Here is a 108,601-nt window from a genome sequence, read left to right on the forward strand (position 1 = left end):
ATTTGATTCTACATAATGTGTTAACATATAAAAATAACAATATAAATCACCAACGATATTACGACTATAATTAACCCGAATAGTAAAGTAACCGATTCTCTGTACAATTTAATTTTAAAAAGTATTTGTATTGATTAAATATTTAATCAATGGTATTTGTGAATAAATTGTGATTTGTTAGTGGTACATAACTATTGCAGTTAAACTGTTTAATATTATTGTGTTAATTAAAAAAAAAAACCAATGTTCAGATAAGCTGCTTTTTTCCAAAACAACTAAATTGTTAGCGACATGTCATGCTGTTGAAAAATTAACAAAATTGTAAAATTAGTTGTCTACTGTCATTGCCGCATACTAACTGTAAATCAATAAATCATACATAAAAATACATAATGACTAATGAGTAATATTTTTATGTATAATATAATAATAACTATAACCTCCCACGAATTGTAAATATATTATATAAAAAGCAGCAATTTAAAATATAATGTATGTATTATTATTTATTGAACAGCAATCATATCATATTATGTTTTATAAACAAATATACAGGTAGTAGATATTTTATATAATTCAGTCTGTATAAAAGACACAAATTTTATAGAAATATAATAAAGTTAATTACAACAACAAAAAAATAATAATTAAAAAGCTACATGATTATTTCTATACAATTGTATGTGTTTATATAAGCGCTACACTTAACACATAATATACCTATATGACTAAATTTAACACAATAAAAAGGAATAATGTATTTATTTATATACACGTTTTATGACGTATGTATGTATAAATGTAATAATATATAAATACCTTATGTTATAATTTTGATCTTATCACATAGTTGTTATACTTAATATTTTAGTTTAATTTCGAATGATCGAAATATCTTAAAAATAAACGGTCAAGTTGTCTTCTCTTCTCGTTTCTTCGACTGGAGTCACACTGACGCTCGGGTCGATCTCACGCTAATAATAAAGGACAAAACAATAAATAATTAGGCGTCATAATTACAAAACCACAAAACAATTATTAATAATAATACGAGTATACTTATATATTATTGATAGGTTTACACGTCTCGCACAGTACCTATATAATGTTGTTTTTTTTTAAAACTATTGTTGTATGATGTATATGTACATAGGTATAACAAGAATATTTAACCGATCAGTAGTTATATCTATACCTATTACTATGATGGCAGATCTGCGCCGATAATACGCCTAATAATGTCATACACAGAATAAATTAAATTTAACCATAATAATATCATACAATAATACAATATGTACAATTTAAATTTTGTCTATTTAAATAGAAAATATTTCAAGTATCATAATATAAACATTAAAAAAAAAATGTATGTGAGTTCTACGAATAATAATTCTCGTTTGCTATATTTATTAATAATTGAGCCACACAGTTAACATACATTAGATGTTAATTATGTTAATTATATTAATTATGTATACATTGTTTATTTAGTAAATAATAATATATAATAATAGTATTTATTTATTATTTATAATATCGATCAATTTAAAATAAAAGTTAAAATATACATAATATATTATACTCATACACAATAAAAAAAACCATTACCTACACGTTTTCTAAAAAAAATACGTAACATTTAAGTTTTTTTTTAGTGATATCAAATTAGGTTCCTATCTAAAAACCTTATGAACATAATAATTGTATACTGCGTGTCGTAAATCACAAAACATTTAAGTATAGTTTCACCTTTACTATTATAATAAAAATAACTATGTAAGTAATAGGTAGATTGAATTCACAACACTAAACTTGTTATTATCTGGTATCTATACTATAGTAATATAGTGTCCATTTTATACTACGTATAGGTATATAATCAATGGTTTAATAAACTTAATTGTTAAATTTATTTTACTTTATAATTTCACTAAAACATCTCGTTTCCTTTATTGACCATAATAGTATAGCCAGTATAGATAACTACCTAGGTACCAATTGCATAACTTGGTGGTCTCGAACTTAACTTTCTATATTGCTATATTAGATTAGCTGTTTTAGTGTTTTGAGTGTGTTGACTGTTCACGATTCGAATTTAACAATAATTAAGAACTAAGAACTACAGTGGTAGGAGTGGTTCAACAAAATAAATGTACCTATATAGTTAACGAATGCTATGCTTTGATAATTTCGTTAATTTATTTTACGTTACATACTATTAACCTAAATACATATTCTAATATATTTTTGCAATAAAATTATCGTGAGATATAATTTGATTAAGAAAAAAAATCGATGAAATTTTAATATATACGTCAAGGGCTGTTTCATGTTTGAACTCCATTTTTAAACTAATACCAAAATTAATAAATATAATTTTCAGAAGAATTAGCAGTAATTTTTAATTTTATTATATCCACGTTATTTTGAATTTAATGCCACTCTTGATGCTAGGGAACCATATATTATAATATATATATTGCATATTTTCATGTACTTATAATTTTAAGTTTCTATACATTTAAAATTAACAAATTGATTTTAAATGTATTAATTGTATTAATAGAAAACTATAAATTGATAATTAAAGAAATAACTTTAATTACTTATACCTAATTATTGTTGTAATAGGTACTACAATTTATAGATAATGTACAAATATATTATTTAGTTGAGTTTAAGAATGTTATTGTTTAAATATCAGTGTAAAATGTTTATAGTAAGCCAATAAGGGCCAATTGGTGATTTTGGTCAATCATTTTCCGTAAGTAGTATTACTTCCACGAGATTTTAGACATAAATTATCTATGAAGACTATAACCTTATTATTTATACTCAAAGTTGATTTCTAATTTTAATATATATATCTTAATGTCATACCATTGATTAAATATACTTAATCAATGGCCATAGGTATCTAATTTTGATTTATTTTACATACCGTCATGTGAGCACACGAATTACGATCATCCCAGCTGAGCTTCTTAACACGTTTAGGGATAGCCTCGGCAGGCCAATGGGGCATCCTAGAAAATCTGCTCACTGGACTTGGAGTAGCTGTAGTCGTAGTGGTCGAAGAACCAGCAGGCGATCTGCCACCACCTCCACCACCCCTGGGAACTTGTGGTGGAGCCGGTGCAGGGAATTTGTGCCTAGATCGAGGAAGTGTTTGCTGTACTGCGCCCATTTTAGCTCGACCATTTCCATTTGTTGTTCCAGGAAACATTCTAGTTGCTATAACCATCAACAATTATGGAAACAGTAAGTCAATATTATTATTATATTAATCGAGTACTTATATAAATAAATTATATTTCACATGTAAAATATGTTTGATCCAACAATATAATATGATATTTTACATAATATGGCATTATTAAAATAATGAAAATAATGAAAATAATACATTTTCATTTAAATAATTATTTAAATAAAAAATGATTTATTAATAAAAATAATCGTGCTCAGAATTTAAATAATTTTTCGAATAATGTTTTATTCAAATAATTGAGTATAAAAGTTATTCGAATAACTATTTTTGAAAATTATTCGAATATTCTTTTTTTTAAATAATTGTGAAAAAATCAATTGAACAATAACTATTAAGATAGTAATTTTCTCAATTCATTTGGTATTATTTAATTTCAATTTTTAAATCATAATATTTTGTAGAAAAAAAAATACAAACTTTTAACCGTTGCAGTGTATAAAGGATCGGCAGAGTCCTCTTTCGGATTGAATAATGGATTTTGCATTTTAGTGCCCACTCCAACTAAACGCTTTTCGTCATATATCGGATTGGTGCGTTTAAATCCTTCAAACTTAGTGCGTACGTCAAAATTAGTTGCAGTGCCAAGTTTCGGTTGTTTACTAAAAAAAAAATTGAGTAATAAATGAGTTATAAAATATTTTGTTTTTGTAAAGTAAATCAAATACTTTTTTTGAATATGGACGATCAATGCAATTATAACTAAGCTGAGGACGCCCAAAATAACTCCAAATATCACGAATAATGTATAGCTGTTGGCAGATGTTCGACCAGCAGACCTGATAATCGTGTCTGGCAAATGTACAATAACGGGCACTGAAGCCTATGAAAAATACAAAATATTATAAAATAAAAATTAGAGAAAATAAAAATCGGATACCTACTTGTCTCGGAGGAATTCCAGTGTCTGTAGCCACAGCTACTAGATGTGCCGTGGAAGTGTTAAGATCTGATAAATCGCCTAGTACAATATCTCCTGAATCTTCAATGGTGAACATTCTAATATATGATAAAATAAAATAAATTAAACTATACATTAATCTTAAATGCAATTTTAGAGAAATAATCGTATTTATTAATTTTAATGTGGAGTAGTAGAATGTGTATTAAGTTTGATAGTATGATAAAATAATGTTAAGTATTGTCTATACCTAGATTCCGGGCCTCGAAGTGCTAAAGTAACACGATCGCCACGATCGCCATCTGCAGCTTCCACTTTACCAATCACCGTGCCTGGTAGTAATTGAGATAAAGATATATCTGGCACATAAAACTCATATTGTGGGTACCGGAATCTCGGATCCCAATCGTTGACGTTCAGTACGGTGATGTTGACAAATGCAGAAGTATTCTGAAAATTAAACATATATATTTGAAAATTATAATTAAACACGTGGTTTTCAGTTATATACATATAGGTGGTCTTGAGTCTTTAAATATTTCTTATTATAATATAAGTACAGGATAAAAATACTATTAAATAATAAATCATATAAATTGAAAAATGTACAATAAATGGTTGTAAAACAGAAAGTACCCCGGATGATAATAATAATAATAAATTACCTAAAGTAAAAGAGAATAGATGTTGCACCTGATTGAGAAAATGCAGTTACAAATATAGTAATAAGTCAACCGGAAAACTCGGTATGTTCCGAAACAAATCGACCGATCATACAATTGACGTATCTCACACTAAAACGACGTAATTAACTAGTTTCGGGTTCAAAATCATATAAAATGTATATTGTAATATTGAATGTATTTTATTTCGTTAATTAAGATTATAACTATAATATGAGGTTATAGATTTATACGGATTTTAGTAGCGAAAAGAGATTTTTTCACCGAATCCAGTTGTATAGTATGAACAAAACAGCGGAAGACGAGAAAATAATTGAACGCATGATATTCAGAACACAGCGTATTTTAATCGTATTTTAATCGTATTATAAATAATATTATTTATTTTATATAAATGGACAGGAGTTTGTGTCGTAAAAATATATAATATTTAAATTATTTAATAATACCAGTTACCAGGTACCTACCATAAAACTATCGGTAGCAAAAGCATAAAACACATAATTATCAACCGTTTCGTAATCCAGTGGTTTTTTCAAGATGATATCACCGCTGATCGAAATCGAAAATATGTCTGTATAATTACTGAGCCAATACTTCAACCGCTTGTCCTTTGGCTTGTTGGTGATCACAGTCAGCAGGACGCTTTCCAACGGCACATTTTCCAGCACTCCCGCCTGATAGTGGTCTTGTAAAAACTGTAGTTCACGAAGTGAAGTACCTGGTCGGCTTATGGTTAACGTGGCCAGCGCGTAACGATCGGCGTTATCGAATTGTGTTGCCTAAAATACATATTATTTTTTCAGTTATGCGTGCAATATAGAGTTGAATGTATACATACTCGAATGACCATAGTGACCGGTTGCAACAAATCGTCTTCTGGAATGGCACGTTTGACGGTAACACTACCCGAAACTTTATCCAGTTCAAAATATCGAGAGTCTTGAGTATCTAAATTATAACATGACCAAAATAAATTTAATGTATAACAATGCATATTTAATCCGATTTCAATACAAACCAGAGTTCAGGGTGTAAAAAATATTAGCATTTATTCCGAGGTCTTGATCGTATGCAGCAATTTCTCTTGGAAACACCCTAAGTTTTGTGCCCTGCGGAACAAAAAAAAAAAAAAATGTTAAGAAAAAATATAGTTAATAATTTTAATCATGGTCGTGGTGAGTTTAATACATTCACGCATGTTTATATTGCATTACATTAATACAGTGAAAATTGACAAAGATTTGTTTAAAATATTTTTTTTCGTTTAAAAAATGTAATAATTTATTATATTTTTGCATATTAAGAACTTTTTGCTAATTTTAAATACACTAGTTTTTAATGTTTCTGTAATACATTAGATTCGCGGATTACGATCAATCTACTGAAAAGTTTTAGTGTAAAATATTCATTACTTTGACAGCATTATCAGGTAAAGTGGCAGTATATCTTTCGTCGTAAAACTTCGGATTTTGATCATCTGCGTCAATGATGTTAACATATATGATTGTGTCTGTGTATTGTGGTGGATTTCCTTGATCCTAAAACAAATAAGTCCAGTCAAAAAAAGTCTATGAAGTTATTGTAAACCATAGGTATTATGTATAATATTATTTGATTGGTATAAATTTAGATACCTGTGCTCGAATACCGATTGTAAAATTTGAAAGGGTTTCGTAGTCCAACGCTTTTCTCAACACCAGAGTTCCTTCTAGGCCATTGACGAAAACGAAAAAATCCTGTAATAATCGTCATGATATTAATTTCTAAATATGAATGTATTACATTGTACATTGTATAATGTATACAATGTATACATTATCGTCATTATCGATCTACCGTGCGCATCTAAATAATATGAACTTTCTCATACAAGATCTAAAGTGAACATCTGACATAAATCCAATTATTTATAACGTATATATCACGATTCACGAGAGACATAAATATTTCATTCATACATTTTTGTATTTTTTTATTTTAAAAGTGTCACATTATTTATTTTTTATAAATAATTTATTTATTAACGATTGGAAAATAAAAAAGAACTACCGATATACTACTATAATATAATATACTTCAATTATTTAATTAAGTTAAATTAAGTTTCTCCGATGGTAAAATTGGGACATAATATGTTTATGAGTTTGGGAGTGGGACTATGATGATTCCTTACCCTACCTCATTGGATCCGTCAGTATATGACTATATACTTAAGTTATGAATATAACTAAAATCATTATTTGACTATACTATATTATATTATATAGGTGTCCGGTTCGTTTTCATGCATATGTATAACATACCTCTAAGATCGTTTTACTTCCGCCTATGAAAACTGGCTGCACAAAATACACAATCATCGTATAATATTGCGATCAAAACGTATACGAAGTAGAAAAAAAAATATTAAAAAATATAATATTGTAATCGGAATTTATATATTATGTTAAACAATCTAGTTTAATAGGTATAAGAGGTACAATATAATAAGGTTGTACCGAGTTGTACACAAACATGTATAATATAATATTTAGGGACTCGTTACTCAGTAGCAATTGGAATAAGATATGTATTATTATTATGTTGCTTGTCGGTTCGATAAATAATAAATATGTGTTCGACTTACCGAATGCGGTCCCGGAAGCACAGTATAGTGTACAGTGGAAAACGGACCAAGTTGATCAGCGTCGACGGCTTTGATGCCCTGAAGCACTCTGGTCCCGACCACGGTCACCTGTAATGGTAAACGCGTAGAAAATTGGTTGAAAATACGAACATGGTAATATGTTATGTATATATATATATGAAAATAATGGATAAATAACCATAATAGGCGTATAATAGTATAAACAACAATAAAAACTTATCGTTTTGAATAAAATTACTCGTACCTCGGATATGTTGAGTACGTAAGGGGCATTGACAAATATAGGAGCATTGTCGTTTGCGTCGGTGACTCGAATGCTCACGGGAATCGCAAAGTTCTGAAACACGCACGAGGTTAGGTATATAATATAATACTATACTATTTTATTAAAGCGCTTATTATTTTCTCTTAAAAAATGACATTATATTTTATCGCCTTCTTACTATAATAATTATGATTATAATTAGAGATATAGCAGGATATTTGTATTTGTTTTATAATCTTCGTAGTCTAGTTTTTTAAGTAGGTATAGTACATAAATGATTATGATTCAAATATCAACTAAATCATAAACTTACGCGATTTTTATTTTATTCCTATTTTATTTTTATTGGTATTTTCACGTTTTTATTAAATATGAATAATTTTTAATTATTTTATTTACACACGATAAACATTTATTAATTTGAATATAAATTATATACATTCATATAATCACTATAATGCTGCTATTGTATAATAATAATTTATTAATCACGGGATTTATTAAGTAGTTTAATATAATATTATAAAAATACGATTGATTATTAATACACGCCTTAAGCTATGTACTACTGATCAATATGGTAAATATTCGATATCATGTTTGCTATACGTTGTAAAATATAATAATAACACGGTTGGGTGAGTAATGCACAAAATTGCTTATGTTTAATATTTAAATTTTATTAACATCTGAATATGTTTAAATTTTACATCTTATTATTGTATATTACGTATATAAATAAATACATTTAACAGCATAGGTAAAATAAACGTAATACAAATATAGTTATCGGATATTTTTTAACATTTTTATTGCATTATCATTTATATTTAATCATTATTGTAATATTGTATATATAATCGTTAAATACCCTTTGACACAAAGATGTACCTACACCTATTATAGTAATTTCGTTTTATATTGATAAAAATTATGCAAATATTTTAAAACTATAACATAAAACAAAAACATGTATATCTATTTTATGACTAAATATTATTAAGGAAAACTTTTTTTATTAAAATAATGTATGATATTATAGCAACGAGTAACGACCAACGAGAACTTACTGGATCGGCTGTATGTTTTCGCTCGCAGATCACATTTACATAAACAGAAGATGGTCCTGAAATACCCTGCAATGACGATACATACGTGATATATTAATATTATATTATTGGTTTGATGTAGCTAAACATTTGAAATGATAATAAATTTATAATCGTATAATATACTTCTTTATCCAATAGTTTCGTCAGAGTGAGTTCTTTTGTACCGGGCAGAATGGCGATAGGACTGTCTACTTCTTTCAGTGATAAATTTATGTTTCCAGTTTCGGACGTGTCTCCGTTTATCTTCAAAACGCCTATAAAAATCAAAATGAATTTACAAAATATAAATAAATTACAAAATAAATTTAAATTGTTTATACCAATAATAGTTCCGACTGGTACATCTTCGGACACGAAGAAGCTTTCGGCCGAACCGCCGTTTTCTAAATAACATCGATTGTCCACCACAGCTATAAAAGTTAAACTGAATTAAATATTTGCGTAAAAAAAAGTGTATGATTTGAATTATTTTTGAACGCGCAAATGCTTATAATGATTATAATTTATAACTTAGTGCGTATATTAATATTGGAAATTATTTATGACTATATAACCATAGCTATAACAACTTAATACAACTTAACGTTATATGCACAATTTGATGAGAGAATTGATGAATGGTTTAAAAGTAAAAATGGATACGTAGTTAGGTACCTAGTAAAAAAATCCAATGAATTCAAATTCTTTTATTATTATTCCTTTTTTTTTTTTTGAAACCCGAGTAAAACAATGAGATGGTAAATGCTGCTTTCGCCAACCGTAACGAAAGCATGTTCCTATGTACAGATGGTAAATAAGTATATAGCCAACAGGTGCCAGGTGGCTGTTGAGGAGCTCAAGTGTATCAGCGCACTATATATTATAGGTATGTTTGGAGTAACAGGAAATCCGTTTCGGATTTAACCGAACAAATCGCTACCGATGCACGCAAGATTCTCCTCACGGTGTATAACTCATAAAAGTACAGCGTTTCACGTCAGTTATACCATATATATAGGTACATAGTATACATATATTATTATGTTTGTGTATGTTATTTGGGGGAACGATATTTTTATATATTATCACAAATAACTCATAATATACCGTAACGTGTCGCTCAGGAGCTATTGGAAATTGGAAGTTTTCGTTAGCTTGTGATGTTAACAAATAGGTTTTGCGCTATTTCAGGTAGCTGATAGATTCACCACCAATTAAATAATAAATATTAAATAGGTAATTTTGTTTAATCGTTAATTAGGAAAGATATTATATATTAGGAAATACAAGGCAATCAAAATTAATTAATAATTTTTTAAAATGTAAATATATAAGAAATAATTAATCAATTTATTTATTTATCTATTTCAGTTGTTGAGTGGTTTTATCGTCGATAGCTATACAATCTATGGGGATACCGCGATAGAATGCAATATATTGTCTACATTAAAATATTTAATGACACAATTGTAAAATGTGCATACTATAGGTTGAGATTGTTTTTGATACCTATCTACCTATAAACGTTATTGAAACTGACCATATAGTTTTCATTATATTATTTATATTATTTCAATATGTAATACTAGCATAACGTGGTTAACGGAAAATTTCAAATTTCCCAATAAAATGCTTCAGTAATATTAAAATCCAAATTATTTCAAATACATGCATATTTGATTTAATGGTTAACGAATTTTATCAAATTAGGTACTTGCTACTGACGTAGAAATACTGCAATGTGTCGTTGTACTCTGATTCACATTTAACTAACGTATGTACTTTGTACATTGTACCCATAATATAATAATATTATATTGTGCTAGCAAATAATAATTTCTACGAACACACAAAAATGATATGCAATGAATAATGACCATAATAGAGTCTTAGTTTAACTCGTAGGTAACTATAAATATTTTCATGATAATATTCATAAATATATCTAATTACTGTATATACACAATACACAGAGTAAATATAATAAATAGAATTTATTCTGGGGCATATATATTTAATATTTATATTTGTTGTACTTGTTATAGATTTAACCATATATCCAATCACGAATATTCACATTTTCTACTAATACCTATATAAGTGTTCACTGTTCAGTAGTAGGTACTATACCGCGATAGATGTTGGTACTATTAATATATTGTTATTTTTCAATTATATCATTGATAATTAAAGTCGTTATTCTTAAAAATGCATTACTCGTCCGTGATTTTCTCGTTTATTATGTTATAATATCTTATAATCAATGTGAATACATCGAATTTAAATTTGTTGAGGCTGAATATTATTTACTCTGTAAATTAAAAAATATTCGATGTCTGTAAAGCATTGAGGGTAAGTAAAATCACTTGTACGTGAATAACATTAATAAACATTTTAAACGGATTTCGATTTCATCTTTATATAAGTATATAAATTATTAATCATTCATTGTTAAGTGCTAAGTGCAGCACTTATAAAATGTCGATCAACTCATGTTAAACGGTTTAAACGTGTTTTTATAGCCTAACATATGTAATATGTATTATATATTTTACCTATAGTAATTATTATTTCGTTTCAGCTATGAAATACCCGATTGTTATATTGGTATTTATTTATTAAGTGGATTTTTTCTATTTTCTTGACAGATTTATAGACATTGCCAAAAGAAAACGTTGCCACGAGAGACGACAATTTCAAATTTTTCGAATTTCACCAATGCCGAAACGAAATATTTATGATTATTAATTATATATAGGTATGCTAATTTGCTAATTCGGCGACACGAATCTATACAACAGCTATACACATCAAAATAAAATAATAACACTACATTAATATACACTTATGTAGGAGAACAACTATATTCAGCGATTTCGAGCCACTTGTTAAACGGTCGTGACGACTACCGTACCATCAAATTTACCGCATACAATATACATAAATGATAATATACGTACGTAGGTATGTACACAATATTATTATAATACGACTGAGCACTATAACTTACTTTTCTAAAATAATTTTCACATGGACGTCGCGTCATATCGGACAATGTGAACGTTTCACGTTTTGTCGAAATCAAAGGATTATTTCGTGATCATCTTTGAACGTGTAATTGTTTAATGAATTATTCATTTCGTATAAATGAGTAGTAGGTACGTGTACCCGAATTATAATCATATACTATATTATTTTATTGTGTAGTAGGTACTGAAGATCTGATTTTCCGGATACGGTAAACATACACATTGATGTATACAAACAGCACACGTATTATTATTGTTTGTTTATATTTCAAAATGCCTGAGGTAGAGTAAAAATATTATGATTATATGATATTTTTTACAGTTTTTAGTGAAACGCGCACAATGTTCTGTTCACCTACCCAACCCCCAATAATAGTAACTCAAATGTCTTATGTAGGTTGGTATTACTATATTCATTAAAAGGTTATAATTTCAACGTTGCAAGTTATAGTTATCTTTTTATTAATTATTAATTTATTTTGTTGTTATTGCGAAATATTAAATATTATATATTTTTTTATTCACGCTGAAATAATTCTATTCTAATAACTCTACGTACCATCTATGAGTTTTAGGTGCTAGCGTGGTCCTTAGCGAAGAATACAAGTTAAATCATTTTGATTTAATACTCTCACCTAATTTTTTTTATTACTCTATAAAAGTAATTTTAGTATAAGTACTATATTAAATCTATATCAAATATGTGTCATACGATCTTCAAAGTGAAGCTTAAACGTATTTTTTCCATTAAAACCTATACGTATTTTTAGAACTGTAATAGTATTAAATTATAATCCAATTTCCAGCTATCTATCTATATATTTTTCAAAGAAATCGTTTACTCGACGTATCTTCAAACAACATGTACCGCTAAACTGAGCTACTGCTATAATATTTGGTAAAGTAAAGTGCGATTTCACGGTAAAATTGATAGAGGAAAAAATTATGAGATTAACGGTTTTTATTAGTACCTATAGGCATATAATAGTGATCTAAATCGCCATTCCAACACGTATAGTATATAACTTAAGAATTATACGGTTGTACGAAAAATCTATATTTATTTCGTAAAATATAATAGTTATAATGAAGTGTTTCGATATATTTTATTAACTAACTAGTATTATTACAGTTTCGATGAGTAATCAAATTTGACATTAGTTACCAACATTATAAGATTATGATAATAAAAAATTACATATTTTATACACTATACAGATATTATATAAAAATCGTATAGTGTGTGTATACAAACCAAAAAATCGACAATTAAGTACGTGAAGTAAGAAAATTCCACCAATAAATAAAAATAAAAATATCAATAAATTTATTGAACTTAGTGTTGTATGCTGGTGAATTATAAAAATTAAATTTCACTTTGACACTGAGAAATGACAATAGCATTAAAACTATCATACTCAGTAACAGATTTACAAAATTATATGCAAATTGTAAAACAAAACAAATCTATAGTCTATACTATATTGTATAGTTCAATAGCTGCTATCATCTGGTTAACCGCTGATACCATGATATTAGAATAATATCAAGTTAACTACATCAATTGAATATTATTATTTATAGTAATATAATCTGTAACCAGCTGCTGGTAAATTTTGAATAAAAATAATAACAATAATAATATTTGAAGACGATCAATGATTAGTAAGAAAGTCTTCACTTTTTAACTTATTGTTTTCACTCTATGCGATCAAATAAATAAAAAGAAAAAACGAACACTTAGCCAGTCGCTAGGAACGATATCCGATGACCACAATTATTGACGTAATCAAAACTTCTAATAAATATATTATTATTGAGTATTTCCATAGACGATTATAGTGATTTCTTTTTATATCTTTGTGTCGAATAATAATTTTAAATATTATAAAACTATACAAAAATAGTACCATACTATACGTAATATATTACTAATGTTCGTCATTAAAGAGTTTACAACATTTGGATCTTCGATAAGACTTTTTAGTGAATTTTTTCTTTCTTTTTGTGTTTAAGGCGTGATCTGCACGATTTGTAGCTATCCATTTATGGGTTCAATTATTTTTTATAAGTAAGTTGCTAATATTTTAATAGGTATGATCTAATTATTATAGTAATTTATTATTAGTTTTAGTTTGATTGAGGTTAGATTAATATGATATTTGGTAATTTGGTTAGGATATAATGGTTAAATATTTTTAAGAAATATATTAATATAGTTCAAATAAATTTATATAGAACAAAATGGCTATAACAATACACACTATGCAGTTTACCCCATTAATATTTAAATCTTAACTTAAATATATTAAACAAATTATTATTGACATTTAAAAAATATAAAAACCCAATATTCATCATGTGTTCAAATTGTATATATATAATGTATATATAATTGATCTATTTTCACGTTTAAACCAATATTAATTGTGTTATACTAATACGTATATTGTATCTATACTATACATTCGAAAGAAATACATATAGGAATCTCAATTACAACATACCTATTAGAGAACAAGACCTCTCGGAGACTACTAGTACAACTGAATAAAAAAAACTATCCAAAAACTCGCCGAGAAATGATTTTAACTTAATATTGTAATAGGCAAACACCTAAAACGCCAAGTCCTTAAGTCTTTTGTCAAAGCAATACAGTGGACTGCATACTATATTATATTCCGGGATCTTAATTGCAAGTATACTCAGCTGACAGTGCATATTGTATTACGATTTACGGCGATATAAAAACGTTGTCACGATCCGACGACCATATAATATGTATACATGTATATATCTATATAAATGACATCGATCGACCAAATCGCGATGTGTCAATTCGTTCGACTCCAGTGCAGAAATGAATCGAGCGAAAATGATAGTAGATGTATATAGGTAGGTACTATATAATACTATAAAGTACTCTGTAAGTTATTGCACGCGGTCTGCGAATGGAGGAGATACGTTATAATATTGTAGTTGTAGGGGGATAGTGGGCGATTGAATTTTAGACTTTGTTTGTGGCTATATTATGCGTACAATACAATATAGTGATGTAGAAATGTAGGCTGTTAATCGGGAAAGATGAAAACCGCGTGTTTAAAATGGTATGATATTGCGTAACGATGAGGTTTTGTGTTAATACGCAGGGCAATTGTTTTGTCAGAAAACGCTCGTCATTTTATATATCGGTGACTATATTTTATCGTGGGGTACTTTTAATCGCGACATGTGGTGCTATTAGTTTTATGTACTATAGTAAAATGGACAGGTAGAATATTTTTCTAAAAATATTGTGTTTTTATATGATTATCGAATAGTCCGAGTAAATAGTATTTTCATCCATTAGCAATAATTTATGTAGGCATATAGATGAAAACGTACGATTGTACGAGTAATGCACAAAACATTTCGTAAACCATGTAATCCAAACATTTTTGTCACTTGTTAGTTGTTTTGCTTATTAAATACATTTTAAGTGCTTAAAAAAAAAAAAAAATTAAAAATACTAATCTCAAATTTGACACGTCTTGTGTAGTTATACTCATAAAAATATTAGTTTCAAATATTATATGGTACCTATTACAATAAATATACCTACCCTAATTTTTAAAAACATTGAATTAAGACTTAGAAATACTTTACACTAAATTGTCTATTGGGTATATAAGAAAATGTATTTTTATTGCAAGTACCTAAAGGTGAGCATTTGCCGAAAAAAATTGTTACTCTGTATAATATTATTCAATAGTATACTTATATTACGCGTGACACTTGTTTTAAATCCTGTCGGTGGCTATTATTTTGTCACGAGCATAATTTAATAATTGAGTGTTTGAACCTACACTTTGTAGAACACGGTCAAATTCGAACAACAACGGATCGTGATTTTCATTGGCGACTATATAATATTACATAACGCACCGTGCATGCATAATAATTAATAATATTTACAAACTCAAGACGTGATATTTCGAATAACATGACTTCATTTTAATTGTTTCGACGGAAGTTGGGCAGGTTTTGAGGTAACTTTTTCGGCAAACGTCTGTGATGTAGATTTTCAGACAAATTGTTTAATTCGAAATATGAATAATAATATATTATTTATTTTAGAATAATAATTCTATATATTACATATTATGTATGTATGACGCCTTTATCTCAAATATTTCTTATTTGATTATTTGATGTTCTAAGTACATTACGGAAATATCTTTATTAACAAAATATGTATGTCTATTGGTAAAATTATGGCAGAAAATAACGATCTTTTGTTGTTTAAACTTGAACGTGTTGTACAAAGTGTAGATATTATATTCAATTAATATATTAGGTTTTAAACATAATATAGTACATTACAGTGAACAAATTGTATAATAAATGATTCAATAATGATTTTGGTACACATAATACACGTGTTGACTGTAGGGACGATAAAAATGTTATTAATCTCCAATTTATTGTATACAAGGGGGGAGGGGAGGGGCATTTATGAACGAAGCTTTTAATATATTTAATAGTGTAATATCTACAGATAATATTGTTTTTTAATATATAGGTAATATTTGTTACGGACATTTTAATCCTCTCAGTATTTAATCCTACATTTGGGCGTATTAAAATGACCGGTTTATAAAAAAAAAACATCTAAACAACCTTTATCTTTTGAATAATATTAACACAAATTAATAACTAGATTTTTAAAAATCTTAAAGTATAAAAATTACAAGAGGTCACTTATTAAATTACACAACGTTTTGTTTACATTTAAAACTATAAGTTATATTTGTTTTTAGGTAGGTACATTGTAAAATTAAAATTACCAAATTAGTATGATTCATAATTATCATAGCCTGGTCAGTCTAGTGTAGATAATTTCAATAGGCCAGGCTTTCCCAGCCTGTTGTATAATAAAAATAGGTTAGATACTATAGTTTTATTTTCAATAATTTATTGAAATTTGAAAAATGTTCTATTTCTAAATAAAACATTACTGTTTAGTGATTATATAATCGACACAATTTGTTTAGTGTTTTCAAAATAGAAAAAAAAGATAAATAAAAAGTCATTTTTTGTTGTATAATATACGATTGTTTGAATAAGAAAGTCAATAACGCCGAGAACGAGTGTTGTAAGGCATTGACTTGCATAGCTCAATTCGTGGTGAATGATAGTGTAATTAGTATTACAGTATTGTGATAAAAAATTAAGAGCAACATTAAAATAATAAAAAAATTAAGTTGCTGAAAACAGTCAATGGTCATAGGTAGTATTTATTTTCTTAAACTTATTAAGTGATGAAACTATTGTAAAATAAACTTTTTTTAAAAGTACAGTTTAGAGTAGACTTGATTTTTATCTAGTATAAAGATGCTACATGAGAAACGTTGAAAGAACCGAAAAAAGTGTTCACGGGTTTATATAGTTCTTTGTATTTTATAATCAATATACCAATATTGCTTTTCTTATGTGATAAGATCAATATATATATATATATATATATCAATGATTTTGCTTGCTTTTTAGTTTTACCCTCCGGTTTAAAAATAATTTTGTCCAATAGAAATATATAATTCATAAATACTGAATTATAATTTATTGATACATATTAAAATAATTGAAAATAAAAACGTATAAATTATAAATTTATAATTTTGATCAATAATTGAGTGATTAAATATTTTTTCGTTTGAGAATAATAATCATAATATTCTTGTATTTAAAATCTTAATAGCTGATTCAAGTCAATATTCTATAATAGATAGGAAATTTTATAAAACGCCAATTTTATCTACGTTCTACACGAATTAATTTGAGTGATGAACAAAAACAAAATTTCTTTAATATTATATTTAAAATAAGTGTTTCTTTTTAGTATGTTTTTATTTTATTTGAATGAAATAACTTAAGTTGTTCCTATTAAGTATAATAAAATATTATTTTTACATGATATTTTAAATTTAGATGACCAATAGGCAACGGCTGTTATTTAGTGAAGTTGCAGGTCTATCAACTCCGGATATAACAAAGTCGGCAGTTGGTCTATCGAAATTAAAATGTTTTGGAAACAATTCGTTTATGAAAACGTAATTTTAAGCACAATTTATTAGTTCATTGGTAAATTTCTGTTTATAATAATAGATGTAGTTATTTATTTTGAAAATCTTTTCTTTGTTTTTTTATTACACAAGCCGGATGAGAAAACAATATTTGTGGTTTAAAGAAATTTTGTGAAATCTACAGTTATATTATTAATAATATTTTTTCAATTATTAAAAATTATTTAATTTCGTTAAGTAGGTACGATGCACGTATAAGAAAAGGGTTGAAAATAAAACGAAATAACAAAACAGAAATAAGACCGGAAGTGACGTTACGCTTGCCCTTGCAGAACATCCGGCTGCTCCTCGACCAACCGTGCACTAGAATATTTAACTTCCACCGGGATTAGTCAGTAAGTTTTATCAAGGACTCCACATTGATAATTTTTTCCTCAGAAACAATAGAAAAGGCCGGACCCTCGTATCATGTATAATATGAATATACTTTTACATAAACTGGTCAATGGTTAGGTTTTTGTGCAGTATTATACCGCCCACACATATATTAAAATAACAATCATCAACCGACTAACGACTAATTAAGAACGATCCATACAATTATCGAATAACCTTCGAAATTTACTGCATCGGTGATAATCACAGGTTAATCTGCTTATACGTCAACGTAATCGATAACAATAAAAATAACGATATATTATTAAAAGGATTAAGCGGATTACTCAAGTATCTTATTCAATCCACGATGGTATTAATACCACAAAAATTCAGATTCTAGTCAGCAGACGCAGAACCCGTCGTAAAGATCCGTATTAAGAGTGTCAAAAATCCATACTAGTCTGTACACACTGCATACATTAAATAAATTATGGAAATTATATCTATCATAATTCATAAGCAACCGATTACAATATTACCCATGATTTACACTTTAAAAAAATGGTAATCTATAATGGTATCGACATATTATATAGACGCCGATCCATTTGTAAAAAACTTGAAAAAATTTCAAAATCATAATTTTTCTTTAAAATCAATTTGTTTTAGTAGGATGTATCAAAAGTTTAAACAGCTCAAAAACGTGTGTAGCTATTAATTTAATATACTGCAGTGTCTTAGACTTGGAGTAAACAACATCTTTCTAAGCTATTGAACTCATAATTATAGGTAAACCTATATAAACTAATATTTATTTTATTTATTTAGTATACCTACGAGTATAAACCTATTGAATGAATAATTTATCATCAAATGTAGTGATGATGTAGACAAGGATTCTGTTTGAAATGTAGCGATAACGATTGTCTGCCACGCATTTGGGATTTGTAATAAACATTTTTAGCGTGTTGTTTGTACTTGGGGTAGGTTTGTCCAATCTTAACGTTTCAAGATATAACATTTTTAAAAACGTAAATAATAATCGTAACGCATTAAGTGAAATTTTTACAGGTAATCAATTCACCCACTATAAAAATAATACGATATTCATCAAATAGAAACATGTTATGTTTTGCATATAATTATGTACTAATAAATATATGCGTTTGCTGTGTAATAATAACCAACAATTCTATAATTGTATATACTCATTATACTCGCATTGTTTTTTCACGTACAAATGTACATACTTTTTCTTTCCCTATCCTCGAATCGATTCTGTAGGTATACCGTTAATTATAATTCAGTTGGTTCGATCGCATTCGTTTCTTCTTCTTTTTCATATTTTTATTAGGTACTACAATAAATTCTTTATTCTCGTACAAAACACGCGTTTATAATACATAAACAGACACAATATCGTAATGTACAGTAAAACCTATATAATATATTTTATATATATTATGTTTACTTACCCCGCCCAATTATACAGTTCGCAATTAGATTTGTGTTTGTTCTAAATAGGTATATAATATACTTTCTTCAGATCACGATCGAAGGAATACCGAACCTGCTGAAGTAGACGCGTATAATATACAACAACAACAGCAACAGAACAACGGACAGATAATATTGGAATTTTCCGGTCAGCGCTCGTATAATGCGTATTTTTGTAGTGTGTGTGATGAGTAAAGAAATACGTCAACGGAACGACCCAATTTTGTGTATGATGTGTGCAGTCTATATATGTAAGCGTGTGTGTGTGTGTGTGTGTGTGTGTGTTACAAGAAAACTCGGAGAAAAATTGTTTTCGTATGTGTCGTTTCGCTCTACACCGTTTTATATATTATTATTATTATATATTAGCGTTAGAACTATAGTACTATCATAATAATAATAATAATAATAAGACAGAGAAAAACGTGCCCATCTATAATGGACCGTAATACGTCACGTAATATCCTCCGGACACGTAAATCAAATAATTGGTACTACGCTGTGGGGTGTGCATAGCCTAGTTCTAGATGATAAAATAACAATAGATAGCTGATAACACTCGAGTCTAAGATGATAGGATATACCGTGTATCTATATAGGTGTACACGAAAACATAGACAGATACATTGATCCGTGATCTTAATAGTGTAATCGGAATGTCGGGTGCGTGTTTCCTTCGAATCGGCCGGGAAAAAAATTACACACAACTATATTTATTTGATTTCAGTGTCGTTGGTGTAAAATACAGGGAGACAAAGACGAGTATTCGTTAGTTTTAATTTTTTTTATCATTTTTGTCCGAGATTTGGAAAACAAAGCCAATAATATTTATATTAAAGTACAAAAAAATAATTTAAAATTTTGTTTTCGTGAAAATTTACTTCCGATAAGTGATTTAATTTTGTGCACTCGATGTATATGAAGGGGGGGGGGGTTATAGAACCCTTATATGTCCTCCCTTTTTTTTTGTTAATACGATGAGGAAATTTGGTTGTCCTAAAAATTTCGCCTATTTGCGCCTATATCACAGAATAGATTAAATTTAATCTTCGCTTATTTAATGTGCTTATATATTCGCATTGTATTCGTACCTGATAATTTAATTCTCATTATGCACGAACGCATATTATTATTACTGCAGTAATATATTATACATACTAATGATAAATATCTATACATATTTAGAGAAAAATATTTTAAGTGGTTAATAATTTCAAAGGTACAAAGCTGTTATCGGTATTTTATATCTATTAAGAGTTAAACTGAACTACAGTGATAAAATAATTTGTTAATTAATCTATTGTGCAATGATGTAATAATTATTACACTACACAATAACCGCATGGTCATCAACTACATTACGTATTATTATACTATTATGTTAATAAGGAAGTATAGGATTACAGACCATTACTTATTAGGTGTAGGTAAATAAATATTATACATAGGTAATTCACCAAATCTACTCACTTCATTTTTTTATTTAATAATGCAGTTATTCAAAATTTGATTTTTGGCATTTTTTAATATACTTAAAAACTATATTTTAAAAAACTTGGAATTTTATCGGTGTATATGACAGTATAATATTTAAGGAGTTTTCTCAATAAAAAATTTGATTCTCATTGAAAAATCAGAAGTTTTTATTGCCACAGGACATTTCTTAAATAGTATAAAAAATCTCAAGTATTCGAAAATATTGTAGACATATTTACATGAAACAATATACATATACATATACACAATATTTATGAAATCTACTAAAATAATTTTGAAAATTCAAAAATATCAGATTTAAAAAAAATGCATTGTTAAAAGTGTGTTAGGCGATCGCCCGTATATATATACATTATTACAGTGCAGATTAAAAATCTAATTTAATACTATTTTAACACTATTACCTATATAAATAATAAACAATAAATATGTACTGTAAAATATAAGTAAATACATTTTTTATACTATGTATTTTATTGTTCTATATACTATGAATAACATTTAAATACCACGTGGTAAATGATTAGTTTTTGAAATTAATTAAAACAAATCCATATTTTTTCTGTTTCTATGTATGTATAATAAACTAGTTGAATTTTGTGAGTATTAGTTATGACTTACGGTTGAAAATGTATTTTTTATGAAACGTAATAATATATAGTACATATTGTTTTTGTTGTAACTTGTAATATATGCTCACATATAAATATAATAACAAAAATCTGCGTCGAATATTATACTCCGAAAACGATATTATTATGATGATTGTTTCATCGTCTAAAACCGTAATCAGAACACCGCAATAATATAATCCAACAACACTCATTCCAGTGTCCCGTCCTCTAATAACGTAAAGTACGTCCGACTTTTATTTAATTTGTGTTAGGTAGTTACACGCTGAATGCGCAAGTTATTAGTTATGGCTAACTGTATAAAATGGTAATTAAAAAATATAGAAGATGGCATTTATATTATTATAAAATACATATATACCACGTCATATGCCCACTATTAGTCTATATATAGGTAGGTATAATAGCTATAATAGTATGAAGTAGGTCATTACGCGTATTATAGTACCGTACAAATAAGTAAAATCTTGTGTAGATCTTTAAAGTTTAAATTACTGGGCATACAAAATATATACAATTAACTATATATACCCGGACGATTGTTTCAAGATATCATGAAATTAAACGTCAAACGAGCCCCTATAGGTACATAGGTCAACATTTAAAAGTCATTCGGTGCAGTTTGGTATAGGTATTATAATAATAATTCTAATAATTATCACGACACTAACCGTTAGTCGTTACTCCCAGTTACTAACCGTTACTCCGATCCGATTGACCGTTGATTTGTTTTTAAACATCTTTGTATACAACCAGTGTTTGGTCGGCGGTGCTCTTTTATTTAAATTTTCTATAATGTAATATTATGCACCTGCCTATGTCATGTTCGTGTACTATTTTAAAGTTTGTCTCACTTACGACTTTCCGCAATAGGTATTAGATACGAAAATAATCAATCCAATCGGTTTTTCCCGAAATCAAATTTGAGTTTGATTAAAACGAATAGAAAAATAATAAATTTAAATAATTTAATAATTACACGCTTAAAATACAGTGTTGTACTACTATGTTGTAGAACCGTACAGTTAGATACTTAGACGACATATTATATTTATATATTAAACCGAGTAAATCTTGCAAAAATTAATAAATTTCATATTAAATTCCATTACAAAATATAACGTGCTTATTATTATTGTAGATCCGGATGAACATATAAATTCAAACAGATATAATAAAAATATTATTATACATCATTATTTGTCGTGTTACATCGTGTGTAAAAGATGTAAAATAAATTATAATTTATAGTCGTATAGACTATAATAATTATATTGAGTAAAATTATTATATAGTCGAGGTTATGATGGTGATCTAAAACCGAATAATATATTATGATTGTACTATAGGTATAGTAAATATCGTCACTGATTAGTGATTACTGCAGTATTATACAATTACATAACTATGATATCATTGGAGTTTATGGTAATGTTCTGAATTTCTACCGCAGAATTACGGTTGTCTCGTCCGTGGTCCACCATCACGTCTCACCACAATAAACACTATTGCAGATGATGAATATAAACATTGCTTATTGCTGTACAATGCATCGCGGTATTTCCAAATCGTATGTATATAAATTATCGTATAATATTGTTTACGTAATTTTTAAAAATAATTCAAGCATTAAGTGTCCAACTTTTAAACAAAACTATGAATTATAAATAATATGAGCGCTTAGACCTATGTATAAATCATAAACGTTTATATTATTATATCGATATAATACAATAATAATATAACATTGGTAGTCGTGACAAAAAAACCGCAATTTCTAAATAATTTATTAATATAAAATTGAATACTTATCCATAATGTGATAATATTAATAGTATTATAATCTGTTTATTGATTTATGTGACCACATAATAAAATATACACGTAAACGTACTTTTATTCTACATTTTATATTTTATGAAAATTAAATACATTTTATCATAAATTGTTTCCCATGGTGTATTTGTACTATATAATAAAGTAAACCTGTGACGCACAGAGTAATTTTGAAAGCACATACAGGTAACAAACATATACCCACCAACCCATTTATGTTTTTGTAAAAAAATTTTCTTCTGTTCGACAATTATACTTACAAAAAATGTATTTTAAATTAAATATTTCAGGGTAGCGTAGTGTTTAATGGTTAAATATTTAAAAAATCATTAAACCAATATAGGTTATATAAATTAATTATTATAGTTTATAATATTTATATACACGCTTCCCTGTGACACCAGCAATTTACACTTCTCCCCCAACCATTCGAGAGCTCATTCACAACAGTACTTGATGTTCCATCTGGGCGTCATTAAAGTAAACCTATACATATATATTGTTAGGTGGTGTGCGTGCAATATGATTTTTATAGTTTTTATTTGTAACCATCTAGTACCTAGTACCTATTAAGAATTTAAGACACATATTTTCTACCGATAATAACGTGAAATTATTACTCAGTAGCTATTCAACATAAATTGACTGAATATTATAAAATAAAATAGCCCTGTATATTAAATAGTGTGAAATAATTTCACACCATCATACGTCATTTCTAGAACTCGAATTACATATTGTGAATAGAACCCCTGGAGTCTAAAACCAAAATATGAACCCATATTTTTAAATAAAAAAAAATCGGGACTTACAGTGATTAATTTTATTCTTACAATTTTAATAATTTTTTTTATTTTTAAAAAGAACCGATGAAATTCATTAGTTTAACAAATTAATATTGTTTTTGTTTAAATAATTTATTTCTTGTGAAATCTTTAAATGAATATTTTATTTTGCTATACATATAGGTGTAATATATATTATATAAAAATAAAACAAATAGGTTCTAGAGAATAAATTTTAAAAAAAGATTTAAGACAGTTAAATAAAAATAAAAACCTTAACTCTCAATTTATATTATTTTCTAAAACAGAACCAGAAGTATACTTTTTTTAAGAAATGCATTAGTACTGGAACTAGGTACAGAACCGAAAAAAAAAAATTTATTGGTCTCTGCTTATTAGTTTTTAAAAGACATCCTCCCTCAGACCCACGTATGATTATACGTGTGACTGTCAATTATTGGTATAACACTGGCGTGGGCCTAAGTAATTCCAAACTAGAAGTTAATATCAATATATTTATCTGTCCAAGTTTAACATTACTTTATATTAAATTATTGGGTTTTCGATTTACAAAATATCGGGGCATAAAGTTCTCAAGATGTTGTAAGTTGTACGATTACACCTATTATATATTTAAATATATACATATATGTATACCTATCAATGACGTAAATAATGGAGTAGTCCCCCGAAAATCTTAACTAAACTCACTCATATAATATAATACTGTATATTCATATGCCTACACTTAAAATATATTAATATTCTCCTGACTTTCTCTAATAGGCTACAGGGTTATATTTAATCAACTTATAAAAAAAAAATGTTTTTGGGCTGCACCTCCTTCTAGCTACTATTGCCTATCCATAGTCCATTGATAATCATCTTCTCGATAAACCAACCGGACATATAGTCTTGCACTACAATACAGACATAATAATAATAATAATAATAATAATAATAATAATAATAATAATAATAATATATTATAAATCCAATTTTATTTTAACGTTTATATTCAATTACACCATGCAGGTGTAACCTGTGTACACGATGATCATCTCTTACATACGAGTAGTTGCATGTACACCGCTTCGGGGTCATTCCTAAATTATGTATGTGTTTCAATTAGAAAATAAACGCATATAAAACGTGATACATATTGCACACTTTCAAAAATAAGAAAGTATACGTGTTATTGTCAAAATTTTTAAAAATATATATCTACAAGCACGAGAGGACGTTTTTTCGCGAGTAAAACGGCCAACGGTCTTATAGAAAGTACAATATGCATATAATAGTAATAATAACAACAACAACAACAATAATAATAAATAATAATATAACTCCGTTGCTCGAATGATTTTTGGTGGTATATAATACAACATTGCTCTCCTACGCCGCCACAGTTGCGTCACACCAATCGCGGCTTAACACTAACACTATTATTATGTTATATATGTACATGACTGTGGCCCGTGCCCGGCGCAAATGACCAAGTAGCGCACAAAACACACACGACTGTCGGTGACTTGCGGATGAACCCAGAGGGCACGTGATTGTGTGATTATTAGGGCTTGAACGCCGCCAACCGATGCACGAAATGATATATATATCGTTGTAGTTCGTGTTGCGTCGAAACAAAAAACTATATATTTATATAAATCGATTTCTCTTTCTAGGAAAATCGAACTACTGCGGAGGAAACGCGTTGTAGGTAGGTACCTAGTTATCGACGGGAGCCACCTGTTTTTTTAAGACATAAATATATATATATATATTGTATTAAATGTATATATCCAAAATTGTCATCAGAAATTCGCAATGAATACATACCATGAAGTAAGCTTTCGAATATAAAATATGCAATAAGTAGATTTTAACCAGCTGAGTAGACAAAATTGCAAATTGCAATTGATAATCTTTATACGGAGTGATTTTTTGAACTGTGAATTTTCATTATCTTGAAAAGTATTGAAATTGTTGAAAATATTTTTTATATACAAATATAGTATAATTTTATATTTTTGTAATTTAAAAAACAATTTATATATTTAGGTTTTACCATTGCTATTTTGGTATTTTTCACAATTATTATACTGTATTGTTTAATTTTACTTTTTTAAGTACAAATATAGCACACATTTTTAGTTTGTAAATATATATTTTTTTTTTCAAAAACGTTTTGCTTAATAATGATTTCAAATTCTGTTAAACAAAATATTTTTTTATTTTTTAAGATAAAGAATACTTACTACTGCCACAGTATAAAAACAATTTTCAAAGTATACATTTTAGTTATCGGCATCGGTCGCGACATGTAACGCGTTTATAGCCCACTCTGAGATTTTTAATTTTACCTATCTGTTTATCCGCTGACATTGTAACAAACATAATTTTTAATATTTTTCAAAACTTTAATTTGATAAAGGTACCTATTTAATTACATTTAGTATTGGTACTTACATAAATAATATTGTCAATTTTACATCGATTGGTACACGATGAACGTCAAACGTTTTATATAAATTTTACTTTTATAGAAAGTGCCGTTCGAGAAAAACCTACTATTGTGGAATGAAAAATTCTTCCTAGGTATCCACAAAATATAAACAACTATTGTTGCGACTAACCCATCAATTTTTTTTTAACATAAAAATAGTATAGGTACTCATATAAAAATTCAAACATAATAAATATGGGACATACATACTTATACCTATATATCAGCAACTATAATTATTGTTTTATAAAAGATACAATGATATAAATAAAATCAAATTGACAAGTAATTGTTCAACTTGACAGTCATTGTGTGCTCCGTTAACACAGACTTGACATTGTTTTGACAAGTATTTTAAATTAAAATCTTCACGAGTGTCTGGCTTTCACAGAATTTAATTTCAGATGTAATTTATAAAGAATATCTTTAAGTACACAAATATACAAGGTGATTCAAGGTTTTTAACAGTAATCACTGCTAAAACGTTTTTTTGAAAAACACAAAAATTGAACAATTGTTTATACATGCTTATAAAAATAATCATTATATATGAATCATTATTGTTTGTTTATTGTCTATTGGCAATTAACTTCAATTTTTTATTTTTTTTTTAGACACAGACACTCATTTTTTCTTCAAAATATAATTTTAACGATATATTCTTATTGTAAACTGATCAAAGGTATTAAAAATTTTGAATTCTCAACAAAATTATTTTCTAATTAAATACTTATATAACCAAAAACTTACTTTTTTAAACATTTAATGTTAACTGTTTTAGTCATTTTACAAAGTTGTTATAAAATAACACAATGTTTTTAATATTTTCACAGGAAGTTTTTGATTTTTGTCACTTCTACAATTATCGTTTACATCTAAAATGTTAAATGGAATAAACAACTATTTTTAAGGCTGCACTTTAACTGCGTCAATGGATGTTTCAAAACAAAAACAAAATCACAATGAAACCTATATAGTTGTATTGATTCTTTTCAGAGTACAAAACAAAATAATTCATCAATTTTGATAAAATATGTGCTAAAAAAAATGCACAGTTAATTTATTGTAACAGTTTATTTGACTGTTTCATATTTGATCAGCTTGTAATTTAAAATATATTATAATCACTAATTATGATTATTTAACATTGCAATAACCGATCTCAATTAACGATAATAGTGTATTCTTTAATATGTACAAAAAAAATTCTCTAAATCAAATAGAATAATAATTATCGATCGATTTCAAGTTTTTAAAAATAAATAAATACAATTAATGGTAAGTATAATTATATTATATAAAAAAAAATTAAATATAAATTCACAAGCGCCAGAACTATCATAAATTTAATCAAACTTCCTACTGTAGTTTTAGCGTTGAGACTTCTTCTAGTAATATGAAATAAATGATTGAAAACAAATACGTTCATAGTGTGTAGATAATTACAAAAAATAAAATATGTGTCTACAACTTTTTTTATATTTAACGAACATTAAACAGCCACATATATATTATTCTCTAATATAATATACCATTATATTAACTTACTTACTATCTCACTTTATATTATATATTATTTGATTAAAAAAGTTGTACGATATCATAGTTCAATCGATTTAAATGATAATTTGTTTGAAATTTTAATGCAATAATGCATAATTACAGCGAGAAAAATATTTTATATCGTATACCTATTACCTATGTATATTATTTTATAAATGTTATTGTCTTTATAGCTTATAATCCATTAATAACAATGCGAATTCCGATTAGAATCGTCTCGTGGGCTTAATCCATCAAACTTTGCAGTCCATTGTTTTTTTTTTATCCACCCGCGGACCTACAATTCGCGATTACAATATGATACATTACATTATTACAATATATCGATACAATTTATAGTCCATATACCTAATATTATTATAGGTTTGAAACCACAGGACTCGTGTCGCGTTGCAACACTGGCGAGAACTGCTTTCGTATTTCAATATTATTTTATATATTATATTTATATGTGCCTATCTACCTATAAATACACACATATATATATATATATATATTGTATTATAAGTACACTGTTTCGCGCTGCCGCGTGCCGTTCGTCCACTAACGGTTTTACACGGTTGCTCGTGACCGGTCGAGACCACGCGCGAGCAAAGCCCTCTAAGCAATATGACGTGCATTTCTATATTTTTTTACAATTTAATGTGTATCGTCCCCGCTGGCTGTCTGTGTTGTAATAACCCACATACCCTGCTGCATACCTAATACCTGTGTGTGGTGTATTATGCTGCTATAATTTTCCCGACGTCCTTACACCTAATAGGTTCATAGTTGCATACCTAGGTGCACGTAGATACCTATTATAGACTATGGTAAACTCTTTTTTTTAGGTCAGAAACTTACTCTATTGTCCATAATAATTAATTATTTTCAATAAACGATTTATCGTGATATAATATAATGTTTCAAAGATTTTACGATTATTACTGATCAATAAAAGAAACAAAGCTTATACGTAGCTTAATATACTAGCTACTTAACATACGAATAGTTTGATAAGTCGTATTTTCGTGAGTCGTAGGACGTATTGGATGGGCACCTGCTACTTACTACGGATATAAAGTCTATCATGATACAATGAGATTGTGTAGTATTGGCTATTACATTTATTATAATTTTCAATTATAAGTGAAGTCGTTTTTTCTAATTTAGAGAAAATATCAAGCTATATAAACAAATGAATATGAACCATTAGACTATTTAAAAACATAAAGTACTAATCAAGGACTAAAATAATTCCAATTTATTGAATACAACACTTAAAATAAAAAAATAAAAAAGTTGAAGATACTTATGGAAATAAGTAGAGTTTATAGAATAACAATTATTCTACATTTTAACCAAGAATTAGACAATATTTAAGTTATTTATTTATATTTAATGAATATACATATATTATTGTATTACTATTTATAAAAAGTGTTAAATTTGTTTCACATTTTTCAGCTCAGGAAAAAATTATATAAATTGTTCATTTAAAAAAATGTAGGTATTCTTTTTTTAACAATTTGTTTTATCGATTGAACAATATTTTGAAGTTTTAGTTAAAATTTATATAATATGCTTTTAATGCATAATAGTATGATATGGTATGGGTATTTTTCTTTGAGTAAAAACGTAATTTATTTAAAAAATAATTTTAAGAACAAAACATAATCAATATAGAACTATATACGGTATAATATATTATACATTTTATGCAATTAAATAATTAGCATATAACTACAGTAGGAATGTAATCATTTTTACAGTTTTTGAAAAATCATTTTTATAACAATTGAGAATAATCAGTTATATACTTATACGGGAATGCCTTTTAAAATACTATCGATTCATTCGGTCTTTATTGTAGTGTTCAACACTATCCTTATGTGTTATGGTTATACCTATAATGACTTTTTTCCGAAAAATGAACTCACTCTCATTAAACAGTAATTACTTCACACTATGAAAACGACAAATTTGTTGTGAAAATAATTATTGTTAACATCAGTCAATATCAGAGAAATACTTATAACCCATTTAAAACTATATAGTATATTAGTATACATTAATATTAATTGATATAATAAAACAATTTCTTTATAATACAACATACAAGTAATACAACGCACACACATTTTTTACGAAATTAAAGTCGATTTTCGTCGTCACGATTTTACAAACCTAATTGATGACGGTTATGGTTATACTTTAATTATTAGTAAATAATTGAAATATAATTGCGTTTCATTTCAAGACTTTTTAATTACATTTACTACATCGTCGTAGAATTTTCACATTAATATAACATACCTAAAGAAGTATACTATCGTTGTTTTTCATTGTGTTACATATTTTTCTTTTGTGTATCCGTAATGTACTACGTATTGTATTAATATCAATATGAACTTCAATCAGGTGTACGGAGAACCTACAGTATAGTACTACTTCGACTATTTTGTTTGTGTGGTTGAATTAGCGATGATAATTAATATTTAATAAAACATATTAAACGTTGGTCCAAGATTAGACATCGGTCGTAAATATTCACAATTGTCGACATAGAAGCTATTGCTGTTTTAATTGTCTTATATTATGTTAGGTCCAAAATACTTCAAAGTCACCAGTAATCGACGTGAAATATCTAATAAATATTATTATTTATTTATTTTTTATCACTGATTTTTCAGAAAAAATACAAAAATATTATGCATGGTACTCAAAAATCAGATGACTACGGTTTTGTCTAAATTATTAACATACCCAATTACATTTTATTCTAATTATGATCTATCTATTTTTAGTCTTATTTTTAACGAGTATTATTACTAAACAGCGATTCCCCAACCATAATTATTAAGATTTTTTCCTTTAATTATCCATTTATCCAAGTTCTGATTTTTTGGTAAGTTTAGGTATACTCTTAAAAACATATTATAATAAATCAATTCGATCTGTTATTCCATTTAGAAGTACCCTTTATCTAAACAAACATATTTTTTTCAAATGAAAGTTTTTTTTTGCTATAAATTATGTATAAGAATAATATATAGCTCGTGTTATAGGTTTGGAAGATACGGGAACTATGGTGATTTTAAAAATATAATAATCGATTAGCATTAAATAATTTGTAAAAATTGTCTATAAATATAACAAGACTATATTATCTTTTGTACATAAATTTTAATAACTCAGAAAGTCATTTGAATGCCGATTAAGATTAGGTTCGTTAGTATTTTCAAAAAAGTGTTTAAAATAAATAGTAAAAAATATGGTTTTCTTTGAAGAAAGAAGTTAGGATTGTTACAAGACTTAATTTTTATTCATTTTTTTTAAAATATAGTATAATAAGTATAATTAAAAATTTCAAAAATCAGAAATAGAATAAATAAATTGTATAGGTATAAAAGTTAAAATTGAAGTGTAGTTATATACTATATGTAAATATTAAAAATTATTGAAAGTTCAAAAGAATATTATTTTCAGGTTAATGGAGAATCCTACCTAATAAATGTATGAAATTGCCATCTTTTTACGATGTTATTACAATGTCCATTTGTGCGGAACTTAACACCACGCGCCACGGTCTAGTGGAATTATTCTATACTCAATAATGTTTAATAGACAAAACAATGGTCTTCTAAATACAATCTGGTTCAAGCAGCAATGACTCTCGATTAGATATAATCTCGCGATTGAGTAATCCTTGTGGACTTGTGGTTTGTTAAGCATCCGACGAATGTCTAAAGAATAGAAAACATGAACCTGAACAAAGTATTTATGCAGAATCACAATGATTCAAGTATATTTTATTACCTGTGTATTGATATGGATCTATATACCTAAACTAGCTACGTAACTATAACTCGGTGCAATCTAATTTGTGATTAATTACCCGTTCAGAGTCATATCTATGTATATATGAGAATAAATACGTATATAATTATACATTAATATGTATAATGCCGTTAGGTAATAATAACACGCGTTTCTAATTAAAATTATTTTACAGTAATAGTATAAAAAATAAAATCATTTAATGAAATTTAACTGAGATTAATATAAAATAGGTAAACTGAATATAATTATTTAATGAACATTTTGTAAATATATCGAAATATTACCAAAACAATATGTACCGACGAAATTTCAATTCAATTATAATATGAACTTATTTAATAAAATAATTCATTCTTAAAACATAAGAACACACTCGGTAGTTTATTTTTTTACATAATAATAAATTGTATTTTTATAATTACATATTATAATAAAACATGTTTAGTAATTTTTATTGTATGTATTTACACTTTTTTTGTATGTAATTATCAAACTAATTTGCTTTTTCGTCATTATTTTATCATCAAACTGTATCTTTTATACTATAATTTTAGGATATAATAAAATATTTTATGTTTTACAGTGAAACATCTAAGCCATGCACACGATTTAAGATATTAAATATATATATCTTAAATCGTGGCCATGCATTACCCAAATTTATTTTACTAACTGAAATCAATTAAAACTTCGATAAGTGATTAAGATATAAATCTAATGGTGCTTAAATAGAAACCAAGAAATCATACCAATTGTAAAATTTTTAACTAACAAAATATTATTTGTATGTCATGTATCAAAAAACATATTATAAGTACATTGATCGTAGGTTTCGATTTTAAATAATATTTTTGTACTTATTTTATCTATTCCTTAATATATAAATTTGTAGTTTCGAATAAATCGTGTATAAATGCAAAGTAGGTATATAGTGACAACAATTATATTCTGTAAACATGGTATGCATAAAAAATCTATACTAATTTAATATTATTATAAAATCTAGGTATAGAAACCGTTTGAATTTACATTTATTTGAAATTGAATTATTGACAGAGTACAGTTTTAATTAGGTTATATAATATAAAATAATCGAGAGCATCTAAACATCTTTCGCTGAACACCGTCTGCGGGTACTTGCTGCAATAGTCAATATAGGTACACACTACATATTATATTATATTATAAATTATAATACAAGATTTATTATTCAAAGGAATTTCATCATTAGATTACAGAACTATTCGGACGCCGAGTCGTATTAAATATTGAAAATAAATCGTCGTATACCCAATCGCGAAATGAAATATTATATTATATTACGATGTGTATAATACATTTTATAATAGGTATATCATAATAACAATAATATAGAATATGCCTGTACACTGGTAACCCGGTTGGTCAATATTTTTTATATAGGTACTCGAATTTCAATAATATATAATATTATACTTTCTTCATGATCTCCCACATGCAATTTACTGATCCATAAATAATGTATACTCGCTGGACACGAATTTTATACATGACCCGTTTTTTTCGTGTGTATACAATACGATCACATCAGGTATGTGTATATATAAAAAAAACATATATAATTATAAAAAAATTAGTAATGCGTGCTGCCGCAGAGCCGCCTCGGACTACTGACAAAAGAACAGATCGTGACTATATAGATGCTTCATTACCATCTAGATTGTGTACAGTTATATTCATAAGGCACACAGGTGCAAGCGGCACACTGCTGGGAATTGGTTATTTATCTCGGGAACCTCCTACCGACCGCATTGACTTGTTATAATGTCTATTACGTATCACAATATTATATTATTATTATTATTATTATCATTACGAGAGGGTGTCAGTCTTCAGAAAACACTGGTGGTTTTCTCCAAAAAAAAAAAAAAACACCGTGTCTGCGCTTAATTAAATAGGTGCGCACCTTATAATTTGGGCCTTATAACCTACGCTGTCAAAACCGAAGCAAATTTTTCGTGAATGGTCAAGCAGACAGGAAAACGGATATGGTCTGTCAAATATTTGGAACTCCTCGTCATGAGAACAAAACAATTACAATACGCAATATTATATACTATTTTGTTCTAATTCAATCGAACAATTAAAACGACACGTTAATAAATGTTAACAGTTCGTTTTAACGTTAAATGTATTGAAGTATTATTTATTGATATCAAAAAGCACACTAGCTAATATCATTCAACAGCGTATCGGTGTCAACATTTTACGTACTAATTTTTAAGGTGCTAACTATCTACATAATATGTTTAATTCTCTAATATAGGTAAAAAGGTTCTTCTGTTCTTTGCAGATTAAAGCTGATGAGTTTTTTTTATTGGTACCGGAAGATTTCTAAAATAAATGAACGTGTCGAATAAATATTTAAAGTCAAATTAGAATTTTGAATTTAAAATAATAATTTCTTCATAATTTATCGAATTTATCTTCAAATAGTTTTTAAATTTTCAAAAACAATATATGTTCATATGTATATAAGTACATCTTCCGCTGAAATCACTTGATCTAAATTAATTATTTACCACCTATGTTACACCTTAAATTATTTTATATTTAATTTTATATAAATTATGGAGAAATGTTCAACTTTGCAAAGCAAATACGAACCTATTATGAAATAATTCCATAATGCACAATTGATTTTATTATCAATATAACATTTGAGTATTAAACTATATAGATATTAGACCCATCTCTAACCACAGCAAAATTACTACCAGAGTCCGAGAATTTTACTTCAAAGTATTAAATGCAACATTTCAAAACTATTGTGCACAATGTATTTTAAATGAACTTAGTATAACTTTAGATCGTTAAAAATAATGCAATGTACTATTATTTATATAATAATTATTATAATCTACCTATTGCAAAATAATTTGTTGGTCTAAGGAAAATCAAACAACGAAGTTATAAGTATATTGACAATGTTTATTCCGGATAGAAAGTTATTAAACAAATCGAAAAAAAATAACTATTACATTTAAGAAAATAATTTTTGGTTTTAATATAGTTTATTCAAAAAAAAAATTAAATCTATATTAAATGAGTGAAATGACCGTTGGGTCCTATAGTAGTATAGTGTCCTATACGGTACTTAATTGTAACGTTTTTTTCCTATACATTCTTTCTTCCGTGACTGATTCGATTCGGTGATTTATTGTAGAAGTGTTCAGTCATAGGGAAAGCCAATAATAAATTAATAACTATTGCGTTTATTCTATATGGGTATGGTATCGTTAACACTAATGAGCCAACACATCTATTATTTAAGCAGTATTATTAACGATTATTATTATCATAATTTGGTTCCACTTAATTTTCCATAGCTTCAATATCGTTTTTATTTTTGCATTTACGCACAAACATACCCTTTAGACACTTTAATAAATCTTTTTTTTTATTAGGTATAATTTTATATTTTTTTTTTCAGGTTAGGTACCAAAACTTCATCCGTATAACATTATGAACATTTAATTAAGTAATTTGTAATTACACCCGCACTACATACCTATATATAATATTTATAACAATACAAAATAATTGGACACAGTCTTTTGTAGCATTTTTTACCATATAATTTTGTTACGAATCGGAATAGGTATACCGATAATTTCATATAATACAGCATTAACTTTACTTTGGTCATCCACTTATAAATATACTAAAATTACACTACAGTTTTCGTTCATTGCAAAAATTCGAATGTATGTAATATTATAATACATTATTATATGCGTATATAATTCAAAAACGTTTATAATTATTAGATACTTATAATAATAAAAGCTTAAATTTTAGTGTACGCGCTTACCTTGGCTTCCAACATGCCCCAGCCATATCGAAATTAATACTCCAACTAGTTGTAGGCATCTTTTGGTCTTTGTAAGCATTCTATACGGTGTTGAAGTAGTAACATTCCTGTATCTACCTGAAAAAAAAGGTATTTTGTAAAAAATGAAATTCTAAAACAATATAACAATAGGTAAAAGAAAATCATCACACACAACTTGAGTCAATAAAAATAGTTTTCAACCTTTAATTATGTTTTTTAATAAAGTCTTAAAAATGCATTATGATCTTCTGCAGTCTTTTTAGTTAATTAATATTATTGAGGAAATTATATATAAATATTAAAATGTTATTTACTATATTATACACTTTATGGTTCATTATAAGTATAGCAAATACTCAAGTACCTATACTTCAATGATAATTTACTTTAATGTAAGAAATTAACCTACCTCTAAATAGTTAAGACGGTATATTGTATTCAGGAGATCATTTTATTTTAATTGAATTAATTTATAATAACTTAAAAATGAAATATTATGCATTGTTATTAATTTTTTTTTTACTATATTATAGGTATGAACTAATGACCCATAAGTCAAATCAATTCCACTTTGAAATCGCCTCGTGTACTCGTCAACGTCATATTGTTAACGGTTAAGTGTTCACGCAATATTTTGCACATGTTTATATTTTGTAACATTTAACTAACCTTATAAATTAGGTCGACATTTATTTAAATGCATAAAATTATATAATTATCACCCAAAACTTAAATTAAATAATATTATTAAAGGTAACACGATTTAAGTTAAAGTACGAAAAAAAAATTGTAACACGTTTTTGTCGTTAACCACAATAACGGACCTTATAATTATTTAAGACTACCTATAACTGTACTTATGCACATTTATTATAACGTGGTATCTTATAATAATAATTATTTCTGTCACACTTCCACAGTACCACACATCGTGATTTTTATTTTGCGGTACCTACAGCTGAATTCATAAAATAAAAACCAACATAATGATAGAGGATGAGTATGACACTATTTTACAAGTAACCAATTTAACAGGTGTTTTCAGAGAAATTTGTGTGAATTGAATGGTGACAGTATAACAACTTTTACATATTTCAAAGTAATATTAATTAAATTAAATATTTTCTTTAATTGTATACATTTAGTATTAATCTTCACGTAATGTAATATATGTCTTGCTTTTATCTGTATTTTTTATGATTATAAAATAAGACATAAAAGTAAAAATTGAATTGTTATTTGTTATGTTAACAATGATTGTATAAATATTGAGCTTAAAATTATCTGTTTAAAATTAATAGTTGGTTGGTTTAAAAAATAAGCCTGTCACGGTTAATTTAAAAATATATTTTACTCGAATTAATCGGAAAGTGAAAATAAGTTCATTTGGTTACTTTTAAACACTGTAAAAGCTGAAAACCATATGACCATTCATCATAAGTATATTATTATAATAGGCATGACTTCAATCCTAAATGCTTTAGTTTGGACTAGATTGAAAACTAAACATTTCAAGTTAGGTATATTTATTTATCGTTAGCAAGTACAACAAATATTATTTTTAAATATACATACTAATATACATACTTTACTATATTAGTTAACTATATTGTTTAAACCATTAATTTAGTACTAAAAATATTTGTTCTATAATTTGATCATATTTATACCTACAACGTTATTATGTAATCTAATAATTATCTTTCATACAATTAATACATTTTAATTTGACAAAAAAATATATGATCAGACAGTGTACTATTTAACATAACATATATTTGTATTTTTTTAGCAGCTTTGTATTTTATTACTTAATTGTTTTTACTGTTTTTGTTGTTCTTTATTCATAGATAAATAATATAAAATAGTAAGTTAATTTAAATGATGTAATTAACAATTCGCATTTGTATATCAATAAAAATAGTTTGGGGTGTGAAGTTGTGAGGGGTTACGCCCCCATGTGGTTTTTAATCAATATTATTGGGAACTTGATTCCTCCCTAGAATTTTGCTTATTTGCGCCTATATACTTGTATATTACTAAAAGACATCAAAAACGTATATTTTTTTAATGTTTAATAATATTTAAAATTAGGCCAATTTATTTTACTGTTCGCACAGAATCGAGAACAATTAAATGCATCGATTGTCATGAATGACTCATGGAACAAATCATTTCCTGTACCGACATTAAGAATTAGACCACGTTTGCTATAGTTTATACATAATATATTTTATACAAATAGCATTAATAAACAATAAGAGCTAAAATACCTTGAAAATTAATTGAGAGGATATTGGGGTTTTTTGGATTCACTTATATAATGGATAATTACGAAAACATATTAGGTATAGATAATATTATATTTTTTTCTTTACGTTTTTCTATGCACTTGATTGAATGTACTAAACTTTTAATAAAAAACTAAACTAATTTATTTATATTTGAATATAAGACGATCCCAGTATTACATTACATTCAGCTTATTCGCAATACCTCAAAATAAATATTTAAATTAATAATACACTAAATCTATGTCGACATTGAAACGCTAGGAAAATAAGTTATTGTAAGTAAGTTAGTATGAAACTGTCACTGAAAATTTAAATGCATATTTGTCTCATAGGAAAGGCTCCGGGGGGGGGGGGGGGCTAACCAAAGACCTTCCCAAGCCCGTATTTCTAAGAAATAGTATATTGTTAAAAAAAAATATAAACAAAAAACATAGTATACTATCGACTACCATAGACAACCGTACAAGTATGTAGATTGATAGACATATTTCTGCACGGATTACGGAAATACTAAGAATAATAAGAAAAATTAAAACTAAGGCCCCCCTCGACTAAGTCTCAGAGCCGCCCCTGGTAAGCCTTTATAGGCTATAAATGATAAATAATTATGAATAAGTTATTAATTAAAAATTTAATTTTTATTATTGCAGTTAAATCAAAATTAAATGAAATAACCAAGATTAGTTTTATATTCCTTTAAATTAATAATATGATTTAGTTATAACGTATAGCAATAAAATAATGGCAGTATATGTACAATAACTGAATAATCAAAGGTAATATAACTTACTACTATTTTTTCTACAGAACTTAATTTACCACTTTCAAAATGTATACAAATTATCGTGAACCCAATTTACTTAGCCGCAGTGATATGGAACAAAATAAAGACAAAAAATTTAAAATTCACAAACAAACCACCTGCTAACAAGGAGAGTGCCATACCCGAAACTTCTGCAAATAGGAAAATGTTCACTTGTCTTGTCAATTGTCATAATCCATTGATATTCAAACAAAAGATTTTATAGAACGCAAATAATAACTGTTATATATTTTAATACATTGCAATTATTCACTTTAGATTATTTTATCTTGTCATTTAAAATAAAAATAAAAGAGTTTTGTGAAATAGCAAGACGCATAAGCATTACGGCGGAATTTCGATTAATAATTTTTCTAATTCGAATTATGGGGTAGCGACATTATTGATTTGCTATCTCAAATGAAAAATTTATTTTTATATTTAAAAAAACAGTAAAAAGTTTAATAAACACGATTGAAAACGACGGGCGCACAGATCACCTACAGATTAACACGAGGTCAATGTTCATAAAGGTAAACAAAACTATGTCACGTAAATTATTACTAAAGATGTTTCTACGCAAAAAAAGCTAACTTAATTCAAATACAAGCCTCGGAGGTTTGTTTATAACTTCCCGACCTTTGATTAAACAAAAATTAATTTGATTAACGTTTTACAACATTTTTCTGTTATAAAATAAAAAAAAACATAACAAAAATTAAAAATTCTAGTTAGTCAGTAGGTATAAAATAAATTTGCCTTAGGTTTACTCTTAAAACATTTTACCACCCAAAAATAATAATTTTAGTGACACCCGTAGCAAATAATCATTCTAGTACTATAGATACGTATATATTAGAAATTGAACACAAACTGTATATTATATTTTGTACTCATGAAACGGTAATTTTTGAATTACGCACGCGTAAGACAACAGCAACATTACTTTATAATAAGTCACGGACATTTGTTAGTTAAACCAAACAAAATCTGTAAAATAATAGTATTACTTTCAAATTTAAAACGTTTACTTCAAAGCGCGAGCCCACCCAACTCGAGTTACCTATTATTTTGTTTTAAAAGTAAATTTATACATTACATTATAATGATGGTCTACAACCATTATCATACAAATCTTCTATTCAAAAAAACACTTAAAATTCAAAAAACTCCCGATGGGTATAAAAACTATAATTATAGTTATGTAATTATGTTTGTTTTGTTGTTTCATATTTATAATTAATAATTATGTATACACTTGAAATTATTTGTAATCACTTAACGCATTATTTATTTAATCTAACATGGATGTAGTTTAATCGTAAATTTAGTACATTTCTAAAGCCTGTGTGAATCGAACTAAAATGTATATAATATATATAGAATAATTCACCAAATACACTGCTTTTGTAATGCATTTATTCAAACTCTAGTTTTTGAAGCTTGAGTTATTTTCAAATACTAAATTTTTAACACCATTTGTGGAGAATTCTATGGCAATGTAAACTTATATTTTTAATTAAAGACCATCCGTTCTTTTTTAATTTTTAGTCCTTATATAATATATTATTTTATTTTATTTTATTCATTAAAGCATTAAACTATTAAAGTTACTAAAAAATTACGCTCGTTTAAGTGTCGAGTTAAATACATAATAAATAATAATGTATTAATACTAAAAAAAAAATCTATTTAACAAATTACATTAAAAAAGGGTGGTTCTCGTATGAAAAAATATAGTGTTTGTGTGATCATATAAGACCACTCCGCTATATTAAAAAATTGGATTTTGAAAAAGTGCATTATTTAAGTAAAAAATAGGGGTGAGCATACTTGGTGAATCACTCTGTATAGTGATACCTATATGGCTATAAATATATATATATATATATATAAATATATACAACTTTAAAACTTAGGTATACGGTATACCGTATACTCCACACTAAAAAGTAATACGTGTATATTAACCCACATTTTATTATTATCATTATGCGTGGTATACTAAGTATAAGACATTAAGATCCAGGATCAAGAGTAGAAATCAAGTTATCACTGTGTGACGTGTGTATGTGTATGTGCCTACGCCATACGGCAAAAATGATACACTTACAATGGGTCCGCCCATCGACAATATAGTAATCAAGAGTCTGTAATTTAATAATAATACCTGCACTATATTATATAGGTGAAACATATTCCCTTTCACCAGTTTCGTCTTTTGTATTGTGTATATTATACTATATATAGACACTATATTAGATATTATACAATTGAAAAAAAAGTTAAATGAGCATTACTAATATTTAATAATCAACAGGTTAAGTGTAAACATTTGTAAATCGTGTCCCGGATATTTTAGAGAATGCGAAGTATATGAATGCAAATAATAATAATTATTATAATAATAATTCAAAAGTCAAGACCTAACATTGACGACCATGGATTATTAAGTTTTTTTTCATCTATATCTATGACGATTGTTATTTATCAAAATTCCAACTTCAGCAACTCTAAACACGATTTACAAAAAAACCTTAAATTATAAGTTCAGACTTACAGAGTTTTTAATTTAAAAAAAAAGCACCCTGCAGGACATACATTATTCACTCGTTGGGTAAGAGGACGGCCATTTGTTAACGGACACAGGATACTCCTGCAGTGAGACTGCGGTGATGATAATAACCCGTTTCGCTTCACTTACTAAACCATTTAATAGTAGGTATTTTAAATGTTGTATATTTAGCGTTATTTATAATATAAAAGAAATAATGATATTCAAAAAATAAATTTTGATCGGAGTTAATTTTTACAGTTATTAATATGTTTTTAAATCGTTACACAGCAAAATATAAATTATTAATTATTTAGGTCTGTTTAAATTTTAAATAAGTGATACTACCAATATTAGCTATATTATAATATTATATGGTAGTTGTACGTTGGAAGTTATATAATAAAAATATTTTTGACTTAAATTATAGATACATTGGTTTTAAAAAAAAATGTTAATCGCTAAAAACTTGAGAAATTTAATTCAATAATTTTATTTTGCATATTATTACAAAATAAATACATTTAAATTTTTTATTGAAAACGAAATAAAAACTATAATATTTTGAAAACTCATTCATTTTCAGAATTTAACACATATATATTTATATAACTATTATAATTTTGGATAGTTATCAGTGGTTTGTTAAATTTTAATTAACTGAATAACTATATAGGTATGAGTTATAAAACAGTATTTATAGTAACAAAAACTTTTTCAAATATTTTCATGAATATTTTAGAGTTTTATACACTATATATTTTCAGAGAGGTTACGCCCGAAAAAGCACGACATATTAATATATTTTGCGTTTTAATGAAAATTCTACACTAATGTATCACAAATAACCATAGAGTAATTTCATACAAAATTGTTCAATTTAAATACATTTATACATTTAACTCGTTTAAGTATAATAGTTTAAATTGTGACTACGTATTTTGATAAAATGGGCGCATTGTGGCATAATTGATATAACGACATAATGTGATAGTATTATTTATTTTTTCAATAGTCAATTTACCTACCTGCTTCAACAATAATGTGACTATATTGTGATTAATGTTTTTCAGTGATCTTTGAACAACTCTTTGATTCAGTTACTTCTTAGCAATACGAATTAACTAACATTGTTTTCAGGCTATATTTATGTAGGTAGTGAGTATTAGGTTCAAAAACGATTCACAGATTTGGTTTTTGGTCATGAAGAAATTAAAAAATTATACTAATTGTTTTTTAAGGGATTTATTTTGGTTTTGGGAGAGAGGAGGAAGCATAAAGCAGAAATATATGTTTGCATTCGTTTATGTATTCATTTATTAAGAGTAAATATAGTTGTATTTTAGAATAATATGTATAATACTTAAATGTATTACCATTTTTTTAGTTTACTATAAAATATGAGACATAGAGACTTAAATATTATACCTGCAACAAAAGTATCTAAAAAAAATGTGTATAGTATTTGTGCTATCGTTTTTCTTCAAAATATTTAACTATTTTACAACTGAGTGATAGCTATCTGTAGGTAATTTTAATAATATAATTTACAACTTAAGTAAAATAAATGGCCTACAGACCGTGAACTTAAATATATTATTGAATTAAAAGTTTACTCACAAAGTTAAAACCGTTTGGTTTGTTGTACACGTATCCCACACATCAAACACAAATCACATAGTATACGTAAATCGAAAGAAACCTTTAAAAAAAAATCGTATTTATCTTTTATCGCGTAATAATATAACAATAATAAATTGAAAAATAAATCATTAACACACGAATATCCACCTCGTTGGAAACGGTATCGTAATAACACGGATAGAAAACCAATGAGTGCACTATACCGCTGAACTACACAACTGCACGTTGGTTACTAGGCCCGTATGGAGAGCGAAATGCATTGTGCGTGACTGTCTATTCCTCCTCTTGTGCTGGTTTTATACACCTGTCGGAGGGGCACTGAGCCGAAGAACTGCCGTGTTCAAATGGTGAATTTCCACAACGAAATCATTAGTCACTCGGCACTATCCGCACTTAGTTTTCGAATTATTATATTGTAATTATTATTTTTTTGAAATTATTGTTATTTGCTTTAACACAAAAATTGATAGGTTTTTTTTTATTGATTAAGTAATATAAAAGGTAATAACGGTTTCCCCATTGTACATATTATTAATACATAATAATGTATAAACCCTAGTATATTAGGGATTAGCCCATAATGGTATTAGTAAATTGTTTATTAATCACGAAAAGCAATTTTATCCCCTGTAATAATTTAGTAAAAATCACTTTGTGAAGTATATATTATATAGGATACCTATAACCTATAGGATCAATATTGGATAAATAGAGGGTAAAAAACGGACAATTCACCAAACATACGCTTTAAGATCCAAGAATCTCAAAACATGGTCTTTACTTTTTAAATAGTACTTAAAATTCCAAAAAAACATAATTTGAATAAACTCGTGAAGTACCTATCAAAGGATAAAAGGTTGGCGTATACCTACTTGATGCATCTCCCTGTGTGGTACGGTATAATATAATGATGGTATAATATTATATTTTATCATAAATCCAATATATTTATATGTTATACACTGCAGATCATTGATTCTGGACGAATTAATACATTAAATGATAGACGTACAAGATGTATACGTATTTATTACCAAAATATTATGCGGATTGGAGATTTAATGATAATTTTTATTATAATTCGTTAAAAATGAAAAGTTGAATCCACGAAAACAAAAAATTGTTATCATATTGACGCATTTACGTAAACCGAAACCTCTGATCACCATTGCTTATATATAAAAATAAATATAAACAATAAAAGGGAAAGAACACCTAAGTTACCTAGTACGTAACCATCGACGCGCGACGGCTATTATAATATTAGTCACTCGGTTGGGTTGTGTATAGTATAGCTGTGTAACACCCTCCCGAAATCCGGCCCCATCGTGCACCTGTCCTATTACAATAATAAATCCTACGTCCTGTTATTTATTTTTATTATTATTATTATTATTATTATAATTACTATTATAGAGTTTTAAACGAACAGTTATCGTTGTTAATTAGGTTCATACTCGGCGACAAAAATTAAAAATCACCTTATGAGCCTATTACGAAAAAACGGGATGAAGATTATTTTAATTATTATAAATAATTGATTATTTTTCACATCTAATCCCTCATAATAATATATGAATGCATAATAGGTAACAAATTGTAATTTAATCACCTTCAATTTTTCAATAATGCTTCACCTCACACTCATAGACTATTTTAGATAAGCTATATTATAATATCTAAGAAAGAAACAACTTTAAAATAATAATAAATCCTAATTTTATTATATTATTATATATGCTACGTATAGATTTTACTTAATATTTTATAGTCCTTTAAGGGTTCTGTTAAGATCCGTAATGAATTAATCCGATACCATAAAAGTACCTGAATTAATGACATTACTGATAGATACCCTCTAAAAGACCGGAAATTATAAAATATTATTGGTATAAACTATAAAGTTTTTTTTTTTATTATTATTATAAGTTTACACCCTTGTAAGAGAATGTAGTACAAAAAGTTATAATATAAAATAATAATATATCAACTTAAAAATTACAATATTTCAAGAATATAAACAAATACATTATAAATATTATATTTAACATAAGGTATAAATAACTAATAATAATTAATAAGTTACATATAGATTACCGAATTACAGATGTATGATAAAATTATAAATTATTATACATTATTATGAATTATAATATGTAATTTATAGGTACATACCTAATTTTAATTTGGTACGATTAAAATCCATTATTGTAGAAAAAAACAAAATTAGAGAGATGTTATAACAAGATATTAACATATACCTACGGTTTAGTTAGTCAAACTTAACGAAGTTATTTTTACCTAAATTATAGTAATATAATCCGGTTCTTTGAAATAAATGTGTTCTAATAATGTTGGACAGTGGACAATCAATATTATTTTTTAATAATTTATGAATAAATAATAAATCTGTATATAACCATCTCGAATCTTAAGTTCTTGACTCTAAAGTTGGCTTATGGCATTTTAAAGCAATATCCTCAAATGGTTTACCTACAAATTACAATACCAATTGTATTTGAAATCATATAAAAGATAAACATCTTTGATTTTCGGTGCGTACGAATTGCGTCCCGTCTAAAAAGATATAAAAAGGTATAATACTAATTGCGTCCCGGGTTTTTCTCGAGCACGGCTGAATTGCGTCCCCAGTAGGTTATTGATTATTATAAATTATTTTAGTATTTCCGATTTAATAAAAACGATTACGTTAAAGCTTTGATAACTTTTTTGTGAGTTACGTTTAGTAGATGACCAACACAATTATTGTCGCAGTACTGGGTTAAACTGTTAACAGTCTATTACCCTATACGTGTTACATTTTCAAACCCAATTATGGCGAGTGAAATGAATAGTATGTATAGCAAAGAACAATGTGATTTATTTGTTATTGACCAGTATAAATTTCGATTCCACAAGTACTTAAAGAACAATATTGAACGGTGGTGCTGTTGTAAAAAAACGTGTAAGTCTTATATTCATTTAAACTCCGATAACGATGTAGTCAAAAAAGTTATTAATTATAATCATCATGAAGAAAACGAAATATTAAACCGTCAAATCTTGAGTAATAAATTAAAACGAAAAGCTGTCGACGATATTAGTGAGAAACCAAGTAAAATAATTAATAGTGAATTACTTAAACATGATGTAGATACTTTAACTACATATGATTTGCAATTGATTAGGAAATATATATATATATTTAATATTTTTTATACATGTACAATTACAAATGCAATAATTAATATAAAAAGCAAAAACAATATTTTTAACCTACCTGTAGTAGTAATTATGTAATTATTATTACAGACAGTCCTAAGTCTGTATAAAAATGTGAAGGGAAATATTGTTTAGTTTTTAAAATATATGAGAAGCATTTGGTATGACCCCCAAAAAAACTTGGGACGCAATTCGGAAGGAATTGTTGCCGCGGGACGCAATTCGTCTGCAGCCTTGATTTTATATTCTAAGCGAAGAATCAAGAAATGGATGTATTAATTGTACAATGATGTGTATGTATGTGTGTTTGTGACTTTTTGTGAATTTTTACACTACACCAGTTTTTAATCAAATTGATTTCTTTATTTTATTATAATATTCAAAAATGAATAACCACAGATACTTGAAATTTTCACCAAATTTTTATATTATCATTTTCTATACATAATATAATTTTCACATAGTTAGTTTACAAAATATATCAATCAGTAATATTCAAAGGGTTAAAGTTCCTGAAAATTTAATGCAAAATCCTTCATTAATTGTTCTTACATCTATCTAAAATATTAAAAATCACGTCATGTGAAAAATTTTTGTTTATATGTGTTTGGAATTTAAATTTTTACAAAATTCGTTAAAAATCATGGAAATTTACTAACTATAAAGTATAAGTAATACTTTGTACAAAAAAAAAAAAATTATTAAATCATCCATTTTTAAACCTAAGTTTTGAAAAATTAGTAAGTACTGAAACTAAAAAAATTAAAAATATCCATAATTTTTTTATAATTATTTGAAGGTTATGATTTGAATGAATTATATTATCTTATAATAATTATTAAGATACGAGTATATATTTAGTTATGTTTATTATTATGCTATAACACTTTAATAATATATTATCATAATACTATGAAAAATATAAAACAGTTGATGAACATATTATTTTGAAACTACCAATGAGTAATACTAAATGGGTTGTATAAAATATTGAAAAATATTAAATTCAAACATGACTGAATAAAATATAAGTTGGTAAACCGAAGGAACCACTTATATACCTGAATATACTTATACGTATAGGTGTTCAATCTATTTCCATCAATGGTTTATGTTGGTTGTTGGTAAACTATTGAGTAAGTATATAATAAATAAAATTATATTATTTTTTTAAACAGATATTGTTTATTAATAATATAGCAGATGCGATTATACGGCATTGAGGATAGGCAATCTAAGTAGATTCTATTAATTCTATTAATTTCATTATTTTCATTAATACAGTATTATCAAACGGCGTTATGGATAGGCTTTTTAGGTACATCTCTGTCATCGATCTATATAATATTATACTCCATATTTCTTATGATACCCCGTATGTCATAAAAAATATCATAAGTGTTCATGGTTACTAAGAATACATTATTACTTACGTTATAAGTGAATATTAAGTATGTATGAGGAAGATGAATTATTATACACTCAAACATTATAAAATATAATTATATCATAGTAAATTATTCATAATACAATTTTTATTTTTTATTTCAACATTTTTTGTAACTTATTTTATAATTTCTGTATAGATGAAAACAACATTCTTTCCCAGTTATCTCCTTTAATTCATTGATAATGCATACATTTAAATATCAAATTTTTGATTTCGACCTTTTTTTATAACATTTAATATTATTTATAAACAGTCTTTTAATAAAAAGTTCATTCTAAGAAAAATACAAGAAATATTTAATACCTACATTTTATCGCTATTTTAAATTAAATATTAAACAAAAAATAACTACGTTTTTAGTTATTTTATTGTTGAATTCAAAAATATTATTTATAGGGCTGTGAAACTTTTCATTCATCACTATATTATATTATTATTCTTTATTACATATGGAATTTTCCAAAATTCTATTTTTAGTTTTTGTTTATTATATTACCTATTGAAGCAATAAAAATGATTTAATTTTCAACTTTGAGTGTAGTTTATTGTAGTGAATAGAATCTAGTTGGTACTTTGGTATTTATTATAATTCAATACCAATAATACCATTATTCGTGAAATGTGGAGACTTAAACACTTTACGCATATTATATTATTATGCAATTTACTATACGTAATTAAATTTTTTAAATTGTTTTGAAATTTAATGGCTCTGCGTATATAATTATTTTCCTTAATTTGATTTCGAACATCTTAATTTTTACTATAAGATAAGGTTGAAAATGCGTATTTTTTAAAGTACTATTATGTGAGTTTAATTTTTCGGTCCAAGGAGTTACGTATAAATTTGAAAACTAGGTTTGTATTTTCAATTAAATTTTGAATTGTCTTTAGCTGTTAGTTTTAGAAAATAACATATTAATTTTGACGGAAAAAAATTATCGTGTAACATCAAAATTTAGGTAGGTAGGTATTTAGTATATTTATTTAAATCGTTTTTATGATTACTAATTTAATCATAATGCGATTGAGTTATTAATTTAATAGCGATTAAATGTACATGCACCTACATATATTAGAATACTTATAGATATGTCACATCGGGCGTATCATACAATTTATCTTTTAGTTTTAAATTACTTTTAATAATGATCTAATTGGTATTAATAATATATACCTTATAGGTACATACATACATATACATTGTACATACATTATAAAGCATGAATTAAAACCAGTAATAACTAACAAAAATATATAATACTTTTTGAAAATCAATTTCATTCTTAATTTTAACCAAAAATGTTTATTTTCTATTATTTTTTTTTTTTACGAAATTTGCGTTAAACCCGAATTTTTTATTAAATATTTGGATATTTTCGAACCATTCCAGACGATTTTTTGTCTAATCAGCGACTGAACCTTATATCCGTGAATCTTATAAGCGACGTCCAGTGTACTATGTTTTAATAGATTATTAGGAAAAAAAAAATATTTGAACATGTATAAAATTTTAAAAAATATCTGGCTTCATAACATAACAAAGTTTCAAAACAAAGTACTAAAAACACTAATCAAAAGTTAATACGTCTTATGGCCATAATCCATAGTCTAAGGCTAAATATACTTTAAAATAGTTTATTATTTTTAATAGTCAATAATGTATTATTAAAATCGCGTTTATGCAATCCGTATGGATAAACATAAAAAATTGTCTATATCGAACTCCTTAAAAACAATCCGATTGCGATTTTTTGTACGAATTCATTGAAAATGTTCTACCTTCGTCTTGCTACCATATTGCGACGCCGTGGCCATGTCAGGTCGTCACCGAGTAGTGTGAACAACCATGTGTCTGCAGGCCAGCTCAGCGCTACTCTTAAAATTAGTCATCAAAAATGTTTGTCTCACTATTAATATGGAATATTATGTTCTATGCCAGCGGTTCTCAAACTGTGGTACGCGTACCACTAGTGGTACGCGAAAGACTTCATGGTGGTACGCGGAGGACCGTTTTTGGATAATAAACCCATTCAATTATTTCTTCCAATTCATATCTTATTTTAAAAAACTAATAAATAAAAAATAATTATACTGCAGTTGTAGTATTTTACTGATTTATTATTTAAAATAAATGTATTTAACTATACAATTTGGAATTTGGATCGTTCTATTTTTAATCATTAGTGGTACGCGACTGATTGATAATATAGTTAAGTGGTACGTAAAAAAAAAAGTTTGAGAACCGCTGTTCCATGCTATGAAGAAACTGGAATTGAACTTCAATTAGTGTAGACTCTAGGATTCTAGAGGACGTAATTCTCGCTTATGTTGTCTCAGTCTTATAATAATGATACACTATATAAGTATTTAACATTTGAAGGGCGATAATCCAAAACGTACTATTTCCAAAATTGAGAAAATTGAGTTATATATTGATTCATACATAGAAAAACGCTTTTGACTAAACGTACTATTTCCTTTGTTAAAATCAATCTGAAGTTTGTGAATGACGTCAAAACGCACTATTTCCAATGACAATAATGAAACAAAAGTAACTATTTCCAAATAATGTCAAAACGTAGTATTTCCCATGTTAAATTATTTTTTCATTTGCCAAAATGAGTGTGAGTCGCGAACAGTATCATATTATATGTATAAAATTATTAAAAATAATTTTATTTCTATTAAAAACGTTTGATTAATCTCATGATAATATTTATAACATTAGTGGCTTGAATAAAACTGAGATAAGCACAATACTGGCTTAAAAAATTGTGTTGACAACTAATATTATTTTTAATACATTCAATTGTAAATACATTATTTATAACATTAATTGACAGTACACTCGCGTATGTGCACGGATAAAAAAAATCATACTCATGCGACGTATGTGACAAGGAGTTTATCAGTAATAACGTACTAATAATACACCTTTTTTTTCGCCAAAAAAAAACAAGGAACGGGTGGGAACTGTACTGATAATACACCTGCGGACGCACATAAGTGAAAAACCGTACGAATGTGACGTGTGCGTAAGTCGTTCTCTCAAAGTAGCAATTTGACCAGTCGCCTAAGGACCCATACGGGTGAAAAGCCGTACCATTGTAACGTACCTATGCTACAGGTCGTTCTCTCAAAGGCTCACGTTGACCAATCACCTGTGAATGCACATAGGTGAAAATCCATACCACTGCGATTTGTGTATCAGTGGCAAGTCGTTCACTCGTTGTGGCAGTCTGACGAGTCACAATAAAAAGGCGAACCAGAAGTCGATTTTTTTTGTATGTGGACGTGTCGGTAAATTTCACGATGCTGTCTGATAGGTGGTTTGAAAAAAATAATCCTTTCATTATGATTTCAATTATTAATGATGCTGTTTATAATTATATTTGTGACAATTAATAAAACTTTATTAATATGTTCGTTATTAACTGCACACCCGTGTTAATTTCAATGTTTTGTGTGTATCAAAAATAAATAGTTATATGTTTATTAACGGTTGTAGCAAAAACCATTTAGTCGTTGTCATTCATTTTTAATAAATAAACAGAGCTATGAGTAATTCATATAGTAGTAAAAAGATGAAAATACAATATAAAATAATAATTACGAAGTTAAAACAAGAGAGGTGTAATTTTACATTAGGTACTTCCTCTTGGAAAAAAAATTACCTACTTTTTAGACGTTCTTGACGTGAGCTGCACAGATGCTGTGTTTAAACTCAAGTCTTCGGCGAGCGATGACGGTCGGATTGTCATCATTGGAATGTAGCTTGGCGTTGAACGAAGCTTAGTAGACGTGGCTTGATGAATTTTGAAATTCAAGACTAATATTCCATATTTTATTGAAAATATCATTGTTATTAATATTAATTATATTATAGGTAAATTGATTTAAATTAATATCAGGAACATTAATAGGTATTACCTAAGTTATAAACTCTAAAATTGATTTTTTAAATATTTAGAAATTTAGAATTAATTTTTACTGAGCATGTATGTTATTAATATACACAATCTTGAAGTCATAAATATTTACGTTTTTACGTACTGAGACAAATTTAAAGTATTAGTCTATAAATCATTTAAAGATTTGTATACGTGCCGTATAAGTGGCGTCATTTGAGGGGAGCAGGCGGGGGCAATTGCCCCACCCTTTATTTTTTATGGGCAGGTCAAATTTTTGGTACGATAGCCGATAGGGACTAGGGTCACTGGAATAGTGGCTCTACTCATAGTGGGCCATCACTTGCCTAATACTCATAATTGTAGAATGCTACAGTTTTAAGCAATTTAGAAACATACTAAAGTCTTATTTAAATAAATAGAATATTTAGCTACTAAATTCAGGGGCGTTATTTAGGGGGAGGGGCAGGAGTATGCATTTACCTGACCCTAGATTTTAAAGTAGCCAAATGGGCTGGCCGGTGGCCGGGTTTTCTATAATATTAACTCTACTGACTATTCTAGAATATCTATACTGTATAATATAGAAGTCTATAGTATATCATAATATAATATTAATACTTACCACCTACGTACTAAAGACATGCAACTATGCGAGACCGGGACGGGCCTTAAAAAAAATAAAAAGGGCTAAATCGGGTTTTTTTGATAAAACTTTTCGGGCTGAGCTGAGCCGAACTTAAACGAAGATTGAATCTGGTTTTTTAAGGTTTTTTTACATCTCGCCTGGGAATTTTTTGGTTTTTTTTTGTATGACAAATAATCATTATTTAAAATTAAAATGATAAGTTTTAACGTTGTTCAACGTTGGAGTAATCACAAATAACAAATATTATGACATTTTTATAGACGAGCAACTATTACTCTCGAACATTTTTATTATACCTATACAGTTGAATATTATGAATTATGATGTTCCAGAGTTAAAAATAAATCCCAGACCGAACTGAATTTTTTTAAAAGCTTAGAATTATTTTCGGGCCAGGTTTGGATTTTTTTACAACATTTCTTGGACCGGGCTGGGTCGTAAATGTATGGCCCTTGCACTTTGCAGGTCTATAATTGATGTGAGTTAAGACTATTTTATTTTAATAAGTAATATATTAACAAAAGTGAATACAGTTTGTGTTACATAAATTATAAAGTATAAAAAAAATATGTTAAATGAGATTCGGGTTATCTAGCGAGCGGAGCGAGTGCTTTTTTTTTGTACTTAAAAGTTTTATAGTTATAGGGCCAGTCATTATTATGTCCTACCTTAGCAAATATTGAAATGACACCTCTGCTTTATTTGTTTTATATTAAAGCGTAATTTGTTACTGAACTAGTAACTGATTTAGGAATAAAATGTTAAAAGTGTTTATTAGTTTATTACAATGTTATATAATACCTATTATGAATTTATGATTAATATGAAAATTTAATATGTAATTTAGATTATCTCATTTGTATTACTTTTGTAAAAATATATAAATTAATCTGAAGCTTTAATACCTATAAAAAAACCCTAATATTATTCATCGCTTTTTATTAATCGTATTCAAGAAACTGGAGATAAATCCGTCAATCGGTCAATCCATACAATTATAATATTCATGTCATTGTTTTGTGTTATTAGTATATTGTATATACGAGATAAAAAAGAGTTTGGTAATTTAAAATGATTTTCAGTTACCTACTATTAATAATCTACTTCTACCACTATCAACATCATCTTGCTTCGAATCGTATGCGATTTTGAAGAAATATTTAAGGACCATCCAACTCAAAAAAATGGATAATTATTTTATTATCGTAACAAAAATAGAATAGAGTCTAACTAAGATAAGGATACAACTAAAATATTTTGTTTATGATTAATGATTATTCGCTAGTTGTTATAATTTATATTTTATATAGTATGTAGTATATATTATACCTAACAATTAATAAAACTCTTTTATTACATTTTTCATTCATTAGCAATTTTATTATAATTGAATTTTTGTAATTGAATTTCTATATTTTCTATACTATCCTATTATCCTACGTAGAAATGACATACATTTACGTAATTTGTAGGTTATAATAGGTATTATAATATTTAGGGATTATATTATAATTTTAAATAGGCAAACAAATTACGTTTTAAAGAAGTTAAGGTGATATCATTCCCTTTATTAGAAAAACAAATAGGTACGCATTTGAGTTCAGTATTATTTTAGTTAAATGGATTCTACCAAGAACCCCACAGTATTCGAATCCCAATATTATAATATGTTACTTTTGTAATATATAAAAAATCTAATAACTCATTCTCAAATTTAAGTTAATATTTTAATTTTAATTATGTACCTGTATTATAGGTAATAAGTATATTATTTTAAAACTTGTTTAGCTTCAGCTATGACAGATATAACTCTTTTTCTAAAAATTAAATGCTCTCTTCTTTCTACAGTCTTATGTATAGGAATCACTTCTTCTGGCATTTTAATTTTATAATATGTAATGATGTATTCTACTTTGAAATGAGAGCACAAAAATATTGGCACATTGGTAAAATAATTTTTTCTATCTTTTTTAAGAATTTTTTTTCCCCCAAATTTTCAGCAATTCAATATCTTTGAGTATTAGAATAAATTATTCAACAAAATTTTAAACTATCATAATTGTACCTGTTACTTCATTGTATTAATTTTGAATTAAAAAGCTAATACCTACTTTAAAACCACATAAATAAGTATTAAATTGATAGAAGTTTTGCGCCTAGTTTTAACATGTATGCTAAATTACATCGTGAAGTATTATTTTACATCTAATCATATAATATTGTATTGTAAACATCAGTTTTTATTTAAATTAAAAATAAAATTACAGTTCTAAAACGTTTTAAGTCGATTGATTATTGACTATTGTAAAGATTAAATTAGATTACTTACCTTATTTAGATATTTACATTTTTAAATTAACTGAAAGTATAGATTATAAACTTGCAATGACAAATTATTAAACAAATATTGGCTAATAGCAGATTGATCCTCTATAAATCAATGGTGTTGTAATGGAAAACAACCAGATTGGTTAATGTGTATTATGTGCACTCATTATAACTGTATAAGTATATTGGATATATCTATTAAAAATTGTTATTCTTTTACTTTGTAACATGTTAGTGGTTTAAGGTACAAAAAAATCAATATTCTACATAGAGATACATTCTTTCTCTTAATTTTTACCACATCATGATTTAAACAATAAACATAGAATGAATATGTGCTGCCATCTGTAAATTTACGTCTCTACTTCCTACCGTGATAATAATATTATTATTATTATCACGAAGACTAGAGATCTCTAGCCTTCGTGTTAGGTATAATGTTAGAAATGTATGTTCAAAATGACGAGAATATTATCTAATATCTTCTCTACATTGCGTGTACGCCTTTACTTTAGATAAATTTATAAATTAGTTATTTTTATTACTTTAAAATGTATCTATGTGGTAAAAAATATTCGCTCATCGAAAGATTAAAAAATCGGTATCAAAACCAGGGGCGGACTGAGCACCTGAAGGCCCAGGTGGCAAAATATTTTATAAGATATTAAAACATCAATAGATAAATGTACTTAAATTTTTATTATTCCTTATTATTAGTCAAATTATTATAAATGTTGTATTATTTAAAAAAAAAAAAAAAATTACAAAATTAATAAGTATTTTTTAATACATAAATATGTTAAATTATTTAAGAAATGAGTAAATTACTTAATACAGTGGAACTTCTTCCTATTGTATCTATAATTTTATTTGTAGTTGGAATAACATCAGATTCTACACTAATTAACATTAAAGACTCTAATAATTCTTCCTTCATTGTACTTCTAAGTCTGGTTTTTATTATTTTTAATTTTGAAAATGCACGTTCGCAATTCACTTGTGTGCAGGATAGAGTGAGAATATATTTATATGCCAAATATAAGTTTGTAAATGATGATGTATGTAAATTATATTTATATAAAAATTCTAATAAATGTGAGGGGCAACTATAACAGTCAACTTTATTTTCAGTATATTGACAAGAATTTTCAATTATATCATCACTTGATTCTGCAGAATTTTCAGAAGTATTTTCAGTATTTATAGTATTATTTGTTATACTTTTAATACAATTTTGATTATAAAATGATATAAATTGTAGTAACTCTTCTTTCAATGTGTTTCCAGATTCAATATTTGATTTTTGAGCAATAAATGTCAAATTTTCATCATTAATTAATAAAGGATTTTTTGCAAAGTCTTTAAATCGTTTTGGGTTTAATATACTTAATACATCATAGAGTTTTTCATTTTTCTCAAATCTATTTTCAAACGTGGTAATAAGTACATCATAAATTCTTCGATGTGTATTTACTTTAAAATATTCTACATTCGAAATATTTCTGATATCGTCTGATGCCAGCTCACCAGGCATTTTTTTAATTTTTGATCTTCGTTTATCTGGAAACGTTTCTTCAATGACTATATTAAGCTTTTTAATATGTTCAGAATTATTTTTACTAGATATAAAATTCATGGTTTTTTCAACAATTAAATTATATTTAGAAGAACCTTTTTTGAGGTCGCTTAATAAAGACTTAATTAAATTAATGACAGTAATAAAATCTAATTCTTTTGATTGGAGATATTTTGATGCTGGAGTGGTATAATGGAAAATTTCGAGAAATATAAATGAAGTTAGTATATATTCAAAAGATGTCCATTTTTCTAACAAGAATCTGGCATCTGAAGATGTATTAGAATCTATAGATGAATCAGTGTCAAGAAAATGCAGAGATTCAACTAAAACATTATATCGATCACTCGTTTCACCAGACACAAACCAAGAACCAAATATGCATTTTAATGCGGCATCTTTACTATTCCATCTTGTAGTTCCTAACTTTTGAAGTTTTCTTAATTTATCATTTCCAGTTTGATCTTTTGAAAGATAATTTTTCCAAATTCCAGTTCTTTTGTATGAATCAGAAAAAAAAACTGCAGTTTTCTGTAGTAAGTTGAAAAGATCTTGAGCAGATTTACAACATGAAGTAGAGTCTGTTACTATTAGATTTAATACATGTGCATGGCAATGTGTATAAATTGATTCGGGTGCAACTGTTTTTAAATGAGCTTGAAGACCATTATAAGAACCACTCATATTGGCAGCACCATCAAATGATTCCCCAATTAGTTTTGTTAGAGGGATATTCAATGTATCTAATTCTTTTTTCACAATATTATATAATGCTTCACCAGTTCCAGAGGTTGACTCTACTAAAGCAATCATTCTCTCAATTATTTTACCATTCAAAACATATCTTAGACAAATACACAATTGATCCATTACCGACGTATCCTGAGAAGAATCAACTTCTAATGAATACTGCCCCGCCAATAAAACTTCTTCTGAGATATGTTTCTTTATTAAATTACCAGTTATAGAAAAAATTTTATTTAAAAATGTTTTTGATAGAAATGTTACACATGAACCACGTCCAAATTGTTTTTTTTCTTTTTTTAATAAACTTTTTTTAATTGAATTATTTAAATGTGTTTGCAATACCGGGTCATATTTTGCTACAAGTTTCACAATTTCTAAAAAGTTCCCTTGTTTTAAATTTAAACTTAAATTATAAGCGGCTTCATTTCTCTTACTTCTAAATGCCAAACCTTGTTTACCGATTAATAAAGAAATATCTATAATTCTAGTTACAATTTCTCTATTTAATTCTACACTTTTTTGGCGATGACTTAATAGCGCATTAGTAATTGTATGTCCAGATGTAATATTAAGGTATGCCTTACAGGCGTCGTCATGAGGTACAGAACTTTCGTGTTTTTCTAATTGACTATAAAGATGTTTCAAATTTATTTCGATTCCATCTATAAATGGAGTACTACCCGGACGAGTAAACCCCATACATAAAGAACAATGAATTTTTCTAGTTATTGAATTATAAGAAACCCATTTTCGATTCACGAAATTATCATTTGGCATTTTTCTATAATATACTTTATTAATATTAAAGGGTATATTTATCTGAGGTTGACATGGATGTGCGTCAACAAAAGCAACTTTAGCTTGATGGTGACTACTAAATATAGGAGGAATAAAAAGACTAATTTTCGAATCGGTTTCAATTAGATTTTTTGTACTTTGTTTTTCAGACTCGGATTCAGATGATGAAAAAATGTCATTGTCATTAATTATTACGTTTGATTGATCTTGTTCACTTGATCTACTTAAAATAGGAAATATATATGATGATTTAATAGTATTTTCTGAGGTTACATTGGATCGAAGTTCATTATTATCATTGGCCGATTTTTCAATTGGATTTGGTTGATCAGTAATATCGGTGACATTTTCATTTTGATTTTTATTAGAAGAATATTTTGAAAAAAAGTCTAACTTACGTTGTTTACTATCTGACCCAGCTGCAGATAATAATGCTGCCCGCTTTTCAATTTTTTTTTGAAAACCACTTTTTTGTTTTATTTTATTATCCATTTTAAATTGTATCCCTGTAAATGTAAATACTATATTTTAGGGGAAAAAATAAATATTGTTTTAAATTATACTAATTAAATTTATATTATAATTTGTTAAAAAAATAATTAGTCATTATTGTAATAACTATTATTGTATAAATGTATACGAGTACGAAAATTGTCTTCATAGTTCATAGTCTTGTTTATACCTAACATTTAAGATATTATTTGATTTTAAAAACAAAAATTGATAAAAATTTATTGACACGGACAAATTTAGAGAGATATTCTATATAATTGGTTATAAAGTTATTAGTTCTGTCTTTTCTTGTTGACAATTTATAAGAATTTTAGAATAATTATTAAATTATTATTATTTATTATGAATATAAATAATAATGTATAAGAACCGAAACATACACAAAAATTTAATAAATTAAATGTGCGATAAAATTAAAGTAAATAATTTTATTGAAATATTATATATTTAAATGTTTATGAAGTATTTTACAATTTTAAATGATTAGGATTGAACTAATATTATAAAATAGATTAAACTGAATATTTACCTGTATGGCTGTATATAATATTATGTGTGTAATATTATATTATTAATTCGCAGGTCTTACGTAGGACACAGCGTTAAAGTATGATTGTATTTGTATGACAACGGATTATAATTTAATATTTATAAATATTTAATGTTTATTCTGTTTCGTAAATTCAATATCTTCCCTAATAATAGTCTTCTATTCATAGTTATTAGGTCTATGCTTCTATTAAATGTTATTTATAAAAATTTCTTATCGTTATCGACATCCGTTCCACAATTAGTTGTTATTCCTAATTTCCCAAACAACCTATAGGCTATAATTTACTATAATTATTATTATATTATTTATAGTTACATAGAATATAGAATTATATTTTTCATTATTTACACTTTACAGTTGAAATAATAAATAGCGAAAGGTATAATCCATATAATAATATTGCTATAAAAAAAAAATATAATTAAATAGGTACATTAAATTGTTGAAAATGAAAGGCCCAAGTACAAAAATTTCTAGGGGGCCTGGGCGGGTAATGCCACCTTCCCCCCCAGCCAGTCCGCCCCTGATCAAAACATCTTAGGTTATTGTCAAGTCAGGTGGAATGCCGAATGATTAACTCATTAAATTAGCTGCAATTGCTGTTGCCATTAATCGTTTTTAACAAATTTACTGTACCTACAATTTTTGTAGTGAACTATCAGCTAGTAACTGCAGACTAACAACCACTTTAATAACCCACAGCAATTATTTTTTATAATTCAAACATATTATTCGTGTAGAAATAAAATATTATAGTTTAAAAACACAATCATATTTTCAAATGCAATATCTTCGGCCAAAATTAATGCAACCTATTATAATACTATTAGTAAAATAAATTATTTCAGTTAACAGAAATATCAAAAAACATTACATGACATATTAAATTTAGTTATAAAGATCGATGGAACATCTTCACGCAGACTTGTTTTTCGTGTAGTGTGTACAATTATATTATATTATTGAATTCAAATTATCCACTAGATAGTCAACACACGCAGTAGATACATCAAAGCAATAATACCTACTTGCTCATCTTTTTAATTTTACTCAATGATATTGTCGCACTCGATTGTTGAAACATTCTCTGTACCACTATAAACAGTACGTAAATACAAAATAATAAAAATAAATATGTAAACAAAGCCTTACTTGTTTATTAAAAATATTTATGATTTATGAATATTATGATATTTTGATACAAGAAAATCAAATTTTGGTATAGTAGTTTATTAGTTAAAACTTAATAACGTATTTGTATCTATTTAAAATATAGACAAGCGGGGTAATCGATCAACATTTTACAGGTTATTCTTGTACTTCTCCACTCCGCTCAGCAAAATATAATAATAATATACTATTCTATATTTCATACAAAATTTAATTTAAAAAAATAAATTAAAATGATAACGATAAAAAATAGTAATTAACATAATTTTAATATTTGTAACTCTCACGTCACACTATTATCGTATATAATATACACAGTCATTTCCAAGTAAGTACTAACTGTCAATCAACTAAACCCATATTATACTACATATACAATTAAATAATAATTATTTTTATAATGACAACAAGCTTAAAAATTATTTTTGTTATTGTAGTATAACAATATTATATTATATTTGCAATTCACTATCAGAAAACATCAGTCAATTTATATGTTTAAAACATTACCTAATTTATCAAGTTAATTAAATAAATTATTACCGATTATCATAATTTACTAAAATATTTAATTAAGGATATCTTGTGGTAATTGTTGATAATACCTGAATTTACAACAATGCTGCTAATATTAAATTTATACATAATATAGAATGATTAGATTTCCAATAATTTGCTCAGTGCTTATTCTTAGATATCTTAGTTTTGAGATAATTTTGTAACAATCACCCTCTAATGTTAATACGAAATGTGCTTAATTACCTGTTTTCTATAATATAATTTAATTTAAAATAAAAATGTTATAGGTACTTATTCTAAACACCGTGACTACCTAAAAAAAATAACAACTGCTAGCTGTACTACAATATGATATTATGAGAAATAAACTACAAAACATCCTGATTTTGGAACGGCCTAGTTCGGCTCAGTTTAGACTTAGCTCTATACAGTTTTCACCAGATTATCAGAAAACACTTAATTATTTATGGAAATTAAAAATGATATGTTTATGAAATCGATTTCAACTTAAAATCATCGGTGACTCGAGTGGTACACAAACTACGTGGATATGCAGAAACAATCGTCTATATTTTGTAAAAAAACGCGTTATCGACCCAAACGGAATAAATAGTTACGTTCAGAATAGTATGGAGATTCCAAAAAGTTAAGTTTTGACCAAAAAGAGTCATTTAATAATTAAAAAACGACAAAATAACGAAGAGAGTCATAACCACTCAAACGAATTCGATCGGAACGTGTTTACTAGTCGGTACGGCACTGTGCTTATAGTGTGGCGGTACGACTGCTCACAGCGTCAACGAGTTCACATTGCCAACGCTCTACACTCTACACAGTCTCGAAAGTATTTATTCAACAATAAACATGGCTACAGCAGCAGTTCAAGTACCGTCGGTGGTAGCACCGGTCGCCGTATCGTCTCCGAAAAAGAAGACTACCAAACCAGCCTCTGCAGGCAAGTCTGCTGCGCCCGCTCACCCGTCTACCGCGGTAATGGTGGTTGCTGCCATAGCCGAGCTTAAGGAGAAAAAAGGTTCGTCGCTGTCGGCTATCAAGAAATACATGTCCAACAACTACAACGTGGATTCCACCAAACTCGCGCCGTTCATACGCAAGTTCCTGAAGGCAGCCGTTGTCAAGGGATCATTGGTGCAAACCAACGGTAACGGAGCCATGGGCCATTTCAAACTTCCCGTCGAAGTAAAGAAGAAGCCCGTCGCCGCTAAGAAACCCAGCGCCGCCAAAAAGGTCGTTAAGAAACCGACGAACGCCGCAGTTACACCGAAAAAAAGGAAGCTGACCGCCAAGAAAGCAGCTGAGCCTGCTGCAAAGAAGCTTAAAACGGTTGCGGCCAAGCCCAAGAAATCGCTAGTCAAAGCTAAAAAAGTGGTCGTAGCACCAAAACCACCAAAGGCTAAGAAGACGCCAGCCGTCAAACCAACGAAGGCCGCCCCCAAGAAGAAATAAACATGGAAATTATGCTATCCAGGATGAGTAATTGACTAAATGTAATGATATGTATGTGTGTGAGAAGATGTTCAACCTTAAAATGGTCCTTTTCAGGACCTCTAAATGATTGTGCGCATATATTATCTTTTTTCTTCATACATTTTTAATATCATTTTATGAATCTTTTACTTCTCTTGATGATTAATAAATAATAATCACTGCTATTAAAATTTAGGTAGGTATTAGTTTATCATGAAAAAAGGGGAAGGCAGTCTCGTATAAAATCATTATTCACAAATGCTAAGTATTAAAAAACTTTAACATATAACTGTACTGATTTATTATTATATTTTACTATAATAGACTACACAATACATTTTTTTCGTTTAGCCCTAAAATCAGATTTAACTATAATTTATAGTACAAGACAGTCAAAATATTCAAACAAACAACGTTTAAATTAACTTATATAGATATACCTATTTAATTAACATTCACTTCATTGTCTAATAATAATTGTGCATAGTTTTTAACTACCAGTGAAAATCGATAAAGCGTGATCTACTGGTATATTAAATAATGACCTATTAGGTTTTTAATAAAACAAAATGCTTTATAGTACACAAAAACATAAACCATTTATTAAGTTTATTAACTTAGTATTTTAGTATGATTTATTACTTATACTGCTAGTGTAGACAAAGTAATAAACTGGTTCTTTTGATCAGTAGTATACCAGGTCGTTTTTTGTTGTTTTCGTAAGGGTTCGGACTATTTCCCTGACGGACTCAATTATAAAAATATATATTTGGCATCTCGGATTTTAGTTTGCTGGATAGTTGATGTTATGGCGGTGTTCCGAACAAACTAGAGGGAGCTGATTATCGTTCGGAGGTCTATGTTTGTTGGGTTAAATGACCCAAATCCTTATGTGTTGAAATCTTGAGGATGTTTTTAGGATAGAACGGAAGCTACTGATCGGATTAATGATTTAAGTGGATCAGAGCGTAATATTTTCTCTACATAAGTAGGATTGCAGTCTTATCTTGCAATCTTACGCTGATCGTTTGGACTACATCGAGTTTAAGCCATTGAGCATTGGAGACGAAGTGAGCCCAGGCAGTTCCAGCGTACGTAATGATTGGGATGACGTACAACTTCAGTACGCTTAAGCGAGTGTCTTGATCTAAGTTTGTTAAGGATTCAGAAAAATCGGAATGTACCATTTTAAATTTTGCTTTTATTTTTTTGTGTTAGTATCACAGTATGAATAATTAATATGTATCTTACAAAATATATACACACAGCACCTTACCGACTAGTAAACTATGTCTTACAAAATATAACACAAAGCGCCGTACCGACTAGTAAACAAAATATTTATTTAATTTTAAATAAAAATGGCAATATGTTTTTTTTTTTTTATTAAACAGTGATTGTGGAAAATTCTTCACAATTCTCATAACAGGGCGACTCCGTTCCATCAAGACTAATGTTAATCACATAAAGTAGACACATATTATTTGGCTGTATGTATAAAAAAAATCCCTGTTTCTGACGTAAAAAATGATTCATAATTGAATGAAATATAATAAATAAACATCATCTTTACTTATAAAACCTATGTCGTAGCCGCATATGCGTATAGCATGTTTATAAATGTTTATAAATATACGAGTGAGATGTGTAAAATTAATATGAAACATAAAGGGAGGAAATTCTTGACGGTCTTTTACTGAGTATCTTTTAAGAATACCATCTAAAATAAAAATATTTATAAGTAAAACATAAAATTTAACGGTATTATTTATGAAAAGAAAAATGTAACGAAGAACGAAGAGAACCCTTCAATTTAAATACAGCAAATAAAGCATGTTCAGCAGTTAATGAATATTAATAACAAGTATAAAATGGAATGTTTTTATTTTTCAATGTGGTGGCCCTGAAAAGGGCCTTTTTATTAAAAAGATGGTTGTTAATCATTAAAGAACTAACCACCAAAACCGTACAGAGTACGACCTTGGCGTTTAAGGGCGTATACGACATCCATGGCGGTGACTGTCTTCCTCTTGGCGTGCTCAGTGTATGTTACGGCATCACGGATTACGTTTTCCAGGAACACTTTTAAAACACCGCGGGTCTCTTCGTAGATCAAACCGGAGATACGCTTCACTCCACCACGACGAGCTAACCGACGAATGGCGGGCTTGGTGATTCCCTGGATGTTGTCACGGAGTACTTTACGATGACGTTTGGCTCCTCCTTTTCCAAGACCTTTTCCTCCTTTACCGCGTCCGGTCATGTTGATTTTATGTAGTTTCTAGCTTACTCTTGAACGACTGGCTGCTTGAAACGCTGAACGTTAACTGATACCTGGTTAACAAATGTCAATGTATTTATACGTTTCACGGAGCGCGCACGGCCAATCGAAATGCACGTTCGCATTTCTCCCACTCTCCGATTATCGACAACGCTTCGACCAATGAGAACGACAACAATGCATCCGTTTTTTGTATAAATATAAGTGTGTTTCGTTGCGGAGAACCATCAGTATTTTACAGTTTGTCTAATCAAACACAACTTAATCCAAAATGGCTCGTACCAAGCAAACAGCACGCAAGTCTACCGGAGGAAAGGCTCCCAGGAAGCAGTTAGCAACCAAAGCAGCCCGAAAGAGCGCACCAGCTACCGGAGGAGTGAAGAAACCCCATCGTTACCGTCCGGGAACCGTCGCTCTCCGTGAAATCCGTCGTTACCAAAAGAGCACCGAGCTGTTGATCCGCAAATTGCCGTTCCAACGTCTGGTGCGTGAAATCGCACAGGACTTCAAGACCGACTTGCGATTCCAGAGCTCCGCCGTCATGGCGTTGCAGGAAGCCAGCGAAGCGTATTTGGTCGGTCTGTTCGAAGACACCAACTTGTGCGCCATTCACGCCAAACGTGTCACGATCATGCCAAAAGACATCCAATTGGCGCGTCGTATCCGTGGAGAACGTGCTTAATTTCATAATAATAAATCCCATTTAAAAGGGCCCTTTTCAGGGCCACAAACTTAAAATTCTGATACTAAATGAATAATGTATTATTAAATGTATTTATTAAAATTAATTGCAAATAAAAAACTATTTTAATATTATTAAAGTATGGTTTTAGACTATAATTTTAATATTTCAGAAAAGATATGTATTTAGCAACTAAGTTAAGCAGTGACATATTTATAAACTTATTTAAGTTATGTGGAAGGAATGATAACATACTGAAATAGTTTTCAAAATAAACAAGTACATTATTGAAAATAGAGGTTTATAATTAGAGAAATTAAAATATTTTCGAGTGATGAGAAAGTCCCCCCTCCCTATAAATACGCCACTCGTTATCGACATTATATTATTAATTCTTAGATAGTACTTATAAAATATTGAAAAATTCATTTAATTTTGTATTGCATATTTAGTATTTATTTATAATGTTTATTATCTATATATCTATGATAATTGTCATTTGTATAAAATATATATTTTAAAAAATGTTAAATAAATTATTTAAATTATTATACAAATAGCAATATTAATTAATGTTTTTTTTTAATTTTTACCCTTTAATATTTTTTAAATTATGTAGGTACAAATGACAATTTTAAATTCAGATTGCATTTATTATTTTTATTTTTTATTTAGTACAAATAAGACATTCCTAGCCATAAGCTATTGCATATAGATATGTCAAAGAAATGTTACATAGATAAATGTAATGATTATAGTTAATTATGTAAATCATAATAAAATAACGAATAATGTATTTAGTTGTTAGGGGGGGGCGGGGTTTTTTTGGGCTTTGTTTCTCGATTACCCTTATCGTTTACTGAACAGCGAAACTGGAATACTAGATAACTATTTTTAAGTATTTTAATCATCGTGTTGAACATGAACTGTAAACGAAATGGAAATAAAAACTTTCATTAGTTATTTATAAGTATTGTCAGGATGAAATACATATTTTATAATCCAAATGTAAAATGAACAGTGATAATCCAAAACGTGGTATTGACACGTAATGTTCACAATTTAATAAAATCTATATCGCATCTTATGACATGTATTTACACTTTGAATTGGGTTATTCAATTATATAAAAAAATGAAAAAACAAGATTGGCAATGTCAAAATTAATCTATTAAGATTTTAAAACATAGTTGTAATCCTTTTAATAAGTGTTAGTTCAAAATGTGGTATTACCGGCAATATGAATTTACTATTTTAATAAAAAATTTATAATAATATAAAATTTATAATTCAAATAGTCAATTTTATTTAATAAATAAAAGTTGACTTATAACGTTTTGTTATGAAATGAAAAGATTATCTCGATTTTCAAATTTTAGGCAAAACCACGTTTTGGATAAAGCCCTTCAAATAACTAATTTCTTTTGAATTATTATGATTTACATACAAAATACTGATAAACAAGAATTTTAATTCTTATATCTTAACTGTAAGTTTCACAAGTAATTATAAATTTACCGATTGTCATAAAAATCGTCATTCAAATCGGGACAGAATCACGCTCTGGAGTAGGACTTATAACATAACTATTATTCTTAGAAATTCAAAAACATATAACTTAATTGTCTTATACATTTTGACTAACAACAAAATGGTTAACCAGAACTATTTAAATAACTTATTGCAATAATGATTTGAACTTATGAATAAAAATTATATTATTATATATTACATAATATAAACAAACATTACGCCATAATAATTAATGCCGTTATACCATTTAAATACTGTATAACACTAAACGTATTAACAGACTTTATCTAATAGAGTCTTCTTAATGATTTGGTGGCCCTGAAAAGGGCCATTTTATCAAATTTTCAATTCAAAATAAATGGTTTATTTGGAGCTGGTGTATTTAGTGACGGCTTTGGTTCCTTCACTGACAGCGTGCTTGGCCAATTCACCGGGCAACAGGAGTCTGACAGCCGTTTGGATTTCCCGACTGGTGATCGTCGAACGCTTGTTGTAATGAGCAAGACGACTTGATTCAGCGGCGATACGTTCGAACAAATCGTTGACGAAACTGTTCATGATACTCATTGCCTTCGAGGAAACGCCAGTGTCGGGATGTACTTGCTTCAATACTTTGTAGATATAGATGGCGTACGATTCTTTCCTCTTTGGCTTGCGTTTCTTGTCGGACTTGGCGATATTCTTTTGGGCCTTGCCGGATGATTTCTTCATCGCCTTTCCTGCTGATTTACCTCCTGGAGCCATTGTTGTTTTTGTTAAGATGTGATCGTTAATAATAAGACAGTTAAAACACAATTGATATCGAACTCAGAAAACGACCGTATATATTACTAATCCGAGAAGACACGTCATATGTTCATTGGGCAAAATTTAATAAGTCTAACGGAACAAACAGGATTTGACAACACAGACGAGTTTGATAAAAATAACAGGTTCTCTATAAAAAAATATCGTTACTATGTTTATTTAAAATAACATCGTTTAGTAGTAGTTGCATAGCAAACGGTGTTATGTTATATCGTCATAACAATTTACTTTGGCTAATCACAGCTTTGTTTTCCAATTCTCGACTATATGTGTGTATTTATTATTATAATACCATTCAGTGATCATTTATTTTTTATAACGTCAACCGTAATACACAATTATGAGCGGAAAAGACAAAGCAGGAAAATCGAAGGGAGGTAAATCCAATACCAGGTCGTCCCGTGCTGGACTTCTGTTCCCGGTCGGTCGTATTTATCGTCTGTTGAGGAAAGAAAACTACGCCGACATCCAGTCAACTACCGCCCTATTCAGTACTATCATCCCTCTCAAAAATCTTTGAACGGGTTGTTTTGGCGAAACTTAATGCTGCGATTGGTCCCAAAATCAGAAACGAACAATTCGCTTTCCGTCCACAACCCACCAGCTTGTCGGCCTAATTGACAGATTGGCAGCAAATTCAAACAGTAAACTGCGCACAGCCGCCGTCTTTCTTGACGTCGAAAAAGCTTTCGATCGAGTTTGGCACGCAGGCCTATTATACAAGCTCCATACCTTGGGAACCCCTACCCCACTGCTAAATATAATAGACTCATTCCTCACAGACCGTACTTTCTCGGTAAGACTAAACACCGCCATATCCAGCAGTAGGCCGGTTCTTTCAGGTGTACCTCAATGCTCCAGTCTCTCGCCGACACTTTACTTGGCCTACACTAACGACGACCCCCTCAACCAAAACGCCCGGCTTTACCTATTCGCCGACGACACCATGTTCACCGCCTCGAACAAAAACCCAAAAAGAGCAGCCATTCAACTGCAAAAACAATTAAACGTAACACTAACCTGGTGCAAAAAATGGCGTCTCAACATCAATGCTCTAAAAACGGTTGCGGTCATGCTCAACGGTCCTAACAATTTCGCTTCACATCACCTGAACCTAAACGATCATCAAATCCCCTGTTCTCCTACATCAAAATACCTCGGTGTAACCATTGACCGAAATCTCACGTTCTCAGCGCATATCAAGTCAACTGTCAAGAAAGCCACCTCCGCCCGCGGCATGCTGTACCCGATCCTAAACCGCTCCAGCCCCATTCCCATCGAAACAAAACTTAATATACTGCAACTGTAAATTAAACCTATCTTATCATACATCGGTCCGGCGTGGGGACCACTAATATCTAAAGCGAATTGCCGCAAACTCGAAGCCGTCCAAAATATCGGCCTCCGTTCTATCACCTCCTCCCCATGGTTTGTGACAAATAAAATAATTCTTTCTTCAACACGTACCTCCACCATCAAAGAATCAATAATAACTAACAGCAAGAACCTATTTCACCGCAACTCAAATTCAACTTTCGCCCACATCCGCAGTCTTGGACAACTAACAAAATAATTCACCACAACTTACTCAACTCGTCATAGGCTAACGCCTGGAACGAGTATATAGGCATGTCGCCGTTATATAAGCAATGCAAAAATGGAAACTACGCCGAACGTGTCGGAGCCGGAGCACCCGTATACTTGGCCGCCAAAGTTTTGGAATTTGCCGGTAGCGCAGCCCGTGACAACAAGCAGACATTTGCTATTGGCCATCATCAGAAACGACGAGGAGTTGAACAAATTGTTGATTGGAGTAACTATCGCTAGAGGTGGTGTATTACCTAACATCCAAGCTGTTCTTTTTCCAAAAAAGACCGAGAAGAAAGTTTAAATCACGGACGTAAAACTCTCCGATCCGAACTTAAAACTTGGTAACATAACTTAAATATATAATATATGTAACCGATTATTGCTAATCCTATATATATGTATATATTAAACAGAATAATTACATACAATATTTTATAAAAAGAATTGTGGATCATAAAAGTAGAATAAATTATGGAAATATTAATAACATGTTTATTATTACATGTATATTGTACAGATGGTATTATTTGTTAAAAATAACTAAAACTATAGGTGCGGTAACTTCTTTAGAGTAAATACTAAGTGCCACTAAGTGATAAATGAATAACAGACAGCAGTATAACATTTTGTTATTATGTGTCATGATGTATACAAATAAATAAAATGTAAAATGCATGAATAATTTGGATTCTTTTTATGAAATATTTTATATTTTATACAGGAAATGGTAAAATAGAATACAGTACCTAAGTGCATTCAGCTATCACTTATCAGTAATATAATTATGTAATATAATAATATACCTAATTACCACGATTAAAGATATACCTTTAATATATAGTATATCTTTAATCGTGCTAATTACCTTATAAATATAAATAACAAATAACACATTTGAAAACAACATTTAATATATCAGTCACCTAAGCACGGATTAAAAAATATATTTTAATTCGTACACTTCCTAAGTAGGTATTGAATCTATTATTTATTTTATAGTGCAACTTGTCAACTAGTGGTTTAAACCGCGATCCCGGTATTTTACATGTTTTATTTACAACCGTGATCGCGATCTATAACCGTGATGATAACTTACTAATGATAACAGTATCGAGTGATTATAATAATAATATTGTCAGTAAGTACTTCAAGTTATCGGTTGTCGGCAATAATTCGGCATTCAGCTATTCAGCACTTTCGCAAAACAATATAAATTATTATTGAAACTTAAAACACACAAGCAGAAAGTTGGTTCCAAAGTACCTGAAATTGTATTAACGAACAATGTTGATATAATATAATATAATATAATTAGTTTCAATTTTGACTAGACCTGTATTATTTATAATCATTTGACGAATAGTTTTTCAATTTTAGATCATATTATTATTGAATGGTAATCTAATTACGTAGATTTATTTCGAAGACGATCTATTTTGCACCCTCTTTGTTTAATGTCAGTCATATATTTAATTTCATGAAATTAAATATATCAAAGAAACAACTATGATATCAGAAATTAATGCAGCTATTAAACAAAACGATTTCCAGCGAGTAAAAGTATTAGTTGAAGCTGTCATTGAAGAAGTGAGTTATCAATTTAGTGCTCTTTGGCTGTACTTACGTGTTTGGCACACAATAATGTTTGTATTTTTGATTACAGCACACAAATACGTTTAACTTTGATGCTTTTCATGCTGATAATACTTTCAAACAATTATGGGAATCTATGTTCCTATGTTTGACGGTGGACAGTTATAGATGTATTCACAAACAATGTTTAACGTGTATTCGGCTTCTGAGGTAAACCTATCTTATAATAACAAAATAATACATTACTGTCAACTGATATGTCTAATGAGTACTATTCCTTTACCATTTTACAACTTTTTGAGTTTTTCTCTATCATTGCTATTGCCAATGTGGAACAGTTATTATTTAATAATTTAATTTTTATTAATTTGTTATTATGATAATTTCTATTGAATTTTATATTTCGCTGTAATTTTAACTTTGAAACATTTTTACTTAACTGACTTTTTGCTGACTTTTACCTGAAGTTCTTACCCACTAATATATGTGTTAAATTGACTACTCTTATAGCTATACCCTATGCACTGGGAATGTTGAAAAATGTAAATCATGTAAAAATTTATTTGTACGATTTAATATTAAATAATAATTATTTATTAGACTTAGTAATACATAACTAGAAAATGTAATAAAAATGGTAACATTACTTAGCTATATTATAAATTATGCATATTATTGTTTATTATTGTTCATAGTCGAGACAAAACACATTTGAAAGATATTGTAATTGAAAAACATGTGAACATTCTACTTCAGTGTGCTAATCTTGTTGACAACACATTATGCATAGTGATCACAACTGAAAATACAGATAGTAAGTCACCAAAAATATATATCAATTTAACTATGATCTATGAGTTATAATTAATACTCAGTACCTAATATATTTAACAGATTTTATAAATTTAAACAAGTATATACATTTATTTTAAAATAAATAATAAGTAATAACTAAATTAAAAATTATTTTTTTTTAATAATGTATACTAAAGATGTTTTAATTTTACAGTACCTAATATAAATAGTAAATAATTATATTATGATTCTGTCCTACAGTTATCGTAGAAGGCCTGAAATGCTTGTGTAATATAGTTTATAATTGTGACACTGCACAAGAAGTATGCTGTTCTAATAAAACTGTTGACTGCATTATTCTCAGACTAAGAACATATTTTGAACAGAATATTCCATATGTCATAAAATATTTTGACATCAAACTTTTATTTCTTTTAACAGCATTTAACAAAGACATAAGGTAGACTCTAATACATATATAATTTTTAATTTTCAGTGTATTTACTAACAATTTTATTTTAGATTAAAAATCACAGAAGAGTTACATGGTCTCACGTATCTAACAGAAGTCTTAGACAATATACTACGTGGTACTATTGAAGATGCATCCAAAAGCAATTCATCTAGCTTACAGGTGATTTATCAATCGAAAAATATAAAAATGATTTTTAATAATAACATGAATAATGTTTTCAGGAAGAAAATGTGTTACTCAGCTGTGAAATACTAAAAACTTTATTTAACTTGACAGTTATTCCAAGAAATGAGTCATCTGAAGAAGATGATTATTCAATTTGGATTAGATTGATTTCCATATTACGTGATTTACTAGTCACCTCAAATTTTGTCCCATTATTTCAAGATAACATTATTTGGTATTTTATTGAATAATGTATTTTTTTTAAAGCATTTTTTACAAAAATGTATAATTTTTTTTAGCAATGTTGTAAATTTGTTGACAAATGCACCACCAGCTTGTTTAGATCAATTGCTAGTTAAAAGTCATTGGTGTGATTTTGATGCTTTAAAAGTGATAGTGAATTTTCTTGATAATCAACTGTCTAATACAGAGGTATTTGCTATTTTAATATTTTATTGTACATTTTGATAATAATTTACTTTAATTTTCATGTTGTATATTTTAGAATCCATTATATGAACATATATCACCAGCATTGATGGTTTTATTAAAAGGATCTAGATCAATTGCAAAATTTCGTTGTGAAGTACGACAGCAAATTTTACCTCCATTAAAAGATGTTATCAATCGACCTGAACAAGGAAAGACATTGCGTAATAAATTGTGCCGCTTACTCACTACTCCCAATGTGAGTCTACGTGACTTGGTTGCTGAATTGTTATTTGTCTTATGCAAAGAAAATGGTACAAAACTTATCATGTTATTCTTATTCAATTTTTATTGATATAATTTAAATAAGTTTTACTTTTTAGTGGGTCGTATGATAAAATATACAGGATTTGGCAATGCAGCTGGTTTATTTGCAAATCGAGGATTACTTTGTAAAACATCAAATCCAGATTACTCATCAGACAGTGAAGATAGTGATACAGAAGAATACCTAACATACAAAGACCAGTTAAATTTCTATTTTAATTTATACATGTACCAATAATATGAAAATTATTTTGTATAGGATAAATCCAGTTCTTGGTTGTTATGAACCACCAAAACCTAATCCATTTGAATGTATGTCTGTTGAACAACAAGAACATGAAGTTATGCAGTTGGTTTCTAAAATGGATAAACTCACCAGGTATTTATAAATTATAATATGTCTTAAAAGTTTTCTATTATTGTAAACTATTTATTTTAGGGAAGGAGTGATACAGCCTTGTAAAATCGGAGATGATGGTCGACCAAAGCCTATTGAACATGTTCTTCAACTTCAAGAAGAATTAATGAATCATTTTACTAACATAAAAAATAAAGATGGGCCAGATGATGAGAGTGATTAAGTCATTCATTTATTTATTTAGTTAGTTGTTAATCTACTTTTAATTTATTATTATCAGATTTTTAGTCAAACTTTTTACTCGTAGAATTCATTAGCTATTATTAGAAACCTGTATTAAATACTAGTTCTAAGATATAATTTATGTGTTCAAGTCTGATGTCTTCAGATTTAAAATTTGAGTCATTTTAGTCTGCCATCTAGTAATTTGTATTATGCACATATTAACATACTATTCATTCATTTTATTTAATATCACAATTTTTATTACACATTATTTTTATATACATAATATGTGTAATAGATGATTTTTAATGTAAGACACTCATTGTTTCATTTAATTAAAGAAAAATTAAATGTTTTTTTTTTTATAACTGAACACTTAAAATTACTTTACTTAATTTAGTTTATTATTTCTTATTCTGAAGAAAAGATATATTAATGTACAAATATTATAATATTGAAACATTGTCCAGTTTTATAAACAGTTTAAGTTTAAAAGGGCTATACTCCAGCCTAGGGGTCGACAATTAAATTCTATGGTGGTCCAGATAATTTTAAATAAAATATTTGAGGGCTAGAAGAAACTTAAATATCAGTATATATTTTGTGTTGTCATGACTATTATTGTCAACGGTGATAAACGATGAACACTATTGTAATATAACCTGCAGAAAACTAGCATTAAAAAAAAAGTATTTTTGGTGGTTTAGTTATTTCCACTATATGGTCTGGATTTGGCTCGTGAGCCGCCTGTTGCCGACCTGCTAGGGCTCATAAGAAAAGTTAACTTTTTTGTATATGTTTATTGGTCATTATCGTGATATAATTCAATAATAATTTATTATTTTATTCAGATTAGGCATTCAGCACAGTATACATACTGAATTTCTGTATATAACCAGACAGGTTTTCAATAAACAGCACATCATTAATCAGTATGAGACATAAAAAAAAACTGCAAAAACTCAATAATATTTTTTACTGTGGCGGGTTTTACTTTTCTTGTGGGCCAAAATATAGTCTTGAGCAAATATTTATACTTTATAGAGTGTGTCAAACAAAGTTACAAATGAAGTAATGCATAATGATAGCATATTGATTCAATGTTGAATATTTATACATAAATATTTTCTATTGCATAATGAGAAAGAATAAAATAATGTTATCGATTTAAAAAAAAAGAAAGTAAAAACCTAAAAAATTACCATAAGTAAAATTTAAAAAATTGACTGCTAACATGTGTCTTTAGTTTAAAAAAAATTGTTTTCATATACCTATGTAATGTAGTTTTTTTCCACTCTGTTACATAATTCACAGTACTCACTTCACATTTCAAATTTAAAAAATAAAATTATATATATTATTATTATTATTATAGTAATATTAGCTTATACTATACATCTTAAAATATCTAAAATGTTTGCATCCGTGCATAAGAATTTAAGATGCACAGCTGTAAGCTAATGAAAGTATTTTCATTGCATTCTATATTTATATTTACAGATTGTGCACTCAATGCAAACTTTTATACAACTCTTTTCATTAAATACATTTTATGTAAATTATAAATAACAAATAATTCTTGTTTCTAGTCAAATGAAGGTATATAAATGCATTATTTAATTCCTGTTGTTTTGTATAATTGATTAAAATGCCTACAGTTACTTAACATTTTACAGGGTTCAATAAATTGCATTAAAAGTTATTTGATAATAACATTATAGTATATCATCATATACTTTAAATTGTATTATGTTTTTTTTTTAATCTAATGTATGTATAGAAATTAATCTTACAATGACCATTGAACAATGCACACTTGGAAATGATTGAAACCCAATTTTACCTTAGAAAAGGGTAGTTTTAATTCAATAGTATAACTAAAAAAAAACTTTAAAATTGTATTCTAATAAAGTATCAACTATTGTTTATCTTCTTATCTAAATAATAAAATAAACGTATATGTATTAAGTCTTTTTTGTAAAAATAATTTTAGTTTCTTCCATTTTTTATACTTATCAAGGTATTTTAATTTTAAATGTTTAATAAATTACTACCTCATTCTATTTTCAAAGAAAAACATATACTCCGTAAATTTAATTTAATTTTATGAAACACAAATATTTAAACAATATTACTAATTACATAAACTACTGTATGCCTTGAAATGCCCACATTGTACTTAATACTCATTTATTGATATTATATTTTCTTTGTAATCTGAATTATTAATTTCAACATGTGGCCAATTATCATCGGATTTCTGTCCACGGTAATTATATTTCATGTAATCTGGTTTCTCCTTGCATATAGACATGTATGCATCACAGATACGACCGAATTCACTAACAGTTAATTGGAATGGTCTTGTGCTTGGTTCAATTGCTGCTGCAGTTAATAATTCAGTGGCTAGTTGTTCTCTGACTGGTTTTGGAAACAAGGTCCTTTATAAAATAATCAAAACAAATAATTATATCCATTATAAAAATTTGAATTTAAGTTACTTACTCAACACCTCGAATACAATATTTTTGTCTGTAACTAAATACAGATCTGATAACCTTTTCAATTATGTCGAACGGCAAATTAATAATTGGTTTTTTCAGGGGTGTAAGACGTACAACACCCACATCAACATTTGGTTTTGGAATAAATGCTCGACCTTAAAATAAGATTTAATTGCATTATATAATTCTCTTATCATAAAGTTTCTTGGTGAACCCAAAGTTAAGTTTGAATTGTTAAAAAGACATTTATATTTCTAAATTTAAAATCCCAAGTTTCATACTTTATAAAAAGTGTTATTCAATAATTTTAAACAATTATTTTAGTTTTTAATACTGACAATCATATTAATTTTCAATCTTAAATTAACTGAATACTTGGTGTACCTAAAAATTAAATGGATAATACAATAATTTCTTATTTTAAATCCCTAATAATACTATAGATTGTAATTCATTAAATGAAGAATCTAAACAAGGATTAATTATAAATAATAAAGATATGTGATTACAGTGGCAGATCTAGGATTTTTTTTTTTGAGAGGACAAAATTTTTTATATTATTATACATCATATTATATTATAATTTTGTAAACACAATATTTAGGATTTAAGAGGATGTTGTATCACATGTCTTTGTCTTACATATGTATGAAATGGCAAATTTTTGTTCACCAGTTTCAATATTGAACTGTTAGTTTTGATATTAGAGTAAATTGTCCTATTATTAAACTTTTAGGTACATTATTTGTTCTTTCGTTGGTTTTAATGATATTTTAATTTTTAAGTGAGTTATAAGTAGGGTCCAGAAATTCATGAACTAAAGACTATCAAAATATGCATGTAAATATGCACTTAAAATCATTAAAATATGCAATTCATTTTTTTTTTGTTTTTGGTAAAAATTTGCACAATTTTAATGATATAATTTATTGTAATTACTTCAAGAATTAAAATTTACAACTAGGGATTTTGACAGGTTTTCATATACAAACGAACGGCGATTATCAACCCAACCAAGCAATGACCTTTAATTTTAATCAAGTTTTTATTTTATATCAGCAAAGTTTCTATAAAGAAATATTTTTCAACAAATAAATTTTAAAACATACTCAAACATTTTCAAGAAATATTACAAAATAATAATAATACCATAAGTAAAATGCAGTTTTATTTTAAAATATGCTCATTTTTTTTAAAAAACCTTAAAATATGTGAAAATATGCACACTAAAATTTTATTTTTGAATTTATTAGATTGTGATTCAAATTTTTAGCTCATCCAGCAACTTTTGACGCACTCAGTAAAAACATGAAAATGCATGAACTATAATAAGGTCCTAGTTATGAGTATGTAAAATATTAAAATTTGAAATCTTATAATTCAGTTAAAAATTAAAATATTGTAGACCTAACGAGAGAACACAGATAATGTTCTTACCTAAAAGTTTATAATTTACTCCAATATCAAAACTAACAGCAAACTATTGAAACTGATGAACAAAAATTTGCAATGATGTACGTGTGTAAGACAATGACAACATATACTGATACGCTTAATAGTAGGCCAAAATATAAAACTATTAATATAGTTAATATAGTAGTTTCTAATCATCAATATTGTTGAAGAACTATCAAGAATATTAATGAAAAAAACCATGATAATTTTACCTGGAATATTAAATTTATGTTCAACCCTACACCAATTTTGACACATAACTGAGAGCCTACATCTTTCTCGAGTCATTATTGGAGCTACCATTCTTTCAGCCACTTCTTTTTGAAATGTCAATGTCATGCGTACTCGACCATACCTCCATGCACTTTTCCTGAAAATATAATAAGTTAATGAAAATAAAAAATAGAAATCAAATAGTATAATATACTACCTTTCTGATATAGCTTTTAACCATCGTATAATAAGTGGTGTAGACACATTAAATGGCAAATTTCCAATAAGATGAATTTGTGGACATTTATCTTCCCATTCCATTTTATTATTTTCATTGAACATTTGTTCCAAATTAAAATTCATTACATCTCCAAATATTAACTCTAATGGTACTGGTGATGATTCAGCCAAGAGCTAAAACAAATTATGATGTAAGTTGTCTATATTTTATTCTAACAAATACTGAGTAAAATATAATATAAATTATAATAGATACTGAAATTTAAACGAAACAACACCAACCTCCAGGGATGGTGTAAATCGTTTATCTTTTTCAATTATTAAAACTCTAGAAGGCATGTTTTGAATTATTGATCTTGTTATGTTTCCAGGACCAGGACCAACTTCACATACTTCACAATCCTTAACAGATCCTGCTGATCTGACAATGCGACTAATTAATCTTGGTTCCATTAAAAAATTTTGAGAAAGCTCTTTCATAGCACGTAGTTTATATAGTTTAATTAAATCCCTGATGCTAGGTAGGGGTGGCAGACGGATAATCTGATTTACTGACATAATGAGAGTGTATAATTTATTATTGTTTAACAGTTACTGCAGGTTCTTCAAAATCATCCAAGAACGTTTCCTGTTTTATTGAATAAATAGAATATCCGTAAATGCTCAATGTAATACCACCCAGTAATAAACCTGTATAACGAGCGTTTCTACGCATACGGTTCAACCTAGTAGCACGGATCAGATTTTGGCGTTCAACAAATTTTATTTGTTGCAGTAATCTTTTATCGATTTCACCGTCTTTCATGAAATCAACTTTGGGCATCTGATCACTGTTAGCCATAGCAAGTTGAATATACCAGCTTACTTGCTTTCTGTAAAAATAGGGAGAAAAAAATAAGTCTTCATAAAATCAAAACAGGTAACAAATATGGATTAAGATCTTACTGGTTTGTAAATCAATTCAAGATACCAAATTCAATGACCATTAATAATTAAATAAACACATGATAATACCACAGAATGAATTAGATAATATATTATAATAATAGGTTATGTACTCCAATACTGTTATTGGACTTATTTACATAACATTTTTAAAATTTAGAACCTATAGATAGTATTTATGATTAATTTTGAAATTTTAAGTGTGCAGTACAATGAGAATGTAGGTATACAGTGTACTTCCCAATCACCCATTTCAGAAACACGTTTATGTGATCTATAGAATAAATCTCAAATAAATATAATCTTTACCTGTTCAGCACTTTTGTAATCGGCAGATACCAATCGCTATTAATTAACGAATATTGTTATCAAAGCTTGTGTTTAATAAAAATGTAAATTTGTATAATTTATTCTATGAAAAAAACTTGAGAGTGATATTTAAAGTAATAATTACAACAATTCATACCTATCCACGATTTGGTGAGAATAAAATTGGACTCGAAAATAAACTTTTAACTTACACAGTAAAGTTGCACAACAGAGGCAATGTAGCACATAACATAATATAGAGTAATATTACTCTATGACCAGAATGCCATATGGTATGGCATCTGATAAGAACATTTCTTCCGAAATCCAAATTTGATAAGAATTAAATAAGAAAAAATATTAATTTTAAAATTCATTATTACCAATGTCGAAAACTAAAAATCCCAACTTTCTCATTAAGTTATAACCAACCTAATAACAAAAAATGTCTCGAAAAATTCCCAAATCACATTTTTTTTTAAATTTTGAATTGAAATATTATTGTATAGTATCAAACAATAATAAATTTATAAAACAAATTATTTATTATTTAACTACCTGAATCGACTGAATCTGCGGGTTCAGATTGGAAAATTCGAATGAATTTTTATTGAGAAATCAGTTGAATTACTAAACATTTGAACATTTTTCACTAATGAGTAATGACAACTATTACTGCTAATCATATAGGTTTAAACTCAACACAAATAAAGATGTAATTGTAGCCATTCAACAGATTTTATATTAATATAAAGTCTGTGCTCCATAATAAATAAACAAGAAAAGTCCTAAATTAAGAAAATATGGAACATTTTATAACAAAAGTACCAGAAGTCCATAAATATTTATTAATAATAATTACAATCATAATTTATTATACAATATTTATATTTACAATGTATGCAAAACCATTAAATATAATATTTGTGTCCACTTTTATAACCACAATACTTAAATTTTATTATTTTTTTATGAATTTGTAAATTGGGTTGACTGAGATATAATATAAGAAATATTCATAATTTTGTTATTTACCTATTCATTGCAATATCGATAAGATATTGAATAATTAGCAAAATAAAGTAATACATGTATTGTAATACTTTACATCCAATGTTTATTATAAAAGTTATTCAGTGTGTGTGGTGATTTTTATTGATAAGCATATTCTTTTAGAAAGTAAAGTTTGACAGTTAAAATAATTCTTATTTTAGTTTTACTATATTATTCTTTCAGGAATATTTGTCTAATTATTTGATGTACATATCTAAATGTAGTTCATCATTAAAAATTTAAATGTATAATTATAGATTATAAATAATAACATGTAAAATTGCAGAATAAGGAATTTAAAAAAATGTTTAAATAATTACTAAAAAAAAAAACAATATATTACTTATTCATAATAATATTTACAAAATTAGAAGTGTCTACAAAACCAATAATTTAGTATTTTTCAACTACTAGTTCTAGGACACGATTCATGTTGGACACCAATTTTCTGGAATCGTTTATGAGGCCTGCTGTCACCATTGAATTACTATACAACTAAATAAACAATACACAAAACAATGAGAATAAGATTAAAATATATACAATATTTTAACATTAAGATATACTTAAATATTTAACACACATGAGTCTTGAGAAAACCTAGAATATTTATAAACCTTGCTATAGAACATTATGAATGTTCTTAGAGATTAAAGAATACTCTTGACATTTTTAGATGCATATTGGTTATTTAATAATTGCAACATTGAAAACATCATATTTTAAAGTTATGACAATAATTTGAGTCTACAACCATCACAATAATAATAATAATAGTAAAAATGACCAAGTTATTAAGTTAATATCAAACAAAAAAAATATTCATTAGTACGAGAATATGTATTCAGAGAAAACAAATTATTTTATATAAATAAATGTGTATTCATTGTTTTATGACTTGTAGGTACAAAGAAAATAACATTTAAGTCGTCCAAGTTTAATAATTATAATAAATTACTAAATTAGATAAATTTAAATTGTTTAGTTTTGTATTCAACTATTTTAAATTGTATAATGACCACATATTACTTTAAAATGTATAATATGTAGATATTAAATTATAAATAACATATTATGCTGAGTTGCAAAAAATTATTTAATATTGGTGCTTAACATTTATTTCTGTTAAACGTGATTTAGAAACCATAATATTTAAGTGAACCATTAAATGAATCAATTTTTAATGTGACTTGGCAATAATATACTGAACTATAAATTGCAAAGGTCTAAAATATTTAAATGTAGTTCAAATTAAATATATCAAGCTCTTTATTATATTTATGTTATAACTTATAATATATACCTAATTATAGATTCCAAAATTAAAAAATGAAATATATTAAATTTCAGTTAACCATATATAGATAATTTAGTTTAAATTATCATACTTCAAAATAAATTTTAATTTTGTATACTTTATAAAAAAAAATGTAAATTACTAATTTTAAATTTAAGACATTATGAAATATATTTTACCTGTTCTACAATTAATTTAGCTAATTCTGGATTTGAATCTTTAAGTGTATGCAATTTCTTTATGACTGCATGTCTGAAAGTAAATAGTTATTAGATACAATTATATACAATTTTTGCAATAAATTACTTGGGGTTTAGCTCAAGTTGAGGCTGAAGGACTGAAAATAACATCTCTTCGTCCATTTGTTTTAGTTGAGTTTTAATGAAATGTCTAGCAGCTGTCATATCATCAACAGTGATTACACAAGGATGGCTTTCTAATTGTCCGGTAGTTTTTACCTTTTTTACTTTATTACCCAATACGGATTCAATCCAAGGTAATAAAGAATCTAATTGTAACTGACTCAAACTATCAATTCCTATTATACAAATATTTAATAAACAATCAGTGAAATAAATTATTTATTTATTTTTTCTATAATTTTACTTGAATAACTAATGAGAATATAACCAACCTAAATCAACGGCTTGAGAACTTTGATTATTAGCGGCATTAATTTCTTTTTCTACTAAAGTAAGTTTGACATTCTTGAATGTTTTTACTTGATACAAAATGATTTCATCATGTTGTTCATAACAATAAATAACTTCAATGTTTTTCTTCTTTAATGCTTCTATGTATGGGGAACTTTCAGCTAAAGCACGACTATAACAAATTATTTTAAAAATAAAGTTTAAAAATAATAATTAAATCATATTAATAATTAAATTATATTACTTAGGAGCAGATAAATAGTAAATATCGTTTTGACCTTCTTGTCTTCTTTTCATATAATCTTCAAATGATGTTGTTTCACCAGGTTTAGTGTATGAAGATTCATATCTTAAAAGACTTGCAAGATCTTCCTATAAAATAAAATTTTAAATTTAAAAGCTTACGACTATTTTTTTTTTTTATTAAATTAAAAATGTATCTATTTTAGTTTACATTACTATTAATTTTTTAATCAGTAATAATTAATTTTTATTGATAATTATTGTTATTATCATTAATTTAAATAAATAATGGTACAATTATTTAAAGCACAATTTTGGATAAGAATATAAAATTTGACACAATAAATGTATGAAACATTTTCACTTGGAACAGCTATAAAAAATTACTCAAATAATAGAATACAAACTCGTTCTTTGGGGTCGTCATTTGTCACAACTCCTTCTTTGATAAACACACCATAGTCCTGATAAAACTTCATGTATTCATCAAGATCTTTTACAGATTTATCATGTAAAAATTTAACAATTTTATTTGTCAATAATTGGTTTAATTTTCTGAAAATATAATAAAATATCAATACTGAGATTGAACATAGATTTAAAACTTTATTGAAAATTAGTAATTTGTACCTAAGTAATGAAGAGTTCTGTAACATTTCTCTACTTAAATTTAATGGTATATCTTCTGAATCAATAACACCTATAAATATTAATATTCACAATTAAATTTTGTTTGAATTATATTTTATTTATTGTAGTATTAAAAAAAAAAAAAAAAAATAATTATTTCGATAAAAGAATATAATATAATAGTCAATAGCTAATCATCCAAAGTTACCTTTTACAAAACGAAGCCATTTTGGTAATACGTGTTCAGCTTCTTTTTTAACCAATATACGTCTAGTATAAAGTGATACACCTTTAGTTGAGCTATCATAAAAATCAGTCTGACCTATAATAAATAAAATCTTTAATATACAATTTATAAAATAATTTTTTTTTTTATTTTATTTATAATTTATACCTGGTGCTAGTTCTGGGAAGTATAGCAATGCACGCACTTGAATTGGAGCTTCGGCAGAGTAATGCAACACAAATCTTGGTCTATCATAAGTGTTAGCTACAAATTTGTAAAATTCATCGTGTTGTTCTTTGGAAACAGATTTGGGATTAAGTAACCATAATGGCTAAAAAGAATTGAAAGTTATATAAAAAAATTAATTAACATTGTCAAATGTTATACTTACTTGTATAGTATTAATTTCAGAACCATTTAACTTAATTGGAGAATTTACAAAATTGCTGTACTTATTAATAACATTACGAACAGTGTCTTCTGAAGCATATTCGCGACAATCTTGTTTAAGATACATGACTATTTTTGTACCCCTTTCTATATTATCAGACTCTATTATTTCATATTCATTAGTTCTAAAACAAATCATTAAGTATAGGTAAGTTTCATAAACTAATACTATGATTTAAAAAAGTACCCATCTGATTTCCATAAGTATCCAGTGGCATGGGGGTTCATAGATTTAGTGAAAACTTCCACTCTATCGGCCACCATAAAACAACTATAAAAACCAACACCAAATTGACCAATAATTGATGATAAATTTGCTGATTCATTTTGTTGAATATTTTGTAAGAATGCCTAAATAAATACAATGTGTCAAATTATCTCAAAGCCATTCTCATATTTGATAACATTAATTATATAAAAGTGTATACTTTGGAACCAGACTTAGCAATAGTACCCAAATTTGAAATCAACTCTTCTCTAGTCATTCCAATTCCTGTGTCTTGAATTGTCAATTTTCGATTTGTTTTATCAGTGGTTATGTTTATATCTAAACTTCCAAAATCATGAGATTCGCCTGCTTTTAAACTAACATAACGTAATTTTTCCAAAGCATCGCTAGCATTTGAAATTAATTCTCTGATAAAAACCTAATTTTACAAATTATATTATTAGGAAAGTTCTAGTATAAATTATTTTCTATATTGGAATGAAATATCTCTTACTTCTTTTTCAGAATATAATGATTTAGCAACAATATCTAACAGCATACGAGTCTCTGCTTGAAATTCCAATTTTTCTGAAAACCAATAAAATTATTGATCATTTGCATGACTTGTCTTAAATTATCTATTTTATATTTTGTCTTAAAAAACATTATATCTTACCTGCAGTTGGATTTTCTTCATTCACACTTTTGTCCAAATTGGGATTAGATGAAAAGTTTCTAATGGGTAAACCTATAAAAAATAATTTAATAATAAAGGGTGATACAAAAATATCCAATCTAAATAATATACAGAAGTTACAAAATATTACACTGAAAAAAATTACCAATTCTCCACCTCACATAATAAGTAATAACAAATCATACCGTACATAGAAACCTACACATTAGTACATAACAATACATGAAAAAGTAAAGAGTTACTACAAATGGTTCTATCTAACTTTTAACACTCACCCAAATTCACTTAATAAATACTTAGCTATAATAGCCATTCCTGGCAACCCTCATTTGTCACCTTAAGCGCAAATGGTTTACTAAATATCAATCCTTAATCCATATAACAAAAAATAGTAATAAAAATATAAAATTAATAAATAAAAGACAAAAGTGCTATCAATGAGTGGCTTTTTCAATCAAGTTGTTCATATTTTTTTTAGTTTTATAAGCTCATACTCTTATTGTGCCTACAGGTACAGATTGTGTATTAATAAAAAAGAAAAAACTATAATGACATTATTTTTACATAAAATTTAATGAATTGTTAATTCATAATTGGCTTACTCGATGACAATATCACATTACTCTGTCGGTATAATGTTTGTCCAGTGCTTCTAAAACGCCAAACATTTCTGATGAGTTGACTTCTGAACAATTTAAGCGCAGCCATTGAAGACATTTTATGTTCAGTTAAACTACTTAATTACTAAAAGATAACTTAATTTGATAGGTATTTAGTAATTGAATATTGGTTAATATGAACTTAATATTTTGAACGCAACGTGACTATAGATTTAACACTAATTAATAATTAATGTCTTTTAGACTATAGTCCAATAAACGTGATAACTATAGTTCACGGTTGTTATCAGATAAAAATTCACCGGCGCCTCGGAGATTCATGAATTGGTTATACTGGTTATAGATAGTGATAATTTGGTAATATATTCTACTCTATGATTTGGTAACAGATTAATGAGGATTAAGATCACGATTAATATATTAATCGTGGTTAAGATTGATTATTTTTTATCACTATTGGACTAAATGTCTAAAATAATATACTTAGTCCATAAATTTTGTCAAAAACTGATTTTGCATTAAAATTCTTGTTTTTCCTTAATTTATTGTTTGTTTTAACCAATTATTTTTAAAAATACTAATCAAAAGTGATCACATTAATATCAAAAAAACATATCACTTGTGATAGAGCCATTATAGGCTGATAGACCATTTTGAATTTTTGTTCAGAATCATTTTTGGTATACAATAAAATGATATATCATTGAATTCAAATTTAACACACATCTATGACCTATAATAGTGACCCACTCCACATCTATAGTACCCACTTACGACTTACTTACATTTTTTATATTGTTTTTTTCCGTATTAAAAATAATAGTAATATTATGTAAAACCCCAGGCCTAATGTTTTCTATTATTTTTTAATTCAAATATTTTAAGATGTTTAACACAGCCGGACAGCCGTCATATCTTATTACATTCCATGTACACGTTTCAACGGTTTATTTTTTATGTTGTATAGCCGTATTATAGGTACCTACATAGACCAGTGCGTTTAATAAATTACTATATATTTTTTTCGATTGGATCGTGACTTCTAGAACAGTTAATGTAGACATCTTCAATTTCATATTACAATTGATACATATTTTCAAATACATATATATTTTTTCAACAGATTATTTTAAGGGTCCAAGGAAAATAACAAAAGATATTTGGTACTATTACGGTACTAGTGTCTTAGGAGAACTTATTAAGAAATATTCTATTTTCGTGTTTTGTGCACTCGTAAAATAGTTATGTTACTACTATCTAGATTGGGCGTTGAACGCAGTCCAAAAACACCGACCAAGGCCTGAGACGGCGGCAGCAGTTCTAAATGTGTTCCAGCGACTTTGGTGATAATTTTAGAATATATTTGGTGTGCTTCCTGTCACAAAAGCATTTTAGCATTTTAATTTGGTTTAGCAAGAGAAAAAAATCAAACACGTCATGAAAAAAGGCAAATAATTTATATTAGTATAGATAATATTATAACAATAAAAATGTAGTAATAATTATTAAAATATAATTTTTCTTTGTTTTCTCAATCGAACAGAATATATATATTATATAATATTATGTTAATGAATACATTAGCCAATTAACTGCACCTATTTTTCTTATTTTCATTATCATGGAAATTGGAAATATAATATAATATATTATTTAAGATATAACATAAAGTTGTGTACCTAGCTAAATATATATTATGTGTATAAAAATATATTCAATCTTCAATGCAGTGATTACAGAAACAATTGTAGGAACTAGCGTAAATTTTGTTTGGCATACATTATTATGGTGTGCAACGTGATCGCGTTATATAAAGCATTAAAGCTCTATAATATTACATTCGTATCATAATAATTATATGTTGTAATTTTTACGCTGTTTACATAGATAACATATTATATATATTATATTATATTGTATGGTTTTTTTTAACATTGAAAACAAAAAATTATAATGACTTATTGAAGGGAATTAAAAACAACATTTTTTTTTTCAAAAATGAATTAATTAAAAATTAAGATATTAAAATTAAAATTAAAATGTTTATGCATTCTAAAAGTGGTTCACTAGATAGAAAAATATTTAATGATGCGAGATTGGAATCAATTTATCAGGCCCTCCTAAGGCAGGCAACGGTGCTTCAACAGTTAACACGCCGTCTTTGCTAAGAGATGACTTGATCGCTTCCGGATTGGTACCTTTTGGAAGTAAGAATTCCCGGTTGTATTCCCTGTACACAGATTTTGAATCTGATTTTTCTTCATGCTTAGCGTGTACCTTAACAGATAAAAAATAAATCATTAGACGAATATTAAAAAATAATATATAATATCATTATGCATATATCAATATCATGTCATATTTATGTAAGTTATAATGACCATCATGAGTAAAACAGTAGAATTTTTATTATCCTAGTATAGTACTAATACATTAATTATTAATAATATTATTAGTGGAAAAAATGTAATTTGTTTTATGAATGAGGAAAGGAAATTACTTTATAGTTTTTTTTTCTTTGCTATTTAGTCAAATTTGGTTAAGTTCAGTTATGCCTATTGTTATCTTTGATATAATCCAAATTCCAAATTGCACTACAAATTATTATGCATTTGTAAAAGAACAGGTACCTATTTTTTAAGTACCAAATTTTTTACCACTATTGAACATTTTTAAGATTTTTTTTTTATAGATTTGTTTCAAATATTTCCCCGAGTGTCACGTAGCTTATTTTTTAAAATTTTGTTTGAAGTATGGAGGTGAAGGAAAATATTGTAATTAAATGTTATAATTTTTCGATAAGGCATTTAAATAATTTTATGATTTTTTTCACTGTTGTTAAATTAAAAAAAACATAGTACAAATAGTATAAATATAATTGCATTTTAGTTCAAAACTGTGCACGAATGAAGCTAGTATTATACTATTATGTAAAATAAAATATCCTATTCACATTCTTTATATATATATATATATATATATAAAACAAATTCAATTTAAATAGTTTAAAATTCGGCGTATTGAAATATCATAATAGTATAATACTTCTAATCGTAATAATATATCAAAAATATATATTTTTTGAAATTAAACCATTAAACATACTCTGAAGATCGAATTAAATAAAATTGGTTCAGTGACTTCATTCAAATCACTAGAGCGTAATATTATCATACCCTACTCACAGTATAATAAAAACTTAACATAAGTAATAAGTATATTGTCTCCAATTTATGTACTCGTATATTTTACAATTATTATCATATTGAAATAATAATTTATCTCTAGATTTCTAAACTGATTTACGATAAGAAACACATTTTAATTAATAGAAATAGATATATTTAATAGTACAATAAATTTTGTCGTTCAACTATTTATTATTATCTACTATAATATATATATTTAGTAATATTATATATATTTATTGACGCCTGAATATCCAATTTTTCAAACTATACAAAAAATACAATATAAAAATATAGTAAGTAGGTAGCTAATATATATTTATATAAAGTCAATAGTATAATTAATAAGAAGTTTAAATTATAATTTATAGATATCTTATTAAATTAATAAATTTAATCTGATAATTTTAACGTGATTTGTTTTTATATAAGACATATTATAATTGTATAACTGTAAAAGTATATAACAAAGTATCTATTTAGAAATAAAAAGAATTTAATAATCGAATCGCATATTAATATAAAATAGTCCGTGTAATGTCATTCTTTATAATAAACGGGGAATATTATGTTTTACAGTTTTTTTTTGTAATGTACTTATATATTATATTTTTGTAATAATATATTCGTGTAAGAATGTAACGGAGTGTAATTATATAGTTTAATATATAATATATGAATGCAATATGTAGGTAATATACTTGCATCTTGCACACGAGATCATTATTGGTTCGAAGGCTTCTAACCATGTATGGAGTTTATCGGGTGTAGACAAGGTCGATTAAGGCGTGGGTCGTTTTCAAGTATGTCTGTGCCATGTGTACGTGAGTGTGTGTTATTTTTTTCATCTAAATAAATGGGCACTCCCTTCTCAGAGAAAACTTTATAATATTATGTAAAAATAGTAAAATACATAAAACATGTATATACTTAAATATACCTTAAAGATACATTATGCTATGCTAGCTATTGGAAAACTTGGAAAATGATAAATTAACAAATCGATAATACCCCCGAATCGGTGTGACAAATCTGTTATTGGATTTAGAAGGTTTCAAAAATATTTTATAATATTATAATATTTGAGAAATATGTCTTATAAAAATAAATATTAATACTTAAATGTATATAATAAATAATATTATGTACCAATACATCGATTTTTTTCGAAGCTTTATAAAATAACATTTTAAAAAAACTGTCAAGGCCATCGACGTACACACATGACATTAAATGTGTGAAGGTCATGACAAATCATCCGTGTCTGATTTAAACAATTATACCTACCTACGTGATTATATTGGCAGTGCGTTTATATTAGTACATGGCGCTTTACGCCATTATTACAGGTGTATATTATAGTGGAAATAAAAGCCACGATCTATTATAATACAAATTCGTTTCCGGCTTTATAAGTTGTGGTCTATTCACTACATATGCACTAAACACTTCATACGATCCTCTATAATATTTAGTAAAGTTGAAGTACTCAGAGTACTCTGGTCCGTATTACGGTGTAACAGAGAAATGCTAATAGTTAATACTTAGCGAGTGTATAATTTTAATACAACCGGTTTCGAAATAATCTCGTTACGCGTCGTGCTTGAAGTTTTTATAGAACACCCGCGATGTGTACGTCGCATCCGGTGCGATTGTTTTATATTTCTGTCGTACGCTCGAACCTATCTCGAAATCTTGTTCGTTATGCGGTACGACGGTAATAACAATAATAATATTATATTATTCTTTAAAACATAATAGTTAAATGTGTGGTGCAGAACGCAGATAGGTAGGTCACATGAATGATATTATTGACACATACCAATAGTTTGTTGTCGACAGTTTTGACGACGATTTCCTCAGGTTCATATTGACTGACGTCAAATCTGAGTTTCAACATTTTGTTGTCGCCATCTTCTTGAATCAGTGGCGAGTTGATGCTTTCGACCCAACCACTAGGTGTAGCCCCAGTTAGTCGGCTGGCTGGCAAATCACTGTGGTTTGACGAGATTGTGTTTTGAGAGCTGGAAATAATCGAACAAATTTAAATTAAAAAAAAAAAAAATCATAACAATTTCTTATTATTTTAAAACTATACATGCGTACAAAATAATAACAATAATAAACAAAATGCTGAAGTGTCATAAATATACAACGTGCGTAAGATATTTTTCAGAGACTTGTTAAGTGCGATAATTATTCTTAAAAAGATATTAACCATGTAGACATTCCTGACCAAAACATTCAAGTTATTGAACTATATTTATTATTAGATATGAAATCAGAAAAAAATACTTGAGAGTTCAGAGTATATATAAAAACAAATTATGGCTCCATTAAAATCCTTGTGAAATAATACGGCTTGTACCTACATAACTATTAATCATGATTCATGAATCATGACAAACATTTTATACTCAACATATTTTTTATTTATGCGTTCCTATGATTTAGCCGTATACTTTTTATTCTCTCGTGCAATTAATTAATTTGGTACTATATCATTAATTCATCGTTATTTCTATAAAAGGGTTATTACTTATTAGTACATTTTTTAAGCTATTCAGGATAATGATTTTGGAATTTTCATAGTTCTACAATTTAAATCAACATATGTTTCCTTAGCTATTTTGTAAACTTGAATTTCTATGTAATTAACGGAATGTTAAGTTAATACCAAACGATAAAAACAATATAGGTAATAACAGTTCTGATTACAGAACGATTACTTACTTTTATGAATTAATATTTTTAATTTTCCGTAGATATATTTAATATTTATATAACAATAATGTAATTCCAGTTCAAACTAGCGATAGTAATAGTTCATTTTAATTAAACAAAATTATTTTGAAAGAAATATTAATTTAAAGCCTATTGATGATCCTATATATTATAATATATAGCCTATTCTTTTAGAGCAACAGTGGGTTGGAAAGAAATTTATTCTTTCTCGATCAGTCCAGATCGTCAGTTGACATTCAACTGTTAATTTAAATGTGCCCACTCAAAAATATTTTTATTTTTCAGTTCGGTGTTACGGATGAACTACGAGGTCAAATATAGTTGTATACTTATACGGCTTCTATACTTTATAAGTTATAATACTATAGAATCTATATGCTAGAAATAATAAATAAACGTAATAAAAAAAGGAAAGTGACCTTTTAGAAGGTGATAAAAACCTTTGCGTATGAAAAATGAGGCTAACAACATAAATGGTCTATTTTAGCATGTAAAATGTAAAAATAGCATAAATATTAAATATTAATACGATGTTTTAAATTAATTAACGACAACAATTAATATAAAAATGAATTTAAAATAAAATAAAATGACTGAAAAGCAAACAAAAGATTTCAATGCAATAAAATATAACTATTATGCTATAAAATATATTATAATTTATAAAATATAATACATTCATATTAAAATATAAATACAACAATGTTAATACGATATGATAATACAATTTTACTGCAGCGATATTGTGATAATACCTAACTATAAAACTGTATAAATGTACCTACTAATTTAATTTGAATATAGGTCTAATTCGTAAGTATATTTGGTGCAAAACATATGTTTTGAGTGCATGAGTTGTAAGGTAAAATGTAAATTAGAGTTAATATTATGTTATTGTTAAAAAAAATTACCTTGAAAAAACATCTAACCAATGTGAGCCTAAACGTCCTATTAACAAACAGTGCAAAAAATACAATGTACCTAATGTGGCTTAAAATGTAAACATATAATGAATTTGATTAATGAAGTAGGTATTGAAATCTCATTTTAATATATTGTATATTGTACTTTTATTTTTATTTTTTTAAATTTATACTTTACAAAACCATAGCAGTGTATAACATGTATTTTATGTATCGTCTATACTACTAGATACGATTTTTTAATTGGGTCGTGGCTTAGAATAAATTTAAATATCACGAAAAGGTGTTTTATATAATTAAACCCAAAAGAATTTTTATAGACATTATTTTGTGAGACACACAATAGACAAATGGCTAACAAAAAAAAAAAATAAAAAAATAACATTTGACATTTCGAAAATCCACACCATTCCACAGTGATCATATAGTTCTATTTTTAGGTGAATGAGTATGCTATAGAGCACATTTTTGTTTTATTAAATAAAACGTATAAGGTTGACGTGTTAAAACCCCGTTGTTTTAAAAGTGTTTTGAATATTTTTTATTGAACAGGTTTTTAATTATTAAAAATCGTGTTAAAGTAAAGAAAACATAAAATTCAATAATCCGATATCCCTCGAGGCTCTTACAATACACGCCATCACGGCACAATTAAATCGTGTTATTTTTGCAACAATCCTCAGCACGAACGTAAGATATAGAATTTAATTTAAAAGAAAATCCCGATACGATTCTAATGACGGACGTTTGAAATTTAACACGTCATATTAAATATATATATTATAATAATATAAATAATATAATACGTGCATAGTATGATATTATGTTGCTATCGCGTAGGCGCGGTTCCGTGACCACGATGCAATAAACTATAATATTAACATTGTAGATCTACATAATATTATTTTGCAGTGTGGTCGTAAGTTAATATTATAGTATAATATATTAAGTATTTCTACGATGCCATCGCCGCCATCGCCAAAGTGTTATAATTTCTACTACTTCCAATAATAGCCTGTACTGCCTCAGACTCGTATATTTATATACATAAAATGAAAATAAATGTACTATGTGATTGTGCACACGTTAGACGAAATAGATATAATTCGAGTCAACTAAACACAAGACCAATGCGCGTTGTATTTAATGCATATCATACTTAGATAATAATAATTAATAGGTATAATAGTGAAAAAATATTTTCAACTGAATTCAGACACTCCTTTGTCGTTTAAAAAAATATTCTGGATAGTGGGTAAAGATAAAAATAGGCTATCATTATGAGTGAAATTAGTCAAAAACATTTTAAATATTTCAGAAGTCACAAAAATGTGGTAGATGTAAATTTTTTGTTTTTAACAAATTCTAAATTTTTCCGAAACTGATTCTCATATGAATTGCACTGTGTGTGAGTGCTGTAATTGCTGAACGCGAATCAGGAAGTCAGAAAATCGCGAGCTTAAGCTATATAGGTTTATATTTTATTGTAATATAGTGCCATTTGATCTGTGCCCGCGGTGTGCGTTACCGTATGCGGGAAATAAAAATAATAACAATAATACACACATCAGACGTAAAACGCAGTCCAACTGCAATTATTGCCAATTGTGTTATGGTGCAATAATATAACGTGATTCCCATCACGACCTCCCATTGTTGTGAGCAAAACCGTGCAGAACGAACGCAATCAATGTCAACCCGCAGATGATTCACGAACCGTTTTATATAAACGCGCACTCTTCTCCACACCATAACTTTAAAAAAACAATATAATATTATGAGGTACCCACTAAGTTTTCTCGAAGAACCAAATAATACACCTATGTAAGTCGATGCCTGTATAAAAGGTATGTACGCCCGCCATTAAGGTACGCAGGTGGTTTTTTCGTTCCCATACGAGTACCTACGACGATCGTATTTTAAATTTTAAACCGATATTAAAGATAGGTAAACATCACAGTACGATATATACATATAATTGTGCACACGACTACACGAGTCGAGACAGCCATCGTTGTTCGTACAGACATCTGAGTGTATTTCTACCTACGTATTATTATTATTTTAAACATCAACACAACCATAAAAATTAATCATAAGCTATAATACAATATACGTATTATATAGGTAATAGGTGTACCACGCAATATAATTTAATATACATATGTAGCCATATATAGATACTATTTTACCAGTGAAGTTGTAATAAACTAATAACTATTTGAACAAAATTATTCATAATATTACTTATCGATTTAGGAGGTCGTATTTTAAACACGATTTTTAAGTATTTATATAGTATAATATTATGTAAATTTGTTTAAAATACTCAAATTAATGTTTTTTGTTTACATTTACATTATTGAAAAATTATTTTAAATAATGAAGTATTGATGTATCCTAATTTCCTAATGAAAATAATGAACTTAATATATTTGAAATATAAATATTGGTATGTATACTTTATGATTATAATATAATCGTTTTATATTGATTACTATAATAGTGCTCTTAATAATCAGCTGTATGCAAATTAATATAAACAATATATTAAAAACTTGTGTATTATACAGATACTATGAATTATGATTTAAACATTCTAAACCCAGGTGCTGTAAAAACAAATGCATAATTGGCATGCCAATTTCAAAAATTATTATATTATTGTACTTACAAGGACTTTTCTTCCACATGTGATGTCCTTTTTAAAATATTGTACGACAAAAAAAAAACACAGCAATTTATTAGATAATAATATAATATAGAACATTTTTTGTTGTAAATATCGTTTTGATATCAATTAATATATACCTATAATATAATACAGGTATCAAAATCAGAAATACCAATGTCGAATTTGATGAAAAATCACCTACAGGAACGTGTCCGAAAATACGAATAAAATATAATAACAGATACGGTTAGAATGTTAGATTGATAGTAATTTATATTATAATATACTTACTTGGATGTGGTCTTGAAGAAGTTCGACTCTTTGTTCATGAGTTCGGAACGAAACTTGGTCATCTCGTCTTCCATCTTTCGCATTTCAGCGTCGAAACGCTCGCGGATGTTGCTGAACTCAGAGTCGATCACGCTGAAGTCGCCCAACTTGATAGGGATGTCTCGCTTGACGCCAGTGTTGTGTGCCATTTATATTTTAGCGCGTGCAAAGAAAATAATCGATAACGGAACGGACGAGAATTTGAAGAGGTTAATATGCGGCAGTAAGATACTATATTATTATACAATATCCAATATGATATGATATAATAGGTTAGTGGTAAGTGTGGATTATATTCCGCTAGAAATCGACTGCTGTAGACACGCAACGAACACACTCGGGGTATGACTGACGCCAGCGGACCCGCGCTCGGTCTATATGAGTGGAAAATCGAACACCCACCATTTTCACGCGGATGCTGGTCGAGCGCGCACGCGCACGCAGTGTAGGCGACGAGAATAACTAAATGTGTATATAGGTATATATAATATTATACTATAATATACGTGTAACCAAACGTTTATAACATATTACATTAGATGTGTTCCCTTTGCGTTTTTTGTCGTTTAGCTTCAATACAACTATTATTATTATTATTATTATTATTTTGTGTGTGTGTTTTGTGCTTACGAAACCACCGGTAAAACGCGCGCGCGCTTCATTTCGGCGGCGCGTGGGTGTAGGACGGGTCGAGAAATAAGTTCTAGAAATTTCCAAAACAATTATTATTATAATTTATGACTATAGACTATAGAGTAAATAGGAGGTATATCTACTAATGTCATATATTTTTATTTTATTCAACCGTTCGATAACTATATACGATATACTCATATTATACAATAACTATTGCCGTGGTGCGGAACACTATAATAGAGTATAGGTATACCGGGCGTTACCATGGTGCAAGATATTACTGTACAAGCACTCTGGTAACCATAACACATAAGATTTCCTATTGAAATTCAATATTTGTATAAAGACTTAAAGACCTCCATCGTGAATGTACCTATATACAATACAGCGATAGCAGATTACGAATTACAATATTTTGTTAAGTTCAACGATATAAACCGCAAACATTAGCTAGGATCAGACGATCATAAATATGTTTTTAGTTTTCTGGGAGTAGGCGCTAGGTAATAAATTTATTTATTGATCAAGTTGTGTATTTGCATTCGTAATTAAATTATACAAAATAAGATTATATCGTACAATTTAGATTCTGAGCAAGCGATAAATATATTCATTTTATCATGATGAACGATAATTTATCGATAAAATACTTCAATTTTCAAAAATGGGCGTGGTTACCAAATTGAATCAAGTTTGTACTTTAGACAGGTCAAACTTAAAAATTTGCAGTACTAATCAGGAAAAACAAACAAAACTAAGGAAAAATTAATTTGTATACAAATTTTATTTTTGATAAAATTGATTTATTTTTTAAGTTGTAACTCGAAAACAAATAATCACAGATGAATGCATTTTTCACCAAATGTCTATATTATTTTTTTTTTATTTACGATAAAATCAAAAAAAATTGTTCATCTTTTTTTTTTTAATGTCGATTAAATGCTTAAAAATTGAATACACAACTCCCTTGTTCTTATATATCTGTATAAAAATATTACAAATGCATAAGCACGATTACTTATTTAAACGAAAAATAACGATAAGTTAATTAGTAATTACCTATTATGTTATAATTTAAAACTACTATTTATGGGAACTTATACTTTTATGTATTTTATATTATTATGAATTTTACTATACGCAATAATGTTTTTAATTCGTTTTTTAATATAAGTTTTTTATAGGTATAGGTCTAATCTATTTTGACTGTTGTACAGTATTTACAAGAAGGTGTTATTCAATTTTGTTTTGTATTAGGTATTATATATAAATTGTCAATTGATATAATATGGTATAAATATATTTGATTATAATAATTACATACTAATAATATAATAAATGTAAAATTTTCAGAAAAAATTTTATCAACCTACTACATATAAATATATAATACAAAAAGTAAAATAAATGACTAATCAAAAGTGATCACTTTAATCGCTTTTATATCAAAAAAACATATAATTTAATATTATATGCTGATGATGGCTGATTGACCGTTTCCGCTCAAATTCATCTTTCGTATATACAATGATATACCTATCATTTAATTCAAATTTAATACACCTATAATAGTGACTATAGTGATTAGTGACCCACTTGAAGCCTTATGGAAAACAGATCGGTACTCATCTAATACCTTTTTTAACGAGTATATTAAAAATTGTTACAAAATAATATTTCTAATTTTTATTCTAGAAAATCATTCCCAAAAACATCCAAAATTGTTTTTATAAGTAATTTGAATTAGAAAAGTCCAGTTCCTTTTTTTGAAATGTTGAATTATGAATTACCTACCTACATAGTTATTTATCTAAAATTATTGTATGACGTCACATTTGTTTAATCTATTTTTACCTAATATTCATCACATTGAAATGAATTGTGAATAATTTTAACTATAAATACTATTTTACATAATTCCTTTAATAAAAAAATTATAAAACTTACAAAATATATTATTTATTCATATTATAAATTGATATGTTAAAAAAGTTTAATAATACTAATATTGAATTCTAAATTGATACATTTAAATAGATGATAAATGGAAAGTATGGAAGTAAATTTTATTACATAAGTAGGTAGGTAAAAAACAATTTATTAATATTATATTAAATATTTCATAATTAATTATTATACGAAATTATATTAATTTTGTTTACGAAACTTTGTTGTATAGAAGTTTCAATATAGGTATATTATGTATAGCTATTATACATTTTGAACAATATAGCTGCAGAATAACCTATAATCGATATTATAAAACTATTGTCAAAAATTTGGTTTTAAAATTAAAATAAAATCTTATGATAATTCGAATTTAAGAGTTTAAGAATTTAATTTTAACCGATTAAGATTTAAGGGCATCACTTTATAAATAAATTTAATTAAATTAAGAAAATATTTTAAAATAGATATTAACTTTAATTGCCAACCAAAAACATGTTTATTGGTATTTCATATTTAGTATAATAATAGGTTTATCTTATTTTTTTTATTCGATTGAAAACATTTGAATCTAAATTTTGGCACAGTTTAAAATTAAATTTATTGTGCACACTGCACATATAATATATTAGTTCAAGGCTGTTTCTGTTAACAATAGTCACTAAGTTAAGGTTAAATTTTATCATTTTAACGGAACAAGTTTTTTTTTTTATTATTATTAATTGTAAAAATATTTAATAAGGGTAGGTACTTACAAATACACATCTAATTTAAATTTATTTAAATTGAATAAATTAATAGTAAACTTTTGCTAGTTCATGTTGGCACACCACACAAAGCTTTCACCCGGAAGTCATAATGCTAGCTGTTGACTAAATGCAAAGGCTGCTATAGTACTTAAAGAACTTAATTAGAGTATAAATTCAAGTTAATTGAGATGTATTAGTTTACTGTTGAACTTTGACATTTCTAAAGACCGCAATACGTCCAATTTTTAGTCATCAAAATAATGAAACATGTGAATACAACTTCTTTAGTACAGAGTGCAGGCAAGGTTACGTCATGAGGGTTTGAAACTTTGAAATAATCAACTATTTCGTAGTAAAAAACTGTGCCAATAAATTATAAATGCTCAAAACATACTATCTTTACATATATATATATATGCCTAATAATTAATAATATATATATAATATAATACCTGCTATATTATTACATTTTTTAAACAGCCTTTATTTGATATCCGTGACGGCTTATAGTGCTTATAGTCTTATACAATAAATAATATACCCTATAGATGTATAGGGCGATCATTTTATTTGTATAAGCTATATACGCTCATTATCTCAAAAACCTATTAACATTTTTGGGAATTTTTTTTTTTACATACTTACGTTTTTAGTTTATTATTTTAGGATAAAATATTTCTCTAGCATTTTAATACCTATTTTAATATATGATAATTTAATTTAAAATAAGGATTTATAGTTTAGATTAGATTTGAAATAACGTAGAGTGAAATGGCATAATAAAGGTACCTTGCAAAATCTTGTTCCATAACTGTTCATTTAAACTCGAAACAATTATGAGTGTTATGAGTTTATGACTAATCAACAACCCACTGGCCACTCTACTCGTTTTAAATTTGATTTTTATACAATAACATATTATTCAGTAAATATTCTGCTTTGAGTATTCTGTTTAAAGCGTACGCCATCATTCAAAAAGTAAAAGATAAATATATGTATTTTAATGACTTCAAATTTCTTAAAAAAAAATATTTTCAAAAATGTTAATATTTTTCAAGAAAAATTATATTCATATTTTATAATAATTATGATTCTTAAAACTTAAAAGAATCAGGCCGATATATAATATACAATATATACATATATTGCCTGAACATTTTATTGAGATATGCATTTTTAATTCTAATAGTGCATATTGCATAATACATTTTAGTATTTTACTATTATATTATATAGTTCTGTTAAGGATAGGGGATCGATCACTTTAAAAACGGCTTCGCCCATTACAGCCTTAAGCGGCAGGTGAAGACCAGACCACGCTGCTGCAGCGGCCGTTGCCATATTGTGGTGATGAGATGCGTCAGCTGCATCAGTGACTAGACGACTATCGCGTGAGGGTGTCTGTATAAAAGAGTCTGCAGTTTATATCCGCTGTGCAGATAGAAACACGCAGTGATTAATACCTACGAATATAAATGTTTTATATCAGTGGAATATTATATTAGGAACTTAGGGTGGGTGGGAGGAACATCTGTACAATGGATCCATTGCACAGCTGAACATATTAATCATAGCCGTCACCGCTGAATTTGGTTTAAAATTCATTATAAATATGACATCGTCGTCGAAACTAATATAATATAGGTAGGTCGTAGGTAGGTACTTATAAATTTTTCGATAGATCTCTCGTGGTGCGAGCGCGCATGCCAACTCGTCTTTGTTTTCTGTGCGAATCGATTGTGTTCCGGTCACCGTCTTCCGTTTATAGAAATGTTTGAACGATCGTGACAGCGGCGGCATAACATACTATAATAATGTAATAGAACGGGGCGACGACCACGCAGGACGCGAAAAACGAGTCTCCGACGAACGGGCGTCGTCAATGACTCATGCCATAATAATATTATTATGCCCGGCCAATACTTATGTGACGTCACCGCGTGTTTAACGACCACATGCATATAGACCGTCGTATCTATATATTTTCATATATTATATATATATGGTATACGCCAACTTTATTACAACGTTCGACCCTGCTGTGGCAACCGTTACAAGTTGTTTTCGATTTTTCGAGTCAGGAATAAAATATATCCCACCCTGTTGCCATCATATACCGAAGAAAAAAGTATCGCTTTCGAAATATCATAACTTTCGATATCACGGTGTCACATGTTTCATAATCATAAGTCGATGCATTTTTGGGAGGGGGTGGTCTCTCCGGAGATTTCAATTTCAAGGCGTCTTTAGTCACAACTAACTTTTCCTGTAAAACGAACGCATATATTATATAAAATAATTTATTAGGTATATACCTACAAGTATATGACTAATAATTATGGCTCTTTTCATCGTAAGCGACATATATAGGTGCGTTGGATAAGATCACGTTTGCTATAACTATTATAAATAAGCATGCTGAGTCACTTTTTCTAAATTTTACTGGAGAGAAAAACAAAATTTGAATTTACGTACTTTCTTAAACGTGGGCATTTCATTTTATCAATGTGTTATGTGTATATATTGTGTATACTGCAGCGGTTTTCCAAATATGCGCAGCAGTGTCGTTACAGTGGAGTCACGCTGTTTCTGCTTATAAGATATAATATTTTTGACAAGATAGACGTTATAAAATCCAAATTTTGAACAAACGTAATTTACTTTAATGCTTTTTAATAATTAAAATTATTCGTTCATGAACGGTCGCAGAACACAATCTGTGGCTTTTCGGTGCCACCATCATTGTATTGATATTATACCTATTTGCTGTAAAGACTGAAAAGTGATGATATAATGTAAAGAAATAATATAGTTTATTGTAGAATACTACACTCATATATATTTTTTCAACGACACTACACGTTTTCAAATTATATGACGGACATCATTTTTAGTTTTTACACGTCACACATGTCTGGCGTGATGAATTTCATAAAAAAAATGGTGGATGATTTCGATTTTATATACATTCCGCGATTGACCCCGCCCGACCCCTTATATAGGAATTGTAGGTGTAACCTAGTAACCTACCAGATATTATGCAGTAATACGAGGTAATAATACCTATTATATATTTATTATTATTGATGTCATAGACTCATCTATTTTAACATGCATTACAAGTATTATGATTATTATCGATGATTTTTTCCGGTTTGTTTATATTTCATTTTAAAACCTTAAATAGTAGGTATATTATGTTACTGACTGTGTCAGATCACTGTCGTAACAACGTAAATAATGTTTGAACAGACATTTATTTTATTGAGTTATATTCACGCGATATCAAAGGCACCAGGTTTTAAAAATGTCATAGGGGGCTTACTATTTTATAAACACATGTACCTAACTACCTAAGTAATTCCTAAACATTACTAATCGATAAACAATTACTAAAATATAGTTATTTGTTGTTTTGTATGTTATAACATTTTAATACGAGTACTATTAGCAATTTAAATTTTAGGGGGCTGAGCTCCACCTTATCGAGTTCATGGGGGGCTACAGCCACCCGAGCCTCGCTGTACTCAGAGACCCTGCGCGATATGATATTATAATATAAGTAGTGGTAACTACTTTAACATAGACATCATGTTTTCCATCGTTGAGGAAACCGATTGGCCAATTTTTTATTTAAAAATTATGGGTCCTTTACTAGTATAATAATAGAACGTTTGGTCAGAAATTAATATTAATAGCTATCGTCTGTTACGACCAATCTTAGAGAAATATTGCTCTGTTATCTAGGATCCACACATCTTTAGTGACTAACCAGTCTAACCAACTGTAAAGGGTTCAGCGTAAGTATTTCTGAGGTTTGCTGGGTACACCCGCCTTGTCACCTTGAGGGTAACTCATGCAGAACACGACTACTCACCTGTTGCAAACCAGCTTAATCTTCGCTCGCTGGCCGTTTGTCGTCATTATGTAAACCTTAAGTTTATTAATGGTTTGCTGCCTGGCGCGATCGATTCACCATCCATATCACCACTAATTTATTTTAAAGTTCCACTCCACCAAACCCATTCACACGTTCCATTTCATATTCATACCGCTTCCACAAATTATAAGTTCAGTGAACCAATTCGTAGATTAATGTGTACATCCAATTTGGACCCCTCTTCTGAAGTTTTATAAATTCTATGTAAACATCTTTGTATACCATATATTTTATAGTATAATTATTGTAATTATTATGCTACCCGTAAAATAATAAACTATAACATTAATATTGATATTTGGCCTTAAATATTAAACCTGTTATAATTATTATCTTGTATCATTATTGCTAAATCATATCTGCACTATTATTATTGTTATAACTTATAAATATTCTAATCTCATACTAAATGTAAAAAAACCCGATTGACGTTTATATCTTTAAATAAAATAAAATATAAAATATTTTATTATTTGTAAGTTAAAGTATTCATTCGCAATGCATAAGTTAATTGATTTTAATATGACCTATATTGATTAGATGTGTTTATGAATGAATTGTTTATTTGTGTGAACTGTGAACAGTGCCGCAACTACACCAATTTGGGCCCGTGTGCAAATAAAATTAATGCCCCCCCCCTGTCTTGAAAATTAATTTTTCCAAATTTGAAAACATACTTTGGAATTTTGAATTTTTACTCATACAAATATAAACAAAAATAAAGTTAACATAAGGAAAACATATACAGGTATGTATTTACAAATAAATAAATGTAATAATTTGTAACCTTTTTTTATTAATTTTAAATATAAATAATTATCAAGTAACAATTTAATTTAACACACTATACATGAGCATTAACAGCCAATTAAAAAATTGAAAAAAAAAATACATTACTCACTTTAAAAAATTCTTTTTTCTTGCCTTTTTGTTGGCAAAATTGTCAATTATATTTTCTATGTTAATATCATTTGTTTGTTGTCTTTCAATATTAAGCAAAGCTATACTTGAAAGTCTCTCTTGACCGATGGAGTTTCGTAAGTAATTTTTGATAAGTTTAAGCTTTGAAAAGGATCTCTCAACTCATACTATATAGGCCGGTCAAAATACGCGTTCCTTCGCATGACGCGCTTTAATCAATTGCAACCAAACTATTTTTAATTTCGGTTATACGGGCCGCAAAAGAAACGTTAATATACGATAACGTTGTGTTGTACAAGACAAAATCGATCTATTGTTCAATAATTATTAATTATTATTATATTATTATAACAAAATCTTTTTATTTTTTTCTTTCTACATACTTTTCAATTTTTATCATTGGGCCCCCCATTATAGGTTGGGGCCCTGGGCCCGTGTGTTTGACACACGCAACACACCCGGTTATTGCGGCACTGACTGTGAACAATATTGTTGTCGATTGTTTTTAAATATTTCTTCGATTTTAATCGTGTTTATTTGCTTAAGTAGAACATCATTTCTTAAAAACTTCGACATGCTGAATTATTGTTTGGATTTATATGATAGTTTGGACGGATTAAAATTAGATAATATAGATAAAAACAAATAGTAGGTAATGTTATATATTCCGACACGAGTACTTGATACAAATAAAAGCATAGTTTTTAGTGTTTTTACATTATATTTAAAAAATATACAAACTGTATTATATAGGTATGTAAATATGTAATAATAATATAATGAATTGACGAGGGAGGCTATAGGTTGCTAGGTATATTCATTGCTTAAACTTCGGACGCAATAAATTATTTAATTAGTTATAGTTATCATTATTTAGACATCAACATCTTTTGATACGACATAGAGAATTATTCGAGTGTGAACAAGGATGGATAAAAGCAAAAAAAAAATAAACAATAAGTACATTTTACTGATTTATTCGTATTAAATTATTTGTTTTTAAAATTCTTATGAAAAATTAATTAACTAATTACTAATTATTTGGTAACTGGTAAGAATACCCGTTAGTGGCTAACAATCATGGTTTTGTATGAATTGTATTTTAATCCAAATATATAAACATATTATTATTATTATTATTATTAACAACAAACCAAAGTACTTACGTAGTTACGTCCTATAATAATGTAATTGAATCTGATAAAATGAACCGTTAATTATTATTTATATTTAAAGTTCGCTATATATCTAATATTTATAGATATTATATAAGTCGCCCGTTAGGATAAAATTTAGTTTTATTATTAGTTATTTCTTTAAAAAGTAATTATCTTTTCCTAAGTAAGTGCTATTTATTCGTAAACCTAGTACCTGCCGATAAGATTGTATAGAAATAAACAAAATTAACTGCAAACTAGTGACAACAATATTATATTATATCAATAAAACTAATGGAAAAATGATGTAAGACTTTCCAAATATTTATATAAATGGAAACTACATTTTTAAATGATTAGAAAAATATTACATTAGTATATATTTTAATAAACCCAAAATACAGTATACATATTTTGCTATATTACGTTTGATGTCTATAATACAGTTTATACATAGTATATATAAGTAATAATATTAATTTATTTATAAATAAGATTATTATTTCTGGTTGAAATATTGAAAAATAAAGCAGCTGCATAAGTGGTGTACTAAGGGGGGGGGTGGAGGGGATAAACCCGATAAACCCCTCAAAATTTTAGAAAGAATTCATTTCTTTTAGACAATTTTTAACTTATTATATTATGACATGTTAATAAAAAATAATAACAAATAAAAATTAATAATATATTAAAGTTTGAGATATGCCTTGTTTGGTTTAGATCATTCTGCAATTTATTATCTTAAAAATTAAATCTCCCTCCCAAAAAAAAATTCATGGTCTATGGTCTAAGTACGCCACTAGCTTTATATGATACTGTAATAAATAATGATAATTTACAGTGGCTTATTAACTTATTGTGATTTACAAACTTACAAATCATACAGTTGTAAAGGATCTACATTAAATTAGTAAAGGAATTTCGAATTTTACCATAATTTAATATTTATAATACATGTTCAGAAATTATAATATTCAAATTGTAAAAAATATGGATTAGAAAAATAACAAAGGTTTTTTACAATTTGAACATTATATTCATTATAATTTCTGAACATGTATATTATAAATATTATATTATGGTAAAATTCGAAATTCCTTTACTAATTTAATGTAGATCCTTTACAATTGCATGATTTGTAAGTTTGTAAATCACAATAAGTCAATATTAGAAAAATAACAAATGTTGTTTTGTGGATTGGAATGATTAGAATATTATAGACCATGTATGATGTATCTGGTATATCTAAAAAAAATATACAAAATTGTACTAAATTTGAGCGCAAGTTTTATAGTTAACAAGGATAATGGATACTAGTAACTATATAGTTATTTGCTAGAATTTAGAAAATAATAAACTTTAACTCTCTATGATACATAAAAAAACATAACTTAAGAATTTTATAACAATGGTCTTAAAAATATAAATAAAATTTTACAAAATATGTATTTTATAGACTATAGAATATAAATTACAATGTAATATGTAGGCATGCAGCTTAACAATTGGCTATAAAAGCTGAAGGAAAAAATTTTTTTGCTGCCAGAAATCAAAACCGTATATCTCCCACATGTTGGTAAGGTAAGTCGTTTTTCACGATTTTTTTGAAGATTACTGGCAACTTCCAAAAATAAACCTTTTAAATTATTACCAGCATCGAATTTCTAAACTGAATGACATACTTTTGAACACTTGAAAAGTATTTACAAACAAAACAATACACGTCGTTGTATATTTTTAATAAAAAACATAAAACTAAAATTAAAAATGCAAATACGTAAATAAATGCGTATTTTAATAACATTAATTTGTATAAATGTACACTTTACTTTATGACAAATTTTAGTTTAAACTAATATTTCATTTTTTTTTTTTTTTAAAAATCAGTGGATATGACGTTACGGTATTATACGTTTGGTTTATTTAATCCATTTTTTCAACAGTACCCTTGTATATTATAATATTTTGTTATTATGTTTCAATGTCTATTACTATAATACAGATATAGTACTTAATGTACTGTTTAGAAATACATTTTGAATAAAAAGAAAAATTGCACATTACAGCCAAAAATAAGATAAATTGAATCAAATATAGGTATAATCAGTATTTAATTAGAAATTTAAAGCACATAATTTTTAAACAATTCATTCTGGACAATTGTTTTTCAGAATAGATAGTAGGTATCTTTAGATCACATGTTTTAATATAAAATAATCTATAATCACGTGATTTTACTGCAGAATTTGATCATTTTTATTTTTTTAATAGATATATTATACAATAATATATATTTTTAGAGTTCGAATCTTCAATATGATATGACAAGCTTCAAATTTAATTAGCAATTAAAGTACAATGGATTTTGAATATATTTTAGTTAAAATTAGATACTAAACTTAGGTATTAAAATTGAATTATAATAAACGCAATTCGTGCTTTTTAGAGGGACTACCGATGACGTATAAAAATATCTGCAGGTTTAGAGGTAAAAATAAGATAATTTTTTCAATCTCTAAGATAATAACATACGACCTGACAATAAATTGATATAATATGTACATTTTGATTATATAATTACATTCTAGCATATTGTGAATTTCGTTCTTTAAAATTTAGTTACTACCAACATTTCTGCGCGTGACTGAAAGCGTTTCACTAGTAAATCGCATAGATAAATATGATGTAATCACATTATTTTTGTATAGTGATATCAAAATAATCATAGGTATCTAGTACTTGATAATATATCATATTACGAATCATATTATTGTTATTTATATTTAAATTTGTTTTTGGTAGATTACAATTTGACACGGTATTTAAATTTAATAATACAGATAGGTAGATGTAAATATTTATTTGAATCACAAAAAATAATTATATTTTATAACACAGTAAGAACTTACATAGGTACTCGTAGTACACAGAACGATCAACAACTGGTTATAACTTTCAATAAATTATGAATATACCTAATATACTAAATAAATATTAAATATATTATAATTAAATTGTATAGTTGTGTTAAAATTTCAAAGTTTAGTTTGTAAATTGTATTTAGTATAGGTACCTAACTGTTAATTTTATTTAGACACAATAATGTAAATAAATAGCTATACAAAAAAGTTTATACAATTTAATAGGGATATTATTATTTTTTCAATTCATAAACTATACAAATCTACTTAATACATAATAATATGTAGTGTATATTATTATAATAATAAGTTAAACTTCAAACACAAAAATAGTTTAGCGGGGACGATATTAATTGAATCATTTAGCATGCTAAATTGTTTATTATTCTTATATTTTTTTTCGTTTAAATGAGCCATACAGTAATTATAGCTGACAGCGATTTTTTAGAGTTTGAGTTCAAGTAAGTTTGAAAAACTTTTAGTTTTTAAATACTTTAGATTATACCTCGACATTGAAAAGTTATTTTTGTTGTTGATACAATTCCAAAGCCGCTGTCCGATTTGCCAAATCTGTTTTTAGGTAAATGAGATATCGACAGTGGTTTGGAATTAACCAAGTGTTCATTAAAATTTGAAAAAAACTACTCGCAGATCCAATTAAGCAATTCAGTTGCAATTACAGTTTTCATAATAATTGTATTTTACCTGTTTCGTTCATATAAATTAAGTACCTATTCAGTATACACGTTCGACAAACGATCGGCGGTTGAGAATATTAAATACATGTTAAAATAATAATATGAGTCAAGGGATTTATTTAAGAAACGACCGGTCAGAAGCCAAAGAGGTCTTGGTGAGTGAAAAATCTACCTACATAGACCATATATGGTGCGTGTGGATTTGTCCGGTA

General features: G+C 27.3%; 11 protein-coding genes and 1 long non-coding RNA gene across 16 annotated transcripts; 4 read left to right on the plus strand and 8 right to left on the minus strand.

Annotated features, from left to right (window-relative positions):
• Nucleotides 1-479: 479 nt before the first annotated feature.
• On the minus strand, nt 480-43,903 carry LOC132921967 (protocadherin Fat 4). 3 transcript variants are annotated; one of them, XM_060985240.1, is made up of 19 exons: nt 43,781-43,903; nt 43,610-43,691; nt 36,319-36,435; nt 9,203-9,292; nt 9,006-9,136; nt 8,841-8,906; nt 7,750-7,842; nt 7,485-7,592; nt 6,493-6,594; nt 6,271-6,396; nt 5,877-5,967; nt 5,697-5,806; nt 5,323-5,637; nt 4,423-4,622; nt 4,156-4,270; nt 3,940-4,094; nt 3,692-3,873; nt 2,945-3,237; nt 480-974 (listed from the first exon to the last, which is right to left on the minus strand). In XM_060985240.1, exons 3-19 carry the CDS (start codon nt 36,395-36,397, stop codon nt 897-899), a joined length of 2,334 nt encoding a protein of 777 aa, XP_060841223.1. In that variant the 5' UTR covers nt 36,398-36,435; nt 43,610-43,691; nt 43,781-43,903; the 3' UTR covers nt 480-896. The 3 variants fall into 3 exon arrangements, with proteins under 3 accessions (XP_060841223.1, XP_060841224.1, XP_060841222.1); XM_060985241.1 differs by having other exon boundaries at nt 36,319-36,431; nt 43,610-43,883; XM_060985239.1 differs by having other exon boundaries at nt 43,610-43,883.
• On the plus strand, nt 10,959-11,788 carry LOC132923429 (uncharacterized). The gene is made up of 3 exons (XR_009661173.1): nt 10,959-11,213; nt 11,510-11,619; nt 11,715-11,788. It is a non-coding gene; the product is annotated as an uncharacterized LOC132923429 (long non-coding RNA).
• A 2,161-nt stretch (nt 43,904-46,064) lies between the features above and the next one.
• Nucleotides 46,065-58,982, minus strand: LOC132918982 (uncharacterized). Its single transcript, XM_060980336.1, has 4 exons — nt 58,955-58,982; nt 57,859-58,733; nt 56,580-57,714; nt 46,065-46,126 (listed from the first exon to the last, which is right to left on the minus strand). Exons 1-4 carry the CDS (start codon nt 58,980-58,982, stop codon nt 46,065-46,067), a joined length of 2,100 nt encoding a protein of 699 aa, XP_060836319.1.
• Nucleotides 58,983-61,850: 2,868 nt separating this feature from the next.
• LOC132922928 (histone H1A, sperm-like) lies at nt 61,851-62,632 on the plus strand. Its single transcript, XM_060986675.1, has one exon. It carries the CDS (start codon nt 61,934-61,936, stop codon nt 62,534-62,536), a length of 603 nt encoding a protein of 200 aa, XP_060842658.1. The 5' UTR covers nt 61,851-61,933; the 3' UTR covers nt 62,537-62,632.
• A 1,829-nt stretch (nt 62,633-64,461) lies between these two features.
• LOC132922951 (histone H4) lies at nt 64,462-64,897 on the minus strand. The gene has a single exon (XM_060986701.1). The coding sequence runs from the start codon at nt 64,818-64,820 to the stop codon at nt 64,509-64,511; it is 312 nt and encodes a 103-aa protein (XP_060842684.1). The 5' UTR covers nt 64,821-64,897; the 3' UTR covers nt 64,462-64,508.
• A 149-nt stretch (nt 64,898-65,046) lies between these two features.
• LOC132922932 (histone H3) lies at nt 65,047-65,659 on the plus strand. The gene has a single exon (XM_060986680.1). The coding sequence runs from the start codon at nt 65,110-65,112 to the stop codon at nt 65,518-65,520; it is 411 nt and encodes a 136-aa protein (XP_060842663.1). The 5' UTR covers nt 65,047-65,109; the 3' UTR covers nt 65,521-65,659.
• Nucleotides 65,660-67,361: 1,702 nt separating this feature from the next.
• LOC132922934 (histone H2B-like) lies at nt 67,362-67,855 on the minus strand. The gene has a single exon (XM_060986682.1). The coding sequence runs from the start codon at nt 67,795-67,797 to the stop codon at nt 67,417-67,419; it is 381 nt and encodes a 126-aa protein (XP_060842665.1). The 5' UTR covers nt 67,798-67,855; the 3' UTR covers nt 67,362-67,416.
• A 2,519-nt stretch (nt 67,856-70,374) lies between these two features.
• LOC132922918 (synembryn) lies at nt 70,375-75,785 on the plus strand. Of its 2 annotated transcripts, XM_060986665.1 has the most exons (12): nt 70,375-70,697; nt 70,828-71,037; nt 71,114-71,253; nt 71,739-71,857; nt 72,100-72,298; nt 72,361-72,472; nt 72,535-72,713; nt 72,778-72,910; nt 72,984-73,221; nt 73,291-73,435; nt 73,494-73,613; nt 73,674-75,785. In XM_060986665.1, exons 2-12 carry the CDS (start codon nt 70,957-70,959, stop codon nt 73,813-73,815), a joined length of 1,608 nt encoding a protein of 535 aa, XP_060842648.1. In that variant the 5' UTR covers nt 70,375-70,697; nt 70,828-70,956; the 3' UTR covers nt 73,816-75,785. The 2 variants fall into 2 exon arrangements, with proteins under 2 accessions (XP_060842648.1, XP_060842647.1); XM_060986664.1 differs by having other exon boundaries at nt 70,375-71,037.
• A 113-nt stretch (nt 75,786-75,898) lies between these two features.
• On the minus strand, nt 75,899-78,787 carry LOC132922919 (mitochondrial dimethyladenosine transferase 1). Its single transcript, XM_060986667.1, has 5 exons — nt 78,512-78,787; nt 78,207-78,403; nt 77,989-78,146; nt 76,323-76,476; nt 75,899-76,258 (listed from the first exon to the last, which is right to left on the minus strand). Exons 1-5 carry the CDS (start codon nt 78,785-78,787, stop codon nt 75,997-75,999), a joined length of 1,047 nt encoding a protein of 348 aa, XP_060842650.1. The 3' UTR covers nt 75,899-75,996.
• A 19-nt stretch (nt 78,788-78,806) lies between these two features.
• LOC132922948 (cytochrome c oxidase assembly factor 3, mitochondrial) lies at nt 78,807-79,773 on the minus strand. Its single transcript, XM_060986697.1, has 2 exons — nt 79,696-79,773; nt 78,807-79,101 (listed from the first exon to the last, which is right to left on the minus strand). The coding sequence occupies exons 1-2, from the start codon at nt 79,734-79,736 to the stop codon at nt 78,807-78,809; spliced, it is 336 nt and encodes a 111-aa protein (XP_060842680.1). The 5' UTR covers nt 79,737-79,773.
• A 1,079-nt stretch (nt 79,774-80,852) lies between these two features.
• Nucleotides 80,853-85,823, minus strand: LOC132922917 (heat shock protein 75 kDa, mitochondrial). The gene is made up of 15 exons (XM_060986663.1): nt 85,543-85,823; nt 84,920-84,991; nt 84,758-84,831; nt 84,464-84,682; nt 84,223-84,386; nt 83,977-84,160; nt 83,754-83,916; nt 83,568-83,681; nt 83,360-83,429; nt 83,137-83,284; nt 82,731-82,858; nt 82,468-82,658; nt 82,140-82,371; nt 82,013-82,085; nt 80,853-81,031 (listed from the first exon to the last, which is right to left on the minus strand). Exons 1-15 carry the CDS (start codon nt 85,655-85,657, stop codon nt 80,930-80,932), a joined length of 2,049 nt encoding a protein of 682 aa, XP_060842646.1. The 5' UTR covers nt 85,658-85,823; the 3' UTR covers nt 80,853-80,929.
• Nucleotides 85,824-86,998: 1,175 nt separating this feature from the next.
• On the minus strand, nt 86,999-95,790 carry LOC132922927 (alpha-crystallin B chain). 2 transcript variants are annotated; one of them, XM_060986673.1, is made up of 4 exons: nt 95,382-95,790; nt 95,091-95,117; nt 90,571-90,772; nt 86,999-87,837 (listed from the first exon to the last, which is right to left on the minus strand). In XM_060986673.1, exons 1-4 carry the CDS (start codon nt 95,567-95,569, stop codon nt 87,643-87,645), a joined length of 612 nt encoding a protein of 203 aa, XP_060842656.1. In that variant the 5' UTR covers nt 95,570-95,790; the 3' UTR covers nt 86,999-87,642. The 2 variants fall into 2 exon arrangements, with proteins under 2 accessions (XP_060842656.1, XP_060842657.1); XM_060986674.1 differs by lacking the exon at nt 95,091-95,117 and having other exon boundaries at nt 95,382-95,789.
• Between the last annotated feature and the right edge of the window lie 12,811 nt (nt 95,791-108,601).

This window comes from Rhopalosiphum padi, chromosome 2, assembly GCF_020882245.1.
Source record: "Rhopalosiphum padi isolate XX-2018 chromosome 2, ASM2088224v1, whole genome shotgun sequence".
Lineage (NCBI taxonomy): Eukaryota > Metazoa > Arthropoda > Insecta > Hemiptera > Aphididae > Rhopalosiphum > Rhopalosiphum padi.

Bases quoted from the DNA above. Each gene is read 5' to 3' on its own strand.
- LOC132922934 (XM_060986682.1), bottom strand. From the start codon at position 67,797: ATGGCTCCAGGAGGTAAATCAGCAGGAAAGGCGATGAAGAAATCATCC.
- LOC132922917 (XM_060986663.1), bottom strand. From the start codon at position 85,657: ATGTCTTCAATGGCTGCGCTTAAATTGTTCAGAAGTCAACTCATCAGA. The intron at 84,832-84,919 runs GTAAGATATAAT...ATTGGTTTTCAG, and splicing joins TGAAGAAAATCCAACTGCAG to AAAAATTGGAATTTCAAGCA. The intron at 82,086-82,139 runs GTAATTTATTGC...ATTTACTTTCAG, and splicing joins CAACTTGAGCTAAACCCCAA to ACATGCAGTCATAAAGAAAT.
- LOC132918982 (XM_060980336.1), bottom strand. From the start codon at position 58,982: ATGAACTATGAAGACAATTTTCGTACTC. The intron at 57,715-57,858 runs GTATTGCAAACA...AATTTAATAAAG, and splicing joins TTGTAGCAAAATATGACCCG to AAACATATCTCAGAAGAAGT. The intron at 46,127-56,579 runs GTATATTAAACC...TGTAATTTGTAG, and splicing joins AAAACTCTATGATGTATTAA to GTAAACCATTTGAGGATATT.
- LOC132922919 (XM_060986667.1), bottom strand. From the start codon at position 78,787: ATGTCAGTAAATCAGATTATCCGTCTGCCACCCCTACCTAGCATCAGG. The intron at 78,404-78,511 runs GTTGGTGTTGTT...AATTTGTTTTAG, and splicing joins GATTTACACCATCCCTGGAG to CTCTTGGCTGAATCATCACC. The intron at 76,477-77,988 runs GTAAAATTATCA...TCTTATTTTAAG, and splicing joins ACATAAATTTAATATTCCAG to GTCGAGCATTTATTCCAAAA.
- LOC132922951 (XM_060986701.1), bottom strand. From the start codon at position 64,820: ATGACCGGACGCGGTAAAGGAGGAAAAGGTCTTGGAAAAGGAGGAGCC.
- LOC132922918 (XM_060986664.1), top strand. From the start codon at position 70,957: ATGATATCAGAAATTAATGCAGCTATTAAACAAAACGATTTCCAGCGA. The intron at 72,714-72,777 runs GTATTTTATTGA...AATTTTTTTTAG, and splicing joins TTTCAAGATAACATTATTTG to CAATGTTGTAAATTTGTTGA. The intron at 73,614-73,673 runs GTATTTATAAAT...TATTTATTTTAG, and splicing joins AAAATGGATAAACTCACCAG to GGAAGGAGTGATACAGCCTT.
- LOC132922927 (XM_060986673.1), bottom strand. From the start codon at position 95,569: ATGGCACACAACACTGGCGTCAAGCGAGACATCCCTATCAAGTTGGGC. The intron at 95,118-95,381 runs GTAAGTATATTA...TATTTTAAAAAG, and splicing joins TTCTTCAAGACCACATCCAA to GACATCACATGTGGAAGAAA. The intron at 87,838-90,570 runs GTATGTGTCAAT...TTATCTGTTAAG, and splicing joins CTGTCGACAACAAACTATTG to GTACACGCTAAGCATGAAGA.
- LOC132922928 (XM_060986675.1), top strand. From the start codon at position 61,934: ATGGCTACAGCAGCAGTTCAAGTACCGTCGGTGGTAGCACCGGTCGCC.
- LOC132921967 (XM_060985240.1), bottom strand. From the start codon at position 36,397: ATGCTTACAAAGACCAAAAGATGCCTACAACTAGTTGGAGTATTAATT. The intron at 9,137-9,202 runs GTATAAACAATT...TGATTTTTATAG, and splicing joins ACCAGTCGGAACTATTATTG to GCGTTTTGAAGATAAACGGA. The intron at 3,874-3,939 runs GTATTTGATTTA...TTTTTTTTTTAG, and splicing joins ATCGTCCATATTCAAAAAAA to TAAACAACCGAAACTTGGCA.
- LOC132922932 (XM_060986680.1), top strand. From the start codon at position 65,110: ATGGCTCGTACCAAGCAAACAGCACGCAAGTCTACCGGAGGAAAGGCT.
- LOC132922948 (XM_060986697.1), bottom strand. From the start codon at position 79,736: ATGTTATGTGCTACATTGCCTCTGTTGTGCAACTTTACTGT. The intron at 79,102-79,695 runs GTAAGTTAAAAG...CTATTTTTACAG, and splicing joins CTGTTGTGCAACTTTACTGT to AAAGCAAGTAAGCTGGTATA.